Below are 144179 nucleotides of genomic sequence, written 5' to 3' on the forward strand. Positions count from 1 at the left end.
TGCTACCACAAGTCCTTTGATCTGCTTTTCTAAGGAAAGCGACTTTAAGGGGTTTACAATCTCACTTTAATCAAACATACATATATCATTCATTTAGTTCACGGAGAAAAGTCAGCACTCTGAACTTCAGAAAAATACAAACAGAAATTACAAACAGAGAAAATATAAACAGAACAAATAATACAAATCAACAGACTGGCTTCTAGCTGTCTGACCAAAGCTATACACACATAATTACCAGAGAGAGAAGCACCAACATCTGGGTTTGCAAAGCTGGGATTGGGGGAGGCTCCTAAATGGCTACCCAGAGTCTCCACAGCAACACTCCTCCAGTGAATGAATCCCAAACAAAATGCTAACCTCAGAGTATAAATACCCTTCTTCAGGGTCTGAAGGCTTCACACCTCTCCAGGGCTCCACACCTTTCTAGGACTCTACACTTTTCCAGGGCTTCACACCTCTCCTGACCTAATTAACAAAAGGGTGTGGGCCTTCTTAGAAAGAAAGGCAAGGATCAATCAAAGGCAGGTGGTTGCCTTAGTGCTAAGAAGCACTCCAAAAGAAAAAAAGTGGTCAAAAGTCCCACTTTGCTTACCCTTACAATGACTAATGTGAAAATATGTTTAATGTGAAGGAATATGTGGAACCTATATTGGATTGCATGCCTTTTTCAGTTGGGGGGAGTATAATAGTAATTAAGGTGGGACTTTTTGCTGTTGACCTTTAATGATTCTCACCTTTGTTTGAATGGGGGAGTTCACGTGGGATGTTTTTGTATTTGCCAGCACTGAGACAATCGGGGGTCATTGATTTCTATCTGATGCAATATTGGGGGTGGGGAAATTTTCCATGCCCAGCCTGGGTGAGGTCTGGGCCCTCGGGGCCCTGAACAGGATATATAAGCATAGAGGTTAGCATTCTCTCTTGGAGCTCTGAGCCACAGCAGGAGTGGCTCATGACTCTGGATCAGCAGTTGTAATGAGCTCCCCGGCTAAACACTCAGATGTTGATAACTATGAATTGTATTTAGTCTGTAATTCAGGGTGCTGTTTTTTTTCCCCTGAACTCAGTAAATGATATTTATGCTGGATTAAAGTGAGATTGTTAACCCCTTAACGTTGATTTCCTTAGTAAAGCAGATGAAAAGGACCTGGGCTTACAGCGTTCTGTGAGCTCGTTGTTGTTGGCTTTACACCCCCACAGCAACTGCTAGCTGGATTGTTCATACAGGAAGGTCGGAGGAGAGGAAAGAGAGAGAAAATTTGGAACCCAAAACTTGTGGAACTGAATGTTTCAAACTAAAAATAAATTCATTTATTTATTTATTTATTTATCTATTCATCTATTTATTCATTCATTTATTTATTTATTTATTTGTTTGTTTGTTTGTTTATTTATTTATTTATTTATTTTGCATCCTTACTTACTTTAGATATGTACAAGTTAAATCACACAGCATGAGATGGAAATTGGGCAGGAAAGAAAAGATGGAGAGTTATGATGAATGAGGAGATTAGGCTTGATATGGCCTTCCTGCTTCCTTCAATCCCATCTCCCTGTGCATAATAATGTGCTCAGTGCAGCCCACAGCTCCCTCAGAGCAAACACAGAACTATGCCAAACTTCCCCTCATCCTTATTCAGGGCTTAGGACACAGATGTAAGCCAGCTTCTGCCTCTGTCTCTACCAAGCCCAGGGCTCCCACCAGCAGCTTCTTGATAGGCATTGGAGGTGAATATGAGTGCATCAATTTATCCAGGCGATGATGATAAATGAGGCCTTCGGAGTTCAGGTAAAAAGTAGAAAGGCATCATACATCTGGTAAAGCTCTTCCTTATATCAGCAGTAGAACCACAAGAAGAGGAGTTGGGTAGGTAAACCCACAAGCCATCAATGTGCCTGTGGCATCCAGTCTTCAGTGTGTTGGTTCAGGACCTCTAGCTGCAGCTGAGCAAAATAATTTCAGGCCAAGAGTTGGCAGAGGTTCAGTGATAGAATGTACCACATGTGGCCTTTGGTTCAAATGTTCAGGATCTCATTGATGAATTTCACATCAGATTAGTAGAGGTTGTAATCATGGGAGCGAAAAAAAACAGTTTGGAAAACTCCTGCCTTAGTTTCTCATGCATGACAGCTAGATGTTCCTCCATGCTGGGGTTCCCTGATGGAGTGGCAGGAGTGGGGTGAGGATTTCCAGGTGCCTGGAATGGGATAAGAGCCCCATGGAGGGGGCAAGGCAATTCTTCAAAGAGGCTTCTAAGTCCGTCTAGGCAGTCCCCATACAGTCCTGGCCCTGGTCCATCCTCCCCCTTCCCAGAAGGAAGACTCACCCAGGGTGATATGAAGAACTGGGCTGGCTGAAGCAGCTGTTGGGGAACTCGGGGAAAGGGAGTGAGAGAGGAGGGAGCTAGAGATATGGCCACACTGAGGCAGGAGTGACCATTGGTGAGGTAAGCCACAACTGTAGGAATGGTGGGGTCTGAGGAGGTTTTTGGTCCTGAAGCCTGGCCTTGTAGATGCAAAGTCTAGGGGCCAGTCCTTGGGTTCGCTGGTACAAGATTTTAAGGAGTGAAGAGGGTGTCTTCTGAATTTGGCATCCAGTATCCTCTGCACAGGAGTGAGCTCACCCCAAAGCCATCTTTGTGAAAGGGGAAAATAAATAAATTTAAAAGAAAAAGAGAAAAGGAGGCACAAAAGGTTACTGAAAAAATAATTCTTTAAAAATTAGAAAGGAGAAAGCCGGCCGGGAAATCCATGTGGGAGACAGGCTGGAAGAAAGCTGGGCTCCCAAAACTGGCGGAGATCCCCAGGCCTCCCAACACAGGACGGCAGTCTGTGGAAGTGACGAGAGGCAGCGCAATGCCGCCAAACACTGACTCCTGAGGCTTGCAGCCCAAAGTCATGAAACGCGGCTTCCTGAACTTCCGGGAGACATAATGGACAAGTAAACGGCTCTAATCCCTCTCCCCCTCACCCAGAGAATTCCTTGGGGGAGAAAAAAAGAACGCTGGAATAGAGGAGAAAGAAGTGGGGCTTCAGTGGTTAAATAGTAGAAGTTCATTAGTCCCAGAGGGGCAGAGCTGGCAGGGGTCAATACCAGGAGCCCAGACGTAACCTTGCTCCCCCAGGAGAAGTGCCAGACATCAGCTCAAACAACAAGCAGCTGAGACCATTGCTGAAGAGCAACAGTGCTGGAGAGCACCCATAGGGAGTGAGACATCAGGGAGCCAGACCCCTCCCCCACACCTCAGGAAACTGAAGGCTATAGTTCTGGACTCACAATCCCCAGAATAAGACAGCTGGGACAGAGAGCCCTGAGCCCCAAAGGCAGAAATTTGTTGTAAAACCAGGAAAAGGCAAACCAATATGAAGAAGAACACAAAAAAAAACACCCAGGACCATAGATTCTTTTTATGGAGACAGGCAGGATCAAAATACAAATATGGAAAAGGACAGCAATGACACTGTTGATACATCTGATGCCTCGAAAGGTTATGTGAACTGGTCTCCAGTCCAAAAAGCACTGCTGGAAGAGCTAAAAGAGGATTTTAAAAACCAAATTAGGGAGGCAAAAGAAAACATGGAAAAAATGGTAAAGTCCCTAAAGAATAAGATTGGTGAAATGGCCATGGAGATTCAGAATCTAAATAGAGAAAATGACACCCTGAGAGGCAAAATCAACCAACTGGAAAAGGAGACTCAAAAGCTAAAAGAATAACACTAACTCATTAAAAATTAGACTTGAGCAAGTGGAAGCTAATGAATCTATGAGGAACCAAGAAGGAGTAAAACAAAATGTAACGAATGAAAAAATAGAGAAAAATGTAAAATATCTGATTGGGAAAACAACTGACCTGGAAAATAGATCCAGGAGAGACAATTTAAGAGTTATTGGTCTACCGGAAATCCACGATGAAAAAAAGAGCCGTGACAGTATCTCCGAAGAAATTATCAAAGACAACTGCCCAGAGGTCCTAGAACCAGAGGGCAAAATAGTCATTGAAAGAATTCACCGATCACCCCCTGAAAGAGATCCCAAACTGAAAACACCAAGAAATATCATAGCCAAATTTCAGAACTATAAACTCAAGGAGAAAATACTGCAAGCAGCCAAAAAGAAGCAATTCAAATATCGTGGAACTACAGTCAGGATCACGCAGGATCTCTCAGCTTCCACAATAAAAGACAGGAGAAATTGGAATATGAGCTTCCAAAGGGCAAAGGAGCTGGGACTACAACCAAGGATCAAGTAACCAGCAAAACTAAGCATAATTTTTCAGGCAAGGAGATGGACATTCAATGAAATAAGGGAATTCCAGCCCTTCCTGATGAAAAGGCCAGAACTCAATGGAAAATTTGATCTCCAAATACAAAACTCAAGAGAGGCATAAAAAGGTAACGAGGGGGGAAAACCCCCATAAACCTTATTAACCAATAAGGGTAGGTTGTTTGCATCTTCATGTGGGATTATATCATCTTATGTATGTTTTATATATATATATATATATATATATATATATATATATACACACTTATATGTCAGTCTTGAGAATGGTACAGTTATTATGACAATTGAAAGGGATACATATAGATTGTGAATGCCTATATAAATTAACTGATGTAAAGAAACATAAGTAAGAGATGTAAAGGGAGGGCTATGGGAGAAGAGGTAAGGAGGCAGTAGAAAAGGGTAAATTAAACGAAATGAAGAGGCACAAAAACATATTATATTAGAGGGAAAGAATGGAGGGAGAAGAGCAGTACTTGAGCTTCCTTGTCATCTGATCTGGCTCAAGAAGGGAATAACATACCCTGATAAGTTTAGAAATCTAACTTGATCTATGGGAAGTAGGAGGGGAAGGGGGGGAAAGGAAGGGGGGTGGTCAGAAGGGAGGGGAGAATTAGCAAGTGGGAAACAGTAAGATAAAGGAGGGGAATAAAGAGGGAGGGTAAACTGAGGAAGGTGGTGGTCAAAAGCAAAACTATATTGAGGAGGAGAAGGGGAAAGGGAGCATAAAAGAATAAATAAGGGGAAATAGGATGGAGAAAAAGACACAGATAGAAATCACAACTCTGAACGTGAAGGGGATGAACTCTCTCTTAAAACAGAAGTGGATAGCAGAATGGATTAAAAACCATAATCCTACCATATGCTGTTTACAAGAAACACATTTGAAACAGGGGGATACACACAGGGTAAAGGTAAAAGGCTGGAGTAAAATATATTTCGCCTCAGCTAAAGTAAAAAAAGCAGGTGCAGCAATCCTAATCTCAGACAAAGCAAAAGTAAAGATAGATTTAATTAAAAGAGATAAGGAAGGACATTATATCCTACTAAAAGGCACCATAAACAATGAAGCAATATCATTGTTTAACATCTATGCACCAAGTGGTAAGGCATACAAATTCTTAGAGGAGAGGTTAAGGGAGTTACAGGAAGAAATAGACAGCAAAACTATAATGTTGGGAGACTTCAAACTCCCCCTTTGGGAACTTGGTAAATCTAACCTCAAAATAAATAAGAAAAAAGTTAAGGAAGTAAACAGAACTTTAGAAAAGGCAGATATGATAGACCTCTGGAGAAAACTGAATGGGGATAAAAAGGAATATACTTTTTTCTCAGCGGTGCATGGCACATACTCAAAAATTGACCATGTACTAGGGCATAAAAATCTCGCAATCCAGTGCAGAAAGGCAGATATAGTCAAAGCACACTTTTCAGATCATGATGCAATAAGAATTATTTGTAACAAAGAACCATGGAAAAATAAGCTAAAAATTAATTGGAAACTAAATAATCTAATTCTAAAGAATGAGTGGGTCAAAGAACAAATAAGAGAAATAATTAATAATTTCATTCAAGAGAATGTCAATAATGAAACAACATACCAAAAGTTATGGGATGCAGCTAAAGCAGTTCTTAGGGGAAGTTTTATATCCCTAAATGCTTACGTGAATAAAATAGGGAAAACGGAGATCAATGATCTGGGCATACAGATGAAAAAGCTAGAAAAAGAGCAAATTGAAAATCCCCAATTAAATACTAAATTAGAAATACTGAAAATCAAAGGAGAGATTAATATTATTGAAGCCAAGAAAACTATTGAATTAATAAATAAAACAAAGAGCTGGCTTTATGAAAAAAACCAATAAAATTGACAAACCTTTGGTCAATTTGATTAAAAAAAAGAAAGAAGAAAATCAAATTACCAGTATCAAAAATGAAAAGTGTGAGGTCACCTCTAATGAAGAGGAAATCAAAACAATAATAAGGAATTATTTTTCCCAATTGTATGCCCATAAATTTGACAACCTTAGAGATATGGATGAATATCTACAAAAACATAAACTGCCCAGGTTAACAGAAAAGGAAGTAAATTTTCTAAATAACCCCATCTCAGAAAAAGAAATTGAGCATGCCATCAATGAACTCCCTAGGAAAAAATTTCCAGGGCCATATGGTTTTACATGTGAGTTTTATCAAACATTAAAAGAACAACTAAATCCAATATCTTGCAGACTATTTGGGAAAATAGGTGAAGAAGGAGTCCTACCAAATTCTTTTTATGACACAAATATGGTACTAATACCCAAACCAGGTAGAGTCAAAACAGAGAAAGAAAATTATAGACCAATTTCTCTAATGAATATTGATGCAAAAATTTTAAATAAAATATTAGCAAAAAGATTGCAGCAACTCATCATGAGAATAATACACTATGAACAGGTAGGATTTATTCCAGGAATGCAAGGCTGGTTCAATATTAGGAAAACTATTAGCATAATTGACCATATCAACAACAAAACTAGCAAAAACCATATGATCATCTCAATAGACGCAGAAAAAAGCCTTTGACAAAGTACAAGACCCATTCCTATCAAAAACACTGGAGAAAGCATAAGAATAAATGGAACCTTCCTTAAAATTATAAATAGCATCTACCTAAAACCATCAACAAGCATTATTTGTAATGGGGATAAACTAGATGCATTCCCAATAAGATCAGGGGTGAAACAAGGATGTCCATTATCACCTCTACTATTCAATTTGGTACTAGAAACGTTAGCTGTAGCAACAAGAGAAGAAAAAGAAATTGAAGGAATTAGAAAAGGAAAAGAAGAAACTAAATTATTACTTAGAGAATCCTAGAGAATCAAGTAAAAAACTACTTGAAATAATAAACAACTTTAGCAAAGTTGCAGGATATAAAATAAACCCACATAAATCCTCAGCATTCCTATACATTACTTACAAAGCCCAACAGCAAGAGATAGAAAGGGAAATTCCACTCAAAGTTACTGTAGACACTATAAAATATTTGAGAGTCTATTTGCTAAGAGAAACCCAGGGCCTATATGAACATAAATATGAAACACTTTTCACGCAAATAAAGGCAGATCTAAATAAATGGAGAAATATCAGTTGCTCATGGTTAGGCCGAGCTAATATAATAAAAATGATAATTTTGCCTAAATTAATCTATCTATTCAGTGCCATACCAATCGAACTACCAAAAAATTATTTTACTGAGCTGGACAAAATTGTAGCAAAATTCATCTGGAAAAACAAGAGGTCTAGAATATCTAGAGTATTAATGAAAAGAAATGCTAGAGAAGGTGGCCTAGCCATACCAGATATTAAACTGTACTACAGAGCAGCAGTCATCAAAACTACCTGGTACTGGCTAAGAAACAGAGGTGTGCATCAGTGGAATAGGATAGGAATACAAGATGGAGAAGTCAACAACTATAGCAATCTACTCTTTGATAAACCCAAAGAGGCCAGCTTCTGGGCTAATAATTCACTATTTCACAAAAACTGTTGGGAAAATTGGAAAATGGTAGGGCAGAAACTGGGCATAGACCAATACCTTACACCATATACCAAAATAAAGTCAAAATGGGTTCATGATTTAGGAGGAAAGGCTGATACTATAAGTAATTTGGGAGCACAAGAATAGTTTACTTATCAGATTTATGGAAAAGAAAAGAATTCATGACCCAACAAGAGTTAGAGAGTATTACAAAATGCAAAATGGATAATTTTGATTATGTCAAATTGAAAGGTTTTTGTACAAAAAAAGCCAATGCAACAAAAATTAGGAGGGAAGCAGAAAATTGGGAGAAAATCTTTACAACTAGTATCTCTGAAAAAGGCCTCATTTCTAAAATACACAGGGAACTGAGCCAAATATATAGGAATACAAGCCATTCCCCAATTGAGAAATGGTCAAAGGATATGAATAGGCAGTTTTCAGAGGAAGAAATTAAAGCTATCTATAGGCAAATGAAAAAATGCTCTAAATCACTACTGATTAAAGTAATGCAAATCAAAACAACTCTTAGATACCACATCTGTCCTGTCAGATTGGCTAAAATAACAAAACAGAAAAATGATAAATGCTGGAGAGGATGTGGAAAAATTGGAACATTGTTACGTTTCTGGTGGAGTTGTGAGCTGATTCAGCCATTTTGGAGAGTAATTTGGAACTATGCCCAAAGGGCCACAGGAATGTTCATACCCTTTGACCCAGCATTACCACTTCTAGGGTTGTATCCCAAAGAAATCACACAAGCGGGAAAAGGACCCATATGTACAAGGATATTTATAGCAGCTCTTTTTGTGGTAGCCAAGAATTGGAAATTAAAGGGATGCCCATCAATTGGGGAATGGCTGAACAAGCTGTGGTATATGAAAGTAATGGAATGCTATTGTGCCATAAGAAATGGGGATGATACGGACTTCGTAACAACCTGGAAAGACCTACACAACATAATGCTGAGTGAGCGGAGCAGAGCCAGGAGAACATTGTACACAATCACAGATACGTGGATTCCGTGAGGACCAACCCTGACAAACTTCACTCTTCTCAGCAACACAAGGTGCAAGGACAACTCCAAAAGACTCACGATGGAGAATGCTATCTACATCCAGAGATAGAACTATGAAGTATGAATGCAGATTGAGGCACACTTCATGCTCGCCTTTTTTCTTCTCTTTTGTTTTTGTTTTTGGGTTTTTTTTTTGGTTCTGTTTCTTCTTTCTCATGATTCATTCCATTGGTCATAATTCTTCTCCACAACTTGACTAGTGTACAAATTAATTCAATGCTAAGTTATATGTGGTAGGTATATGAGATTCCATGCCATCTTGGGGAGGGAGGTGGGAGGAAGGGAAGAAAATCTGGAACTCAAAATTATGTAGAACCTTGTGTTGTAAACTAAAAATAGAAATTAAAAAAAATTAGAAAGGAACAAATGCAAGCTGATGACTTTATGAGAAATCAAGACATTAAAAAATAATAAAACAAAATCAAAGAAAGAAAAACAAGTACAAGACAGTGTAAAATATCTCACTGGAAAAACAAATAACCTGGGAAATAGATTGAGGCGAGATAATTAAAAAATTATTGGACTACCTGAAAGCCATGATAAAAAAAGCCTAGACCTCATCTTTCAAGAAATTATCAAGGAATATTACTCTGATATTCTAGAACCAGAGGGTAAAATAGAAATTGAAAGAATCCACCAATCCTTCTTAAAAAAGATCCCAAAAGGAAAACTCCTAAGAGTATTGTAGCCAAATTCCAGAGTTCCCAGGTGAAGGAGAAAATATTGCAAGCAGCCAGAAAAAAAACAATTCAAGTATTGTGGAGCCACAAGCAGCATAACACAAGATTTAGCAGCTTGTAAATAGAGAATCAGAGGGCTTGAAATATGATATTCTGGAGGGCAAAGGAGCTAGTATTACAACCAAAAATCACCTATGCAGCAAAACTGAATATAATCCATGAGGGGACCACAAAGCCACCATAAAGCTCTGCCACACCAGCACTCCTCCCCCAAGAACCACTAATGAGATCCAAGCAGGGCAAAGCAAAAGAACCTTGCCTCTGAGACAGCAAAGCACTCCTTGCACTCCTGCTCTGATTAACCTCTTGGTTCCCCCCACTGTGTGGGCCAGGGGCTCAGGAAGCAGCTGCTGCTGGAGCTCTGAAAGAAGCCGCCAGGGCTTCCTGCTGCTGCTGCTGAGCTACTTCCACCCTAGGCCTGGGGCTGGACCACACACTTCTCTCACCCAGATCCAGCAGTTTTCCCACTGAGCTGCTCTGTTGTCTTTGGCAGTGGTGGCTTGAGAAGTCTGGTAACTGCCACAGCTCAGTGATACAGGACACTGAGGCCTGCTCCACCCGTTCTACTCCTGGCCTGGTCTGTCCTGGCATGGCCCATGCTGGGCTTCGCTCTCCCAGCACAGTGTGATAGACCCTTCTCAGTGACCATCCAGGCTGTCTCAGGCTGGAGACTTGTTTCCCTCTGTTATTTCTTGGGTTCTGTAGGTCTAGAATTTGTTTAGAGACATTGTTTACAAGTATTTGGAGGGGTTTTGGGGGAGAGCTTAAGCAAGTCCCTGTCTTCAAGCAGCCATCTTGGATACCCCCCTACTTTTCTTTAAAGTAAAATGCCCAATTGAGTGTGCATATTATTCCCTGCTTAGTCCAAATCTGATGAGGGCAAGGTTCACTCATTCCCTCTCAACTCTCCCCCTTCCCCTCCAATGTAAAAACTTTTCCTTGCCTCTTTTATGTGAGATAATTTACCCCATTTTGCCTCTCCCTTTCTCCTTCTCTCAATATATTCCTGGTTTACCTCTTAATTTTATTTTTTAGATATCATCCCTTCATATTCAACTTATCCTGTGTCCCCACCCCCCTCTATATATCTATAGATATATATCTACACACGGATATATATTGATATAGATACACACACACACACACACACACACATATATATGTATATATATGTGTGTGTATATATATATATGTATATGTATGTGTGTGTGTGTGTGTATATATATACATACATATATATGTATATATGTTCCCTCTAGCTACCCTAATACTTAAAAGGTTCTCCTGAGTTACAAATATTACAAATATTATCTTTCGATGTAGAGGTATAAACAGTTCAACTTTAATAAGTCCTTTGTGATTTCTTTTTCCCTTTTACCTTTTCATACTTCTTTTGAGTCTTGTATTTGAAAGTCAAATTTTATACTCAGCTCTGGTGTATTCATCAAGAATGTTTGCAAGTCAATGAAAAATTTCATTGAATGTCCATTTTTTTCCATGAAGGATTATATGCTGGGTATGTGATTGTTGGTTTTAATCATAGCTCCTTTCACCTCTCGAACATAATATTCCAAGCCCTCCAATCCCTTCATATAGAGGCTGCTAGATCTTGTATGATCTTGTTTGTGTTTCCACAATGCTTAAATTGCTTCTTTCTTGCTGCTTGCAATGTTTTCTCTTTTCCTGGGAACTCTGGAATTTGGCTAAAATATTACTAGGAGTTTTCCTTTTGGAATCTCTTTCAGGAGGTGATCGATGTATTCTTTCCATTTCTGTATAACTCTCTGGTTCTCGAATCTCAGGGCAGTTTTCCTTGATAATTTTTTGAAAGGTGATGTCTAAGCTCTTTTTTGATCATGGCTTTCAGGTAGTCCAATAATTTTTAAATTATCTATCCTGGAACTATTTTTCTGGCTAGTGGTTTTCCAATGAAATATTTTACATTGTCTTCTATATTTTCATTCTTTTGGTTCTTTTTTATAATTTCTTGATTTCTCATAAAATCATTAGCTTTCATTTACTCCATTATAATTTTAAAGGAATTATTTTCTTCAGTGAGCTTTCAGACCTCCTTTAGCATTTGGCCAGTTTTGCTTTTCAAGGCATTCTTCTCCTCGTTGGCTTTTTGGACCCCTTTTGCCCTTTGGGTTAGTCTATTTTTGAAAGTGTTATTTTCTTCAGTAATTTTTTGGGTCTGCTTTAGTAAGCTGTTGAGTCATTTTCATTATTTTTTTTGCACCGCTCTCATTTCTCTTCAGTATTTTTCCTCTACTTCTCTTATTTGATTTTCAATATCCTTTTTGAGCTCTTCCTTGGCCTGAGACCAATTCATATTTTTCTTGGCCACTTTGAATGTAGGAGCTTTGACTCTGTTGCCTTCTTCTTGTTGTATGCTTTTATCTTCCTTGTCACCAAAGCAAGATTCTATAGTCTGATTTTTTTATGCTGTTTGCTCATTTTCCCAACCAATTACTTAACTTTTGAGCTCTTTATCAAAGTAGGACTCTAATTCCAGAGTGGAGAGTGCTCTGATCCAAGTTTCAGGGGTTTTGAGCAGCTGTTGTCAGAGATACTTTTAGGCATGGTATGATCAAAGGGGAAGCATTCACTCCTCTCCTGGCCTGTGCGCTGGTCTGTGAGTGACCATAAGTACTCTTTTCTGCCTTGGGACTGTGAGGAGGATTTCCTCTCCCCAGCTGCCACAAGCTCTGTTATGCCAGCACTCTTCTTCAACCCAGGACTGCCACCCAGGACTGCAACCCAGATCCAAGCAAGGCAAAGCAAGAGGATCCTGCCTCAGTGACAGCAAAGACATCCTTGCAGTCCCTCTCTGATCAGCGGCTTGATCCCACTGCTATCTGTGGGCCTGTAGCTCCATAAATAGCCTCTGTAGCTGCTGCCACTGTCCCACCCTGGGGCTGGGGCCATACCATGATCTTCTGTTACCCAAGTCCAGCAGAGTTTCCCCACTGGCCTTCTACTTTGTCTTTGGTGTTTGTGGTTTGAGAAGTCTGGAATCCACCACAGGTGCCAGTGATTCAGTGCCCTGAAACTTGCTCCAGTCAGTCTGCTATGGTGTGGCCTATGCTGGACTATGCTCTGCTCCCAACATGGTATGATAGACCCTTCCTATCAGCCTTCCCAGTTGTCTTGGGCTGAAGATTTGTTTCAACTCTGTCATTTTGTGGGTTCTGTAGTTGTAGAATATGTTTAGAGTAATTTTTATAGGTATTTGGAGGGCTTTGGGAAAGAGCCCAAATAAGTCCCTGATTTTACTCCACTATCTTGGCTCTGCTCCCCTCAAAATACTTGTTGGGTTCTTCCATGGACTGTGACCAATTTGTATTATTCTTGGAGGCTTTTGGTGTAGGATCTTTGACTTTGTTGTCTCCTGGTCGTATGTTGTTGATCTTCTTTGTCACCAAAGTAAGATTCTGTAGTTTGAGGGGTTTTTTTATGCTATTTCCTCATTTTCCCAGGCAACTGCTTGACTTTCTAGCTCTTTGTTAAGGTAGAATTCTGCTTCCAGTGTGGAGACTGTATTGTCCCAAACTTCAGGGGTTTTGTGCAGCTGTTTTCAGAGATGTTCCTAGGGTCCTATAAATTTTAAGTTCTTCAAAGATGGTGTGATCAAAGGAGAGGTGTTTAATCCTTTCATGGCCTGTGCTCTGGTCTTTGAATGACCACAAGCACTCTTTTCTTCCTTGCAACTGTGAGGAGGATTCCCTCTCCATAGTTGCCTCAAACTCTGTGTAACAGTAAGCACCCTGGCATACCCAGGATGGCCTTATATTAGGAAGGCAGAATTTATGATTTCAAAGAGAATCTCATATGTGCCTAAAAGGTCCGGAACCGCAAGATATAAGGAATTCTCTAGGCAGAAGGCAGGAGAACTAAAGCATGTATTTACACTCCACAACAACAAGCCCACAAACCAGCGTCCCCATTTTGATATTTTCATCAAAAGCTTCCAGGCCCAATAAGTCCGCCTTACAAGGGTAATCAGGAGGCCACAGAGAAGCGAGATGGTATAAGGCAAAATCGTATACATGCTTCCCCTCTACGGTAAGAAGATTACCCACTAGCCTCTAGTCAGCTCTGCTACCGGCAGCTCAGCTTCAGCTGTAGGTGTCTCTGGCTCCAACCGTAAAAGGAAAGGAGGATCTTCAAGCTGTCCTCTCCCCTCTTATAGAGTTTTTGACATCATCAAGCGCAGCCTGAATGACCAGGGCTGATTGGTTCTTGACTTGGCCCTTCCCCCTAGCGTAGACCACGTTAACACCCTTCCCCTCAGCCAGCCCCACGACTCATCACACAGGAAGCTCTGGTCCTGCCCCGGAAGAGCAAGCCCCAGCGTCCAGGGAAGCTCAACGAGGCAAGCTGAGTCATTCAAAGAAAACAAAGTCCATTCTGGCCACAGGCCTGCTGGCAGAGGTTCCTAAAGGAAAGGCAACTTTAAGAAAGTCAAAAATGTTACTTTAATCACAGCTAGAAGGCATCACAACTCTTATGATTCAATGCCTAAGTTGCTCAGTACTAAAAGGTGTGAAAGCCTTCTTACAAACAAGTCTCCTAGTAAGCGAAGATCCCCCTAAGCAAGCTCCTCCTTAGGCAAGTTCCTCCCCCAATTGTCTCTATATATCACAGCTGCAAAGGAGTTCAAAGTAGCAAACATAGACCTACTAATGGACAGGAAATATCTTTTTTTTGCAATTTTTAAAATTTAATTTATTTAATATATTTAGTTTTCAGCACTAATTTTTACAAGAGTTTGAATTACAAATTTTTTCCCCATTTCTACCCTCTCCCCCAATCGAAGATGGCATATATTCTGGTTGCCCAGTTCCCCAGTCAGCCTTCCCTCCTGTCACCCCACTCCCCTCCCATCCCCTTTTCCCTTCTTCTCTTGTAGGGCAAGGTACATTTCTACAACCCATTGCCTGTGTATCTTATTTCCTAGTTGCATCCAATAACTTTTTTTTTGTTTTTGAACATCTGTTTTTAAATTTTGAGTTCCAAATTCTCTCCCCTCTTCTCTCCCCACCCACCCTCCCTAAGATGGCAAGCAATTCAACACAGGCCACATGTGTATCATTATGTAAAACCCTTCCACAATACTCATGTTGTGAAAGACTATGTTTTGCTCCTTCCTAACCTATCCCTCTTTATTGAATTTTCTCCCTTGACCCTGTCCATTTTTGAAAGTGTTTGTTTTTGATTACTTCCTCCCCATCTGCCCTCCCTTCTATCATCCCCCATTTTTTATCTTCTTCCTCCCTCATTCCTGTGGGGTAAGATACCGAATTGAGTATGTATGGTATTCCTTCCTCAGGTCAAATCCAATGAGAGCAAGATTTACTCATTCCCCCTCACCTGCCCCCTCTTCCCTTCCTACAGAACCACTTTTTCTCACCACTTTTATGTGAGATAATTTACCCCATTCTATCTCTCCCTTTCTCCCTCTCTCAATATATTCCTCTCTCATCCCTTAATTTGTTTTTATTATTTTAGATATCATTTCTTCATATTCAACTCACCCTGTGCCCTCTGATTATACAAATATATATATATATATACCTACATATATACATACACACAAACACACACACACACATATATACATACATACACACATGTATATATGTATATATATATATATATATATATATATGCATATTCCTCTCAGCTACTCTAATACTGAGGTCTCATGAATCATACACATCATCTTTCCATGTAGAAATGTAAACAAAACAGTTCAGCTTTAGTAAGTCACTTGTGATTTCTCTTTCTTGTTTACCTTTTCATGCTTCTCTTGATTCTTGTGTTTGAAAGTCAAATTTTCTAGTCAGCTCTGGTCTTTTCCCTGAGAAAGCTTGAAAGTCCTCTATTTTATTGAAAATCCATATTTTACCTTGGAGCATGATACTCAGTTTTGTTGGGTAGGTGATTCTTGGTTTTAATCCTAGCTCCATTGACCTCCGGAATATCATATTCCAAGCCCTTTGATCCCTTTATGTAGAAGCTGCTTGATCTTGTATTATCCTGATTATTTTTCCACAATACTCAAGTTGTTTCTTTCTGGCTGCTTGCAGCATTTTCTCCTTGACCTGGGGGCTCTGGAATTTGGTGACAATATTCCTAGGAGTTTTCTTTTTGGGATCTTTTTGAGGAGGTGATGTGTGGATTCTTTCAATTTCTATTTTACCCTTTGGTTCTAGAATATCAGGGCAGTTCTCCTTGATAATTTTGTGAAAGATGATAAAATTAATATATATTAATGCAAATAAAATTATAGCTCTTTTTTTGATCATGGCTTTCAAGTAGTCCAATAATTTCTAAATTATCTCTCCTGGATATATTTTCAAGGTCAGTGGTTTTTCCAATGAGATATTTCACATTGTCTTCCACTTTTTCATACCTTTGGTTCTGTTTTATAATATCTTGATTTCTCATAAAGTCAGTAGCTTCCACTTGCTCCAATCTCATTTTTAAGGTAGTATTTCCTTCAGTGGTCTTTTGGCCCTCCTTTTCCATATGGCTAATTCTGCCTTTCAAGGCATTCTTCTCCTCATTGGCTTTTTGGAGCTCTTTTGCCATTTGAGTTAGTCTATTTTTAAGGTGTTGTTTTCTTCTTTATTTTTTTTCAGTATTTTTTTGGTTCTCCTTTAGGAAGTCATTGACTTGTTTTTTCATGGTTTTGTTGCATCCTTCTCATTTCTCTTCCCAATTTTTCCTCTACTTCTCTAACTTGCTTTTCCAAATCCTTTTTGAGCTCTTCCATGGCCTGAGACCAGTTCATGTTTTTCTTGGAGGCTTTTGCTGTAGGCTCTCTGACTTTGTTGACTTCTTTACGCTGTATGTTTTGGTCTTCTTTATCACCAAAGAAAGATTCCAAAGTCTGAGTCTGAATCTGTGTCTGTTTTCACTGCATGGCCATGTTCCCAGCCAACTTACTTGACTTGAGTTTTTTGTGGAGGTATGACTGCTTGTAGAGTGCAGAGTACTTTGTTCCAAGCTTGAGGGGATGCACTGTTGTTTTCAGAGCTATTTCTATACAACCAGCTCTGCCACACCAGAAGTCCTCCTTCCCCAAGAACCACTAACCTGGCCTGACTCAGTTCTTAAGCAGGCTCTGTACTCCTGCTCTGATCTGCCACTTATGTCCCCCCACCAGGTGGGCCTGTGGCCAGAAGCAACTGCAGCTGTAGTTCTGTAGCTGCACCACCCCCGCTGCCTCCGGGCTGGTGGCAGAACCACAAACTTTCACTCTGTCCCCAGGAGCTTTTCCCACTAACCTACTGTGTTGTCTTTAGTGTTTGTGGGTTGAGAAGTCTGGTAACTGCCATAGCTCACTGATTCAGGGTGCTAGGGCCTGTTCTGCCCGGCTCCTGGTCTAGTTGGTCCTGTTGTCACCCACGTTGTACTCCGCTCCCCTTCTGCTCCCAGCTCTGTGTGAGATAGACCTCACCCAGCGACCATCCAGACTGTCCTGGGCTGGATCCCTGCTTCCTTCTGCTATTTTGTGGGTTCTGCAGTTCTAGAATTTGTTCAGAGCCATTTTTATAGGTTTTTGGAGGGACCTGTTGGGGTCCCTGCTTTCCAGCTGCCATCTTGGCTCTGCCCCCAGGAAATATCTTTCTATTCCATTAACATTATACTCTGGCATGCCAGTTCTCCTCCTTAATCTAGGACCACTACCTAGGACTGTGACCTAGATCCAAGCAGGGTAGCAAAAGCATCCTGCCTCAGTGCCAGCAAAGATATCCCTGCAATCCTCCTCTGATAAGCCACTCAATCCCCACACTGTCCGGGGGCTGAAAGTTCCAGAAGCAGCAGCAGCTGCTGATGCTGCTGTAACCACCACCACCCCAGCCTCTGCTGCCCCAGACTGGAGCTGAACTGTGCTCCTCTCTCATCCAGGTCCCACAGACCTTTCCCACTGACCTTCTACATTGTCTTTGGCATTTGTGGGTTGAGAAGTCTGGAAATCTCCTCAGCTGCCAGTGATTCAGTCCCCTGTGGCCTTGCTTAAACCTCATCTATTCTGAAGCAGCTCACACTGGACTGTGCTCCTCTTTTAGCCTTGTACTATAGATCATTCCTGTTGACATTCCAGGTTGTCTTTGCCTGGAAATTGGTTTCACTCTGTCATTTTGTGTGTTCTGCAGCTTTAGAATTAGTTTAGAGTCATATTTTACAGGTATTTGGAGGGGTTTGGGGAAGAGCTCAAGCAAGTCCCTGCTTTTACTCCATCATCTTGGCAAGGAATTATTTTCTTCAGTGAGCTTCTGGACATCTTTTTCCATTTGTACAATTTTCCTTTTTAGGACATTCTTCTCCTCATTGGCTTTTTGGACCTCTTTTGCCATTTTGTCCAGTGTCTTTTTTATGTGTTTTTTTTTCCTTCTGTAATTTTTTTGTGTCTCCTTTACCAAGTTGTTGATTCATTTTTTCATGATTTTCTTGCATCATTCTTATTTTTATTTTCTTTATCTTTTCCTCTACTTCTCTTACTTAATTTTTAAGATCTTTTTTGAGCTCTTACTTGGCCTGAGGCTAATTCATATTTTTTTGGAAGCTTTGGATGTAGGAGCTTTAATTTTGTTGTCTCCTGAATATGTGTTTTGATCTTCCCTGTTACCAAGTTACCAAGTTACCAAGTTACCAAGTTTCTATAGTAAGGGTTTTTTTTTGTTTGTTTGCTCATTTTCCCAGCCTATTACTTGACTTTTTAACTCTTTGTTCTAGTTTGGAGGGTGAACTGTCCCAAGTTTCAGGGGTTTTGTGCAGCTGTTTTCAGAGATACTTGTAGGGATCTCTAAGTTTTCAGTTTTTCCAAGGTGGTATGATCTAAAGAGAGGTGTTTACTCCTTTCCTCACCTGTGCTCTGCTCTCTGAGTGACCACAAACAGTCTTTTCTGTCCTGTAACTGTGAGGAGGGTCTCCTCTCCACTGTAGCCACAAGCTCTGGTGTGCTAGTATCCATTCTCACACCTGGACCAAGTATTGGCAAAGAAACAGAGTCCTGCCTCAGTAATACCAAAGAGACCCCTGTAATTTCTTTCTGCTGAGAAGTCTGAAAACTGCCGCTGCTGCTAGTGATTCAGTTGCCCTGAGGCCTGCTCCAGATTTTCTGGGGCCTGGTTTATGTTGGAGTGCCTGTATTCCTCTCTGATCCTGATGTAACAGACCTTTCCTGTATGCCTTCCATGTTGTCTTAAGCTGGAAAGTTATTTCACTCTGGCTTTTTGTAGCTTCTGCTGCTCTAGAATTTGTTTAGAGTCATTTTCAATAGTATTTGGAGGGGTTTGAGGGACAGCTCAGGTGAGTTCCTACATTTACTCTGCCATCTTGGCTCCCCGCCCCACCCCTCCAAGTTTGTGTATTTATAATAGATAAAATGACTTAGTCACTCAAAGTCATTCTTAAACTAAAATGCTTCTGTTCATTTTGCTGTTCATTATTTCATGCACATCTATTTATGTTTTTCTAACATCATTGGGCTCCTCATTTTTTTATAAACAGAGATTTTTTATTTCGTCTCAGAGGCAAAAGAAAGAAAATGAAGCTACTTTCTTTCATTATAGTATGTACATATAAAAGAGAAAAGTACTGAGGGTATAATGGATTGATTCTCTTAAGTTTAATACCAAATTTATTACATGCAACTGTCATCTGTTTTCATGGGAGAAGGATAGAGGATCCTTCTCAGTTAAAGTATGTGAAATTGAACTCTGATCTACAGATATGGAACTTGAATCGTTGTCTACCATTAATTATACCAATCGTGGAAATTATAAGTTAATCTTGAAGAGCAGATGAATACATGTCAGGCAGGGTAGGTGTTTTTGAACATTGAAAAGAAGACAATAGGTAGTCATGTACTTTACCATTGGGATGTAACATGCTGTGCTAGAAAGAACACTGTTTGAAGTCAGAGAAACCTGGCATGAATTCTGCATCCACTACATACTGTCTTTGTGACACTTCGGGCACATCACTTAGTCATTCTGTGCCTCACCTTCCTTATCTATAAAATGAGAGAGAGGGTTCAGATTAGATGGCTTCTAAAGACACTTCTAACTCTAAATTTAATATCTTATTTAAAATTCACTTATGTTTAGAATTAAATATTGTGTAAAATCTTATACTTCTACTCCTACTTTTACCCTGAGTAGAAATTATAATATTAAGGAGGCTGAGACAGGCGGCTTTCTTGAGTTCAGGAATTCCAAGCTATACTGGGATAAATATATTAATGCTAAGCTCCAAAAAAGGGTAGTGTCAGAGCAATCAAATCTACTGAGCCTGATAGAATGAGAATGAATGTACTTCCTTGATGATATGGAAGGATCCAATGTTTTAAAAAATAAGAAGGAGGGGCAGAGCCAAGATGGTGGAGTAGAAGCTGGGACCTGCTTGAGCTCTCCCCGCAAACCCATCAAAAGACCTGTAAAAATGACTCTAAACAAGTTCTAGAGCGGCAGAAGTGACAAAATGACAGAGTGAACAGACTTCCAGCCTAAGACTATCTGGAAGGCAGATAGAAAGGACCTATCACCCAGTGCTGAGAGCAGAGCACAGCCCAGTGTGGTCTGCACTGGCAGAGATGGGACTGGAGCAGACCTCAGGGCATTGAATTATGGGCAGCTGTGGAGATTTCCATACTTCTTAACATACAAACACCAAAGATAGCTTTGGAGGTCAGTGAGAAAGGTCTTTCACCTGGGTGAGAGAGGAGCATGGTCTGGCCCCAACCCCAGCCCCAGCCCCAGGGTTGGGACAACCACTGCCACAGTGGCAGCTGCTTCTGGGGCTCTCAGCCTACAGATGGTGGAGAATTGAGCATCTGATCTAGGTAGCAGTTCTGGGTGGTGGTCCTAGGACAAGGAGGAGGGCTGGTGTAGCAGAGCTTGTTGTAGCTGTGAAGAGGGAATTCTTCTTACAGTTCCAAGGCAGAAAAGAGTGCTTGTGTTTGCTCACAGATCAGAGAACAGGCCAAGAGGTGAGTAACACCTCTCCTTTGTTCATACCACTTTGGAAGAAGTGAACATTTACAGGTCCCTGTAAATGTTTCTTAAAATAGCTGCGGAAAAACTGCTGAGGCAGTGCACCCTCCACTTAGCAAAGAGCTCAAAAGTCAAGAAATGGGCTAAGAAATGAGAAAACAGCAAAAAATAAGACTATAGAAGGTTACTTTTTGGGTGAAAAGGTATTTTCTTACATTCTTGGTGATGAGGAAGTGCAAAGCATATACCCACAGGAAGATAACAAAGTAAAAGTTCCTACATCAAAAGCCTCAGAGAAAAATTGGAAGTGGTCCCAGTCCATATGAAAGCTCAAAAAGGATTCTGAAGATCAAGTTAAAGAAGTAGAGGAAAAATTGGAAAATACATGAGAGCAATGCAAGAAAATCATGGAAAATGAGTCAACAGCATGCTAAAGGAGACCCAAAAACTGCTGAAGAAAATAACACCTTTAAAAATAGATGAACCCAAATGTCAAGAGGTCAAAAAAGCCAATGAGGAGAAGAGTGCCTTAAAAAGTAGAATTGGCCAAATGGAAAAAAGGTCCAAAAACTCACTGAAGATAATAATTCCTTAAAAATTAGAATGGAGGAAATGGAAACTGATGACTTTATGAGAATTCTAGAAATTGTAAAACAAAACCAAAAGGCTGAAAAAATAGAAGACAATGTGAAATATTTTATTGGAAAAACAACTAATCTGGAAAATAGATTCCTGAGATATAATGTAAAAATTATTGGACTACCTGATAATAATGATCAAAAAAAGAGCCTAGACATCATCTTTCAAGATATTATCAGGGAAAACAGCTCTGATATTCTAGAATGAGTGGGTAAGATAGAAATTGAAAAGATTCATCAATTATCTCTTGAAAGAGATTGTGAAAGAAAAACTCCTAGGAACATTTTAGCCAAATTTCAAAATTCCCAGGTCAAGGAGAAAATATTGCGAGCAGCCAGAAAGAAATAATCCAAGTATTGTAGAAACACAACCAGGGACTTCTGGGGGCAGAGCCAAGATGGCAACTGGAAAGCAGGGACTAGCGTGAGCTCCCGGCTGAGTCCCTCCAAAAACCTATAAAAAATGGCTCTGAACCAATTCTAGAACTGTAGAACCCTCAAAACGGCAGAGGGAAGCAGGGCTCCCGCCCAGGACACCCTGGATGGTCTCTGGGTGAGGTCTATCCCACATGGAGCTGGGAGCTGGGAGCTGGGAGTGGAGCAGAGCCCAGCTTGAGCGGGAGGACCAATCAGACCAGGAGCTGGGCAGAGCGGGTCCTAGCGCTCTGAATCAGTGAGCTGCGGCAGTTACCAGACTTCTCAACCCACAAACACCAAAGACATTGGAGAAGGTTAGTGGGAAAAGCTGCGGGAGTGGAAGGAGTTTGGTTCGCCACCACCCCTGGGGCAGCAGAGGTGGGGCACCTACAGCTGCTGTTGCTTCTGGCCCCAGGTTCACTTGGTGGGAGGAATTAAGTGGTGGATCAGAGCAGGAGTGCACACCCTGCTGAAGATCTAAGCCCAGTCCGGTTTGGGGGTTCTTGGGGAAGGAGGAGTGCTGGTGTTACAGAGCTGGCGCATCCCCCCCAAACGTGGAACATAGAACTCTTTAGTCTACAAGGGGTCATACCCCGCTGAAAAACTCAAGAGTCAAGTTAGTTGGTTGGGAATATGGCCAGGCAGCGAAAACACAGCCAGATTCAGTCTCAGACTTTGGATTCTTTCTTGGTGACAAAGAAGACCAAAACATACAGCCTAAAGAAGTCAACAAAGTGCAAGAGCCTACACCAAAATCCTCCAAGAAAAACATGAACTGGTCCCAGGCCATGGAAGAGCTCAAAAAGGAGTTGGAAAAGCAAGTTAGAGAAGTAGAGGAAAAATTGGGAAGAGAAATGAGAAGGATGCAACAAAACCATGAAAAACAAGTCAATGACTTGCTAAAGGAGACCCAAAGAAATACTGAAAAATACACTGAAGAAAACAACACCTTAAAAATAGACTAACTCAAATGGCAAAAGAGCTCCAAAAAGCCAATGAGGAGAAGAATGCCTTGAAAGGCAGAATTAGCCAAATGGAAAAGGAGGTCCTAAAGACCACTGAAGAAAATACTACCTTAGAAATGAGATTGGAGCAAGTGGGAGCTAGTGACTTTATGAGAAATCAAGATATTATAAAACAGAACCAAAGGAATGGAAAAATGGAAGATAATGTGAAATATCTTATTGGAAAAACCACTGACCTGGAACACAGATCCAGGAGAGATAATTTAAAAATTATTGAACTACTTGAAAGCCATGAGCAAAAAAAGAGCCTAGATATCATCTTTCAAGAAATTATCAAGGAGAACTGCCCTGATATTCTAGATCCTCAGGGCAAAATAGAAATTGAAAGAATCCATCGATCACCTCCTCGAATAGATCCCAAAAAGAAAACTCCTAGGAATATTGTCACCAAATTCCAGAGCTTCCAGATCAAGGAGAAAATACTGCAAGCAGCCAGAAAGTAACAATTTGAGTATTGTGGAAATGCAATCAGAATAACCCAAGATCTGGCAGCTTCTACATTAAGAGATCAAAGGGCTTGGAATGTGATATTCCGGAGGTCAATGGAGCTAGGATTAAAACCTAGAGTCACCTACCCAGCAAAATTGAGTATCATGCTCCAAGGCAAAATATGGATTTTCAATAAAATATATATATATATATATGTATATATGTGTGTGTGTGTGTGTATGTGTGTGTGTGTTTGTGTGTGTGTGCATGTATTTGTGTGTGTATGTGTGTATATGTATGTATGTATGTATATATGTATATATACACACATATGCACATATATATACATGCATATACATATATACACACATATATCTATATGTTTATGTGTATGTATGTGTGTATGTATGTGTATATGTGTGTGTGTGTGTGTCTATAGACAGAGGGCACAGGGTGAGCTGAACATGAAAGGATGACAGTGAAAAAATAAAATTAATTGTTGAGCGGAATATAGTAGGAGAAATATAAAGGGCGAGGTAGAATGTAGCAAATCATTTCACATAAAAGTGGCAAGAAAGAGCTATTACAATGGACGGGAAGTGGGGAGAGGTGAGAGGGAATAAATAAACCTTAGTCTCATCATATTTGGCTTAAGAAGGGAATAACATAGACTCAATTGGGTATGGAAGTCTATCTTACCCTACAGGAAAGCAGAGATAAAGGGGATAAGAGAGTAGACATAACAGAACGGACAGCAGATTGGGGGAAGCAAACAGTTTTGTGTAGAGGCAGGTCAAAGGAGAGAATAGAACAGAACAGAACAGAACAAAACAGAATAGTATAGAATAGAATAGAATAGGATGGGATAGGATAGGATAGAATAGAATAGAATAGAATAGAATAGAATAGAATAGAATAGAATAGAATAGAATAGAATAGAATAGAATAGAATAGAATAAATGGAAGGTGGGACAGGATAGAGGGAAATATACTGAGTCTTTCACAACATGACTGTTATGGAAGTGTTTTGCATGACTACACATGTATAACCTATATCGAATTGCTTACTTTCTCAATGAGGGTAGGTGGGTGGGGAAGGAGGAAGGGAGAGAATGTGGAACACAAAGCTTTAAAAATGAATGTTAAAAATTGTTTTTACATGCAACTGGGAAATATGATATACAAGCAACGGGGTATAGAAATCTATCTTGCCCTAGAGGGAAAAAGAACAGGAGGGGATAAGAGAAGGAGGGACTACTGATTGAAGGAAAGGGTAATCAGAATGCATGGTGTCCTGGGGTGTGGGGAGGGGAGAGATGCAGAGAAAATTTGGAATTTAAAATCTTGTGGAAGTGAATATTGAACAATGAAAATAAAATTTTTTAAAAGAATAGAAATGGAAGGAAGACTACTAACTGGAAAAATATATAATAAAAAGGAATATAAAACCAAGTAACATGAACTTTTCTGGGTTTGGAGTTGAAGAGAACCTCTCTTTTTCTCTTCTGTTTTTGGTGGACAATTATTTTATATAAGCTATTAGTGTCTGACCTGTATTAGAACCATCTGAGCTTATGTTGGTCTGATCAGCCAAAGTTGGACAAGCTGTACCTTGACCCTAACATAATGATATCATTTTGGTCCTCTTTTGAGAACTGACAAAAACCACCAGCCAATTGTTCAAAGTAGGTATTTATTTTGTGTGTGTATGTATGTATATGTATATATGTATGTAAGTGTATGAGGTTCAAATTAATCCTATCCTATTTTTCTTCTTTGTCTCTGCTATGTCTTTATGGGGAATCAGACAAAAATAATATATCACATAGATGAAAAGATATTTCCAATTTCTTTTATACTAATATAAGTTAACACATATTTATGAAAAATCTACTACATCCAAGAAATTATTAGAGATGGAACTGAAAATTATCATTTCAAAATGATAATTTACTTGGAAATGCCAGACAGTTTACACTATTTAACAACAACAAAATCCTAAGTGATAAATCAAGGCAACTATTTCATTTGCCAGAAAAAAAGAAATTAACAAAAAAGCCCATTTTTAGGGTAGGAAACTCCAATACACATTGATGAGAGAGATAAGTCCTAGAGAATTGATTTTGTCACATAAATATTAAATTGCTTGTTCATAGTTTAATATCCAGAAAGTGTAAGAAGTATATGAACCCAGATAATCTGAAACAAAACCTAAAATTCTAGCCTCTAGATAATGCTATCATTATGGGTACATTTTTTCCCACCAAGTTCTACCAATTTATGCATGTTCTGAACTCCCAATGTGGAAATTCCCAGTACAAGTATATGTTAGCAACTTTTAACTTAGAGCCTTGGCTCCTGGAACATTGTGGAAGTGATCTTCCTGTGGGAAGACATTGAATAACTGCCAGATGCTGGTCTTAACCCTGGTCTTCTGGACTCAAAAGTTGTCCTGCATCTATTGCATCACTCATATAAGTAGAAGTGTGTATGTGTGTGTGTATGTGTATATATATGTATATATATATATATGTATATATATGTATATATATATGTATACACATACACACATATGTATATATATGTATATATATATATATATGTATGTATACACACATATACACATGTATATATTGCCTAGGATTCAATGGATTATTATAGAAGTGTAAAATATGCTAAGAATAAATTAAAATAAAAAATTTAGAAGGGAATAGAAACAGTAACAAGATGCTCAGATAGCATGGTACACTATGAAGAACAATGACTTTGCAGTCAAAGGACCAGTAGTATTTAAATCTTGGTTTTGATAATTGCCACCAGGGTAATTGTTTTTATTTTTTCCTTTTTATTGGAAACTTAATTATCCTCAAACACAAATATATCACTCTACAAAGAAGACCAAAGGTTATATTAAGAGGACAGCATTGATGCTATACCCACATCTGAAACCTCAAAAGGGAATGTGAACAGGTCTCAAGCCTAAAAAGCATTCATGGAAAAGCTCAAGGAGAATTTAAAAATCAAATTAGAGAGGCAAAAGAAAAAAATGGGAAAAATTAATTGACGAGAACAAATCTTTAAAAAGTAAAATTGGCAGAATGATTAAGGAGGTTCAAAATCTAATTGGAGAGAATGACTCCTTGAAAAGTAAAATTAACCAAATGGAAAAGGAGGTTCACAAGCTAAATGACAAAAACAATTTTTAAAAAACTAGAATTGGGCAAGTAGAGGCTAATGACTCTAGGGACATCAAGAATCAGTCAAAAAAAAAACCTAAAGAATGAAAAAAATAGAAGAAAATGTGAAATATCTATTTGGAAAAACAACTGACCTAGAAAAAGAGATCCAGGAGGGATAACCTAAGTATTGTTGGTCTACCTGAAAGCCATGATGAAAAAAAGAGCCTGGACATTATCTTCCAAGAAATCATCAAGGAACGCTTCCCAAGGTACTGGAACCAGAGGGTAAAATAGCCATTGAAGGAATCCACTGATCACCCCTGAAAGAGAGACCTAATTGAAAATTCCAAGGAATATATTAGTCGAATTCCAGAATTGTTAGGTCAAGGAGAAAATAATGCAAACAGCCAGAAAAAAAAACAATTTGAATACTGTGGGACTAGAGTCAGGATCATGGAGTATCTTGGAGCTTACACATAAAAAGACTGGAGGAACTGGAATATGATATTCTAAAGGCAAAGGAGCTTGGACTACACCTAAGGATCAACTACCCAGCAAAATTTAGCATATTTTTCAGGCAAGGAGATGGACATTCAATGAAATAAGGGAATTCCAGACTTTCCTGATGAAAAGGCCAGAGCTCAATGGAAAATTAGTCTTCAAATACAAAACCCAAGGGAGTCATGAAAAGGTAAATGGGAAAAAAAAACTTGTTATTCAATAAGGGCAAATGGTTTATATCCTTATATATAATTACATTGTTTTATATATGTTGTATATAACATATATACATATATGTGTGTGTGTATTATATATATATATATATGTGTGTGTGTGTGTGTATTATATATATATATATATATATATATATATATATATATATATATATAATACACACACACACACAGAGGGCACAGGGTGAGTTGAATATGAAGGGATGATATCTAAAAAAAATAAAGTCTAATTAAGGGATGAGAGAAGAATATATTGAGAGAGGGGGAAAGGTAGAGATAGAATGGGGCATATTGTCTTGTGTAAATGTGGCAAGAAAAAGCAGTTCTGTAGGAAGGGAAGAGGGGGCAGGTGAGGGGGAATGAGTGAATATTGCTCTCATTGGATTTGACCTGAGGAGGGACTAACATACACACTCAATTGGGTATCTTACTCCACAGGAAAGAAGGAGGAAGGAGATAAAAAAGGGGGTTGATAGAAGGGATGGTAAATAGGGGGAGCAGGTAATCAAAAGTAACACTTTCAAAAAGGGACAGGCCAAGGGAGAAAACTGAACAAAGGGGGATAGTATAGGAAGGAGCAAAATATAGTTAGTCTTTCACAACATGAGTATTGTGGAAGGGTTTTGCATAATGATATACATGCAGCCTATGTTGAATTGTTGCCTTCTTTGGGAGGGTGGGTGGGGAGGGAAGAGGGTAGAGTTTGGAACTCAAATTTGAAAAGCACATGTTCAAAAAAAAGTTTTTGCGTGCAACTAAGAAATCAGATATACAGGCAATGGGGCATAGAAATCAATCTTGCCCTACAAGAAAATAAGGGAAAAGGGGATGGGGGGGGGAGCGGGGTGACAGACGGGAGGGCTGACTGGGGAATGAGGCAATCAGAATATATGCCATCTTGGAGTGGGGGGGCATGGAAATGGGGAGAAAAGTTGCAATTCAAACTCTTGTGAAAATCAATGCTGCAAACTAAAAATATTAAACAAATAATAATTTTTAAGAAAATTAAAGAAAAGGCACCACAGACAAAAGAGTAACATCATTATTTAACACATATGCCCCAAGTGGTATAGCATACAAATTCTTAAAGGAGAAGTTAAGGGAGTTACAGGAAGTAATAGACAGCAAAAATTTACTAGCAGGGGACTTCCCCTTTCTGAACCTGATAGATCTAACCTCAAAATAAACAAGAAAGAAGTTAAGGAGGTGAATAGAATTTTAGAAAAGGCAGATATGATACACCTGTGGAGAAAACTGAATGGTGATAGAAAGGAATATAGCTTTTTCTCATTGCTGTATGGCATATACTCAAAAACTGACCATGGACTAGGGCATAAAAACCTCACAGTACTATGCAGAATGGCAAAAATAGTCAATGAATCCTTTTCAGATCATGATGCAATAAAAATTATTTCTAATAAAGGATCATGGAAAGATAAACTAAAAATTAATTGGAAATTAACTAATCTAATCCTAAAGAATGAGTGGGTCAAAGAACAAATCATAGAAACAATTAATAACTTCATTCAAGATAATGACAATAATGAGACAACATGGAAAAACTTATGGGATGTAGCAAAAGCAGTTCTCAGGGGAAGTTTTATATCTCTAAATGCTTGCATGAATAAAATAGAGAAAATAGAGATAAATGAATTGAGCATGCAACTGAAAAAGCTAGAAAAAAAAACAAATTAAAAATCCCCAATTAAATACCAAATTACAAATACTGAAAATGAAAGGAGAGATTAGTAAAATTGAAATCAAGGAAATTATTGAACTAATAAATAAAACTAAGAGCTGGTTTTATGAAAAAAAAACAATAAAATTGATAAACTTTTGGTCAATTTGATCAAAAAAAGAAAGAAGAAAACCAAATTGCCAGTATCAAAAATGAAAAGGATTTATACATGTCCAGTGAAGAATAAGTTAAAACAATCATTAGGAATTATTTTAGCCAATTGTATGCCCATAAATTTGACAATCTTAGGGAAATGGACAAATTGTCACAAAAATATAAGTTGCCCAGGCTAACAGAAGAGAAAACAAAATACCTAAATAACCCATCTCAGAAACAGAAATTGGGCAAGCCATCAATGAACTCCCTAGGAAAAAAAAATCTCCACGCCAGATGGATTTATGAGCAAATTCTATTAAACATTTAAGCAACAATTAATTCCCATACTTTGTAGACTATTTGGGAAAAAGAAATTGAAGGAATTAGAATAGGCAAAGTTATCACTCTTTGCAGATGATATGATGATTTACTTAGAGAATCCCAGAGAATCAAGTAAAAAATCTACATGAAACAATTAGAAACTTTGGCAAAATTGTAGGATATACAATAAACACACATAAATCCTTGGCATTCCCACATGTTTTTAGCAAAGTCCAACAGCAAGAGATAGAAAGAGAAATACCATTTAAAGTCATTGTAGACACTATAAAATATTTGGAAGTTTACCTGCCAAGAGAAACCCAGGATCTATATGAACACAATTACAAAACACTTTTCACACAAATAAGGTCAATCTAAATAATTGGAAAAATGTCAGTTGCTTGTGGTTAGGCCAAGCTAATATAATAAAAATGACAATTTTGCCTAAATTAATTTACTTCTTCAGTGGCATACCAATCAAACTACCAAAAAATTATTTTACCAAGCTGTATAAAATAATAATGAAATTCATCTGTGTAATAACAATGCTTCTGACAGCTGCTGTGGGGGTGTAAGACCAACAACACCAGCACACAGAAGGGCTGCTAGCACAAGTTCTTTGATCTGCTTTTCTAAGGATAGCCACTTTAAGGGGTTTACAATCTCACTTTAATCAAACATACATATATAATTCATTTAGTTCGGGGGGAAAAGCCAGCCTCCTGAACTTCAGAGGAAATACAAACAAATTACAAACATTCATTATATAAATAGAGCAAATAACACAAAACAGTCTATCCAGAGCAATACATAGTTACCAGAGAAGCACCAACATCTGGGTTTTTACAAAGCCAGGGGGCTCCTTAATGATGGCTACCCAGAGTCTCCTCTGGTCAAATCACACAACACTCTTCCAGTAAGTGATAGCCTCAAACAAAATGCTAACCTCTGAGTTTATATACCCTTCTTAGGGCCCAAAGGCTTCACACCTAATCAGCAAAAAGGGCTACACCAGATATTAAACCCTATTATAAAGTGGCAGTCATCAAAACTACTTGGTACTTGCTAAGAAACAGAGTGGTGGATCAGTGGAATAGATTAGGTACACAAGACAGAGTGGTTAATGTCTATAGCATTCTACTCTTTGATAAATCCAAAGAATCCAGCTTCTGGGTTAAGAATTCACTTCATTGCAAAACATATTGGGAAAATTGGAAAACAGGATGGCAGAAACTGGGCATAGACTAATATCTTATACCATATACCAAAACAAAGTCAAAATGGCTTCATGATTTAGTAATAAAGTTTGCTACCATAAGCAATTTGGGAGAGCAAAGAATAGTTTATCTGTCAGATTTATGGGAAAGGGAAGAATTCATGACCCAACAAGAAACACAAAGCACTACAAAATGCAAAATAGATAATTTTGATTATGTTAAATTGAAAAGTTTTTGTACAGACAAAGCCAATGCAACAAAGATCAGGAGGGAAGAAGAAAACTGGTAAAGAATCTTTACAACCAGTGTCTCTGATAAAGGCCTCATATCTAAAATATACAGGGAACTGAGTTAAATTTATAGGAATACAAGTCATTCCCCAGTTGAGAAATGGTCAAAGGATAGGAAGAGGCAGTTTTCAGAGGAAGAAATTAAAGATATCTATAGTCATATGAAAAAAATGTTCTAAATCGCTATTAATTAGGGAAGTGCAAATCAAAACAACTCTTAGGTACCACATCTCTCCTGTCAGATTGGCTAACATGACAAAACAGGAAAATGTAAATGTAGTAGAGGATATGGGAAAATTGGAACATTGTTACATTGTTGGTGGAGTTGTGAACTGATCCAGCCATTCTGAAGAGCAATTTGGAGCTATGCTCAAAGGGCTATAAAAATGTGCATATCCTTTGGCCCAGCAATACCACCCCTACGGCTGTACCTCAAAGAGATCACACAAGTAGGAAACGGACCAGTATGTACAAAAATATTTATAGTAGCTCTTTTTGTGGTGGTAAAGAATTGGAAATCAAGGGGATGCCCATCAATTGGGGAATGGCTAAACAAGTTGCGGTATATGAATGTAATGGAATACTATTGTGCTATAAAAATGAGGAGCAGATAGACTTCATTATAACCCGGAGAAAGACTCATATGAACTGATGATGAGTGGGGTTGGGGGGCAGAACCAGGAGATCATTATACATGATTACAGACACATGGAATCTGTAAGGACTAAATTTGATAGACTTGCCTCTTCTCATCTATTGAAGGTTCAAAGACAGCTCCAAAAGACTCATGATGGAAAAAGCTTTGCACATCAAAAAAAAAAAATTATGCAGTCTGAATGCAGATTGAGGCAAATAATTTGCTCTCTTTTTCTTTTTCCTACTTTTTTGGTTTCATTTCTTCTTTCTCATGATTCATTCCATTGGTTATAATTCTTCTCTACAGCTGGACTATTATGTAAATAAGTTCAATGTGAAGGTATATGTAGAACATACATTGGATTACTTGCCATCTTGGTGGGGGAGGGGGGACAGGGAGGGAGAGAAAATTTGGAACCCAAAAACATATGGAACTGAGTGTTGTAAACTGAAAATAAAACTATAAATTTATAATTAAAAAAATAAACTGATGAGCTTGAAACTTGAACCTTTAGTTCTTCAGTTATTTCAGATTTTAAGTGCCATAGAAGAAGGAGGGATTGGGTCTTCCCACTTTTTCACCAAAGAATGACATTATGAACTTCAGAAGATTGGAAATCTTGGTCTTCCCAATAGGGTTATGAGTGGTGGCCAATGGCAGTGTCTGCCTTGGAACCCAAAACAATGTAGACAAACTGGGGAAAGGAAGCCTTAAGACTCCAAATATTATAATTCATTGTACCCCAGAATGGAGGAATATACTGAAGGGAAATTTAATAAGAACTCCACAAAGGGGGTAAAAACTCACAATAATTAAGAGTTGTGAATTATTCCTTTTTTTATATGCTCTAGTTTTGTGTCCACTTTCCCCTGGGCTCAGCAAGGCTCAGCAAATGGTTATATGGGAGAGGATGTTCCAGAATTTTTGAAGGATTGATTTTGTACTACATTTTCTTATTATTCCTAGTTATAAAACACATAACTAAAAACAAATGTGTTTTGTTTAGTTAGCTGGTAAGTATATGCAAGACGGGGGCACATGAACAACAAGTACTTTACCTTCACACCTCAGGATTACCCCAAGAATCCTGTTGAGTGAAGTATTAAGACACTCTCTGGGACTCAACCTGATAGAAAGAGTAGAAATTGAAAGGATAAGCCCAGAGGGACTGCTAAATACATAATACATACATACATAAATATGCACATATATATATATACATGCTATATCTATACACATATATGTGAATATGAAATAATAAAATGGTAACAAAATTTCTTTGTTAATTTTTTGCTCTCTATATTTTTTCCTCTTTTATATTTTGGGGGAAGAAGTATACGTAATCTTGGGCAAATCATTTAATTGGTATGGGCTTCAAAAAAGGGGGTTGGAACATGACGACCTTTGTGGTATCTTTCCACTCTCATTCTCTAGTCCTATCACCTGAACAAGTTCTGTATGCTATAGAAACATGGGAGAGGGAAAATTAGAAACATCCATAGTGTTTGGGACAACAGATGAGTAGTATTTTCCTCACTCTATTCTTTCTACTCTGTTGTTAATGGAATTAGAATTCAGAAAGATTTTAAAAGCAACAAAACCTTCTGATCTTTGGCAATATATTTGAAATTTAAAATGACAATGTCACATCCCATTTATCTTTTACACATACAGCATCATTCTCAGTCCTAAATTCTAAAATGAGAAATGTCTCCAGGATTCGTTCACTTTTAATTTGTGACTTGGATCCAATTGGGTGCTGGTGAGAGAGGGAAATACAAATTCAAATGTAGCCAATGCATTTCTTAAGTATAATATTTAATGATATTATGTTGAAAATTAATTTCATTGTTGTGGAAAGATTTTTCCTAACCTATATTTCTATTTCTTGCATTAAGATTACCCCTTCCTTGAGGCAGATATTGTTCAGATTCACACAAAGGTATTGTATTTACAATGTACAGAATACATTTCATGCAGGAAAATTAAGGGTTTGGTTCTAAGGATCAAAATATGACTTGTATTTTTTCTACCCACTCATTCTTTATCAGTCTATACAAAACAGAGCTGCACATCTACTATAAAGTGTGGAGATGTTCATCTTGTTTTTACCAAAGGAGATCTTGATCTTTCCTTTAGTTTGTCCACATCTCTTATAAGAATGCCAGCAGGGGCTTTACTGTTTCTAGACTAATGGCAGAGGAAATAGAAATATTACAGCTGCTGCTCTGCATGTGGTAGTCATTTTGAAATACTGCATTTTGGATTCTCACATTGAGCTTTCTTTGCAATCCCCACTGTATCGAACAATACGAATATCTGCAGGGTTGTATTAACTTTCCAAAAAAAATCAGTACAGCCAATTTTAGTGCAGATAAAGGAAATGGCTTGAATCTGATGCTTTTTCCCCCCTTATTTTGCCAAGATGTGTGGAATACATCTCTCTTACTTTTATTAGCATGTTGAGAGCTTTTCTCTTCCCCTGAAGCTAACCCTTCACAGATTTCCCCAAAGTTTTCCATTTTTTAACTGTCATGATATAGGAGGCTCTTCCAGCTCTATTCCTTCAGTAAGCAACACTGTTGGCACTCTTGGTAGATTCATTCGATATGGAAAACAAATTGCAGAGAAAAACAGATCTATTTCTAAAAAGATACTTTTTGAACAATCATCTAAAACACGACATTTCTCAGTTTATGGAAACTTCTCAATTTATGTTTTTTTCAATCTTGGCATTGGAAAACTAATTGTTTAGAACAGCAATGCCTTACTTATACATTTATTAACTGAATTGTCTCTGTGCATGCGTTATATAACAAAAGATTTATGTTTATTATGCCAATTGTTTTAATCACTTCTTTTAAAATCACTAATTATAAGATGGCATTCTAACATCTTAATTGTAATTCTGCTTTATTTCAAATGGCCTGTTTCTTAATGGAATGATTTATCTACAAAGAAAAGTCCAATGAGATGGATAAAACTGTTTTGTCAAGGGGTGGGGGAAAGAAGACACAGAGTTTTGAGAGAGACTATTCTTTTTCCCTAGATTGAATTACTTTTATTTTCTAATACTTTCAGTATATACAAGAGACCAAAAAGAAAAATCTATTTTAAAGTGGACATAAACTTATTATAAAATTATTCAGATTCTAATAATATAGTTCCAAAACACAACAAAATATCTTATTAGAATCATTACAGTACAAAATTCTAAAATAATATTGATTTTTACAAACATACACATCACCTTTAGCAATCAATTTTATCTTTAAAAAAGATAATGAAAGTACTGTCTTGAAAACCACTAACGTAAACTCACTCATTACAACTACAATTTTCTTTCTATTGAAATGAAGTCACTGTAGTGCCATCTGAGATTTCTAGCTTTATGTAAGAGAATGTAAAGAATAACATTTTAGTAGTCATTGAAAATATTCCCATCTTATTTTATATTTGAAGTAAAAGTCCTTAATGGTATTGTTTAAATATCTAGTGGATGAATGATGTAAGTTTATTTTAAATGTGCCTCATGCATCATTCCTTGACCAACAGACTTCAACCACTTCTTAAAAGCTAATAATCATGAAATGCCAATATTGTCCCATACTTGTGTTAATGATTTCATCACTTTGAATTCTGAATTTTATATTTTTGATTGGGGAAGAAACACTTAATTTAATTCCAATCATATGTAGATATTTATTCTATCTATGCTATATCTAGAATTGTGTTTCATACACCAGATTCCATAAAATATATGAAGAACTTCCTATATTCTTGCTTGCTCTTGGTGAATTTCTATGTTCTTTGTGGAGAGTCTCATATACTTTGTGATATAGAACTACATAGGCATTTTGACAATTATCATCTACATTATTACTGCCTTACTGTTACAATATTATATATATATATATGTATATATGTGTGTGTATGTGTTTGTATGTGTGTGTGTGTATGGAGTCCTATATTAAGCTTTGTCACTGAAACTTAAAATATATGTATATGTGAGTATAGATATAAATATTCTTATCTTTATATATAGAAATATATTTATACAAATATATCTTTATTATTTATGTGTATATTGATATCAATATTGATATCTATATTTAAGCTATCAAAGCTTTTAATTTCACTAAAACTTTTGAATTGTCCTGCATATGTGCACATACACCTATATGTATATATTTCTATGGAGGTATATATACATACACACACACACACACCACACACACACACATATATATATATATATATATATATATATATACATATATATATATATTTGTACATATTTATACCTGTAAGTATATATGTTTACACATAGAGATTGATGGCTAAGGGATATGTTTTGGACATCAAACTTCATGTCATAATCTCACATGAAACATTCTTTGTTGTAGTTCATGCTTGAGATTAATCAACTTAAATATAAATAGTCACCAAGCAAGTATAGTTTTTTTGTAGGGATAGGGACAGTGAGCATGCCATTGGTTTCATTGGTATAGGAATGCCTTAGTAAAGAAACTTTCTCCCCCAGTGCAAAATGGACAATTATCTACAATTTATAATCTTGAAGAGTTGCCTAAAGTGCTTAGAGGTAATGTGATTAACTCAGGATCACATAACTTTTGCTTATGTGTCAGAGTCAAGACCTGAATTCTTGTTTTCATGACTTTAGACAAATTCACCATCAATTATGCCATACAGCCTCTTCACAGTTGTCTGTATTAATATTTAATGTTTAGTTCTAACTAAATATTTTTCAAGTATTGAATGTGTGTGTGTGTGTGTGTGTGTGTGTGTGTGTGTGTGTGAAAAGGAGGTGGCCAAATCATACATGGACAGCCTAAATAGCCCAATGGAAACCATAAAATTAAAAAAAATATATTAGGGAATACCTCAAGGCCTTTGGTTTGATACACTAAGGAGGATCTGGTAGGGGAAAAAATGGACAAGAATTTTCATAAGAAGAAAAGGCATGGTTTTCTACAGTACTGGAGAGTATGTCAACATATTTCAATGCTTAAAAATATTGGCTTATATCATGCAACAGGAACATCTGAAGGATTTCACCTGGAATCCTTCTTTCATTTGGCAGAATTATCATTTCTTAAAGTGAAAGATACTTTTGATAAATATCCATGGGCCAGTTTTAGCATACTTTGATGCTAGTAATCATATGGTCATTGGACAAAATTGTCCTTATGGCTTCATTTATCAAGAAATCTTCTGTTATTTTAACACATGAATATGAAGATTCTTATTGGAGAAGTGCCTTTAGGGTTATATTTTGTTTTAGTAAATCAATTTCTTTTGTAACTTCAAATAAAATATTAGGATCTTTTATTCTCTGCTCCTTTTAATCTGTAGTGCATATATAAAGATGTGGCATATACTAGAAAATTGTTTTCCCACATTAATAGGTCACTAATCATTTGAAATGTTCAAGTATGTCATAATATTTCGGGTTTTACTTATACACTTCAGATAGCCCTTAAAATTTTTTCAACTACCAAGAGAGTAGTACAGGCAGTGTGGCTTAGTGGGTAGAATGATAGCCAGGAATTCAAAAAGACCTAGCTTGAATTTTTCCTCTAACACAAGCTAAGTACCTGAGTAGGGTGCATATCACACAACCTTTCAGTGCCCAAGGCACCTCTTTGAGATCATGAGCTGTTGATCAGCAACAACAGTTTCTGTAAACCTATAAGGGAAAAGGCTTTGTTTAATAATGTAGTTTTTTCTATATTTTCTGAATGTGGAACATATTTTCCTCCATTATCAAATTTTAAGAGATAGAATTTACTGTGTTTTGTATACCCTGAACTCAAATCTCTAGCATCTTAGGCAAATAAATACAGAATATCTATGCACATGCCTTAATTTTATACTTTCTTTGACAAGAAATCACAAAGAGAAATACCCCTATTTTAAGAAATTACATTGTCACAGAACATAATTATTCCAAGTAATTGTTTGTCTTTTATGTTATTTTTACTTTTAGATGCTTGGAAATACTTGTGTTTATTGGCTCTACAACTTATGGGAAGTATTATATAATAATTGTAAAAGAACTATTGAGAATGAACTAGATGCACTGGTTTATCCTTTTTTGATAGTTAACTATGTGTGGTTTGGTGTTGGTAAGTGTATTGTTGGGGAGGCATTTCTTTGACTTAAATAACATTTAATTGTGCCTGGTTATTACTTTCTAATATTAAATTGGGAGTAGTCAATGGCAGTTATTTGTAAGTGCATAAAATGCACAATCATTCCTAATTATGAAGTTTCTTTTTTAAAAGATTAATTTATATATTTTTAATTTTCAACATTCATTTCCACAAGCTTTTGAGTCACAAATTTTCTCCCCATCTCTCTTCTCCCACCCACCCCAAGATGGTATGCATTCTGATTGCCCTTTTCCCCAATCTCCCCTAACTTGTATCACCCCATTTACCTCATCCCCCATTCACTTTTCCCTTACTTTCTTGCAGGGCAAGATAGATTTCTATATTCCATTGCCTGTATATCTTATTTCCCAGTTGCATGTAAAAACAGCTTTTAACATTTGTTTTTAGAACTTTGAGTTTCAAATTCTCTCCCTTCTTTCCTCCCCACCCCCCACCCCCCATCCCTCCTTGAGAAGGTAAGCAATTCAATATAGGTTATATGAGTATTGTTATGCAAAACCATTTGATAATAGTCATGTTGTGAAAGACTAACTATATTTCCCTCCATCCTATCCTGTCCCCCATTTATTCAATTTTCTCCTTTGACTCTGTCCCTTCTCAAAAGTATTTGCTTCTGACTACCCCCTCCCCAAATCTGTTCTCCTTTCTATCATCCCCTCCCCCTTATCCCCTTTCCCCTTACTTTCCTGTAGGGTAAGATACCAATTGAATGTGTATGTTACTCCCTCCTTAAGCCAAATCTGAGAGCAAGGTTCACTCATTCCCTTTCACCTACCTCCTCTGCCCTTCTATTATAACAAGTTTTTCTTGCCTTTTTTTATGTGAGATAATTTACCACATTTTATCTCTCCTTTTCTCCTTCTCCAAATATATTCCCCTCTCATGCCTTAATTTTATTTTTCAGATATAATCACTTCTTATTCAACTCATCCTGTGCCCTCTGTGTAAATATATATATATATATATATATATATATATACACACACACACACACACACACACACACACACACACACACACACATACATATGTGTATATTCCCTTCAACTCCCCTAATACTGAGAAAGATCTCATGAATTACAAATATCATCTTTCCATTTAGGAATGTAAGCAGTTCAACTTTAGTAAGTCTCTTATGGCTTATCTTTCCTGTTTACCTTTCCATGCTTCTCTTGATTCTTGTATTTGGAAGTAAAATTTTCTTTTCAGCTCTAGTCTTTTCATCAGGAATGCTTGAAAGTGCTCCATTTTATTGAAAATCCATATTTTGCCCTGGAGTATTATACTCAGTTTTGCTGGGTAGGTGATTCTTGGTTTTAATTCTAGCTCCTTTAACTTCCAGAATATCATATTCCAAGCCTTTCAATCCCTTATTGTAGAAGCTGGTAGATCTTGTGTTATCCTGATTGTGTTTCCATAATACTTAAATTGTTTCTTTCTGGTACTTGCAACATTTTCTCCTTTACCTGGGAACTCTGAAATTTGGCTACAATATTTCTAGTTTTCCTTTTAGGATCTTCTTCAAGAGGCAATTGGTGGATTATTTCAGTTTCTATTTTACCCTCTGGCTCTAGAATATCAGAGCAGTTTTCCTGAAAATTTCTTGAAACATGATGTCTAGTCTCTGTTTTTGATCATGGCTTTCAGGTAGTCCAATAATTTTTAAATTATCTCTCCTGGATCTATTTTCCAGGTCAGTGGCTTTTCCAATGAGATATTTCACATTGTCTTCCATTCTTTTGGTTCTGTTTTATAATTTCTTGATTTCTCATGAAGTCACTAGCTTCCACTTGCTCCATTCTAATTTTTAGGGCAGTATTTTCTTCAGAGAATTTGGATCTTCTTTTCCATTTGACCAATTCTGCTTTTTAAGTCATTCTTCTCCTCATTGACTTTTTGTAGCTCTTTTGCCATTTGAGTTAGTCCATTTTTAAGGTGTTATTTTCTTCAGTATTTTTGGGGTCTCCTCCAGCAAGCTGTTGACTTGTTTTTTCATGATTTTCTTGCACACTTTCATTTCTCTTCCCATTTTTTCTCTACTTCTCTTACTTGATTCTCCAAATCCTTTTTCTCTCTTTTTGTTCTTCCAGACCTGAGAAGAATTCATATTTTACTTGGAAGCTTTTGATGTAAGATCTTAAATTCTGTTGCCTTCTTCTGGCTGTATATTTTGATCTTCTTTGTCACCAGAGTAAGCTTCTATGGTCTGAGTTTTTTATGCTTTCTGCTCCTTTTCTCAGCCAATTACTTGACTTTTGAGCTCTTTGTCAAGGTATGACTGCTTCCAGAGTAGAGAGTGCTCTGTCTCAAGCTTCATGGGTTTTACACATTGTTTTCAGAGCTACTTGGAGGCACATGTAAATTTTCAGTTCTTCTGAGGTGCTATGATCCAATAAGAGGCATTTACTTCTTTCCTGGTCTCTGCTCTGTTCTGCAAGTGACCTCAAGCACTCTTTTCTGTCATATGACCACCAAGAGGAATCCTCTCCAAGCCACCACAAGCTCTGCCACACCCATGCCTCCTCTTCCCAGGACTACCAACCAGGACAACGACCCAGACCCAAGTGGGGAAAATCAAGAGAAACCTGCCTCAGTGCCAGCAAAGGGATCCTTGCACTCCTGCTCTGATAAACTGCTTGATTCTCTTCACTGTCTGTAGGCCTGGTGCTTCAGAAGCATAATTTGCTGCAACTGCTGCCACAGTCACTGTAACCACCTCTGTTGCCCTTGGGCTGGGGCTAGGCCACATCCTTCTCTCACACAGGTCCAACAGAGTTTTCCAACTGACTGGCTAAGTTGTCTTTGGCACCTGTGGGTTGAGAAGTCTGGACCCCACTACAGCTCAGTGATTCAGGCCCCGAGGCCTGCTCTGCCTATTCTGCTCTGGCCTGGCCTATGCTGGGTTGTACTCCACTCCCAGGACAGTGTGATAGACCCTTCTCAGGGAACATCTATGCCAGCTTTAGGTAGAGACTTGTTTCAGTTTGTCATCTCTTGGGTTCTGTAGCTCTAGAATTTGTTTAGAGTTATTTTTATAGGTGTTTGGAGGGATTTGGGGGAGACCTCAAGCAAGTCCCTGCTTTTACTCTGCCATCTTGGTTCTGCTCTCCTAATTATGAAGTTTCTTTTGCTTGTGCTTATTTGTTTAATGTTGTTTAATCATTTCAGTCATATCTTTTTGGGGTTTTCTTGATAAAAATATTGGACCAATTTGCCATTTCTTTTTTCTCTTCATTTTACAGATGAGGCAAACTGGGGCAACTGAGGTTAAATAACTTGCTCAGGATTACACTGCCAATAAATGTTTGACACTGAATTTGAACTCAGGAAGATGAGTCATGTTGACTGCAGGTAGGGCCCTCTATTCACTGTGTCACCTAAATGCCTGGGTACTTTTGATATACACACATATATGTGTATGTATATTTCATACACACACATACATACAGATACATAATGAGTTCTTTAAATGAGTTCTCATGACATTGTCAAACTGATATTTTAGGACAACTGAAGGTTCTACTGAGATGCAGTGTGATATAGTACATACCACTGTTCTTGAAGTCAGGAAGACCACAGTTATGATCTTCTTTCAAACACTTAGTAGCTGTATAGTCCTAGGCAAATTACTTAACTTCTCCTAGTCTTAGACAGTTAGTAAATAAGCATTTATGAAGCTCCTATGATGTGCCAGACAAGGTGTGAAGCACTGGGTTTACAAAAAGGAGAAAAAGACAGGGCCTGCCCAAGGAGCTCACAATCTGATGGAAGAGAAAACAAGAAAACAAATAAGTACAGTACAAGTCTACGTAGGAACAGATCAATAATTGGTTCAAATAAAGGTTGAATTTAAGTGGTACAGAAAATTTGTAGATACGGCATTTTCATTTCTACTTTAGTGGTATCAATTGTAAAGCACACATATATTTTAGCCTAATTTGTTGAAGAAGTTGGCCATTATGGCTCGTGTTATTGTTCTGTTATGGTTTAAGAGAGAGTAGCTGATAGATTCATTAAGTTAAAGAGGCTCTAGGGATATAAAAATGAGATAAATAAAATATAAGAAAACATTGGAATATAGTAGTGCTATGAGATGAGATGGGCAGGACTATGTTTTCCAGTCTTTCACAAGGATATTCCATTCAATATTCACATTTGTGGATATTATTATTATTTATAGTTTAGCCCACAATGGAAATACTAAAGACCTTTACGGAGAAACTGTTCTGAAGCTGAATAGTACTGAATAGGATGATTCAATAATGAAGACATAATATTTAAACACAAGGCACAATATGAGGACTGTAATTAGCGCAATTGGAGCATTGTAAAGGGTCAAATAATGCTATGAAGAGCTGAATAATTGTGTGTGGGCTTACAATGCACTCATCAGAAGCATCGTGTTTGTGATAAACAGTTGTAATCAATGAATACTTCATGGAAAAGTACAGTAAGCTTTATGTACATTGCAAAGAGTTTATGATATATTCTGATGATTTTCATATTTACTATAATTTTTAGCCCTAGTAGATATCGCTCAAGTGATGCTGGTAGAAGGTGCAAGAAAGTAGTTTGTCCTTAAATCCAGAGTTCCCATTATGAGGCCCATAACCTATGCAGGTCAAAGAGAGAAAGAAAGACATCCTCAGCATCATTTTTTCATAGTAGCAAAGAACAAGGGGAAAAGTAGGTGCCCATTCCCTGTAGCATGACTGAACAAATGGAATTTGAATGCAGTAGAATGTTATTGCAATATAAAAAATGAAAAGGATTTTTGTGAAGGAAGCAGAATCAAGAAAACAATATAGACAGTGACTATAACAATGTAAATCCAGTGTTTTAACTTTCTAATCAAGAATGAAATAAATCATGAAGAACTAAAGGAACCTAGAGAAAATGTGAGTGTATTTTTACATGAGTTTATGAGTTTATTGTTTTATATTTGAAGAAATGCATCAGAAATGCAGAAGTACCACCATGGTTGTACATTCTCAAAGAGGACCAAAATGATATCACTATGCTACAGTCAAGTTTCAATGTATGCCACTGTGGCCGGTCAGACCAATAAGAGCCAGAATGCTCTAACACAGGTCGGGCAGAAATAGCATGTGTGAATATTTGGGGTGGATTCTCTAAATTTGTGCATCCTCTTTTTCCTTTGAGCTGTTTCAATTCTGCTTTACTCATAGAGCATAGCACCTTCTCTGACAGAGCATGCCATCCTTAGTGGTCCTGTCTCCCATGTCGCACCATCAATTCCAAAATTCTCAAGAGAGACCTTGAGAGTATCCTTGTATTGCTTCTTCTGATCAACATGTGAACTGGTGCCCTGTGTGAGTTCTCCATAAAATAGTGTTTTTGGCAGGTGTACATTTTGCATTAGGACAGTGTGGCCAGCCCATTGGGGTTGTTCTCTCTGAGGCAGAGTTTGAATGCTTGGCAGTTTAGTTTGAGAAAGGACCTCAGTGTCTGGTACCTTATCCTGCTAGCTGATCTTCAGAATATTCCTAAGACAATTCAAATGGAAGTGATTCAGCTTCCTGGTGTGGCACATTAGGCATATACTGTTCAGGTTGCAAAACAATGAGGTCAACACAATGGCTCTGTAAACCTTCAGTTTGGTAGTCAGTCGAACACCTCTTGTCTCCCATACTTTCCTTCAGAGCCTCCCAAACACTGAGCTAGCTTTGGTAGTGTGTGCCTCAATCTCATTATCAATGTGTACATCACTGGAAAGTACACTACCAAAGTAAGTGAACTTATCCACAGCATTCAAAACTTCTCCATTTGTTGTAAACAATGGTAACCATGTATGTATGCTATGGTGAGCACCGGTGGATGATGGAGCACCTGTGTTTTCATGGTGTTAATTTTTAGGCCAAAATTAGCATAAGTAGCAAAGAAATTGATTCACATTTCGTTGCATATCTGTTTTAAAGACTGCACTGAGGGCACAGTCATCTGCAAACAAGAAATCATGCACCAACACTCCCTTCACTTTGTTTTTTTAATTTTTTATGTAGTAGTGATTTTATTTAATATTTTAGTTTTCAACATTGATTTCCACAAGATTTTGAGTTACAAATTTTCTCCCCATTTCTACCCTCCCCCCTATTTCCAAAGTGGCAGGTATTCTGATTGCCTCACTCCCCAGTCAGCCCTCCCTTCTTTCACCCCACTTCCCCCATCCCCTTTCACCTTACTTTCTTGCAGGGCAAGATAGATTTCTATGCCCCATTGCCTATATGTCTTGTTTTCCAGCTGTGTGCAAAAAAAAAAAACCCTTTTGTAATTTTTAATTTTTTTAAACATCTGCTTTTAAATCTTTTGAGTTCCAAATTCTCACCCCTCTTCCCTTCCTACCCACCCTCCCTAGGAAGGCAAGCAATTCAACATAGATCACACATGTATCATTATGTAAAACACTTCCACAATAATTGTGTTGTGAAAGACTAACTATATTTCCCTCCATCCTATCCTGTCCCCTTTTATTCAGTTTTCACCCTTGACCCTGTCCCTTTTCAAAGGTGTTTGCTTTTGATTACCTCCTCCCCCAATCTACCCTCCCTTCTATGATCCCCCCTTTCTTATCCCCTTCTCCCTACTTTTCTGCAGAATAAGATACCCAATTGAGTGTGTAAGTTATTCCTTCCTCAAGTTGAATCCAATGAGAGTAAGATTCACTCATTCCTGCTCACCTGCCCCCACTTCCTTCCAACAGAACTGCTTTTTCTTGCCACTTTTATGTGAGATAATTTACCCCATTCTATCTCTCCCTTTCTCCCTCTCTCAGTATATTCCTCTCTCACCCCTTAAATTTATTTCATTTATTTAGATATCATCCCTTCATATTCAACTCATCCTGTGCCCTCTGTCTATATTGCCTTCAACTTCCCTAATACTGAGAAAGGTATCATGAATTACATACATCATCTTTCCATGTAGGAATGTAAACATAACAGTTCAACTTTAGTAATTAGAATTCTCTTTCTTGTTTACTTTTCATGCTTCTCTTGATTCTTGTATTTGAAACTCAAATTTTTTATTCAGCTCTGGTCTTTTGATTGAGAAAGCTTGAAAGTCGTCTATTTTATCAAAAATCTATATTTTGGGAGTAGAGCCAAGATGGTGGCTGGAAAGCAGGGACTTGCATAAGCTCCCCACTGCGTTCCTCCCAAAACCTATAAAAAATGGCTCTGAACAAATTCTAGAAATGCAGAACCCACAAAATAGCAGAGGGAAGCAGGGATCCAGCCCAGGACAGCCTGGATGGTCACTGGATGAGGTCTGTCACGCATGGAGTGGAGGGGAGCAGAGCTAAGCATGGGAGGCAGCAGGACTAGCTAGACCAGGGGCCAGGCCCTAGCGCCCTGAATCAGTGAGCTGTGGCAGTTACCAGACTTCTCAACCCACAAACACCAAAACAACAGAGAAGGTTAGTGGGAAAAGCTGCAGGGGACAGAGTTCGTGGTTCAGCCACCACCCCAGGGGCAGCGGGGGAGGTGCAGCTACAGAGCTATAGCTGCAGTTACTTCCGGCCCCAGGCCCACGTGGTGGGAGGAATTAAGTGGCAGATCAGAGAAGGAGTGCAGAGCCTGCTGAAGATTTGCATCAGGTATGGGTTGGTGGTTCTTGAGGAAGGAGGAGTGCTGGGGTGGAAGAGCTGGCTATAAAGAAACAACTCCAAAATCAAAGGCACATCCCCTCAAGCTTGGAACAAAGTACTCTTTGCTCTATAAGCAGTCATTCCCCGACAAAAAACTCAAGGGTTAAGTAAGTTGGCTGGGAACATGGCCAGGCAGTGAAAACACACCCAGATTCAGTCTCAGACTTTGGAATCTTTCTCTGGTGACAAAGAAGACCAAAATATACAGCCTGAAGAAGTCAACAAAGTGCAAGAGACTACACCAAAAGCCTCCGAGAAAAACGTGAACTGGTCTCAGGCCATGGAAGAGCTCAAAAAGGATTTGGAAAAGCAAGTTAGAGAAGTAGAGGAAAAATTGGGACGAGAAATGAGAATGATGCAAGAAAACCATGAAAAACAAGTCAATGACTTGCTAAAGGAGACCCAAAAAATATTGAAAAAATATTGAAGAAAACAACACTTTAAAAAATAGACTAACTCAAATGGCAAAAGAGCTCCGAAAAGCCAATGAGGAGAAGAATGTCTTGAAAGGCAGAATTACTCAAATGGAAAAGGAGATCCAAAAGACTACTGAAGAAAATACTACCTTAAAATGAGAATGGAGCAAGTGGAAGCCAGTGACTTTATGAGAAATCAAGACAGTATAAAACAGAAACGAAGGAATGAAAAAATGGAAGACAATGTGAAATATCTCCTTGGAAAAACCACTGACCTGGAAAATAGATCCAGGAGAGATAATTTAGAAATTATTGGACTACCTGAAAGCCATGATCAAAAAAAGAGCCCCAATATCATCTTTCAAGAAATTGTCAAGGAGAATTGCCCTGATATTTCTCCCTTGACCCTGTCCCTTTTCGAAAGTATTTGTTCTTGATTATTCTTTTCAGCTACTATGATATTGAGGTCTCATAAATCATACACATCATCTTTCTATATAGGAATGTAAAAAAAACAGTTCAACTTTAGTTGAACATAAGTCCCTTATGATTTCTCTTTCTTATTTACCTTTTCATGCTTCTCTTCATTCCACAGATCACCTCCTGAAATAGATCCCAAAAAGAAAACTCCTAGGAACATTGTCACTAAATTCCAGAGCTCCTAGGTCAAGGAGAAAATACTACAAGCAGCCAGATAGAAACAATTTGAATATTGTGGAAAAACAAAAATAACACAGGATATGGCAGCTTCCACCTTAAGGGACTGAAGGGCTTGGAATACGATATTCCGGAGGTCAATGGAGCTAGGATTAAAACCAAGAATCACCTACCCAGCAAAACTGAGTATCATGCTCCAAGGCAAAATATTGATTTTCAATGAAATAAAGGACTTTCAAGGTTTCTCAGTGAAAAGAGCAGAGCTGAATAGAAAATTTGACTTTCAAACACAAGAATGAAGAGAAGCATGAAAAGGTAAACAAGAAAGAGAAATCATAAGGGACTTACTAAAGTTGAACTGTTTTTTTTACATTCCTATATAGAAAGATGATGTGTATGATTCATGAAACCTCAATATCATAGTAGCTGAAAAGAATAATCAAAAACAAACACTTTCAAAAAGGGACAGGGTCAAGGGAGAAAATTCAATAAAGGGGGATAGGTTAGGAAGGAGCAAAACATAGTTAATCTTTCACAACATGAGTATTGTGGAAGGGTTTTACATAATGATATGCATGTGGCCTATGTTGAATTGCTTGCCTTCTTAGGGAGGGTGGGTGGGGAGGGAAGAGGGGAGACAATTTGGAACTCAAAGTTTTAAAAACAGACGTTCAAAAACAACAACAACAAAAAAATGTTTTTGCATGCAACTAAGAAATAAGATACACAGGCAATGGGGCATAGAAATTAACTTTGCCCTACAAGAGAAGAAGGGAAAGGGGGATGGGAGGGGAGTGGGGTAACAGATGGGAGGGCTGACTGGGGAACTGGGCAACCAGAATATATGCCATATTGGAGTAGGGGGAGGGTAGAAATCGGGAAAAAAATTATGTAATTCAAACTTTAGTGAAAATCAATGCTGAAAACTAAATATATTAAATAAAGTTTAAAAAAAAACAGAAAAAAATTTTAAAAAGGAAAAAGAAGGAGAAAAAGAAAATCTATATTTTGCCTTGGAGCATTGTACTCAGTTTTGCTGGGTAGGTGATTCTTGGTTTTAATCCTATCTCCTTTGACCTCTGGAATATCATATTCCAAGCCCTTTGATCCCTTAATGTAGAAGCTGCTAGATCTTGTATTATCCTGATTGTGTTTCCACAATATTCAAATTGTTTCTATCTGGCAGCTTGTAGTATTTTCTCCTTGATCTGGGAGATCTAGAATTTGGTGACAATATTCCTAAGAGTTTTCTTCTTGGGATCTTTTTTAAGAGGCAATGGGGGGATTCTTTCAATTTCTATTTTACCCTCTGGTTCTAGAATATCATGGCAGTTTTCCTTGATAATTACTTGAAAGATGATATCTAGGCCCTGTTTTTGATCATGGCTTTCAGGTAGTCCAATAAATTTTAAATTATCTCTCCTGGATCTATTCTCCATGTCAGTGGTTTTTCCAATGAGGTATGTCACATTGTCTTCCATTTTTTCATTTGTTTGGTTCTGTTTTATAATATCTTGATTTCTCATAAAGTCACTAGCTTCCACTTGCTCCATTATTATTTTAAAGGTAGTGTTTTCTTCAGTGTTCTTTTGGACCCCCTTTTCCATTTGGCTAATTCTTCCTTTTAAGGCATTTTTCTCCTCATTGGCTTTCTGGAGCTCTTTTGACATTTTGCTTAGTCTGTTCTTTAAGGTGTTATTTTCTTCAGCATTTTTTGGGTCTCCTTTAGCAAGTCATTGACTTGTTTTTCATGGTTTTCTTGCATCACCCTCAGTTCTCTTCCCAATTTTTCCTCTATTTCTCTTGCTTGCTTTTCCAAATGCTTTTTGAAGTCTTCCATGGCCTGAACCCAATTCATATTTTTCTTGGAGGCTTTTGATGTGGGCTCTTTGACTTTGTTGACTTCTTCTGGCTGTATGTTTTGGTCTTCTTTGTCACCAAAAAAGGAGTCTAGAGTTTGAGTTTGAGTCTGAGTTTGAGTCTGAGTCAGTTTTCATTGCCTGGCATGTTCCCAGTCAACTACTTGACCCTTGAGCTTTTTTCAGGATACGACTGCTTGTAGAGTAGAGAGCACTTTGTCCCAAGCTTTAGGGTCCAAACACTGCTGTTTTCAGAGCTACTTCTACTCCACCATCACCCAGGTTCTATCACAGCAGCACTCCTTCTCCAAGAGCTGCTAACCAGGACCACAATACAGATCCAAGCAGGACACAGCAAGAGAATCTGCCTTTGTGCCCACAAAGTGCTCCTTGTATTCCTGCTTTGATCTGATGTTAGATTCCTTCTATCATGTGAGCCAGGGACTGGGGAAGCAGCTGACACTGGTGTTCTGGAAGCAAACGTGCTGCTGCTACCACCACCACCACAGCTGCACCACTTCCTCCATCCCCAAAGCTGGCAGCCAGACTACTCTGAACTCAATCCCACAGTTTACCCCTAGGCTGCTCTTTGGTGTTTGTGGGTTGAGAAGTCTGGTAACTGCAAAAGCTCAATGTTTCATGGCACCAAGGCCTGTTGCGGCTGGCTGACTCCGGATCTGGTCTATCCTGGTGTGGCCCATGCTGGGCTGCCCTCCTTTCTCAGCACTGTGCAATAGACCCTTCCTGGACACCATCCAGGCTTTCCTGGGCTGGAGACCTGTTTCCCTCTGCTATTTCGTGGGTTCTGCAGCTCTAGAATTTGTTCAGAGACATTTTGCAGGTGTTTGGAGGGATTTGGGGGAGAGCTTAAGCAAGTCCCTGCTTTCCAGCTGCCATCTTGGCTTCAACCCCACCCCCCATTCCTTCCACTTTGGTCTTGGCTTGTAGCCTTTTCAAGTTGAAGAATTTACCATCACTATGGTAGCTGATCTTGATGCCATGTTCATACTCAATGAAAGCATTTGACAGCATGGCTGAAAACATCATGCTGAAAAGCATGCTATGAAGCACACAGCACTATTTCACTCTGTTGGTGACTGGGAGAGCATCGTTCATTATCTAGAATCTGGGCAAGCATGCCATCATGAAATTGATGTACTATGCTGATGATCTTCTCTGGGCAACCAAATTTTGACTTAATTTTCCACAAGCCCTGACAACTAACAGTATCAAAGTCTTTGGTCAGATCTATAAACATTGTGCACAGACCTATGTTCTGCTCTTGGCATTTCCCCTGGAGTTGTTGGTCAGCAAAGACTGTTCCTTGGCCCTTTCCGAAACCACCCTGGCTCTCAGGTAGATGACCATCTTCCAAGTGATGGATGAGCCTATTAAGGAGGACTCTGGAAAGAATCTTGCCAGTAATGACTGAGAGAGAGAGAGAGAGACCCCCCTGTGATTGTCACAGGACAATCTATTTCCTTTACCCTTGTAGAGATGGACAATGGAAGCATCCTTGAACTCCTGGGGGATAACCTCCTCTTGCCACATAACTTGGAAAATTAGTTAGCTTTTGTATGAGTAATGGACCCCCTACCTTGTAAACCACAGCTGGAATAGAAAAGGCACCAGGTGCTTTGCCATATAAAAGGAACCTAATGGTATTCATTACCTCTTCTTCAGTTGGAGCTTCAGCTAGGGAGGGATTGACTTCAAGATGTGGTGGAACATTGGCTAACGGTATATTTTATATAGTAGAAGAAAATGAGCATAATAAAACAATATAACAGTTTGGGGCCACAAACTACTAATTTGCTTTTCCTAGTTTCATCAATAGTTACATACATTGAGTTTGTAGATTGTGAGTGTGTGGGGATTGAGAAAGACCTAATTACTTGAGTTTCCAGTTATGAAAAGTAGCATAGAAAATAATACTTATGAAGGAAGTGATTGTGTCTTATTTTCTTTGTAGCCCTCTACTATATACTTTTTGTGTAGTAAAGTAAATGTTTAATAAACATTTGTTGAATTTGAATGTGATATGCTTTCTGGGCTATCACTACAAATTATACTGATGTGTAGGGTCTTTCAGGTATGCAACTTGTATAGGTTGCGATTAGGTGTGATTTTTTTTTACTGTTTTCTCTTTTGGAGCATTTATTTAATCAAGTGCCCTTGATGAGTCCGGGCCTTTGTTTCTTTGATTAAGTCAGGAGTCTTTGATGACTTTCTTACCTCAAGGGAAAGCCTAGTTTACATGGGTTTGAGTCACATGTTTGTGATGCTAGAAGCCTTTAGGTCATGTAGTTTGAGTTGCATGTTATGATGCCCTTTGACCTTGAAAAGGGTATATAAACTCAGAGGTTGGCATTTTTCCTTGGGGGCTCTCACTCACTGGAAGAGTGTCATGTGTCTCTGGGCAAGCCATTGTGACTGTCTCCTGGCTTTGCTAACTGAGACCCATTGGTTCTTCTCTGGTAACTGAATTGTGATTTGATCTGTTTATATTGTCTCTATTTGTAATTTGTTTATATTTGCTCTGAAGTTCAGGGTGCTGGCTTTTCCTCCTGAACTAAGTGAGTTGTATATGTATGTGAGATTAAAGTAAGATTGTTAACCCCTTAAAGTTGCTTTCCCTAGAAAAGCAGATCAAAGAACCTGTGCTGGCAGGTCTTGTTGCTGGTATTGTTGGGTCTTTCACCTCAACAGCAGCTAACCAGATTATTACAAACTCCACCGAAGTATAAAGTAAAAATATAGCACATTAGTCATATTAGTCCTCACTAATGAGTTTACCTTTAATAAAAAAACCCGTAGACCCAATTAGCTTATAGGAAAGACATTTACTTAGATGGACTCATAAGCAGAGTAGCTATATAAAATTCACTACCACCACAAGCCTGGGATATATTATTAATGATAAGATAAGAATATACATGTAATATCAATTAAGTTGAGTGTTTTTGATTGAGTCTTACTAGGTGCTAAATCCCAGGCCCAAATCCCTATCTACTAGGTGCTTAAGCCTATGTGGGTGTGAAGCCCTCAGGGTCCTAAGGGGAGTTGCTAAGATCAGAGGCAGATGAGGTTTGATGATGGCTAAAGAGTGTATAAAAAGAGAGAACAGAGCTATTTGCTAGGGGCTCTCACTCTTGAAGGTGTGTTGATGTGGAAACAGCTGTAGTTAAGAGCCCCCCAGCTTGTAAACCGGGATGTTGGGACTTTATTAAACCCTGGTAACTATGCATTGAGATTTGAATCAGACAAAGTTTGTCTGTTGATGTTTGTAATTTGTTTGTATTTGCTCTGAGTTCAGGGTGCTGGTTTCTTCTCTTGAACTAAGTGAGTTTATATGTATATGTTGCACTAAAGTAAGATTGTTAACCCCTTAATGTTACTTTCCTTAGTAAAGCAGATCAAAAGAACCATGTTTGCAGGTTTCTGTGTGCTACTTGTTGGTGAGTCTTACAGACCTACAGAAGCTGCTAGTAGATTGTTGCAACAATATGTCAAGATCAATAGAAAAGTACAAACCTATTTCCTTCCCCCTACTTCTTGTTTCCTCATACCCATCCTCCTTAATTCTACCTCCTAAATGACCTAATACAGAGTTTCTGTGCCATTCCACTGTGACTTCTGGCATTTAATTTCATCTTAAACCTTTTCTTTTCTCACTCTTTCCATCTTCTTGAATTTAGTGAGAACTGGCTCCTTCCTGGCCCTGTTCCTGAATTCTGGACACCAAAAGCCATTCCTCATGCCAGGTATCTTCAGTTTCCCCATCTTCCCCATTTTCTAACTCCTCTTTGTGTATTGTCTTCTCCCATTAAAACATAAGCTCACCGTGGGTAGGACTTTGTTTCTGCTTGTATTGTTATTTCTAGTGCTTAGGTCAATGTTTGGCATGTAGGAAGTACATAATAAGTGCTTGTTTCTTTCTTTCCATCCTTCTTCCCTCCCTTTCTTCCTATGGTCCTTTCTTCCTTTCTTCCTTTTTATCTTCCTTCTTTTCTTCCCACCCCACTGAAATGTGAATAATAATTTCCTCTCAAGGGCTGGATTCTTTTTTTTTAGCTAGCTCTGCTCTCTATTTCCAGTGGCCACACTCCTTAGGGCTGTCTCCTGCCTTTATTAGCTTCTTACAGAATGTGTTTCACTTTTATAGGGCTACCAGAGACGTGCTCAATACTTGAACAACCAAGAGCTATATACCCTCTAATTCCATCGATTTTAATTAAATACTTATTCATAACTTGTAAAAGGATTATAAAGCATAAGATTTTTTCCAATGTTTCCAGTGTTTTTCCAATGAAAAACATCAAATGTTGCTCCATGTAGTCTGTGCCTTCCTTGAGGGCAGTTGTTGTTGAGTCATTTCAATTGTGTCATACCCTTCAAGACCCCACTTGTAGTTCTCTTTGCAAAAGACAGTGGAGAGGTTTGCCATTTCCTTTTCCAGGTCTTTTTACAGATGAAGAAACTGAGGCAAATAGCATTAAGTGACTTTCCCAGGGTCACACAGATAATAAGTGTCTGAGGCCAGATTTGCAGTCACAAAGAGTAGGCTTCCTGATTCCACGCCAGGCACTCTATCCACTGTAACACCTAGCTGTAGTGCTTGTTTGGCACATAGTATGCAGTTATAAGTGTATTGTTGAATGGAATTACTTTAAGTTGTTTAATTCCATCTCAAAATCATATGATTCTATAATCTATAATGGGAATACCATGATACACATTGGGTAAACCCTCCTGATGCTCTGAAAAGTATTCTTGGCCTCCTTTCCACTTCAGGATACATTAATGACCTTCTGATTACGCAGTATAAAGCTCCTTAGCTGCCTGTTTACTTCTCTGAAAGATCTCTACACGTTCTGTCTTCTTGAGAACAGAAGTCCAGACTCCTGTTTACTAGCTTCACTTTCTTGCTGGCCTACTAAGAAATAGGCCTTTTAATTTCTGCTTATACTCAGAAAACCCTTGATCAGACTTTCTGACCATTTGCCTAAATTTCCTTCAATTGGATGATTTAATCTGCCATTTCCATTTAATTTTACTTTCACAAGAGAGACATAACTGCTATGCTACAGAGGTAGAAATACTTGAAGTAGATAAGGTCATTGCATGGAGTGAGTGTCTTTGTGGTTTCACCCAAGCAGAAGTTTCATTTATCCACTTAGTATCCTTAAGATAGAAAGATAAGGTAATCAATTATAATATGTATAAGAATTGTCCTTTGTGATTCCACTCAAATAGAGCACTATCATTCAAGGATATAGGGAGAAAAAAAAGGCATGTGTGACTAATTGCATCGAACCAGTCCAACAATAAAAGTTTGGGGTTTCTGGAGGGCTTTTCTTACGTGCGTAATAGTCATGCTACTGTGGTAACCTTAAGAAATGAGTTTTTAGTTCATGTTGGTGGAGCTGTGAATTAGTAATGCCATTTTGGAAAACCATTTGGAACTATGACCCCAAAGATACTAAACTGTGCATACCTTTTGTTGTTTCAAATTTATTTATTTCAAGAAATCATTTAAAAAATGAGTTCCAAATTTTCTCCCTTCCTTCCTCCCTTCTACTACCCATTGATGAGGCAAGGAATATGATATCAATTATACATGTGAAGTCATGTAAAACATATTTCCATATTGTAAAAAAATAAACCAATAAAGTGAAAAAACAACATGCTTTAATCTGCCCTAAATGTTCTCTCTCTGGAAATATATAGCATTTTTCATCATGGAACCTTTGCAACTGTCTTGGATTATTGTCTTGAACGGAGTAGCTATCTTTCACAATTGTTCATTGTTACACTATTGATTTAACTGTGTACACTCTTCTCCTGGTTCTGCTCACTTTACTTTTCATCGGTTCATATAAATCTTCCCAGGTATTTCTGAAACCAGTCTACTTATCATTTCTTATAGTAAGATAGTATTCCAAAACAATCATAAATAAGTACTTGTTTGGCCATTCCCCAGGTGATTGGCATCCCCTCATTTTCCAGCTCTTTGCCACAACAAAAAATAAATTGCTGTAAATATTTCTGCATATACGTCCTTTTCTCTTTTCTTTAATCTCTTTGGGATACCAACCTAGTAGCAGTTTTTATGGGTCCAAAGGTTTTGAATATCCTTTGATTCAGCCATAACACAACTGAAGAAAAAAAAGACAAAAAGAAAAGGATATAATTAAATAAAACATTTATAGTAGTTTTTTTTTTTTTGCAGTAGCCAAATTTGAATGCCAAGGGACGATCCTTCTCTTAGAGAATGACTAAAAGTTATCACATATGAATGTAATAGAATATTATTATGCCATGAGAAATGACAAAAATTTAACTGTCAGAGAAAACTGAGAAGACCTCTGAAACTGATTTAAAGTGAGTAGAACTATGAGAACAATTCTTCTATTTTTAAAGAAAAAACAACTGAATTATTTTAAGACTCTGATCAGTTCAATGATAAACCACAAGCCCAAAAGCCTGAAGATGAAACAGACCACTTGCCTCTTGCCAGAGAGGCGATGGACTTACAATGCAGAGAGGGAGAGAAACATTTTGAGACATAGCTACTGTGGAGATTAGTTTTGCTGAGCTATGACTACTTATAATAATGAATCTTTTTCTTTTTTCTTTTCCTTTATACTTCTTTTTTTTTCTTTTTGGTTCAACAGAGTAGGTAGTGGGAGGGACAGAGTTTTTAAAATCTGTTTAATCAGGAAGACTCAAAGAACCCAGGTTAAAAGAAAAAAAAGATTTATAAAAGATTCATAAATCTGGAAAAGGAGAGTATGGGAGAAGCCATATAGAGAGGGCAGAATGGAAGCATGGGCAGAGGCCACTGTTATAATGAAATAGGCTGTGATTCTGGTACAAAGCTATTTGACCCAATGTTGTATCAACAACATCAGAATTGATGCTGTGTTTCTGAAATCTCACTTCAGATGATAGATGTAAGGCAATAATCCTTTATTTCCTTTTCCCCCATTGGCTTTACTCATGGAAAGCTGAAACTGTTTTTCTCTGAGAAAGGACATTCTATTTACTTTTCTTTTCTTTCGATGTTTAGTTTTTAAAATATTAACCTCAGGTCTTTGCTAGTCTGGATATACTTATTGGAAATGCTATTGGGAAAAAAAGCAATTGACCTGGAAGGAGTCCCCAGGGAAGAAAGTAGTAGATGTAACACTAAGGCGATTGACTAGATAATTATCTAATTATATATAATTACATTATATATAATAATCTAATTGTAATCTGAATCCAGAAAGATTAAAGAGAGAAGTAAAAAAAAGACATTTCTCAAATGTATCAACTAAATTTGAAGGTGGAAGTGGTAGATACTGAAGTTGTTTGAAATAACAGAGTTTGTATCAATTCATCTTAGTAGGGGGACGCATCTGTTCAAAATGGATTATCTTTCTTTTGCTCGTGTTTGAATTTTAGTATTTATCACTTTGCCTGACATAGAGTAAGTGTCTAATAAATATCTTTTGACTCTTCTCCTTAACATATAAAAACCCTGAGAGTTAGAAAGGTCAGATAATTTGCCCAAGATAACTCTGATGGTGCATTCAAGAATAGAGCCTAAAAGTCAATACAAATTGAAAAAAATAATAACAATTTTCATTTGTATAGTATTAAGGAAAGCCATTTGACCAGGAAGTTTGAGGCAGTTTTCTTCCATTCCATATTGAACATAATAGCTCCTTATAACTGAACTTTTGTAACTGCAACAGCTATACTTCTATTTTATAATGCCAAATGTTTTTCTTCCCTACTGTAATATAAAATGAATATTCTTTGCAACTAATTGCTCCCCAGAATTGCATCTCATCTTATGTATGGCCTTCTTTGTATGTGTGGTGATATTAAATCAGTGTTCAAATCTCTAAACTACTTCCCAATTCAAGATGACCTTAACTGTGGAAAAAACATTTTCCTTCTGAGTAGAAGTGTTGGATCCTATATCAGGCTGGATTTCTTTGCCAATAATATATTGTAATTCTCCTGCCTGTTCATTTTTGGTATCTTCATTAGAGTTTCCCCTTTTGTCCTTGTTGAACTAGGAGGAAAGTTTGTGACCTTTTTTCTCATCTATACTTATTCCCTCAAGGAATGTGGCTGTGCTTTCAGGAGCAGATAAGGAAAACCCTTGTAGATCTCTAATTAAAAAGAACCTTGTTTTTTATTTATTAATTTATTTGAAACTTAAATGCTAAAACTTAAATAAACAATAAGAAAAGAAAAAGAAACATAAACTTAAATACAAAAAAAGAAAAGCAAAGAAAGCATTGTCATGTCCACAGCAGAACATGAAAGGATTAAAAATATACAGCAATAAATTTCTATTTCAAGAAATATTATGTAATAAATACTACACATTTTGTTCAGAGCTGTCCATCTTTTCTTTGCTTTCTTGTAAGTTTTCTTTTGTTCTCTGCTGTGTATCTTCTACTTGGTTCTTCCCCTCCTCTGCTTCCCCCTCCCCTAAGAAGGCTATAATTAGGCTCAGATACACACACACATTTATACACACACAAACATATACATATATACACATGCACACATATATACATATATCATTCCCACAAAAGTTTTGCTCTCATGTAACATGACTGATTTTCCAATGGTCCTAAGAGAACATTTGTACAAATAAAAAGTTTGATATAGTTTAATATGTGACTTTTCAACAGCATGTAAATTAATCTATCCCAAAGAATGGCATGGGGTTAATATTATACTTGAAAAAGGCTAGGTTGAGAAGTCAAGAAGATAATGAAGACAAGATGGTCATGTTAAGTTTCTGTATGTACTATGGTCTTTTTTCCTTCTCTGGGTTTCTGGGAACATCAGGCCTTGGTATAGGACTACAGAAAGGGAGACAGAGATCCTGAATGTACGTTTTGCCTACTTGGAAGTTTTGTTCTGAAATAATTCTCATCATGATGTAATTAAATTTTATTCAAACAGTATTTTAGGGTGTCTACTTTGTTCCATACACAAAATCTATACTCACATAACTAATAAACTGATAAGAAGATGGGCAAAATAATAAATGAATATTAAATAAATAAAGAATTAAGAGAGCATGAAGTAAATGCAAAGAAGAGATCAAAACATCATGAGAAAGCTGAGGAGGTAGTTCTTTACTTTAGGAAAGTCTGGGAAGGTTTTGTGGAAGAGAATGAGCTGGAATATAAGTGGGGATGATGAGGTATTTCTTGAGATAAAGAACTGGTCAATAAAGTAGTTTAGCAAAGAAATGATTAAAGCTTGACTAGGAATTAGCAACATAACAGAGGACCTATGCAGATTTGTTTTTCATTTACTCCTTTGTGAAATAGGTGAGGGGTTATTAATGTTATGTATCTGCTAGGTTCTATTAAAGCTGCAGAATCAGAGATATGACAATAAAATTAATTATAGAAAAGAAAATAAAAGTAACTCTAAAGTAACCACAAAAAGGTGAGAACCAGGACCAGATAGTTTTATAGGCAGATTATACTGCATTTCAAAGAAATGATTTATTATACCACAGAAATTACTCTTCTAAAATTTAAGAAGACATACTAAACTCCTTTTATGAAGCAACTATAGTACCATAACCTAAACAAGGGAATAGTCAAAGAAGCAGTGCTATAAAAATATTAATGAATATTGATTAAAAATCTTTAAATAAAATCTTGGAAAAAGAGTACAATATGCATCTAAAATCATTCATTTTGACCAAGTTGCGGTAAAAGTAGGCAGGCAAGTATGGTTTAACAGTAGGAAAAGAATTAAGATAATCATAACCAAAGAAAATGATTCAAAATGCAGTTCTATCAATTAGAAAAAACCTATGGAAAAGTATTATGCTTGTACATGCTAAAAAACAAAGTAGAGGTATAGGACATTTCTTTTCAATATGATAAAAATACTAACTAAAAGTAAGAATTATGTGCTATGGGGCAATAAAAGCTTTCCCAAAAAATACAAGAGTAAAGCAAGGATGCTTCATTTCCTCCCCATTATTTGACAGTCAGTCCTAGAAATACTAACAATAACAATGAAAAAGGAAATAAATAACAAAATAGATAAATAATATAAGAAAAAGAAAAAAATAATAAAAGAAAAAATAATAAAAAATAACAACAATAGACAGCAATTATAATGTGCTTACTGTATGCTGGGAACTTCACAATTATTTGATCATTTGATCCTCACAACAAACCTCTGAGGCGGGATCTAAATATAGGTCTTACTTCGGACCAGGTGTTCAATCCACTCCACTACCTAGCATACTTGCTGATGTCATGATAATATATTCAGAAAATCCTAGGGAATCCACAAGGAACCAAATTGAAACAAGTAACATTTCACAGGAAGCAGCATTAAAGTATCAGGGTAGAAAATAATCCTAAGAAAATCAGCAACATTTCTATATATCAATAACAAATTCCAAAAACCAATAATATAAAGAGAAGTCTCATTTAAAGTAGTTATGAAGGGGCAGCTAGGCAACACAGTGAGTAGAGCATTGGCCCTGGGGTCAGGAGGACCTGAGTTCAAATCCGGTCTCAGACACTTGACACATTTACTAGCTGTGTGACCTTGGGCAAGTCACTTAACCCCAATCGCCCTGCTCCCCAAAAATCCAAAAATAGTTATAAAATACATCAACTGTCTGGATATGTGTCTGTCTATCTATCTATCTATTTATCTATCTATAGATAGATATCATACTTATACTTATACATATATATATATATCACTACACCCAATACCCATGTACAGTATTTTGCTTTTGTCTCTGTGCCTATCCCAGTCTTTCATATATTAGGTAGGTCATAGAATTGGAGTCCTAGAGATGAAAGGGGCCTCAAGCTACTTAGTCCAATTGCTTTATTTTACAACAAAAGCCCAGGAATATTGAGTATTGAGTGATTTGCTGAAAGTGACAAAGGTAAGTAAGCATGACAGGTGTGATTTAAACTTATGTCCTCTGACCCCGGAGCTAGTGTTCCTTTAACTATAACATACCATTTTCCAAAAGCACTTAATAAAAAAAATTGGTGAATTATACCCCACTACTTAACTAGTTGTGTGACCATGACCAATCATTTAACCACATCAAGACAATTTCTCATCTATAACAAGGAGTAATTATGCTGCTACTTCACAGATTTAAAAAGCGCTTTGTAAACCTTAAAGAGATAGAGGTACTATAAGTAATAATATCCAGTACAAATGACTATTCCTTTAAATAGGTGAGAGGTTTTGTTTCCTCTTTTAAAAAAATTCACAAAGTTTAAGGGAAGTACATATAATGATCTCAATTTCCTATTTTATGGTAAGAATCATGATGAGTGTGGTATATCTAGGTCCTGATTATAGTACATGATGAATTCCATGAAGTGGTCATATGTATTTGAATTCTCATTAATTGAAGGTATAATTATGTAAAATATGCAATCTGAATTTGAATAATGCAACCAGTTCACAGGATTCATTATTCGCAATAATCAGGTCCTCACTTACTGCTATCACTGCCACAGCCCTACCAAAACATCATCATGCCTATTGAGTTATAGGATTTTGGAGGATGAGGTGGTATGACTATAATCCTGAGCATGCTTTTTTGCTGGCCGACCAACAGGTTTTTTTTTTTTAATCTGTGTCTGTTATGAAGAAAAATATATTACCGTAGTGCTTTTAAACCCAGACCAGGCATTTGAACTGTCATTTCCACCTCTGATTTCCATCAAGGTTCACAAAGCTTTTAGAGGCGCACTCAGTAATGTATCCTGCATATCAAGATCCACAAAAGGCAACGCTTCTGTTCTACAGCGGGGTGAGAGGCAGAGCCCTGGACTCTTTGTAGTCCACAACCAGGGAGTTCAAAAGCACCAACAAAGGACTTTTATGCAGCCAAGGATTTTTTTCCAATGACTTTTATTCTGAGTGAAATGTATTCAGCTAAGAAAGAATAGGAAATAGTGGTCTTAAAATAATTTCCATGGCAGAAACTAGATTTCAAACGATATAATGAACTAATGTGTAGTAACTATAGACATAATTAGTTCAGGGAGAGTATTTTATAAAGTTAGAAAAAGTAATTGAACTTCATTTTATGTAATTCTTATAAATAGGAATATATAGATAAATGAATGCAGTCATTCATACCAGTTTTTTAAATAGTCATGATCCATGGTAAATACTGGCATACTGCCTCATGCTGTACCAAGAATGAATGATTGAAACTCTCATATGAATACTATCTCCATGATGTTCTAGGATCTGAACTTGATTTTCTTTAGGTAAGAGAGAGAGAAATTTGTTATGTGAGCGTAAAACTTTAATGAATGTGAAAAGTGTGTGTGTGTGCATGTATATATATCTACATATGTGCATATGTGCACACATACAGATAAGCCCACATATATGCATATATGTATACATACACATATAATTTGGTATCAGTATATATTTATATATACTTTTATATGTATACACATATCCCTATATGTCTATGTATAAAATATTTTAATATTTTATGGCACCTAAATTTTTACAAATCACTTTGCATACATTCTCCCATTCAATTCTCTAAACAACTTAGTGTAGTAAGTAATGTATTACAATCTAAATTTTATAGATTAAACAAAATCATACTCTGAGAGATAAACTATCTTGCTGAAGGTCACACAGATATATTGGAACAAATGTCCAGCCTCGATTTGAACAATTGTCTTCTGAGACCAAGGCCAATACTACTTTCCTTACATCATACTGGTTTATAATCAATAAATCTCTAATAGGTATAGTGAAGAGATTGATACTGGGGAATACTCAAGGTATAGTTTTGGGTCCTTTTTCCAGCTACAGTTGTAGATTGTGCTGATTCACAATCTTCCCCAGTATCCCCTGTGATTTGCAAACATTGTGTATTTATAAGATTGCAGTCTGGGGATAGAGCTTCTCTGGTCAGAGCATTTGGACATCATTAACATTGCCTTGTAGATATATATCAACCGCATGAAAAAAATAATGTAGCACTAGTCTGAAGTTATTAACACAGTAGATTAATATTAGATACATTATGCATGCATTGTCAGTATATCTTTTATTTTAAATATTGTATAAAGATTTAATGTTTTAAAAGTAACTAGCTCATTCCATGCGTGATTGTTGCATTCACTTGATTTGTTCTCCGCTTTCTGTATTACACACATCCTAATATTTCCCAAGTATAATATATGAAATGGAGCAAAGAGAACATGGAGCCAATTAACCTCCCCAGGCTTAACCTAAGTCTATCAAAACTAAGAGAGTGGCACACAAGTAATCTGGTCAATGTGGGTCTCCATAGCAAATGTATTTACTCCTGGGCACTGGGAAGCTCTGGGGGCATCTTCTATTATTTATTTTGGCACCCTTGCTGTTTGAAGGCAGTATTTTCAAGGTTGAGTACATGCAGTCTGAGCTAATCAGCACTTAATGACATTGGGTTGTTATTCCCAGAAGCCCTGCCCTAGCCTTCCCGAAATGGCAGAGAGCATGCAACATGACTGAGTTGGATGAGTTCACAGGCTGTCCATGGGGACTAGGCAACATTGCAAACTATTTCTGAGCTGTCCAAATGTTGTTTGGTAGATTCAACTTTTGACAAATAAGTAGTATCTCCACTCACCCTTCGTTTAAACTTTGAAAAGGAATATGCCAAAAGTTGATGTGAGATAAAGATGGCCTGGGGGAGAGGTGATAATTTGTCTAAAAAGAGAAAATGACAACATAAAGTTATTGTATTTTATAGCAGTCATGTAGTTCATCCTCATGTAAAAGTGTAAATAATAGATTCTGCCTTATCTGACTGGACTGGTGAGAATGAAATAAGATAATGCCAATACAAAGGTTTTGTAATATAAATGAAACAACATTCATGAAAATGATTATTATTAATATTTGGTAAGATAATTTGGCAAAGTAGGATAAAGGACTGGACTTGGAAACAGAAAGTCCTGGATTCAACTGTTATCTCCTATACATACTAGCTGTATTACCATGGACAAGTTACTTTACTTCAGACTGCATACAGGGAAATCTTTTAATCTATAAACAACAGGCCAATTGCTTATCTATATTCCTAGTAGAAGAGTTCTATACTGTTGGTCTGGTACACATTCCCCTTGGTGGCTCAGTAGATAGAGAATACATTTGGAATCAGGAAAACTTCTGGTGTTTACTAACTGTGTGACTCTGTGAAAGTCACTTAACTTCTATCAGCCTCTGTTTGCTCATCTGTAAAATGAGGAAAAAATATCATATACCTCACAGAGTTTTTGTGTGGATCACATGAAATAAAACTTTATTTTACTTAACAAAAAACCCAACTTTATGAACCTTAAAACATTCTACAAATTCTGGTTTTATACATGCATACATACATACATATGTATGCAATACATGTATGATATACACACATACATATATGATATAATAGAAGATACATCCCAAAAGCTTTCTGTTTCCCAGGGGTTATGTCAGTTATGTCAGTCATTGCTTTCAGGTTAACCCTTGGGAGTCAATTGGCACTAGATTCTTTGCTTTATTTCTTACATTGAACTTGATTTAATTCATTATTTTTAGGTTCTCCCAACAGCAAATTTACCTTTGGTAATAATTGTCCATTTACATTGTATAGTGTGACAACCAATACCTATCTATCTTTCTTCCATACAAGAGTTAAATTGTGGAATGATTAAAAATAGCTTACGTAGTATGCTGAGGAAACAGCTTATCCTCACTGGGAAAGGTATTGGACCCAGTTTCCCATGTCTGGTATATCAGAAAAAATAGAAGCTAAGCCTTCTATGAGAATATACACTTTCTCATGATTCTTTGGTTCCAGGGCACATATTCAGAAAGGACCAAATAAAGGCTGTTGGGTGAGAGAAGTCAGTTAAGGGGATAGAGTAACTCCTAGGAGGTAGCTACAAAGATGAAAGTAAAGGTATCCTCAGTGGGCAGAGGCTACAACTGAAAAAAGTTGGCAAACGTGCAATGAGGCAAAAGAAGATGCAGAACAGAAAAAAATACTGACAAAGATGAATTTATTCACTTCATTCCTCAGTCTGCATCAAAAGTGGCACCAAAACCACAGAGCAGACAGAGTAACTGACTCTGAATTGGCCTTGGGACCTGCAATAGAATATTGTGAAGCTGTTGAGACTTTAGATATTTGTGCCATAAGTTTGTGAGTTTGTGTGTGTGCATGAGTGATGTGAACAAAAATGATTTTTAGGGGGTGTCAATATGAGTAGTACCACCATGACATTTTAAATCAAATCAAATTCTCAATTTACTCATTGCTCCCATCTGGAGTTTACTCCAGGAACATTTCCAAATGTAACTTAGGTAAGTATCCCTTATTTCCAGCCTTCCCCAAATGTGGTTAAGATAAATTTCCAGCACTTCAGAAGTGCTCAATATAAAAATACATATTATTTTGGATAGCCTTCATTTTACATAGAAAATACAGAAGAGGGAAGGAAAAGGAAGGGAAGCATTTAAATAAAATAAGTCTCTCTCATCCCTGGAAGGCTATCATTTATTGGGATCACCAGGAAAGAATCTATCTTTCCCATTGGGTTTCAACTATACAAATTACTCATTGTGATAGCAGAGAGTGGCAAAAGCCAGGTCTCTTGCTTTTTCACTTCACAGGTTCCCTTCACTGTGCAACTATGATGTCCACAAGAACTTTATTTTTCTTTCTGTAACAAGCATGGTACTTAATAAATGTTCTCCTTCTAGAAGTTCCATATTTCTGAACTCTCAAACTTGGAAACTTTTGAACTTAGAGTCATCCATCAAGCAACCATCTCCCTAAGGTCAGATGGACTTTAGAAATCTCCCTTCTCTGCCTAAAAGGGTCAATTCCCAGGTAAGGATGCCTAGTAGATAAAAATCCACCCAATTCTATGCTAGAAGTTTGGATTCAGGAACATTATCTATAAGTTACTCTCTTGGAATTGGTTAGCAAGAATATGATAACTTCTACCTTGTATGAAGTATTCTACTGGTGCACCATCTGCTGTCATTTCTTTAGACTAGGAAAGTTCATTTCCACAAATACTTTTCTTAGCCCTAGAGGTCACGAAAATTGTGGGCCAGCAGATGTATTTCCATTTCCTTCTGTTCCAAGGGAAATTATTATCAGTTCTTGGAATAGAAGTGGACACACATTCCTAACTTTTCTTATACCCCAGGACAAAGGTCAAGTCTGCCACTCTCAGATCCTTCCCTTACAATGGAAAAAAAAGACCACAGTGTAAAAGGGTGACTCTCATAACAAGAATTTCTCCATCCTAGTCTTTCAATCATTTTTGGAGCTTTCTCAGTGACTGGAAACAAATCAGGAGTTACTTATTGCCCTCTTAACAATTGGACAATGTGCATATACATGCTTTATGGGGAAGAGCTATCTATGCTCAGACTTATCAGGAAGAGCCACATTGATTATTCTTCCCACAGTTCTTAGAGACATGTGGATGGTGGCATTAATAAATCATGGTGATTATTATTTATTAGGAAGCCTTTCAGATGAACTCATATCTGTATAAGTCTATAGCTTAGGTTCTAGGTTGATGGGTCATGCATGTACTTAGTGGTTATTACAATTTGTGTTAGGGTGGATGGTGAACTAAAGTAAACAGAAAGACATAAAAGATTGTAAATGAAACAGAGAATTAATGTGACTATAATATTTTAAGGAACAGAAGTTTTGTTTCTTCTACCCACTGAAAGTGTTCCAGTCTTTCATGACAGTGACATTTAAGTAAAGCAGATTTTTATTTATAAGTTTCTAAAAGATAACATCATAGGGTAAAAACAAACAAACAAACAAAAAAAAACTTTAGGAGGTTATCACCCTTCACATTTGACTCAAAAAATGATTAGGGATAGTTTATTTAATAAAGGTTGTTATGTCTTGGGCTTCAATTTCAATATCTGTGAAATGAGACAATTGAAGTAAACGCTCCTCCAAAACGTATTTAGTTTTAAAATTCTGATTTTCAGTAAGATCAACCAATAGAAATATTTGTTTTTTATTGGTAATCAAAATAAAGTAGAAAAAACACACAAAACAACAGTCCTTACAAGGAGCTTACATTCTAATGGCAGGAGACAATTAATGTAGGACAGAAGGAAAGGAAAGGATTACCCAAATGAGGACTAGCCATCTATTGTGGAGATTCACAGACCAGACAGTTACCCAGAGTGCAAGGAGCAGCATGTCTAGAACTTCTGGTGATGTGTTAATTCAAGGCAAAGACTCAACATCAATTGACTTGGCCTTAGGATGGAGTTATACTGAGGGAGACAAAGTAGCCAGGGTGGGAGTGGAACAAACTATATTTAGCTTTTTTTAGGAAGGGCACTTAGTTTTTCCCTTCTTTTCTTTCTTTATCCTTCCTTCCATGATTCCTTTCTCTGTCTCTCTCCATCTCTGTCTGTCTGTCTGTCTGTCTCTCTCTTTCTTCAAAATTAGACTCTAATCAATGGAAATAAGTATGAAGTATCACTTCATACCTATCAAATTGGTAAAAATGAAAAAGTCAATGTTGGTGAGACTGTAGAAAGACAGGTGCATCAATTCCCAGTCATAACCCTGGGAAAAAAAGTTCTTAAAATGTGTATCCCCTTTCAACCAGTAATTCCTCTATTAAAAAGAGTCTATTGACTTTTTATTAAATTATAGACAGAAAGAAAGATTCAATACATGCAAAAACACTATATATAATAGCAGAAAGTCTGAAGCAAATTACATGCTTAATAACTGAGGAACAATTAAACAAGTTGTAGTTCATGTAAATAATGGAAAATCACAATATCATAAGGAACAAGGAGTGCTTTTCTGTCACCATAGATAAACTCATCTTCAGAATCAAGAAGACATTATTTCAAGTACTCCCTTTGAAGTATACTACCCTTTTGATCTTAGGCAAATTATTTAATTTCTCATGACCCTAAGGCTACTCTCTCTAGCTGTAAAGTGAAGAATATTTTCTTTTTTTTGTTTTTGGCAGGGCAATTGTGGTTAAATGACTTGCTCGAGGTCACACAGCTATTACATGTGTCAAGTGTCTGAGGCTAAATTTGAACTCAGGTCCTCCTGACTCCAGGGTCCATGCTGTACTCACTGTGCCATGTCGCTGCCCCCTGAAGAATATTTTCTAAAATGCTTTGGTAAAGAACATATCCTTACTGAGGATTCCTTATAAGAAATCTATACAGGTTAAAAGTCAATAAATCAGAAAATTTAAATAAGTATGGAAAATGTTCCGAGTTTTGCAGAGGGAAGAAAAAAAGAACAACGTAAAAAACCTCTATGAACTTGGACAAGTCACATAATCTCTTTGTGACTCAGTTTCTTTATCTGGAAAAGCAAAGAGTTAGAATAAATGATTTCCAAAGTCCTATCTAGGGCTAGATTTAAAATCTTTAATGTATACAACATTGACAGACAAGTAAAATGCAATGGATAACAGTGGTCCCAAGTTATTAAAGTCAATGTGTACTTCTTTCTTTTCCAGGAACAGAAGGTAAACTCCAAAAATGGAAAATAGCATGTACTGTCAGTAATAATCTCTATATTAGGCAGTTTTATTTGTTGAAAAATGACTGTTGTGTCAAAATAAAATAGAATAATTAAAATTAATCATTTATTTTCCAGATTATTATCATTATTTAAACATGGAAAGTATTTCTTTCGATGATAAAAATGAATTTTAAATAATGATCTTTGGGGGTTTGGATCACATGACATCTCAAGATGCTAGAGAGGAAAATCAGACATATCCTCCAAGAATGAATAATCTTATTTGGATAACTTATGAAATACTGAAAACCCTTCTATCCATATGTTATTGACCTTGGAAGACACTTTTTTGATAGTTTAAATATGTTTAAATTTTCTCGCCTGCCTCTCATTAATTTTTGCTCTACATCTCTGTCCCTAGCTTTAGGAAGGAAATATCATGGCCTTTTAAAAAGTGATTGGAAAATGCCCAGTCCTCTTTTAAAAATTTGTGACCTATTTTCATAAGTGTGAGATAGTTATCCTACTAAGGTTTAGGATTGCAAGATCTTCTGCACCTTGTTTTGCAAATCTTTATTAATCTCCTTGATTACTGACCTGTGTTGAATCCTTTTATGTGCCAAAGAAGTCTATTAAAATAAGATTCAGTGGCACCTTATAGTTATGTGGTCCAACCATTGATTTTTTTTTTTGAGGAATAATATTCAGTCCGATTTAAAGCAGATCTTTCAGAAACCTGGATTTTAGGATCTGGTAAAAAAAAATACAGAGAGAAGTCTTTAGAGAGACAGTTCCATGTTTCCCTTAAAAATGATTCTCTTTCTGAAGATTAGATCCTGAATGCAGTTAGATTGTTCCGTAATGGAAACCTCATACATGTACATATGTATGTATATGTGTGCATATTTACATAAACATGTATGCACATATATACGTTGTATGTTTGTGTTTATATGGGTGCATTAATATATACAGATATATAAAATTAATTTACACAGACATAAATTTATCATCATACAAGAGGCAGAACAAAATCACAATGTGTATACCAATTCTAGCATACTTTGAGTTCACGTAGTGACATATTTCAATGTATGATAGGTTTAGCCTTGTGTTCTACTTTTTAATTTTTTTTCATTTAAAAAAGGATTTATTTTCTTTCTCTCTCACTCTAGCCCCATACTGAAAAATAAAAATACGACCTTTACAACAGATGTACAGAGCCTACTTCTAACTTTAGTCACCCCATCAGGGTTCTATTCATTTCATCTGGAACTGAGTTTTAAAGCATATCGTAGTGGACAATGAGCTGGCCTTGGAGGTAGGAAGATTTGTGTTCATGCCTTTTATGAGCTCTATGATCCTGGGCAAGTCACTTAACTAATTAGTTTTCTGGAATTTAAGTTGAAATCTACAGACAAATTGAAGATCTATATTGGTGAAAAGAATTGCCCTGCTCAGAATGCTCTACAGAGATGAAATCACAAATTTTATGCCTTCTTGTATATGGTGTCCTTAGCTGCTCATACGCTCATTGTGACCTGAAGGCTATAATGCAAGGCATCATTTTTTTTCCCCTGGAGCCTTTGCACATTCCATCTATTTGTCAACTATAAAGACTATCTGCCTCCTAGTAATTAATTTGTTCTAAATTGCATCTTATATGACTTTGACTTTATGGTAAACATAATTGGAATAAAGATTCTATTCTCTAATATTAGCTATTGATATCAATTATTAATTATAGCTATCAATTAATACTAATAGTCTAAACATTGGTGGTTCAAAATAAAAAAAAAGACTGGCTCTTTTATCTAACACCTAGCCATAGCAAGGAATCATAACCAATCTTGCATCATGGTCCTTTCTGGAAATTCGCTCAATATGAACCCATATCACAATAATATTTTTAAATGATCAAATTTAAGACAAAGGATTACAAAGGAAAATGATACATTTGAAGTAGAGTTATAAAAAAAAATTAAGTCTATGGACACCAGATGAATAATCTCTGATCTATAGGATTATTTCTCTTACTAATAAAAACCAAAACATGGCACAATATTAAATACTTATGTTATAATTAAACATTCACATGATTTGATATCAATCTGCTGTTCCCCCTCCTTTCTGATCTGATTACAAAGTACTTCAGCAGCATCATAAGGGCAGTCTTCACAAACAAGCCTGAATGGCAAACTGTCTTTCAGAGCTTCAGAAACTCACCACTTTATCTGGTCTTGTGCTGTTATGTAAAATTTGCCCCAGTGTTTTGCTCAGCAAGATGGAAATTATTAACAATATAGTTCTCTAAAGTGTTGTTGCAAAGCTATTATTCATTCAGGGTTACAACTGAGTTAATTTTGGGAGAGAGCTACCCAGACAAGGCCCAGAGCTGTGGCGCTTATGAACACAGTCTTTTCTCTTATTTCTAATTACTGTGAAATGATTCCAAAGAGGAGTCAGCCCTACAGAAGTCTGAGGCACACAATGCTGGCCTTGTTAACAGATGCAGGAAAAGGTTTTGTTTGGCTGGGTAAATAAGTGCGTCATTGGGCCTCTTCAAAAAGAACACAATCCGATTTACCACACGCCCTCTCCATGTTCAATGTTTATATGCATCTGGATCTTTTCTATTCAGGGTTAGAGGATCTGCTATTATGCCTTCATACAGATGTATATATTTGTGTACTATGTCTCCTACCATAATACTGTCCTAGTAATACATTTTATTTTAAAAAACATCTACCCTTTGCCTTTGATGTAGCCTTTCTTAGAACCACAGCTTGTTTCACCTTTAAAGCTTCATATACTTCCCTGTTATAGCATAGCTTTGCTTGTATCATTCACTTGACACTTAGGAACTTACTCCTGATTCAATTCCTTCCATAAAATGGTTTTAAACAGTAACAATATTCAACAGAGACAAGTAGGTGATACTATGTGATCTTGTCAGTGATGTATTTGGGCCAGATGCTCGAGAGCCCATTGTTAAATTTTCAGCGTCAGCATTTATACCTCAGAAATCTAGAAATGCTACCAATCTGAGCTGGATTTATCATTTTGTGGATTGTTTAGACTTAAGAGAGCGACAAAGAAAATTTTAATAAAATAGATTAAACTTAAAAGTGTTTTATACCTATATCCCCCCTCCCTGGCCTCCAGAGAGCTGGTTGTTAAACATTTGCAAAAATACCCCTGAATTTTTGTACACTTTTGTTGGGTTTGTTTTTTTTTTTTCCATTCAGTTCAAAGATGATGTCATATTCACCTTGTATATCCCATATTAACTAGTGTCAGAGGCAGCATGATATAATGGACGTCGTGATAGTTACATCATTGACTGGCTATTTTTGGAATAAAGAAAATCTAAATTTAAGTCCTGCCTAGCACAAACTAGCTGTGTGATCATGGGTAGATCATTTACTTAATCCCTCAGTGCCATTCCTCCAAAACAAGATGCAAGGCCACTTCCTAATACTATAAGTTACAGACCTCCATCAATAAAGGGAGTTTCCACATTTGGAGGCCAAAGAAATCATAGCCTTAGTACAGAAACAAAGACAAAAATAAAACCCATGCATATAGCAGGTTCCCAATAAATATTTATGAATAAATGAATGCTAGTGATTATCTCATCAACATGTATCATTGCAATTATAAGGAGGGTAACTGTTATATGCTAAGTCACTGATAACATAAAATGCCTTTAAAATACATGAAAGCACATATATTGATATGAGGCAATCATATTTTTGAAGAAATTATTATACTCTGTCCAGTCCCTTGTGTTTTCCCCATTTTGAATCATTCCTGATCTTTCTACTAGGCATGACAGCTATTTCAGATCTTGAGATCAGCTAATGCAGATATAGCAGAGGGAATTTTTATATATTAGAGTATGCACGGTAAAGACAAATTGCATTTTATATAATTACCACAAGTGGAAATTTGTCTCCAGGCTTATGTTGAAATCCTTAAGGTTATTTTGGGAGCAAGAATCATAGAATTTAATTCAAAATGAATTCTTAGTTTTATAGTCAGTGGAGGGATTTTTTGCTAGCAAAATGTTACCTGCTGTAGAGAGTCAGAGTAGTTGTAGTAGCATAAAGTAGAAAAATGTCCAACAAACTTTTTGATTTTATGGTCAATTGACAATAGATGTTTTAGGGGAGAAGATATCAGTGTGTTATTATTCATCGTATACTCAATATTGTTTTTATTATTTGGGGGGAGGTGATTTAGAAACCAAATCTAAAATACATTTCATCATGGGAATTATTACCAATGTTTGTTCAGAAAAGCAAGTCTGAAAATAATACCAGTAATAGCGAGTTTTTATGCAGTGTGTTAAAGTTTGAAAATTGCTTTGGATGTTGTATCATTTGAACCTTACAACAACTTGGGGGGACAGATGCTATTGTTACACTCACTTTACAGATATGGAAATTAAGCCTGAACAAAGTAAAGTGAATTACCCTGGAGTCACAGTAGCTATTGTCTGAGGTATGATTTGAACTCAGGTCTTTCTGATTCCAAGTCCATTACTCTTACTACTGCTCCACCGAACTGTCACAGACACTTATTAAATACTACTACTATTTATATGGAGTTACAACTTATCAGGTAAACTTTCTATGCATTATCTCAATTGATTATTAGTGTTTCCCTGTGAGGTAAGTTCTGAGGGTAAGAAACTGAGACAGAGAGGTTAAGCGACCAGCTTAAGGTTACTCATCTTGTGTTTGAGAAGGGATTTGTACTGTTGAGAAGGGACTTGAAAGTAGACATCAAGCCTAAGGAAGCTTTCTTATTCTTAGTGGAAGTAATACAGCATCATCACCATAATTAGCTTTTCACTTCTTCATTGTCTGACACAAATAAAAATAAACAGCAGTGAAAACCTTTTCATTTTTCTCCTTGGTAAATCATTCATCTTTTAAAAAATATCTAGCATAGTACTGTTCCCATTTTCCAGAAGAAGAAATTGAAGAAAGAAAGTAAGTATTTTTACCGAGGAACATAGTAGTAAGACTTTGATAAAAGTCAAACTCAGAGTTTTTCCCCTTATCATACTCATTGCGCAGTAAGTTCTAAGCCAAAATTCTCCCTGCTCATCAATGCTCTTTTGCTCATTAATTCCCTACATCCAAAGCACTCCACTTAATTGACATTATAGTGTCATGTCATATTACTAAAATAATGTGAATTGATGCTTATTAATAATAAACACAAGAAATCAGGTGAACTGGTGGCCTTTCTTTATGTTGGCATCTCTAAATCCTTGGCATAGTATGGTTTCATAAGAATTAGGCTGGATTTGACAATGGGAAACTTGAAATTGAATCTTAGATCCCCTTATATATATAGGCGAATCTAGGAAAGTAGTTAAACTCAGAGTCATTTCCTCATCTAAAAAGAAGAGGGATGGATTTTTAATTTTCCTTCTAGCTCCAATTCTATAAATGTTTTTCAACTCTGAATCTTCTCAAACCTCACTCTTACAGTTATCTATGTACCTATGTATCTACCCTTTCTCATAAGGAAATAGCCTGTATTTTTACCCAGCTCTCTTATAAACAGGTTATATGTTCCAGTCTGGTTTCCTTCACATTTGTGGATTCAAATATCCCTTTTATGAGCAGGATAAATTTTCTCTTTTTTTGAGTTTTCTGCCCCCTTGTGGATTTTCACTATTGCTTAGCAGCTAAAATCAATATGCAGAATGAATAGGTCCAAGTGAAATGATGCAGATTTTTGTTTCCAGCCTGTTTTGGGAACACAGAAAATGGAGCAATGTGAAAATAAGTTTCAGAGGAACAGGCTTACAAAAAGAAAACAACACAATTCTACTGATCAGAGCTTTGTACTCCATTTCTTTCTGCAATATTTCAAAAATTTACATGGACATAGTGGCATAGCCAACATAGGAAATATATATTTGAAATCATCCCTAAAGAGGGCAACACAAGTTGATCTCAAATATAAGTTGAAGGAAACTTGCAATGAAAATGTAGCTGGGGCTTGTCACTGGTGCTAATTTAGAATAAATGAGCAGAGTAAGTGATTCTCTCACTCCCACCGCAAGTATTGGGGCATGCCTGGAGCTTACAATTGAAAAGTTCTGGTAATGTGAAGCGAGCATTCATTTAGATTTCACATTAAAAGGACAATCCAGGGTGAAAGTCAAGCACTAGATATCTTTAACATTGTCACAGTGGAGGGGTCATAGATGAAAGAGATGAAGCAGAGATTCCTCCACCTAATGCTCCTCCCCGTACCATAGGATTCCCTTACCTGTAGTTAGCCTAATTAAACTGGATAGGGGACTGTTCTTAATTGGTTCCCTGCTCTATTAAGTAATGCAGATTTTTTTCCCTAGTTGTATAAGGTACCTTCTCTGTTCAGTCATACTCTGTTCCCTTAAAAAAATACATTTCCATTTTTGCAAGCCTATACTTTTCCTTCTGTATGCTTTGGGAATCATAGATTATTTTAGCCATTTATACACCATAAGAAAGAATGTTCCTAAAATCATAGAGATGGAAAAAATTACTAGAGCTTGAATGTACATAATAATCAGATGAGGAAATGTACTGAATGATGGAATTTCCATAAAATCCACAGTTTGTTCTTCTGAAAATATTTGATCTATATTTTTGGTCTTTACATTGTCATTCATAGGAGACTCTTACCCACTTTTCTTCTGCCTTTTTGAAACCTCCTATACAACTGAGAAAATAATTTAAGCAAAAGCACCTAGTGCAGTTACTACAGCTAACAATGTATACAATGTTCTTCTCCAGTAGTTTTCTGCTTCTTTGCCCTGAGGAGGATAATATTATTCATTATCTTTTCTCCAGAATCATTACCATTTTTTAATTATGCATAGTAGGCCTTCCTATTAAAGATATTTTCATTTGTACTATCATACTCAGCTTGCGTATTGTTCTTTTGATTTTGTTCATTTCAATCTGCATTGTGTGAAGAAATCTTCCCATTTTTCTTTGAATTCTTCATATCTATTATTAATTCTTTCTGCAAAAGAATATTCCACTGAATTTGTAATCCACAGTTTTTTTTCAGCCATTTACCACCCATGAGCACTAATATTGTTTCTAGGTATTTGCTATCAAAAGCATGCTGCTATGAAAATTTTAGTTTGTATTGGTCATCTGTTTCTGTTTGTCACTTCCTTGAGGTAATGCCAAGTAGTAAGATTACTATGACAATGGGTATGAAATGTTTAGGTATTTTTCTAGCATAGATATAAATTGATATCCTGAAAAGTTATTCTAATTCACAATTCCAACAATACTGTATTTGCGTACTTGTCTTTCCACAGTACATGCTACATTGATTCCCACAATTTGTCTCATCCTTAGCAATTTTTAGGCCGTGTAACAAAACTTCAGAATTGTCATTTGCATTTATGAAATTACTAGTAAGTTTTATTGTATTTTACAATGATCACTTACTGTTGAAATTTTTCAAAATTGCAATAATATTTTGGCCACTTATCTATTGTGGGTGGGTTCTTTATCTCATATATTTAGTTCAATTATTTATGTTTTGGGTATTTGAATCTTATCAGTGATATTTAATACAAATATTTCCTCTCACTCAAATTTCTTTTCTTATTTGATAAGCATGGATTTTATTTATATAAAATATTTTTAAAATTTTATACAATTAAAATAATTTACTTTGTATTTTATCCCTTGTTTGTTTATTGACTTTTCCCTTTATCTTTTGTTTGATAATGGATTTTCCCTCTAGCCACAGTAGTAAAAATTATCTCCTTACTCTCATACTCAATACTTTTTTATTTTTGACAATTGTTGATATCATTTCTGTAATTCTATATATATATATAAAATTACCTACTTTCTTTTTTAATCATTTGTTTGTCTATTTTTCTTTTATGCATTATTTGAGAAATTTCCCCTAGTTACATCAGTGTAGAATATCTCCTTATTTTCATGTATGTACACATATGTTTTAGTGGTATTGTTTTTTACAGTTAGTCAAGAATCTATTTGAAGAAGATTGTGGTTTATCAAATAAAATGGTGTTTTCATACTACTATTTAGCTTTCCAAGAATTCTTGACAAAAAAGAAACTCATGTCCTGAATTTATGTTTTTGAGTAAATTACCCAATTGGATAATGTTTCAGATTGCTTCTCTATCTTGTTTATCTATTATTCCTCACTGCCCTGATCTATTTTGAGGCCTCATAAATCACTGCTATCTTCATTTACACTTTTTTCCTCACTAATTCCCTTGATAATTTAGACCTCTTGTTACTTCAAATGAATTTTGTCAGTATTTTTTTTCTATTCTACAAAGTATCATTGGTAATTTGAGTGATATAATATTAAATCTATGAATTACTTTGGGTAGAATCATTATTATTATATTGGTGCAGTCCAACCACGGGCAGTGAATCTCTCCTAGTTCATATTTTTGTAGAGTCTTTGTGGTTATAAAAATCTCCCATTTGGTTAGATGTGGTAACAGAGATATTTTATGCATTTCTACTTGTTTGTAATTATTATTCTCTACCTGGTTTCCTACTGGGTGCCTCAAACTCAACATGTTCAAACTAGGTTCCTCTAAAAGCCATCTCTCCTTAGAACATTACTGTGGCATCAAAAAAAATCACTATCTTTCCAGTGACAAAAGTTCACAACCTCAGGGTCATCCTCAATAACACCCTCTTACCACGTATATCCAATCACTTTTCCTATCTTGTTGCATCCATTTCTACATTCCAAACCATCATGCACAAAATTTCTAAAGTGATTTTCTTTAAAAAAATGACTATGTAACCACTCTACTTAAGCTCTATTTGCTCCCCATTATTTTTATCATCAAATATAAATATAAAAATCTTTAAAACCTGATGCCTTTCTATTTTTATTAAATCTTACCCACCTCAGCCCTCTCCTTAGGGTCCAAAGATACTTACATACCTTCTGTTACTTATACACCAAACTTTCTGTCCTAAGTTTGTGACTTTGCATTGCCTGTCCCCATGGCCAAATTGTTATCTTTCTTCACTTCCATGCCTTAGAATCCCAATTTCTGTCAAGACTCAGCTCAAATATTACCTTCCTCAGGAGATCTTTCCCAGTTGCCCCAGATACTGGTTTCTTCCTCTCTAATATTACTTTACGTTTGTTTTTGTATATACTGACATATGTTATTTTCATGATAAGTTATGCTAATTGTTAATTAATGTTGAACCATCCTCACTTACCTGTCATAAATCAAAGTTCACAAAATATTTTTAATATATTGCTATAGTCTATGAGACATTGTAGTATTTAAATTTTAAATCAATACTAATAAGTAAGATAAATCTACCATTCCATTACTTCATCTTGTTTTTACTTGATTTGAGTGACTAGACCATATTTATATCATAATAAAATAGTAAGGTGCATTTTGTATTTATTTTAAGAACTTTTTTGTAGTTTAGGCATTGATTAATCTTTAAATATTTGGATTCCCTTTGGAAAAAAGAAGTGTTATTTATTTAAAAACCATCTTACTTCTTTTTGAACTTCTTTTTAGGATCATAGATTTAAAATTAGAAAGACCATATAAGTCTTCTAGTGTAAATACCCCATTTTTTAGTTGAGAATGTTGAGACAAAGAAAGGTTAAATGACTTGGCCTTGGTTACAAAGGGGATAAGTGACAGTGGTAAGTTAGAAACTAGATCCTTGTCACATTCCCCCACTCCCACCCCAAGATTGGGTTCATTAAAAAAAATTGTTCATTGCTTTATTATTTTCTATGTTTTTAATATTTTCCCATCTGCTTCTTTGCGTATGTTTACTTCTGTTGTGAATTCAATTTGTTTTTTATTTTAATAATTTGACTTTCTTTTTTCTTGATCAGGTTAGCTATTTAAAAGAACAAATTGAACATATTTTTAAAAGTAGCTCTTAATTTTGTTTGTCAGTCTCCCTGTCCCTCCCCCCGTCCCTGTCCCTCCCCCTGTCCCTTTTCCTCCTTCCTTCCCTCCCTCTCCCCTTCCCCTTCCCCACCCACCTAGGGAAATTTTTGTGCTACCAATCTCTGAAATACTTTATGATTAAAAAAAGGTGCATTCCCAACCTCTTAGACCTCACACTTAATGAGAGATGTTTCTCTCATTTCTCTCCCACCCTTCCAGGTGGAAACATTGAAAACTGCTTGTACACTTCCCTGCAGTCTTTTGGGACCCATCCTCATCTCACCCTCTTTTTTCACCAACTGAAAGTGGTTAACTATTAGCCCCAAAATGGCTTATTAGACTTGTTTTTGTTCCTTAATAGTTCTAATTTTCTTTCCTTATTTATTTCATGTTTATTTGATTTTTTTTGGTAGACTATTCTAAGAGGTTTCTTAAGTCTGCATTATAATATAGATCTACCAATTAAGGACTGAGATTATTTGACACTAAAATATTAATTTAGTTATTCATTCTAACTTGTCCTCCTATAGCTTTCATTCCTTAGATTCATCAACCCATTCTTGTCACTTTATTTCTTAGTGGCTCTTAGATAGTATGATAATATTTGTGTCTAAGAAAATCTGACAATAAACAAAATGTCTCTCCCATATCAAATTCAGGGTCTTATCTAGACCTGAACTTAATGAAAAGAAACATACAATTTCTTAATGTTTCATTGCTATCTGGAAGTGTTTAGTTTTCTTCTGTTTAGTCAATTTGCATTTTAAATACTTTGCCAACATCTTGATTCTTTGAAAGAATGTTTCTAAATCTTTCCTTTTGCCCAAAATCCACTATTTGTTTGATGCAAAAACTTAACTCTGGACTCCATTTTACATATTTTGGGGTACAAATTGGTCTTCTTTGCTTTTTGGATTCTCATATTACATCTTCCCATTGATCCAAATAAAAAGGAATAATCTTTTAATATTCTATTTGATTGGAATATGAATGTAGACCATCCTTGATCTATAGTTTTCTTTCTCTGATTTTGTTGTCCTCCCAATATTAGTGTAGTAAAAGGAAATTGGTAGGACTCCTTCCTTGCACATTTTCCCAAATAATTTATACAGTATTGGCATTAATTTTTCTATAAGTGTTTGGTAGAATTCATTTGTAAATCCACCCGGTCCAGAGAATTTTTCCTTAGTGTGCTCATTGATGGTTGTGATTACTTCATCTGAAAACTGCCTATTCATATCCTTTGGCCATTTATCAAATGAGGAATGGCTCATTTTTATAAAGTTGACTCAGTTCTATATACATTTGAGAAATGTGGTCCTTATCAGAGAAATTTGTTAATATTTTTTACAGTTATGTTTACTAATTACTTATTTCCCTCCATTCTGTTTCATCCCTGTTTATCCTGCTCTCTCTTTCCTTTCACCCTGTTCATCCTCCAAATTATTTTGCTTCCAACTTTTACCTCCCCATATTCATGCTCCCTTCTTTTATCCCTTTCCCCTCCTACTTTCCTGTATGGTAAGATAGATTTCTATAACAAAATGAGTATGTATGTCAGTCCCCCTGTGAGCCAATTCCAGAGGGTGTAAGGTTCATGTGCTCTCCTCCCACATCCCTCAAATTCCCTTCCACTGTAAAATCTCTTTCAAGCCTCTTTTATGTAGATAATTTACCCCCATTCTACTTCTCCAATTCCCATTCTCCCTGTGTATTCCTTTTTCTCACTGTGTAATGTTTTTAGATAATTAATGAATTGTATTCAACTCATAGCCATGCCTTCTATATTCCTTCTAACTGCCCTAATAACAGGAAAAGTTTTAGAGTTATAAGTATCATTTTCCCATGTAGAAATATACACATTTTAACCTTATTGAATTACTTATTATTTCTCTTTCCTTTTCAACTTTTTAATGTTTCTTTTGAGTCTTGTATTTGAAAGTCAGATTTTCTACTCAGCTCTGGCCTTTTCAGTGGGAATGTGTGAAACTACTTGATTTCATTGAATACCCAGTTTTCCCCTAAAGGATTATACTCAGTTTTACTGGGTAAGTGATTCTTGGTTGTAACCCTAGCTCTTTTGCCCTCCAGAATATATTATTCCAAGCCTTTAACGTAGAAACTGCTCAATTTTGCACTGTGGCTTCATGATATTTTAAGTTTCATTCTGGCTTCTTGAAATATTTTCTCCTTGACCTGAGAGCTCTGGAATTTGGCTATAATATTCTGTGAGTTTGCATTTGGGGATTTCTTTTGAGAGGTGATCAATAGAACCTTTCAATGCCTATTTTATCCTCCGGTTCTAAAATACCATGGCAGTTTTCCTTGATAATTTCTTGAAAGATGATATCTAAGTCACTTTTTTATCATGACTTTTAGGTAGTCCAATAATTCTTAAATTATCTCTCCTGGATCTATTTTCCATGTCAGTTGTTTTTTCCAATTATATATTTTAAAATTTCTTCTTTTTGCTTCTTTGATTTTGTTTTACTGTTCTTGATGTTTTATGGAGTCACTAACTTCCACTTACCCACTCTACTTTTTAAGGAATTATTTGCTTCACCGAGCATTTTTCCCTTTTTTCCCATTTAGTCAATTCAATTTTTTAAGGAGTTATTTTCTTCAGTGAATTTTTATATCTCTTTTTCCATTTGGTCAATTTTGCTTTTCAAGGTATTTCTAATTTATTGAATATGTATTCCTCTTTTACCATTTAGCCTATTGTGTTTTTAAGGTAGTATTTTCTACAGTATTTTTGTGCCTCCTTTACCAAGCTTTTGATTCTTTTTCATGATTTTCTTGCATCACTTTCATTTTTCTTCTCAATTTTCATTTACCTCTCTTACTTGATATTTAAAATCTTTTTTTAAGTTCTTCCATGCCTGAACCCAATTCACATTTTTCTCTGAGGCTTTGTATTTAGCAATTTTGACTTTGTTGTCTCCTTTCTGATGTTGCATTTTGATCTTCCCCATCACCATAGTCACTTTCTTTAGTCAGAATCTTCTTTTCTGTTGTTTGTTTACTTTCACAGCTTATTTCTTGAGTTTTGACTCAATATTAAGGTGAAGCTTTGTTTCTGGGGTGGAGGCAGCACTGTCCCAAACTTCAGGTTTTTTGTACAACTGTTTTCAGAGATAATTCTGGGGACCTTTAAGCTTTCAGTTCTTTCAACGTAATATGATATAGGGAGAAGAAAGTTCACTACTTTCCTGGCCTGTGGTCTGGTCTATGAATGACCACGAGTGCTCTTTTCTGCCCCAGAATTGTGAATGGAGACCCAGCTCCCCTGTGGCTTCAAGTTCTGATGTGTTAGTGTACTTCCTTGCCCTATGACTGTGACCCATATCTATGTTTGGACAGTGCAACAGAGTCCTGCCCCCAATGCCAACAAAGAGACCCCTGTAATCTCCTTCTGAGTAGTTGGCAGACCCCCTTATCATCTATGAGCTGAGAGGTCCAGAAACCGCCATTGCCACCACTGTTTCAGTCATTCTCAAGGCCTACAAATGGTTTTCTGGGATGAGGCTCACACTGAACTATGTTCCACTCTTACTCTGTTGCAATAGACCTTTCTTGAAGACCTTCTAATTTCTCTTGAGTTGGAAATTTTTTTTTCACTCTGTCCTTTTGTGGATCCTGCCACTCCAGAATTTTTTTTTTGAAGCAGTATTAAAAATTGTTTGGAGGTGTTCTTGGCAGAGATAAGGGGAATCTGAGTCTCTGCCTTTTTTCTGCAATCTTGGCTCTGCCCACATTTTTTTGAACTTTCAATTTTTCATAATTTCGCCTTTAATTTTCATGATTTCCATGTTGTGGTTTAATTGGGGATTTTTAATTTGTTTTTTTTTTCTTTTTTTAGTTCCATTCTCAATTCATTGATGTGCTTTTCTTCTATTTTATTGATGTAAGCATTTAGGGATATACAGTTTTCCCTAACTACTGTTTTCACTGCCTCCTACAAATTATTGTATGTTATCTTACTATTGTTCTCATAAAGTGATTTATTATTTTTATGATTTGTTTTTTGACCCACCCATTCTTTAGGATTTCATTATTTAGTTTTCAATTTTAATCTGTTTTCATGATCATTTATTGAATATAATATTTTTATTGAATTAGAATCTGAAAAGGATGCATTTAATATTTCTGCTCTTCTACATTTGGTTGTCAGGCTTTTATGCCTTAATACATGGTCATTTTGTATAAAAGTGCCATGTACACCTTAGAAAAAACATATTCTTTCCTTATTGTTGTTCAGTCATTTCAGCCATGCCTGATTTTTTGTGGCCCAACTGTGTGATTTTCTTGGCAATGATACTGGAATGACTTGTTATTTTTTTCTCCAGTTCATTTTACAAATGAAGAAATTCAGCAAACAGGGCTAAGCAATTTCTTTACTCTTTTCTGTTCTCATCCAATTTTCTCCAGATGTTTATCATATATAACTTTTCTAAAATTCTATTCATATCCTTACCTCTCTTATTTATTTTATAGTTATATTTGTCTAGTTCTGAGACAGGAAAGTTGAGGTTCCCCACTAGTATAGTTTTTCTATCTATTTTCTCCTTTAACTCATTTAACTTTTTCTTTAGTTATTTGGATGCTATGCCACTTGATGCACATATATTTAGTACTGATACCGTTTCATTATATTTTTATAGTTGCAATCAATTTATTAAAAGAGATGATTGGTTAGGCATCTGCAATAATGACTCCAACTTCTACACTTGGTTCACTGCTGATAGAAGTGATTTGTTTAACAATTTCAGAAGGGCTATGCAAATCAATAAGGTGTTTGTGGGTTCTCATCTAGAACTGATCCCAAGTCTTTGAACCTTCACCACAAGGAGTTTTTCTAGTTGTGATTTGAAGTGTTTTAGTGGGTATTTGAACAGGTCCCTTTACTTTCAAATTTTTTCTTTGACTCCTCTAATACTTTCTCGAGTGATTTTACAATGCAGCTGGTGAGGGTGATCTGTATCCGGTGAATGACCACTTTAATCTCCGCAAGGGTTTGCTGGTGTCTTTGAATGCCATGGCAGTGGAGCAGCTTCTTGACCCACTTATTCCTTGGTGAGAGTGAACAGTGGTTAGTCAGGAGGAGGAGATGTAGGGACTGCTGACTCTATCTGGCTGCAGTAGTGATACCTTCAACAAAGAGGCCCATTTCATTATCTTATGCTGTGTTTTAGCAAGAGGTGGTTTTCCTGCTTATCTCTTTTAATTAAGTCTATTTTTCCCTTTATATTATTTGAGATCATAATTGCTACTCCTTCCTTTTTACCTCTGCTGAAACATATTAGATTAGATAATGAGTCCATTATTTTTATTTTGTGTGTCCTTCTGTTTCAAGTTTTTCTTGTAAACAACATATTGATTGATTTTAGTTTCTAATCCATTCTGCTATCCACTTCCATTTTATGGGTGAGTTCATCCCATTAATGTATAAAATAATGTTTACTAACTATGTATTTCCCTTCAACCTATTTTTTACTATCTCTCCTTTCTCTCTCTCTCTGTCTGTCTGTCTCTCTCTCTCTCTCTCTCTCTCTCTCTCTCTTTTTCTCTTTACCCTATTGCTTCTCAAAAATCAATTTTGCTTCTTACTTGCCTTTATCTAATCTCTATTTTATCACTCCTCTTACTCTTATTCCTTTCCCTTCCTACTTCCCTCTCAGGTAAGATGGAATTACTTTACACAACTGACTGTATATGGCTTTCCTTCTTTGAACCAATTCCAATAAGAGTGAAAATTTCTCATTGACCACTACCCTTGCCTCCTCCAATGTAAAGATTATTCCTTTTGTGCCTCTTTTATGTGAAATAATGTTTTCATTTTTCTTCTCCCCTTTCTCCCTATGCATCCCTCTTTCTCATTCTTTTCTTTTGAGATCATCCTATCATAGTGAACTCATACTGTGCACTCTGTCTGTGTAGTCTGTGTATACTCCTTCAAAATGACTGAATAATCATAAAGTTCTTTGAAGTTATAAGCATAATCTTCCCATATAAAAAGTGTAAACAGTTCAGCCGTATAAAATCCCTTATGATTTCTCTTTCGTGCTTACCTTTTTATGCTTCTCTCAAGTCTTGTGTTTCAATGTCAAATTTTCTATACAGCTCTGGCATTTTCAACAGAAGTGCTTGAAAATCCTCAGTTTCACTAAATATTCTTCATCTTTCTTGTCAATTTTGCTCAGTTGGTTATTCTTGGTTATAACCCAAGCTTTTTGCCTCCTGCATGATTATCTTGAACAAAGTAGCTAAATCTTTCACAGTTAATCATCCTTATAATATTGTGTTTACTGTGTGCAATGTTTACCTGGTTCTGCTCAGTTTGAATCAGTTCATTTAAGTCTTCCAAGGATTTCTGAAGCCACCCTGCTTGTCATTTCTTATAGCACAATAGTATTGTATCACAATTATAAACCACAATTTGTTCAGCCATTCTTCAATTGATGTGTAACCCCCAATTTTAAATTCTTTAGTACCACAAAAAGAGCTGCTTATGTATATTTTGCATATTTAAGTCTTTTCCTCTATTCTTTGATCTCTTTTGAATATGAATCTCATAGTGGTGTTGCTGGGCCAAAGGGTACACAGAGTTTTAAAGAGTTTGGAGCATATTCCAAATTGCTCTCCAGATTGGTTGGATCAGTTCATAATTCTTTTTTCCCTCTTTTTCTGTTTTTCCTTTTTTAAAAAATTATTTTAGATGCAAAGGCCAGAACACATACAGAAGAGAAAAAAGAAACAAAACATATCATAAACTTTAATATTTAAACTTAAATACAAAGTAAGAAAAAAAGCATGTTGTATGCATAGCAGAATATAAGAAGGGATTCAAAATATGTAACAATAAATTTTCATTTCAAGAAAACCTGTATGATAAATAATATAAGTTGTGTTGAAAATTGTCCATCTTTTCTTTGCTCCCTTGTGAGTTTTCTTTTGTGCTCTGCTGAGCACTTTTTCTTTTTTTCCCCTTCCCCACCTCCCAAAAGGCTATAATAAAGTGTAGATATGTTTCTCTATAGCTATAGATATATACATACACACACACACACATATATATATAATATATATATATATATAATATATATATATATATATGTGTGTGTGTGTATAGACATATACTTTCCAAAACATACTCTACTCCTGATCTTTTTATGTTTGTGCATATCTCTTGTTTCCTATCCCTCCTGACTCCTCTACTCTACTTCTACCCACTACCTTGCCATCCTATTACTTGCCTACCCCCCTCCAAGGATCCCTCCACTATCCTCAAATTCCTATAAATCTAAACACCCTTCTATACTCCCCTTTTACCTGTTCCCTCATGCTCCCCTCCAACAATCCCCTCTTGTTCTCTCTCCCTCCCTATACCCCTACCATTTTATTTCTTCTAAATTTAAAAGACTTTTATACTTGTATATATGCCTATTTCTATATATCTGTATCTATCTATCTATCTATCTATCCATCTATCATTCCCTCTTAAACCCATTCCCGATGAAAGTAGATTACCAGAAGTACCAGCCTTCCTCCCACATCTAATTCCTCTGTATCCATTCTTCCTCTTGCATCTCATTTGTATAAAAAGTTGCTCTTTTTAGCTGTTCCTAAATGGTTTTACTTTTTAAATTCATATCATAAGCAGGTCTACCCCAATCTTATGAGCTTGTCAACTATTAATAAGAGCCTTAGACATACATTTTACATCTTACATATATAAAAGATAAACAGTTCATAATTCTACAAATAGTGCACAAGCATTCCTATTTTACTACATTCCCTTTGACATTTGTCATTTCCTTCTTCTGTCTTGTTAGCCAATCTAATTAGGAGGTAGCTCAGAGTTGTTTTAATTTGCATTTGTCTAATCAATAGTGATTTATAACACTTTCATATGACTAGAGATAGCTTTAATTTCTCCATCAGAAAACTGCCTGTTCATATCCTCTAACTATTTATTAATTGGAGACTAGCTCTTATTCTTATAAATTTGGCTCAGTTCTCTATATATCTTAAAAATGAGGGCTTTATCAGAGAAATTTGCTATTTTTTCCTGTTTCTGGCTTCCCTTCTAATCTTGGCTGTCATGATTTTTTGTGCAAAACTTTTTAATTTGATGTAATCAAAATTATCCATTTTACATCTTGTAATGTTCTCTATCTCTTGTTTGTTCATAAAGTATTACCTTATCCATAAAGCAGGTAAAATATTCATGCTCCCCTAATTTGCATATGATATCACCCTTTATGTATAAATCATGTATCCACTTTGAATTTTACAGTGTGAGATGTTGGACTATAACTAGTTTCTGGCAAGTTGCTTTCCAGTTCTCCCAGCAATTTTTGTGAAATAATGAGTTTTCCCCAAGACTTGGATCTTTAGGTTTGTTAAATGCAAGATTGCTATGATCATTTCCTCTGATGTCTTGTGTACCTAATCTACTCCACTGATCCATCTTTATATTTCTAGTCCAGTACCAGATTGTTTTGATGATTATCACTTTTTAATACAGTTTGAGATATGATACTGCTGTGCAACCATCTTCTGCATTTTATTTTTATTGATTCCCTTGATATTCATGGCATTTTGCTCTTTGAGATGAATTTAGTTACTATTTTTTCTACTTCTATTACAACCAGAAGAAGACAACAAAGTCAAAGCTCCTACATCAAAGTATGAATGGTCTCAGAGCATGGAAGAGCTCAAAAAGGATTTTGAAGATCAAGAAAGGGAGGTAGAGGAAAAATTGGGAAGAGACATGAGACTGATACAAGAAAATCTTGGAAGAGACATGAGACTGATACAAGAAAATCTTGAAAAATGAGTCAACAACTTGGAAAAGGAGACACAAAAAATACTGAAGAAAATAACACCTTAAAAACCAGACTAGTAGAAATGGAAAAAGTTGTACAAAAACCTAATGAAAAGAAGAATCCCTTAAAAAGCAGAATGGGCCAAATGGGAAAAGAAGTATAATAATTCATTGAAGAAAAAAAACTGCTTAAATAGTAGAATTGGCCAAATGTAAAAGGAGGTACAAAATCTGAATGAAGAAAATAATTACTTAGATATTAGAATTGAGCAAATAGAAGCTAAAAACTTTATGAGAAATCAAGAAACAACAAAACAAAACTAAAAGAATGAAAAAGGATAGAAGAAAATGTGAAACATCTCAGTGGAAAAACTACTGACCTGGAAAATAGATGCAGGAGACATAGTTTAAAAATTATTGGACTACCTGAGAGCCATGATAACCAAAAAGAAAAATGCCCTAGACATGATCATTCAAGAAATTATCAAGGAAAACTAACCTGATATTCTAGAACCAAAGGGTAAAATAGAAATTGAAAAAAAAAATCCACTGATCACTTCCTTAAAGAGAACAAAAAAATGAAAACTCCCAGGAATGTGCTACAAATTTCAGAATTCTCAGGACAAGGAGAAAATACTGCAAGCAGCCAGAAAGAAACAACCCAAGTATGGTGGAGCCACAATCAGCATAACACAAGATGTAGCAGTTTCTTCACTAAAGGACTAGACAGCCTCTAATATGATATTCTGGAGGGCAAAGGAGCTAGGATTAAAACTAAGAATAATCCACCCAGTAAAACTGAGAAGAATCATTCTTGTGGTGTGAGGGGATGGACATTCAATGATATAGAGGACTTTCAAGTATTCTTTATGAAAAGACCAGAGTTGAGTAGAAAATTTTCCTTTCCAGTACAAGACTCAGGAGAACCATAAAAAGGTAGTCAGGAAAGGAAAATCATAAGGGATTTAATATGGTTGAACTGTTTATATTCTTATGTGGAAAGAGGATGCATGTAACTCATTATAGTTTTCTCATTATTAGGGTAGTTAGGAGTATTATATCTATGTATATCTATATACAGGTAGGTATAGATATATCCATCTCTCTATCTGTAGACCGAGGGCACAAGGTGAGTTGAATATGAAGGGAGGATCTCTAGAAATAAAATTAAGGGGTGAGAGAAGAATGTACTGTGATAAATGGAAAGGGAGAGGTAGAATGGTAGAATGGGGTAAATTATCTCACATAAAAGAGGCAAGAGAAAGTTTTTAAAGTGGAAGGGAAGTGGGGGAGGTTAGAGGACTGGGTGAACCTTATTCTCATCAGAATTGTCTCAAAGAGGGAATAACATCCATTCTCAATTAAGTATGGAAATCTACTTTACCCCACAGGAAAGTGGGAGGGGAAGGAGATAAGAGAAGGGGTGTGTGTGACAGGGAAAGTAGATTGGAGTAGAGGATAATTGGAAGCAAAACACTTTTGAGGAGGGACAGGGTGAAAGAAGAGAGAGAAAAGAATAAATGGGAGGGAGATAGGATGGTGGAAAGTACAGTTAGCAATAGCAAATGTGAAAAATGTTTTAAAGCAAGTTTCTCTGATAAAACCCTCATTTCTCAAACAAATAGAGAACTGAGTCAAATTTATAAACATAATTCATTCCCCAATTTATGAATGATCAAAAGATATGAAAAGTTTTCAGATGAAGTAATCAAAGCTGTCTATAGCCAAATGAAAAAAAAATGCTCTAACTCACTATTGATGGGAGAAATGCAAATTAAAACAATTCTGAAGTACTACCCCATACCTATTAGGTTGGTTAATAGGACAGAAAAGGAATATAACCAATATTGTAAAGGATGTAGGAAAAATGAGACATTAGTGCATGGTTGTGGGAGTTATGAACTGATTTAACCATTCCGTAGAGCAATTTGGAACTATGCCCAAAGGGCTATAAAACCATGCAGGTACTGTTTGTATCCCAAAGGGGTTTAAAAAAGGACATATATGCACAAAATATCTATAGCAGAATTGGAAATTGAGGGCATGCACAACATTTGGGAAATGGCTGAACAAATTTTGATATGTGATTGTGATAGAATACTATTATACTATAAGAAATGATGAGCAGAATGCACTCAGAAAAAAAAAATGGAAATACATGAACTGATTCAAGTGAAATGTACTATATACAAAATAACACCAATATTTTCAGATGATCAGCTTTGAATGACTTAGCTATTCTCAGCAATAAAATGATGCAAGACAACTCTGAAGGACTTATGCTGAAATATGCTATCCATCCTCAGAGAAAGAACTAATAGGATCTGAATGAAGAGTGAAGCATTCTTTTTTAACTTTATTTTTCTTCAGTTTTTTGTGTATATTTTCTTTCACAACATGACTATTACGGAAATGTTCTGCTTGACAACACATGTATAATCTATATGGAATTCCTTGCCTTCTCAATGAGGGGGCATGTGGAGGGAGTAAGGGAGAGAATTCGGGACTCAAAGTTGTACAAATAAATGTTAAAATTGTTTCGTATGTAACTGGGGAAAATAAATTACTAAATAAATTTTAAAAATTAAAAAAATATATTTTTAATATATTGGCTTGTCCTACTCATGAACTATTAATATTTCTCAAGCTATTTAGATCTGACTTTGTAAAAGAGTTTTGTAATTGTGTTCATTAGTTACTGAGTTTGGAGTGGCATATTGACTGCCAAGTGTTTCATATTGTCTGCAGTTATTTTAAGAGGAATTTCTCTTTCTGTCTCTTGCTGCTTGATTTTGTTGGTAATATATAGAAATCGTGAAGGTCTGTGTGAGTTTTTTATATCCTGCAATTTTCTTGAAGTTATTATTTCAAGTACTTTTTCAGTTGATACTCTAGAATTCTTTAGGTATACCATCATATTGTCTGCAAAGAATGATAGTTTCGTTTCCCCATTGCCTATTCAAAGTTATTCTATTTCTTTATACTTTTATTTTATATTTATTATTCATATGTATGTATCATATAATATCATATCTCATGTCATGCCATGTCATATCATGCCATGTCATGTCATATCTAGCATATCATATCATGATCATATTATAATCATATTGTATCGTATTACGTTGAGTTGTGATAATGGACATCCTTGCTTCACCCTTGATCTTAGTGGAAAGACTTCTAGCTTATATCCATTACAGATAGTGCTTGCTGATGGTTTTAGATAGATACTACTTTTCAGTTTAAGGAGAGCTCAGTTTTTCCCTTTGATTTCTAGTGTACTTAATGGGGGGCAAGTGTTGTATTTCATTAAAAGTATTTTTTTTCTGTATCTATCAGGATAATCATAACATTTGTGTTGGTTTTATTATTGATATGGTCAATTATGTTGTTAACTTTCCTAATGTTGAACAGCTTTGCATTCCTGGTGTAAAAACCACTTTGTCACAATGTGTGACCTTTGTAATATATTTATATAGTCTCCTTTTTATTTATTTCAGTTTCTTGAATCAGTATTCATTTGGGAATTTAGTCTATATTTTCTTTGTTTTTGGTCTTCCTGGTTTAGGTCAGTACCATATTTATATCGTGAAAGGAATTTAGTTGAGAGGTTTTTATGCCCTAAAACATGGTCAGTTTTTATGAGGGTGAGGTGTATGTTATTCCTTCTTTGAATCAATCCTAATGTTAATAAAGTTCAAACCTTTCCTATCACCCTTTCATTGTAAAAGCTCTTCCTTTCACTCCGCTTTTATGTGAGATAATTCTCTCCATTCTCTTTCTCCCTTCAGCCTTCTCCCAGTGTATTTCTCTTTCTCACCCGTTTATTTTGAAATCATCTCATCATAGTCAACTAAACCTGTGCCCTAACAATTATAAAGTTCTACTTAGGAGTTACATGTATCATGTTTCAATATAGGAACATAAATATTTTAACTGTTTTGATTCTCTTTTATTTCTCTTTCATGCTTACCTTCTTATACTTCTCTTTACTCTTGTATTTGGAGGTCAGATTTTCCATTCAGCCCTTGTCTTTTCATCAGGAATGGTTGAAAGTCTTCTATTTCATTAATTATCCATCACTCCCCCTCCAAGAGGGATTACATTCACTTTTGCTGTATTGGTTATTCTTGGTTGTAATCCTAGCTTCTTCCCCTTCCATAATAGAATATTCCAAGCCCTCTTATTCTTTAACTTGGCAGCTGCTAAATGTTGTGTGATTCTGACTTTGGCTCCGTGATGTTTCAATTATTTATTTCTGATGACTTGTGATATTTTCTCCTTGATCTGGAAGCTCTTGATTATTATATTTATGGAAGTTTTCCTTTTGGGATCTTTTTCAGGAGGTGATTGGTGGATTCTTTCAATGTTTATTTTACTCTGGTTCTAGGATACCAGGGCAGTCTTCCTTGACAGTTTCTTGAAATGTGATGTTGAAGCTCTTTTTTATTATGGTTTTCAGGTAGACTTAGAATTCTTAAATCATCTCTCCTTGATTTATTTTCCAGGTGAGTTTTTTTCCTTAATGAGATTTTTCACAGTTTTTTTTTTCACTTTTAAAAAAATGTTCTATTGTTTCTTGGGGCCTCATGTAGTCATCAGCTTCCACTTGACAACTAATTGTTAAGGAATTATTTTCTCTTTAGTATGCTTTAACTTTCTTCCCATTTGACAAATTCATCTTTTTAAGGCATTCTTATTTTCTGTAGAATTTTTTTTGCCTCTTTTATTTTTTGGACAATTTTGATTTTTATAATGTTATTTTCTTTAGTATTTTGTGCCTCTTTTTTTTTAATTTAAATTTATTTATTTAACATATTTGGTTTTCAGCATTCATTTTCACAACAGATTGAACTACAAATTTTCTCCCCATTTCTACCCTCCCCCCCACTCCAAGATGGCTTATATTCTGGTTGCCCTGTTCCCCAGTCAGCCCTCCTGTCTATCACTCCCCTCCCCTCTCATCCCCTTTTCCCTTCCTTTCTTTTAGGGCAAGATAAATTTCTACGCCCCATTGCCTGTGTATCTTATTTTTTAGTTGCATACAAAAACTTTTTTTGTTTTTGAACATCTGATTTTAAAACTTTGAGTTCCAAATTCTCTCCCCTCTTCCCTTCGCACCCACCCTCCCTAAGAAGCCGAAGAATTCAACCTAGGACACACATGTATTATTATGTATAACCCTTCCACAATACTCATGTTGTGAAAGGCTAACTACATTTTGCTCCTTCCCAACCCATCCTGCTTTATTGAATTTTCTCCCTTGACCCTGTCCCCTTTCCAAAGTGTTTGTTTTGACTACCTCCACCCTCATCTGCCCTCCCCTCCATCATCCCCCTGCCTTTTATTTTTTTTATCTTCCTCCCTCTTCTTTCCTGTGGAGTAAGATACCCAACTGAGTATGTATGGTATTCCCCCTCAGGCCAAATCTGATGAGAGCAAGGTTCACTCATTCCCCCTCACCTGCCCTCTCCCCTCCTCCCATAGAACTGCTTCCTCTTGCCACCTTTATGCGAGATAATCCACCACATTCTATCTCTCCCTATCTCCCTCTCTAGGTATGTTGCTCTCTCATCCCTTAATTTCATTTTATTTCTTTTAGATATCTTCCCTTCATCTTCAACTCACCCTGTGTCTGCTCTCCCTCTTTTACATATATATATAAACACACATATATATATATACACATACATACATATACACAGATATATACGTATATACACATTCACTTATATATATATATATATATATATATATATATATATATATATACATATGCATATTCCCTTCAACTACCCTAATACTGAGGTCTCATGAATCATACACATCATCTTTCCATGTAGGAATGTAAACAAAACAGTTCAACTTTAGTAAGTCCCTTGCAATTTCCGTTTCTTGATTACCTTTTCATGCTTCTCTTCATTCTTGTGTTTGAAAGTCAAATTTTCTATTCAGTTCTGGTCTTTTCACTGAGAAAGTTTGAAAGTCCTCTATTTATTGAAAATCCATATTTTGCCTTGGAACATGATACTCAGTTTTGCTGGGTAGGTGATTCTATGTTTTAATCCTATCTCCGTTGACCTCCGGAATATCGCATTCCAAGCCCTTCGATCTCTTAATGTAGAAGCTGCCAGATCTTGGGTTATTCTGATTGGGTTTCCACAATACTCAAATTGTTTCTTTCTGGCTGCTTGCAGTATTTTCTCCTTGATCTGGGAGCTCTGGAATTTGGCAACAATATTCCTAGCAGATTTCTTTTGGGGATCTATTTGCGGAGGCGATCAATGGATTCTTTCAATTTCTATTTTGCCCTGTGGCTCTAGAATATCAGGGCAGTTCTCCTTGATAATTTCTTGAAAGATGGTATCTAGGCTCTTTTTGTGATCATGGCTTTCAGGTAGTCCAATAATTTTTAAATTATCTCTCCTGGATCTATTTTCCAGGTCAGTGGTTTTTCCAAGGAGATATTTCACATTGTCTTCCATTTTTTCATTCCTTTGGTTCTGTTTTATAATATCCTGATTTCTCATAAAGTCACTAGCTTCCACTTGCTCCAATCTAATTTTTAAAGTAGTATTTTCTTCAGTGGTCTTTTGGACCTCCTTTTCCATTTGGCTAATTCTGCCTTTCAAGGCATTCTTCTCCTCATTGGATTTTTGGAGCTCTTTTGCCATTTGAGTTAGTCTGTTTTTTAAGGTGTTGTTTTCTTCAGTGTATTTTTCAGTATTTTTTTGGGTCTCCTTTAGCAAGTCATTGACTTGTTTTTCATGGTTTTCTTGCATCCTTCTCATTTCTCTTCCCAATTTTTCCTCTACTTCTCTAACTTGCTTTTCCAAATCCTTTTTGAGTTCTTCTATGGCCTGTGGCCAGTTCATGTTTTTCTTGGAGGCTTTTGTTGTAGCCTCTATGACTTTGTTGTCTTCTTTAGGCTATATGTTTTTGTCTTCTTTGTCACCAAAGAAAGAATCCAAAGTCTGAGACTGAATCTGGGTGTGTTTTCGCTGCCTGGCCATATTCCCAACCAACTAACTTGACCCTTGAGTTTTTCAGTGGGGTATGACTGCTTGTAGACTAATGAGTTCTATGTTCCACTTTTGGGGGGGAGGTGCCAGCTCTGTCACACCAGCACTCCTCCTTCCCCAAGAACCCCCAACCCGGACTGGGCTTAGATCTTCAGCAAGCTGTGCACTCCTTCTCTGATCTGCCACTTAATTCCTCCCACCAGGTGGGCCTGGGGCCAGACACAGCAGCAGCCGTAGCTGCCCCACCTCTGCTGCCCCAGGCGCTGGAAGTGGAACAGCGAACTCCTTCCACTCCTGCAGCTTTTCCCACTAACCTTCTCCACTGTCTTTGGTGTTTGTGGGTTGAGAAGTCTGGTAACTGCCGCAACTCACTGATTCAGGGCACTAGAGCCCCCTCCGCCCAGCTCCTGGTCTGGTTGGTTCACGCTGCTCAGGCTGGGCTCTGCTCCACTCCGTTCCCAGCTCCCAGCTCCCAGCTCCGTGTGGAATAGACCTCACCCAGAGACCATCCAGGCTGTCCTGGGCTGGAGCCCTGTTTCCCTCTGCTGTTCTGTGGGTTCTGCCATTCTAGAATTGGTTCAGAGCCATTTTTTATAGGTTTTTGGAGGGACTCGGGTATGGAGCTCACTCTAGTCCGTGCTTACCAGCCGCCATCTTGGCTCCGCCTCCTTGTGCCTCTTTTTTTAAACAAGCTGTTGACTCTCTTGTCATGATTTTCTTATATCACTTTAATTTATTTTTTTCCAAGTTCCCTTTATCTGTCTTATTTGATTTTTAAAATCTTTTTTTTGAGCTCTTCTAGGAGTTATTGGTAGGCTTGTATCCAATTTTCATTTTTCTTTGAGGCCTTTCTTGTAGCTGCTTTGACATTGTTGTCTTCTTCTAGGTTTCTTTCTTAACCTTCTCTGTTACCCTGGTAACTTTTTATGGTCCAGTTCTCTTTTTCCACCATATTTCTTGACTTTTAACTTTATTTTAAAGTTGGGTGGAGTTGCGAGCTGATCCAGCCATTTTGGAGGGCGGTGTGGAACTATGCCCAAAGGGCTATAGAAATGTTCATACCCTTTGACCCAGTAATACCACTTCTAGGGTTGTATCCCAAAGAAATCACGCAAGCGGGAAAAGGACCCATATGTACAAGAATATTTATAGCAGCTCTCTTTGTGGTAGCCAAGAATTGGAAAGCAAAGGGATGCCCATCAATTGGGGAATGGCTGAACAAGCTGTGGTATATGAGGGTGATGGAATACTATTGTGCCATAAGAAATGGGGATGATGCAGACTTCATAACAACCTGGAAAAACCTACACGACATAATGCTGAGTGAGCGGAGCAGAGCCAGGAGAACCTTGTGCACAGCCACAGATATGTGGATTCCGTGAGGACCAACCCTGACATACTGCGCTTCTCTCAGCAACCTAAAGGGGCAAGGACAACTCCAGGGGACTCACGATGGAGAATGCTATCTTCATTCAGAGAAAGAACTGCGAAGTTTGAATACAGACTGAGGCACACTACATGCTCGCCTTTTCTGCTTCTCTTTTGTTTTTGGTTTTGGGGTTTTTTTTTTGTTTTTTTTTTTGGTTCTGTTTCTTCTTTCTCATGATTCATTTCATTGGTCAAAATTCTTCTCCACGACTTGACTAGAGCATAAATTAATTCAATGCGAAGTTATACATGACAGTTATATGAGACTTCATGCCGTCTTGGGGAGGGAGGGGGGAGGGGAGAGGAGAAAAACTGGAACTCAAAACTATGTAGAACCGTGTGTGGTAAACTAAAAATAAATAAAGGAAAAAAAAAAGTTGGGTTCTTTGATCTGCTTTTGAAGGAAAGCAATTTTAAAGGGGTCAACAGTCTTCATTAATTACATTCACTAGTTCAGGTGAAAAATCAGCACCCTGAACATCAGAGAAAATACAAACAGAGAAAATATAAGCAGAGAATTTAGCAAAGAAAAACAAATAAGGCTCTGACTGCCTGAATCAAAGCAATATTGCTATATACTTTACATACACCACTGGATCGAGAGAGCCTTTACATCTGAGCAGTCAGGGAGCTGTGAACATATGGCTACACAGAGCCTTGACCAGGGAATCAAAAGAACCTTTTCATAAGCGAACCCCCAAAGCAAAATACCAACTCAGAGTATATGTGCGTGTGTGTATATATATATATATATATATATATATATATAGAGAGAGAGAGAGAGAGAGAGAGAGAGAGAGAGCAACATAACAACTCATTATCAGAGTAGCCACACGACCTTAAACAAACACAAAAGTACATAACATAACATAACATAACATAACATAACATAACATAACATATCCTTATTTGGGGGTCAAAATCTTTGGGAAGTGAGCAAGCTCTTTCTCTCTCAGATCAAAACAAAAACGTCCAAATAAAAGTTCTCTTGTGGGGTGCGACCTTCTCCCCATGCTGCCGTTGCAGGCTCCCTCCTGCCACTCTCAGGTACATGCTCTAATGAGCCAAATCTCAGTCTTAATACTACTCCAGCCCCCACTTCCAAGTCCAGAGGGGTAGCTGGGTGACAAAGCCTACAGGGTGGTTCCACTGTGTTACAGCACTTCCCTCTACCCATCGTAGACAGCTCTACCCCTCCTGGGTCCTAAACCATCCCAGGGGAACCCAGCAGGAAATCGCATGCAGTGCTCCTGCTTTGCTACGAAGTTTTTATCTTGCACTGAATTCCAGGGCTGAATTCCTAGCTCTGGGGTTCTTCCTCTTGCAGGGGCCAACTGCTCCTGGCTCTTACATGGGTCTGCATGCAGGCAGCTCTCCCCTCCTATTTCACGGTTCTCCTCACCAGGGTTGGCAAGCAGGCAGCTCTCTGCTCCTGCTCCAGGGTTCCATCCCAAGCTTTCATAGCTCCAGCCTGGGCTCTGAATACAATACATGTTGCAGGGCCTTCACTTCTCTGGCACAGACTGGGGCAGGGCTACTCCACAGGAGCCCTGCCCTGACTCTGGCCATCCCCACCTCCCACAAGCTTGTTTTACTCCCATAGCTGCTGCTCTGACCTCTCTCCTCAGGATTGCTATTGGGGTAGGGAGGGGGAAGGAGAGGTTACCTCCCAGGGTCCCTGCTGGGGGCACGCAGGAAAATGCTCTCATCACTGCTACTCACCTGCTTCCCCTCAGGCTGCTGCTGCTCCTAGGGCTCCACAGAACCATAGCCACCACAAGTACAAAGAGCAATCCAATAAGTCAGAAATATCCAACCACTATCCCAGTCCCACAAAACCCCATACTTTCCAGATCCTGGCTGACTATGTCATATGTAGCAGCAAGCACCCTAGCATACCCGGGATGGCCTGTTAGCACATATTCTTTGATCTGCTTTTAAAGGAAAGCAGCTTTAAAGGGGTTAACAATCTTCTTTAATTACATTCACTAGTTCAGGGGATAAGTTAGCACCCTGAACATCAGAGAAAATACAAGCAGATTATTTAGCAAAGACCAACAGACAGGGCTCTGATTGCCTGAATCAAAGCAATATTGCTATACACTTTACATACACCACTGGATTGAGAAGATCTTTACATCTGAGCAGTCAGGGAGCTCTGAACATATGCCTATTCAGAGTCTTGAGCAGAGAATCAAAAGATCTTTCTCATAAGCCAACCCGCAAGGCAAAATACCAACTCAGACTATATATACACACTACATATACACAGAGCCTGAAGGCATCACGACCCCTGTAACTCAGTGCCTAATCAACTTAGTACCAGAAGGTCTGAAAGCCTTCATACAATCAAGCCTCCCCTAAGCAAGTTTCCCTTAATGGACTCAATGTGAGGCCTATTAATGGGTAGGGAAGATCTTCATATCCCAATAATATTACAGTTGGGCTGGAAAATTGTTTCACCTGAACTATCATTGGTATTGCCACTCCAAAATTTGAGTTGAAGCATTATTTTAGAATTGCTTGGAGGGAAATTCAAGAGAGCTCATCTGAGTGCTTCTCTATTTTGCTATCTTGGCTCCACCTGCTCCTGCTAGTACCAGTATTGCTTAGTCAAAGGGATTTGCAGAGTTTTATAAACCTTTGGGCATAGTTTCAAATTGGTCTCCAAAATCATTGGACCATTTCACAGTTCTACCAACAGTGCATTGGTGTGCCTGTTTTCATATATCCCCTCTAGCATTCATCATTTTCCTTCTTTTTTGCTATCTTAGCCAATCTTATGGATGTGAGGTAGTATTTCAAAGTTGTTTTAATTTGAATTTATTCAATTGGTGATTTCAAACTTTTAAAAGTGACTATTGATGGTTTTTTTCCCCTGAAAACTGCTTCTTCATATCCTTTGACCATTTATCAATTGGGGAATGCCTCTTTTGGATAGTTTGACTTAGTTACTTATATATTTAAGAAAAAAGGCATTTATCAGAGAAACATTAAAAAACTTTTTTTCCAGATTGCTGTTTTCCTTCTAATTTTTTCACCATTGGTTTTGTTTGTTCAAAATCTTTTTAATACAATGTATTTAAAATTGTCCAATTTATCTCCTATGAACCTCTTTATCTCTTGTTTGGTCATGCACTCTTCCCTTATCCATAGATCTGACAGATATTGAATTGATTTTCAAAAGCATTCAATAATATAGATCCACTGATTTTAGGGTTATTACAGAATTCATTATACTGTCTGCACTTTCCTTGTGCTATATTTTCTCAATTTGATTTTCCTCTAAAAGTCCTTATTTATGGAGATGACTTTTTTCTTAAAATATTTGTTCCAAAAATCTTTGTGGGTACAAAAGTTATTTCCCATCTGGTCACGCCTGTACTATCAATTACCCAGATCCTCTAATTAAAGTAAATGATACAGTTCAGATTGATTTAGAATCACTGATTTTATCAAGTTTGATACAGTCAACCTATGTATGGTGATGGGTAGAGCTAATTTGGGTTGAATTGCTGTGATCACAAACAAGGAGAAACCCCCTGGCTCTTTTGATGTTGTCCATGTAAAAGATGCCAATAGCAATAGTTTTGCCACTACATTCTCAAACATTTTTGTTATTGGCAAAGGTAATATGCCTTGGATCTCTCTTCCCTGAGGAAAGGGTGTCAGCATTACAATTGTTGAAGGAAGAGGTAAGAGACTGGGTGCTAAGTAGAGCAGTGGCTAAATGATTGCAGATAAGAATTTGTAGGGTTTCAATCAAATTGGGATGTTACTATTTTAACAAAAAAAATGTAATTACCCTACAAAATCATAAAATAAACAAAATAAGAAAGAGGTAAATTAGCTCAGTTTTATCAAGTGAAATTGAACAAGCTATAAATGCCTTTCTCTTATTTTCTTGGATTAAGGTACTGTGGGGATGAATGTTGCATAAAATGTTAGAAGATGTAGTTGTATTGGTTTTGCTTAACTGCTTTTCTTTGTTACATAGGATGGCTCACTGATTGGAGGATGGGGTGAGGACATATCCCAAATGGTTGTTGTGAAAAAAATATATCAATGAAATGTTAAGAAAAAAAATGTGTTCCTTTCTCCTCCGTTTTCAGCTTCCTCCTCTCTTTCTGAACATGCTGATTTTTCTTTAGCTTCCTTGCTGTAAATATCCATATTACCATGAGTCTTTTTTTCCATTTTATAGTTTCAGGAGTCTTTATCCTTTTCCCTGCCATGTCTGCCTGTTCTTTCTTTCTTAAACCATAGGGTAGGATTCCAATCCTAAATGGCTAAAAATGACCAATTGGGACACTACTTCAGAGAACCTTTGAAAGTCCCTTGTAGTGGAGCTCTTGTCTCTGTCTTTCCCTGTCTCTGCTTCTTTACCCAATTTTCCTTTTGGTGGATGATTTTAGTCTCTGCTCTTGGATAAGGTATGAGGCTGTCCCAGGGTGAGAGTTGGCCAGGGCTCTGGAACACTTTGGAGACAGAAAACTAAAAAGATTTTGCACTGTATTGTTTTTCCAGCTTTCTCTCATTTTTCCCCATTGGCTCTCTACTTCTTCCTTATAACGCTAAAACACAAAAATAATCAGTAATACACAGTCCTTTCCTTTCTTGGGATGGAATTACATCTGTAATGCTTCCTTCTGTGATCACTGGATTTCATGATACTTCTCAATACATGGGGAAGAAATAAGTTGCTCCACATTTCCTCTCATCCAAGATGCAGCTTTAGTCTTGCCCTTCTTCAACTCTGATCCTTTTTCTCATCTTCCTCCTATATTTCTCTATAAATCAATCACAGTCATGCAATTCAATTTTGGCCTTTGCAGTTTTTCCTTAAGCATCTGATCTCTCTGATATCTGTTATCACTCTGTTGGACTTTCACCTGATAAATGGGGTTGCAGAAATACAATCAGGTATTTTCTTTTGCCACCGTTATCAAAGGGTACTAAAAATGACTACTTAAAAATTTATTCTTTGTTCTTTTTCTTTGCCACGATTTTCTGATAAATGAAAGGAACTTGCCATGAACAAGGGCTCTGAGACTCTCCATTTGGTGAAGTGTCCTAATTTTCGCATTACAAGAGGACATTTGCTATCTTACCAATATACACCTGTATACAAATTCTTAGAAGTAAAAACAAAAGATTCCCTTTCCTTTTTGCTTCACTTGTCAACTATTCAATGAGATCTTAGGTCAAAAGTATTAAAATATGGATAGCAGTCTTTGTGGTTATGTAATTATTGTATTTAAGACAAAAATATTTCATGGGAGGAGAAGTGGAGAAGTGATTTATATCAGCTTCCAACTTTCTCCCTTGAGTTTAAAGATTGTGGTAGTGATTTTTGAAAATTTGCTTCCAGATTTGATAGTATCACAATGATTCATTTTATCTTCGGTTATAGAAATGCTCATGTCATGGTGCGTGAATGGAAACAATATCTTGATTCAGAGTTCATATAAGAGTAGCAAAACACATTTTGTGGTCCTCAGAATTATATTTTCCAAAAGCATTGCAAAGAAAAGACATTAGTTTACTAAAGACCAAGGGTCTTCCATTAGTAATTAAAATTTATTGAGTCAGTTCAGCAGTAACTACCTGTGAACGGACTGTGAAAGAATTTTAGTTAATGTATACCTGTCAATTGGCAAAGCTATATAATGACTCTCTGTCAAAAGAAGGATTTTAAAATGATCTTTAAGCTTAGTTTCTTAATGAATATTGGCTTTACATAGCAGTTATCCTAGAGAGATTCAAATAGCCATAGGGCAAAAGGTGCTTAAATGGTACATGAAATTCTAGACTTACTGGAGTAATAATAATGTAAGGCAGCATATTGTAGTAGAAAGAACAGTGACTTTGGAGTTGAAGGACCTGAGTTAGATTCCTAATGATATCAATTAATTCCTCTATAATTTTATGCTATTTACTGATCTCTAATCTTATGTTCTTTGTATGTAAAATGAGGAGATTGAAGTAACAATCTCTAAAGTCTCTCCCAGCATTAAATCTATGGACCTTATCACAACCTCAAATTCCCCTCTCCCGTCCCTCAGTATTTTATTTGGTGAGTAAACCTTGATCTTACTTCATTTCCCCACTTTCCAATCTCAATTAGATAGTTAACCAAATCAACTCCCAATTGTTATCAATTCTGGAATTCCTGTCCCTTTCATTTCATCAGTGCTGCTCTTCCTTCACCAAACCAAAGCCCTGGCTTACTCCCATCTTGAGCTTGCTCCGTTCCTATTTATATGGTGAATGGATATAGAAGATTAAATGAAGTATTCATGTATCCTATACAAATTAAAATGGGCCCTCTCTTCAAGTCCATCCTTTTATTCCTTCATTCCCTATAGAACTTCTCAGTCAAGAACTTATGACTTACTTTTTTGAGCAAATTGGAGCCATTTGCCATAAGTCCTCTTCTTCATTTCACTATCTGTTATCTTCATCTCTCACTCTGTCCTCATTTTCTCTATTCTATTAAAACAAAGTGACCCTTTTCATTTTCAAGTCAAACCTTTCTGCACATATCTTTGATCCTATTCCCCCCTCTACACAAGCATATTATCCCTTCGATTATTCCCTCTCAGGAATCTTCAATCTATGTTTTACATATTGGTTATTTCTGTAGTGCTTTCAATTAATTAAGTGACTTGCTCAGGGTCACACAGCTACTAAGTGTCTGAGGACTAAATAGTAACTGTTTCTCTTTTGAGCAGGAGCTCTGAGGGGTTTCCCCTGCCAGTTTGATTTTTTTTTTGAGTTTTTGATTAAAGGGGCCATTCCTTGATTAACTTCTTAAAGAGGCCTGTTCACTGAATGGGTATTACCTCACTCAAAGTGAGAACCTGACATGACCTTAGCCTGAAAGGGCCAGGGTTTCCTAATGCATCCTGGGCCCCCTCCAGTTGTCCTGGTGAATATCAGGACTCAAATTTCTAAAAACAAATGTTGTCTCTGGAGGAGAAAATGAGGCTGGTGACTTTGCACAGCCCTCCCTCACTCAAATCAAAGTTAACTGCAAGTCATGTCATCATTTACCTGATGCCATGGTCCTCTTTGAGAATAAAGGACAAACACAATTGCTTTCAAATATGTTGAAGTCCCCTTAACCTCTCTCCATTACCAATCTCTTTTGAATCCACTCTCCACTGTGGCTATTGTCCTATATACCTCTGTCCTTTCCCAGACAAATTCTGAGGTCAATTAGTGTAGATTTATTGAGTCCATTTTACCCCATTTTACTGCCTATTCAACCTCACCAATATGTCTTCTGACTTTTTTCCCACTGTTTTCTTTTTTAAATTTATTTTTAGTTTTCAACATTCATTTCCACAAGATTTTGAGTTACAAATTTTCTCCCTATCTCTACAGTACCCCCCCCACTGCAAGATGGCATGTATTATGATTGTCTTCTCCCCAGTCTGCCCTCCCTTCTATCAACACACTCCAACCCCCTCCTTTTCACCTTTCCCTTTACTTGCTTGTGGCACAAAATAGATTTCTATACCCCATTGCATTTATATCTTATTTCTCAGTTGCATGTAAAAAAATAATTTTTTAACATTTGTTTTTAGAACTTCGAGTTCCAAATTCTCTCCCTTCTTCACTACCCACCCACACTCCTTGGGAAGGCAAGCAATTCAATATAGGTTATAAATGTGTCATTATTCAAAACACTTCCATGATAGTCATGTTGTGAAAGACTAACTATATTTCCCTCCATCCTATCCTGTGCCCCTTTATTCAATATTCTCCTTTGACCCTATCCTTTTTCAAAAATGTTTGCTTTTGACTACCTCCTCCCCAAATCTGCCCTCCCTTCTATCATTCCCTCTTCTTATCCCCTTCCCCTCTACTTTCCTGTAGGGTAAGATACACAATTGAGTATGTATGCTGTTCCCTCGTTAATCCAAATCCTTTGAGAGCAAGATTCACTCATTACCTTTTATCTACCCCATCTTCTCTTCAATTACAACAGCTTTTTCTTGCCACTTTTATGGGAAATAATCTACCCCATACTATCTCTCCCTTTCTCCTTCTCCCAAAATATTCCTCTCCCACCCCTTAATTTTATTCTTTTACATATCATTCTTTCATATTCAATTTACCTTGTGTCCTCTGTCTATATAAATGTGTATTCCCTTCAACTACCCTAATACTGAGAAAGGTCTCATGATTTACAAATATCATCTTTCCATGTAGGAATGTAAAAAAAAAACAGTTCAACATTAGTAAATCCCTTATGATTTCTCTTTCCTGTTTACCTATTCATGCTTCCCTTGATTCTTGCATTTGGAAGTCAAATTTTCTATTCAGCCTTGGTTTTTTCATCAAGAATGCTTGCAAGATCTCCATTACATTGAAAGTCCAAATTTTGCTCTGAAATATTATACTCATTTTTGCTGGGTAGGTGATTCTTCGCTTTAATCCTAGCTCCTTTGACCTCAGGAATATCATATTCCAAGCCCTTCAATTCCTTAATGTGGAAGCTGGTAGATTTTGTGTTATCCTGCTGTGTTTCCACAATATTCAAATTGCTTCTTTATGGCTGCTTGCAATATTTTCTCCTTGACCTGGTAACTCTGGAATTTGGTGACAATATTCCTAGGAGTTTTCTTTTCGGAATGTTTTTCAGGAGGTTGGTTGGTGGATTCTTTCAATTTCTATTTTGCCCTCTGGTTCTAGAATATCTGGGCAGTCTTCTTTGATAATTTCTTGAAAGATGATGTCTAGGGTCTTTTTTTGATCATGGCTGTCAGGTAGTCTGATAATTTTAAAATTATCTCTCCTGGATCTATTCTCCAGGTCGGTGACTTTTCCAATGAAATATTTCACATTGTCTTCCATTTTTTCATTCCTATGTTTCTGTTTTATAATTTCTTAATTTCTCATAAAGTCACTTGCTCCATTCTAATTTTTAGGCAGTATTTTCTTCAGTGGTCTTTTGGATCTCCTTTTTCATTTGGCTAATTCTTCCTTTTAAGGCATTCTTCTCATTGGCTTTTTGGACCTCTTTTGCCATTTGTGTTACTTTATTTTTAAGGTGTTATTTTTTCTCAGTATTTTTTAGGTCTCCTTTAGCAAGTTGTTGATGCATTTTTCATGATTTTCTTGCATCACTCTCATTTCTTTTCCCAATTTTTCCTCTGCTTCTCTTACTTGATTTTTATATTCTTTTTTAACTTTGTCATAGTCTGAGACCAATTCATATTTTTCTTAGAGGCTTTTGATGTAGGCTCTTTGATTTTGTTGACTTCTTCTGGCTGTATTTTTTTATCTTCTTTGTCACCAAAGAAAGATTCTGTAGTCTTGGTCCTTTTGTGCTGCCTGCCCATTTTCCTAGCCAATTACTTGACTTTTGAGCTCTTTGTCAGGGTATGTCTGCTTTCAGAGTAGAGAGTACTTTGTCCCAAGCTTTGCGGCTTTTGTGCTGCTGTTTTTAGAGCTATTTCTATTCTGAGATGGTATGATACTCGTCTCCTGGTTTATGGTCTGGTTTGTGAGTGCAGGCACTCCTTTATGCCATGTAACTACAAGGAGGACCCCCTATCTACATGCACTAGAAGCTCTGCCACACTAGTGCTCCTCCTTCTCCAAGGGCCGCTGACCAGGACCGCAACCCAGATCCAAGCAGGACAAAGCAAGAGAACCCTTCCTCAGTTCCAGCAAAGAGATCCCTGTACTCCCACTCTGATCAGTGTCTTGATTACCCCTATGATCTGTGGGCCTGGAGCTCCAGAAGAAGCCACTGCAGCTGCAGCTACCTCCACCACTCTGGGGCTGGGGTTGGACCATTCACTTCTCTTACCCATGTCCAACAGTTTTCCCACTGACCTGCTACATTGTCTTTGGTGTTTGTGGGTTGAGAAGTCTGGAAACTGCCACAGCTGCTAGCGATTCAGTACCCTGAGGTTTGCTCTGCATGTTCTGCTCCAGCCTGGTCTCTTCTGGTGTGGCCCATGCTGGGATACACTCTACTCCCAGCACAGTGCAACAGGCCCTTCCCAGAGACCATTCGGGCCATCTTGGGCTGGGGACATGTTTCTCTGTCATTTTGTGGGTTCGATAGCTCTATAATTTGTTTAGAGTCATTTTACAGGTGTTTGGAGGGATTTGGAGGAGAGCTCAAATGGGTCCCTGTTTTCATGCCACCATCTTGGTTCTACTCTCTTTTCTACTCTTTTCAAAGTAACCAGTGATCTCTTAATTGGAAAATCTTATATTTTTTCAGTTTTCAGCCTTCTTAACTCCTCTGCTACTTTTGGCACTGTTAAATATTCTCTCTCCTGAGTACTACATCATCATCATCATCATCATCATTATCGTCATCTTCTTCTTCTTCTTCTTCTTCTTCTTCTTCTTCTTTTTCTTCTTCTTCTTCTTCTTCTTCTTCTTCTTCCTCCTCCTCCTCCTCCTCCTCTTCTTCTTCTCTACAGATGCTTCACAGATTCATATATCCAGTGCTATTCTCTCCTTAATTTCAGTACCACTTCACCAAATACCTATTGGACATTTCAAGAAGCATAGCAAACTCGACATATACAAAACACAATTTATGACTGAATTCATCACCTTTAAATCTGTTACTCTTCCAAATATTGTTATTTCATTTGAAAACATCACCATGTTTCCAATCTCCCTGTGCTGAAACTTTGATCTTATCCTAGATTCATTATTCTCTCTCACACGAGATATCCAATGAGTTGATAAATCTTGCTAGTTCTACCTCCACAACATTTTTTTATATCCAACTTCTACTTTCTACTCACACAATCATCACATAGTTCAGACCTCCATAGCAATCACCTATATTACTGCAATGGCTTTTTGACTCATCTCCATGACCCAATCCTTATAATTTCCAGTCTATATCCTACACACAGAAGCTACATTGACTTCCTCAAGCACTAATCTGACTATGTCACTCTTGTAGTCAACACATTTTAGTGCCCTATAAATGCTTCTAGAATGAAATATAAATTTCTGTGTTAAACTTTTAAAGATCTTCACAATCTGATACAAACTTACTTCCCCAGTCTCATTGTATATTACTACTACTTCCTCATTCTGTGGTCTAGGTGAACTTTCTTTCCCTCTGTTCACCACACAAGGTACACTATCTCTTGCTTGCAGACCTATGTGGTGAAACTGTTCAAGCATAACCTTCTCTATAAACTCGTTCTCATGTTCTCCAACTGCTAGTCTCCTCCCTCAATAACTATCCTGTATTTAAATAGCTTATGTTTTCTTAACTAGCCCCCTCCCTCTATAATTTTCTTTTTTTTTACTTATCATGTATTTAACTACCTTACATTTATATTTATTCTTTATGTAGCTCTACGTGTACTTCTCTCTCATTAGAATACAAGATCTTTGAAAATAGAGATTCTTACCTTCTTTGGATTTGTATCTCTAGTGGCCATAAAAGTATCTGACATACAATAGGCACACAATAAATGTCTGTTAATTGGTTGATGCGTCTAGTATAACATCTTTCCTGGAGCTACTTCCCTAACTCATTCATACTGATAGATCAGTTCCATACTCAGGTGACTACCTCAGTCTTCTGACTCCAAACTTTTGTGAGTCCTAACAGAACTCGAGAGCATGAGCCTCTACAATGAGTTCAACTGTAATAGTTAAACAGCAGATTCAATATATCTACAACTTTCATCCACTGTATTTATACACAGCTTCCATGGGAAGACTAAGCACAAACCTAGGGTACACTTATAATCAGATATAAATGAAGGGAACACAAAAGCCCTGTCCAAGGCAACCCTTGACTCAGGAACTGAAGTAATACAATTTCCTATTATGTAATCTTCATAATGTTTCCAACTGGGCCCAACTTCTTGAATGGATGTGTTTTTTTTTAATTATTTTTTCTGGTGGACTGTAGATCTATTCATCTCCATGGCTTAACATTTGATTTCCAGGGCAAGTTCTCTTTTGTATCTATTTTTGTCTTTATCTTCTGCTGCCAAAGGTTTTTCTCTGCAGCTGACTTCTGCCAGAAATACTGCTCTTCTCTATGTCTGTATCTCTATAGAGAGTGTGTGGCTCTGCTCCCTCAATGTTCCCAGGCTTATATTTAAGGGATATCTTGGCTGTGGCCAACTTTCATCTAGCCAATAGCTGGTTTCCTCTTTCAATTCAATAGAAAATGTCTAAAAATGAAAAAAGAGCTTGGGCCATCTTCATTCTATGTTATTGTATAAATAGCCCATTACCTCTACTATCCACCCATTATTTCATATTATTAAATCAACTAACTGGTTGGAAGTAGGCATAGGAAATGCAAGTATCCCCCTCCAGATTACATTATAAACACATATTCAAGTTCATTTTATTTTGCTTTTCAATATACTCAATTTTCAAATATCATATAGCTAAAGTTAGGATCACACAAGATTTACAAGCTACCATGATGAAAGAGCAAAAGATATAGAATAGGCCATGCTAGAAGGAAAAGGAACATGAATAACCTACTTGATAAAGTGAAGTATAATCACATAAAGAAAAAAATACACATACATATGTATATATATATGTATTATGTGTGTGTTTGTATATATGTATATGTATATATGCATATGTGTGTATTATATGAATATGAAAATATGTACATATGAATAAATAAACAAACACATGAATAAACAAGTAAATAACTATATTATACATATGCATATATATGTATGTATATATACATATATATATACATACATATATGTAGGACTTTCAAGCATTCCTAATGTAAAGAACAGAGCTGAATAGAGAATTAGACATTCACATTCAAGACTCACTAAGAGCATGAAAAGGTAAACATGAGTGAGAAATTAGGAGGTATTAAACAAGGCTAAAATCTTTACATGCTTATGTGGGAAGATGATACATATAACCCCTAAAATCTTTATCATCCCTAGGGCAGTTGGAGAGAACTTATTTGAACAAAAGACACAATGTGATCTTATTGTATTGGTATGATCTTGAAAGGATGACAGAAAAGGATTCAATGGCAGAAGGGAGAAGGAAAATGAAAAATAGATAAAATCATTTCACATAAATGTGACACGAAGAAGAGTTTATACAGTGGAAGTGAAAAGGCAGATTGGGCAATGTTTGACTCTTATATGAAATGGTTTGAAGAGGGAAGAACATATAAACACACAGATTTGGGTACAGAAAATTATCTTAGCCAACAGGGAAGTAGGAGGAAAATAGGTAAAGATAAACCTGGGCTGATAAGAAGAAGAGCAAGTTAAGGGAGGAAGTGGCCAGAAGCAAAACAGATTTGTGAGTAGGGTATAGGGTAAAAATATGAAGGACAGATATAAAAGAATGGGATGGAGGGAAACACTGAGTTAATGACCATAAATGTGAATGTTAATGGGGAAAACTCACCTATAAAAAGAAAGAGAATAGCAGAAAAAAATTAGGAACCAGATTTCAAAAAAAAAAAACAACATTGTTTACAAGAAACATACTTGAAAAATAAAAGATACACAAAGAGTTTAAATAAGGAGCTGGAGCAGAATCTATTATGCTTCAGCTAAAGAAGAAAAAAACAGGAGTAGCAATTATGATCTTAGCTAAAGTGGAAGCAAAAGTATATCCAATATGAAAGAGCACAATAAGGGAAGTTATATTTTGCTAAAAGATGCCATAGACAATGAATTAACAGCAATACTGGACATATGTGCACCAAATGGCACAGCATCTGATTTCTTAGAGGAAAAGTTAAATGAGGTATAGAGAAAATAAATAATAAAACTGCCATTGTTGTGGAACCTCAAGTTAGCCTTTTCAGACCTATATAATGTAAGCACAAAATAAACAAGAAAGTAGTTAAGGAGATGAATAGAATTTTGGAAAAGTTAGATGTGATGGCCCTCTAGAGAATTTTGAATAAAAATAAAGAGGAGTATACATGGCACCTTGACAATAACAAAATAACAAAGGCAAAATCATAATCTTCAAATTGATAATATAAATAGATTCATAAATGGAATCTGACAAGAATGGAAGCTAAGAAGCATAGGGACAAATGGAGTTTTTCTCAAAATGGTAAGTTTTTGTTGTTGTTCATCCTTTATTTTCAAATAGAACAATGACATCACAGAGTGGTGTCTTGACTTCTACATGTATCAGATTTAAGTGAAGCAGAGCTGTACAAAGTCATCAGCCTCACACTCTCTTTCAGAGAAGTACACTGGCAAGACAAAAGTCAGGTGATGGCCTGGGACACAGTGGATGACCTAGGTCTTTTTGATGTTTGATCCAGCTCTAAGCATTTCATCCTCTTAAACATTCTATACCTGATAAGTAGAACTTAAACCAAGAACAAATATTATCTCTAAAGTGCATAAACCAGAAATCTTCCTAATAAGATTAGGGTTGAAGCAAGGATGTTCATTGTCACCAGTAGTATTAAATATTATACACAAATGCTAACTACAGCAATAAGGCAAGAAAAAGAAATTAAAAGAATAAACATAGGCAATGAGAAAACAAAAATATCACCTTTTGCATATATCATGTGATGATTTACTTAGTGAACCCTAGACAATCAACTAAAAATCTCATCAAAATGGTTAACAAATTCAACAAGATATACAACAGGATATAAAATAAATCCACACAATTCATCAACATTTCCATATATTACCAACTAAACCCAGTAGCAAGAGATAGAAAAATTCCAATTAAAATTACTGCAGACAGTATAAAATATTTAGGAGTCTTACTGCCAAGACTCAGATATGAACTATATGAACACAATTACAAAACACTCTTCATGCAAATAAAGACAAATTGAAATTATTGCAAAACTATTAATTCATCATAGGTAGGCTGAATCAATACAAAGTGATGATGCTACCTAAATTAATTTATTTATTCAATATCATAAAAAAGTACCAAAGAATTACTTTGTAGAGCTAGAAAATATAATAATAAAATTCATCTGGGGAAACAAAATGTCAAGTATATCAGGGGAATTAATGAAAAAATAGAAAGGAAAGGTGCCTAGCAGAAGCAGATCTTGAACTATACAGCAAATGAGTAATCACAAAAATAATTTGGTACTGGATAAGAAATAGAGTGGTTGATCAATGGAAGAGATTACCTATATATTAAATAGAGAAGTAAATGATCACAGTAACGTACTGTTTGATAAACCTCCAAATCCTAGCTATTGGGGTTAGAAGTCACTCTTTGACAAAAACTGCTGGGAAACTGGAAAGTAGTCTGGCAGAAACTATCCATAGACCAACATTTCACACCATACATGAAGATAAGCTCAAAATGAGTGTTTAATTTTGGCACAGAAGGTGATATCAAAAGCAAATTAATGCAATATAAGAAAAAATTACCTGTCAGATATATTGATAAGGGAGTATTTCATGATCAAAAAAGGATAAAGTGATTCACCAAAGGCAAAATAGGTAATTTTATTACATAAAATTTAAAAGTACGGTAAAAAGAAAACCAAATACAACTAAAATTAGTTTTAAAAACCAGGAAACTGGTTAAAAATAGTTACAGAAAATTTCTCAGACAAAAGCCTCATTTCTCAAATATATAAGAACTGAGACAAACTTATAAGGATAATAATAAGAATCCCCAATAAATAAAAACTCAATGGGTATGAACAGTTTTTAGAGGAAAAAAATCAAAACTATCTATAATGACATAAAAAAATCTCTAAATCACTAATACAGAGATGTAAATTAAAACCACTTTGAGGTACCACCTCACACTGTTAAAAATTGGCTAAAATGACAGAATATATCTAATCATGACAAATGCTGGAGGGGATATTGAATAATAAGTATATTAGTGTACTCTTTGTAGAGTTGTGAACTAATCTAATCATCTGAGACCAGTTTGAAACTATACCCAATGGACTACAAAACTCTGCATATAGCCTTTAATCCAACAATACAATTACTAGGCATAGGCCCTGAAGAGATCCCCCCAAAAAGGAAAAGGACTCATAAGTAGAAAAATATTTATGGCATACATTTTTTGTGTGTGGTGGTGGCAAGGAATTGAAAACTGAGGGGAAGGTCATCAACTGGGGAATGACTAAAGAAGTTATGTTATATGAATGCAATGGAATAGTATCATACTATAAGAAATGAAGGAGATGGTTTCAGAAAACCTAGAAAGGCTTACGTGAACTGATGCAAAGTGAAATGAACAACATGAAAACAAGATTTAGTAATTGATCAACATAATCTACCACAACAAATTGGAAGTGAAACAAATCAGGTACCTTTGGCAGCTTTGACTGGTGGATTAATTCATAGAGGAGATTATAAAAGATAAATGATTTCAGTTACATGAAAAAGCTCAGTCACATGAAAAAAAATTTTATAGGAGCAAGCTTAATTCATCTAGGATAAGAAGGGAAAAAATCAATTGGAAAAATTGTATCAAATGTGTCTATTATCTTAAATATAAAGACAACAAATACGAATATACAAGACTAAGCAAATCTATTCAATGTTGATGCATTTTCAATTGAATCCTAGGAGATGTTAATTACCAAGTTTGTTCCCAAAGAAAAAGAAGAAGATATGTCCTCTGCCTTGTTCATACAAATTTGGCATCATGAATGTGGGACATTATATATAACATAATAATTTTTTGTTATATCAGTTAGTTTTGTTGAACTTTTGTGTCTTCTTTTCTGTTCTTTATTATGAACTATGGGGAAAGGGTGATCTCTAGGTCTATAGAAACTCATAGTTGTAGAGGTGAAAGAGACTATAGAGGTTATCTAGCATCATTTTTTTAAATTTTTTTTTAATTTAAATTTATTTATTTAACATATTTGGTTTTCAACATTGATTTTCACAACAGTTTGGATTACAAATTTTCTCCCCATTTCTACCCTCCCCCCCACTCCAAGATGGCTTATATTCTGGTTGCCCTGTTCCCCAGTCAGCCCTCCCCTCTCTCACCCCCCTCCCCTCTCATCCCCTTTTCCTTTCCTTTCTTGTAGGGCAAGATAAATTTCTACGCCCCATTGCCTGTGTATCTTATTTTTTAGTTGCATACAAAAACTTTTTTTTGTTTTTGAACATCTGATTTTAAAACTTTGAGTTCCAAATTCTCTCCCCTCTTCCCTTCCCACCCACCCTCCCTAAGAAGCCTAGCAATTCAACCTAGGCCACACATGTATTATTATGTATAACCCTTCCACAATACTCATGTTGTGAAAGGCTAACTACATTTTGCTCCTTCCCAACCCATCCCACTTTATTGAAATTTCTCCCTTGACCCTGTCCCCTTTCCAAAGTGTTTGTTTTGATTACCTCCACCCCCATCTGCCCTCCCCTCCATCATCCCCCTGCCTTTTATTTTTTTTTTATCTTCGTCCCTCTTCTTTCCTGTGGGGTAAGATACCCAACTGAGTATGTATGGTATTCCCCCTCAGGCCAAATCTGATGAGAGCAAGGTTCACTCATTCCCCCTCACCTGCCCTCTCCCCTCCTCCCATAGAACTGCTTCCTCTTGCCACCTTTATGCGAGATAATCCACCCCATTCTATCTCTCCCTATCTCCCTCTCTAGGTATGTTGCTCTCTCATCCCTTAATTTCATTTTATTTCTTTTAGATATATATATATACACATACATACATATACACAGATATATACGTACATACACATTCACTTATATATATATATATATATATATATATACACATAAGTATATATATATATATATATATATATATATATATATATATATATATATGCATATTCCCTTCAACTACCCTAATACTGAGGTCTCATGAATCATACACATCATCTTTCCATGTAGGAATGTAAACAAAACAGTTCAACTTTAGTAAGTCCCTTGCAATTTCTGTTTCTTGATTACCTTTTCATGCTTCTCTTCATTCTTGTGTTTGAAAGTCAAATTTTCTATTCAGTTCTGGTCTTTTCACTGAGAAAGCTTGAAAGTCCTCTATTTTATTGAAAATCCATATTTTGCCTTGGAACATGATACTCAGTTTTGCTGGGTAGGTGATTCTAGGTTTTAATCCTAGCTCCACTGACCTCTGGAATATCGCATTCCAAGCCCTTCGATCTCTTAATGTAGAAGCTGCCAGATCTTGAGTTATTCTGATTATGTTTCCACAGTACTCAAATTGTTTCTTTCTGGCTGCTTGCAGTATTTTCTCCTTGATCTGGGAGCTCTGGAATTTGGTGACAATATTCCTAGGAGATTTCTTTTTGGGATCTATTTGAGGAGGCAATCGATGGATTCTTTCAATTTCTATTTTGCCCTGTGGCTCTAGAATATCAGGGCAATTCTCCTTGATAATTTCTTGAAAGATAGTATCTAGGCTCTTTTTTTGATCATGGCTTTCAGGTAGTCCAATAATTTTTAAATTATCTCTCCTGGATCTATTTTCCAGGTCAGTGGTTTTTCCAAGGAGATATTTCACATTGTCTTCCATTTTTTCATTCCTTTGGTTCTGTTTTATAATATCCTGATTTCTCATAAAGTCACTAGCTTCCACTTGCTCCAATCTAATTTTTAAAGTAGTATTTTCTTCAGTGGTCTTTTGGACCTCCTTTTCCATATGGCTAATTCTGCCTTTCAAGGCATTCTTCTCCTCATTGGCTTTTTGGAGCTCTTTTGCCATTTGAGTTAGTCTGTTTTGTAAGGTGTTGTTTTCTTCAGTGTATTTTTCAGTATTTTTTTGGGTCTCCTTTAGCAAGTCATTGACTTGTTTTTTGTGGTTTTCTCACATCCTTCTCATTTCTCTTCCCAATTTTTCCTCTACTTCTCTAACTTGCTTTTCCAACTCCTTTTTGAGCTCTTCCATGGCCTGGGACCAGTTCATGCTTTTCTTGGAGGCTTTTGGTGTAGGCTCTTGCACTTTATTGACTTCTTTAGGCTGTATGTTTTGGTCTTCTTTGTCACCAAAGAAAGAATGCAAAGTCTGAGACTGAATCTTGGTGCGTTTTCGCTGCCTGGCCATATTCCCAGCCAACTAACTTGACCCTTGAGTTTTTCAGTGGGGTATGACTGCTTGTAGACTAGTGAGTTCTATGTTCCACGTTTGGGGGGGAGGTGCCAGCTCTGCCACACCAGCACCGCTCCTTCCCCAACCCCCAACCCGAACTGGGCTTAGATCTTAAGCAGGCTGTGCACCCCTGCTCTGATCAGCCACTTAATTCCTCCCACCAGGTGGGCCTGGAGCCGGAAGTAACAACAGCTGCAGCTGCCCCACCTCCGCTGCCCCCGGGGCTGGAAGCCGAACCGCGAACTCCTTCTACTCCGGCAGCTTTTCCCACTAACCTTCTCCGCAGTCTTTGGTGTTTGTGGGTCGAGGGGTCTGGTAACTGCCGCAGCTCACTGATCCAGGGTGCTAGGGCCCCCTCTGCCTGGCTCCTGGTCTGGTTGGTCCGCACCGCTCACGCTGGGCTCTGCTCCGCTCCCAGCTCCCAGCTCCCAGCTCCATGTGGGATAGACCTCACCCAGAGACCATCCAGGCTGTCCTGGGCTGGAGCCCTGCTTCCCTCTGCTCTTCTGTGGGTTCTGCCATTCTAGAATTGGTTCAGAGCCATTTTTTATAGGCTTTTGGAGGGGCTCGTTACAGAGCTCACTCCAGTCCCTATTTACCAGCCGCCATCTTGGCCTCTAGCCTCATTTTAAGAATAAGCAAAATAAGTCCCAAGGAGATAAAATTATCCTTGGGTTTTTTGTAGAAAAGAGAAAAGGAAGGAATTAGACATACCTTCCATTTATGGCTGTGTTTTGAAGAAAAAGGGATTTTTTTTATCACATTTATATGATAGATATCAAATTGTAACAATAATTTAGCTAGCAACAGCCTGTTGAGGTTTCAGACCAGCAAGACCAGCAACAAGAGCTGCCAGCACAGGTTCTTTGTTCTGCTTTAGTAAGGAAAGTAACTTTAAGGGGTTAACAATCTAACTTTAATCACACATACATATATATAACTCACTTAGTTCAGGAGGAAAAGCCAGCACCCTGAACTTCAGAGCAAATATAAACAACTTACAAATAGAGACAATATAAACAGACCAAATCAAAATTCAGTTAGCAGAGAAGAATCTATTGGTCTGGGTTAGCAAAGGCAGGGGAGGTGGGGGTGCAGTTCCAACAGATTGCCCAGAGTCACACACCACTCTTCCAGTGAATGAGAGCTCCCAAAGGAAAAATGCCAACCTCTGAGTTTATATGCCCTGTTCAGTGTCAAAGAGCATCACGACATGAGATTCAAACCAATGTGGCCTAAAAGCTCCTGGTGTTACAAACATATGACTCAAACCCATGTAAACTAGGCTTTCCCTTGAGGTAAGCAGGTCATCAAAGACTCCTGCTTTAATCAAAGAAACAGAGGCCAGACTCAGCAAGGGCAATTCATTAAATAAGTGCTCCAAAAGAGAAAACAGTAAAAAAATTCCTACCTTAATAACTGATACACAAATTTATCATAATTTATATAAAACTTGATAGTAAAAACAAAGTAGTACAAAAATGAGTTATTTCATTATACCCTCCCATTTTGTCACTTAATAATATCAGTTACATATATCTTAGTTCCTAAACAGTGTTGTAAGCACCCCAAGTTCAGAGTCCCTATTTTATGCCTCTTTGTATCTCCCTCAATGCCCTGAAAATGAACAATCCATATGTTTAGTCAATGATATGGATTTATGCCATTAAGTATAAGTCTTTACCTTTTTTCCAGAAGTATACTTTCTATTTACTTTGGCAGCACCCACCTTACTGACCTCATATACTGTAAGCTACATGAGAAAAGGGACTATGTCTTAGCTAAATATTAGGTTTTATTTAACCCCTAGGATTGTATATTGCACAAAGCAATTATAAAAGAAATAAATGATTAGGGGGCAGAGCCAATATGGCAGTGTGAAAGCAGAGATTTACTGGAGCTCTCCTACAAATTCTTTCAGATACCTTTAAAAAGTGAATCTGAGCAGATTTGAGAGAGATAGACAGCACTAAGAGACTGAGTGTGGCAGATTTCCAAGGCAGGAGAGTCCACAGGGTCGATAGGACAGATCTGTGGGCTGGGAGAGCACAGGGAATGGGGAACTAAGCCATACCTGAGCAAGAGAGGAAGCAGGCCTGGGTTGAAGTGCCAGCTACAGTGGCAATCCCCAGGCCTCTCAGCCTAGGAAGGGAGTCTGATGGAACTACATGAGATAGAAGAATAGGGTCTGTGGCCATGGCCCCAGCTACTCCTGAGGCTATCAGCCAACAGTATAAAGTTTTGTAACTTGCCTTCTTGAACTTCTGGGAGCCATGATGACCAGTAAAATGGTTCTCATTCCTCCCTTCCTCACCCAGAGAATACTGCCCTGGGAGAAACCCTTGAATAGAGGAACCAGAAATGGGGCTTCAGTAGCCTTTTAGCTTGGGAGGCTGGGTGGAAGTAGACTAGTGCAGGAAGAGAGGTGTCTCAGCAGGCCCAACCTCAGTACACCAGCAGGAGTTCTTGAGCCCCAGGGGCTGGAGCCAGGAAGCAATAACACCAGGACCCCAGAGGTGCCTTCATACAGCCAGAGGAAGTGACAGACACCAGCTCAGACAACTGCTGAGACCACCCATGCTGTAGCACAGCCCTAAGGGACAAGGAGACTTCCAGCAGCCAGATTACCCCTCCCCAACACCTCACACCAGGAGCTTCAGTGTAAACCAGAGCAACTCAGAAAGATATCTACCTGGCCTTGACCTTCACACACCAACCACTTCCAGCTCAGAACCAGGGGAGCAGCAGCATTCTATAGCCTCTGCCTGACAAAACCAGAGTCCACAGCACAGAAGGCCAGTAACCAAGCCCACAGTACCCAGTACAAGAAGCTTGGGACAGAGCCCCCTGAGCCCAAGAAGCAGAAGTCCACTTTAAAAGTCAGGAAAAGACAACCACCATGAAGAAACAATCCAAAAAACCAAGGACTATCGATTCTTACTGTGGAGATAGGAAAGAGCAAAATACCAATTCAGATGAGGACAGCATTGACATAATACCCACATCCGAAACCTCAAAATGGAATGTGAACCAGTCTCAAGGTTCAAAAGCATTCCTGGAAAAGCTCAAGAGGATTTAAAAAACCAATTTAGAGAAGTAAAAGAAAAATGGAAAAAAATCACGGATGAAAAGAAATCTTTAAAAAGTGAAATTGGCAAAATGGTTAAGGAGGTTCAGAATCTATTGGAGGAAATGACTCCTTGAGAAGTAAAATTAAACAAATGGAAAAGGAAGTTCAGAAGCTAAATGAAGAAAACAATTTGTTAAAAATTAGAATTGGGCAAATAGAATCTAATGACTCTATGAGGCATCAAGAATCAGTCAAACAAAATCTAAAGAATGAAAAAATAGAAGAAAATATGAAATATCAAATTGGAAAAAACAGCTGACCTGGAAAATAGATCCAGGAAAGATAATCTAAGAATTTGTGGTCTACCTGAAAGCCATGATGAAAAAAAGAGCCTGCACAGTATCTTCCAAGAAATCATCAAGGAAAGCAGCCCCAAGATCCTAGAACCAGAGGGTAAAATAGTCATCAAAAGATCACCACCTGAATGAGATCCCAAATTGGAAACTCCAAGGAATATTGTAGCCAAAGGTCAGGAGAAAATACTGCAAACAGCCAGAAAGAAACAATTCAAATATCATGGAACTACACTCAGGATCACACAGGATCTCTCAGCTGGTACATTAAAACATTTGCAGGATTAGAATACGATAGTCCAAAAGGCAAAGGAGCTTGGACTACAACCAAGAATCAACTATCCAGCAAAATTGAGCATAATATTTCAGGCAAGGAGATGGACATTCAATGAAATAAAGGAATTCCAGACCTTCCTGATGAAAAGGCCAGAACTCAATGGAAAAGTTGATCTTCAAATACAAAGCTCAAGAGAAACATAAAAAGGAAAACAGGAGAAAAAAAAACCCTTGGTAATCAATAAGGGCAAAATGTTTATATCCATATATAGGATTATATTGTTTTATATATGATGTACATATATATATATATATATATATAGATAGATAGATAGATAGATAGATAATATAGATATATATGTATGTTATATACATATGTGTCAGTCTTGAGAATGGTACAGTTATTATGACAATTAAAAGGGATGTACATAGGCTGAGTGTGTCAGTATAAAGTAACTGATGCAATGTTAAAAACATAATTAAGGAGTGCAAAGGGATTGTTCTGGGAGAAGAGGTAAGGAAATGGTAGAAAAGGGTAAATTACATCATATGAAGAGGCTCAAAAACATATTATAGTAGAGAGAAAGAAAGGAGGGAGAAGAACCATGTTTGAGCTGTACTAACATCAGATTTGGTTCAAGAAAGGAATATCATACTCTGATAAGTATAAAAAACAAATTTTAGATGGGTAAGGGGAAAGAAAAGGGAGGGGTGGCTAGAAGGGAGGGATGAAGTAGCAAGGGGAAAAGGGTAAGATAAAAGAGGGGTGTAAATAGGGAAGGAAAATTGAAGAAGGTGGTGGTCAAAAGCAAAAATCTTTTGAGGAGGGGAAGGGAGAAGGGAGAAATAAAAGCATAAACTGGAGGGGGGGAATAAGATGGAGAAAAAGACACAGATAGTAATCATAACTGAATGTGAACAGGATGAACTCTCCCATAAAATGGAGGCAGATAGCAGAATGGATTAAAAACCATAATCCTACAATATGTTGTTTACAAGAAACACATTTGAAAGGGGCATACACACAGGGTAAAGGTAAAAGACTGGAGGAGAATATATTATACTTCTGCTGAAGTAAAAACAAAAGCAGGGGTAGCAATCCTAATCTCAGAAAAAAACTAAAGCAAAGATAGATCTAATTAAAAGAGATAAAGAAACTATATCGTGCTAAACGGCCCCATAGACAGTGAAGTAATATCATTACTTAACATATATGCACCAAGTGGTATAGCATACAAATTCTTAGAGGGGAAGTTAAGGGAGTTACAGGAAGAAATAGACAGTAAACTATACTAGTGGGGGGCCTCAACCTCCTCCTCTGTGAACTTGTAAATATAACCTCAAAATAAACAAGAAAGAAGTTAAGGAGGTGAAGAGAATTTTAGAAAAGGTAGATATGATAGGACTCTGGAGAAAAATGAATGGGGATAGAAAGGAATATAGCTTTTGCTTGGCAATGTCATGTACCCCTGAGAAATATAATAGAATTTTGGAAAAAGTAGATATGAGAGACTTCTGGAGGAAACTGAATGGGGATAAAAGGGAATGTACCTTTTTCTCAGTGGTACATAGCACCTACACAAAAATTGACCATGTACTGGGGCATAAAACCTCACAATCCAGTGCAGAAAGGCAGAAATACTCAATGCACCCTTTTCAGATCATGACACAATAAAAATTATTTATAATAAAGGACCGTGGAAAGATAAACTAAAAAATAATGGGAAACTAAATAATTTGATCCTAAAGAATGAGTGGGTCAAACAACAAATCATAGAAACAATAACTTCATCCAAGAGAATAACAATAATGAGACAACATACCAAAACTTATGAGATGCAACAAAAGCACTTCTTAGGGGAAGTTTTATATCTCTAAATGGTTACATAAAAATGGAGAAAAAGGAGATCAATGAAATGGGCTTGCAAGTGAAAAAGCTAGAAAAAGAACAAATTGAAAATCCCCAATTAAAAACCAAATTAGAAATACTCAAAACCAAAGGAGAGATTAATAAAAATTGAAATCAAGAAAACTCTTGAACTAATAAGTAAAATTAAGAGCTGCATTTATGAAAAAACAACAAAATTGATAAACCCTTGGTCAATTTGATTTAAAAAACAGAAATAAGGAAACCAAATTACCAATTACCAGTATCAAAAATGAAAAGGGTGAATTCATCTCGAATGAAAAGGAAATTAAAACAATAATTAGGCATTATTTTACCCAATTGCATGCCCATAAATTTGACAACCTTACGGAAATGGATGAAGATTTACAAAAATATGAATTGCCCAAGTTAACAGAAGAGGAAGTAAAATGCCTAAAAAAACCCATCTCAGAAAAAGAAATTGAGCAAGTCATCAATGAACTCCCCAGGAAAAAAATCTCCAGGGCCAGATGGCTCCACATGTGATCACACAAGACAGAAAGGGACCCTTATGTACAAAAATATTTATAGCAGTTCTTTTTGTGGTGAGAAAGTATTGGAAATCAAGGGGATGACAATCAGTTGGAGAATGGCTAAACAAATTGTGGTATATGAATGCAATGGAATACTACTCTGCTATAAGAAAAGAGGAGCAGATGGACTTCATTGTAACCTGGAAAGCTTACATAAACTGATGCTGAGTGAAAGGAGCAGAACCAGGAGAACATTTTATAGGACTACAGACTCGTGGTATCTGAAAGGACTAACTTTGATAAACTTGGCTCTTCTCATCAACACAAGGTTTAAAGACAGCTCCAAAAGACTTATGATGGAAAATGACCAGAGCATAGGTTAGGAGAGTAGTAAACACCCCTCCTTAGATCATACCACCTTGGAAGAACTGAAAACTTATAAGTCCCTATAAGTATCTCTGAAAATAGCCACACAAAACCCCTGAAGCTTGGGACAGTGTGCCCTCACCCTGGTAACAGAACCCAACTTTAACAAAGAGTTTAAAAAAAAGTCAAATAATAGGCTTAGAAAATGAGCGAACAATGGGAAAAAAACTCTGACAATAGAAACTTACTTTGGTGACAAGCAATATCAAAATATAGACTCGGAAGAAGACAACAAAGACAAAGAGCCTACATTAAAAAAAATATGAATTGGTCTCAGGCCATGGAAGAGCTCAAAAAGGATTTTGAGAATAAAGTAACAGAAGTAGAGGAAAAAATGGTAAGAGAAAAGAGAATGATATGAGAAAATCTTAAAAAAAAATTGTCTACTGCTTGATAAAGGAGACACACACATAAAAACACTGAAGAAAATAACACCTTAAAAATGACACTGAACCAGGTATATAAACTCAGGGTTGGTATTTTTCCTTTGGGGGCTCTCACTCACTTGAAGAGTGGTGTGTGACTCTGGGCAAGCCGTTGTAACTGTCCCCCGGCTTTGCTAACCCAGACCAATAGATTCTTCTCTGGTAACCAAATTGTGATTTGGTCTATTTATATTTTCTCCATACTATTTTCTCTTTTTTGTTTTTTGTTTTTCCTTCTCAAATAGTTTTTCCCTTTTGCTCTGATTTTTCTTTCACAAAATGACTAATGTGGAAATATATTTAATGTGATTGTAAATGTATAGCCTATGTAAGATTGCATGCCGTCTTGGGGATGGGGGAGAGTCAGGATGGAGAAAAAATGGATGTCAAAGTCTTACAAAAATGAATGTTGAAGCCACCTTTACATGTATCTGAACAAAATAAAATACTATTAAATGGGGAAAAATGAAAAATGAAATATTTAATATAAAGACTTCATTTTACATGCTGCTGCAGCTTTTGCTCATATCAACTAGTTAACTCCATTCCTCTACTATTGTTTATACTACCATGTAAATATGATCTATATGCTTAAAGGGCTGAAGTCTGGAAAAATTTTCATGATTTTCATCTTTTTCAGAGAATGTCTTCAGAATTCTACTTTTCCACTGGGAAAAGGAAAATGAGAAACAGTATTCAAAACAATAAAACCAGCTAAGGCATCAAAATTGAGTGCCTGGAATATTGCTTAGAAGTTAGTATAAAACTTGAAAGAAGTGAATTACTCAGAAAGATCATATAATGAAACTGTGGTGGAGTAGGCCACTGGATCCAAGAACTTGAACTTTTTCTCTGTTGGGCCAAGTTGTTCCTAATTATCCGAAAGAGCTCATATGAATTGGAAAGTTGTCTTAACAAACTGGGTACCAAGTAAATGCCAGTTCATATCAAAATCAAATGTCAAATGATGTACTTTTTAATATCATTTTGATAAATATTTTAATGGTCAGTAAGAAATCTTATATGTAAAAGTCTTTCAGGTATAATGATTTTGATGGAAATCTACCCCACTTCTCCTTTAGAGAGGACACCAGCTTTTTTAAGTGATAGGTATTTTAAAGTCAATTTCCACTTGGGCAGAGAATACAAATACTTCTCTAGTTAGGATGCTAGAGCGATCAGGTAATGGCAAATGTCAGCCCATCAACACCAAGGCTCATTACAGTAAGATGTATGCCCTTACTCTCTTACTTATCTATATGTACCCCTCCCAACTTGTATACTAAGAGGTGATTTTCCCTAATAGAGGACCAGTGGCCAAGGAATGAAAGTAGATACATTTGCTGAAAGCTTCCAAACAAATTCTAAGAACAAAAATGAGATAGAAATTGTTAAGTCCAAATGGACTTACAAAACTCAGGGTTATTATTTTGGAAAATTCAAAATTTGAAAGATTTAGTTTTATTCTAATAAAGTGTTCTGTTTCCTAGTAGTCAGTTCTCTGAGGTGTCTTTGTTCTTTCTGACTCTATGGTGGCATACCCTTGCTAGATGTGGGTGGCAAAATCTTTCTTTTTTCTTGTTTCCTCTTAGCCAAAAGAAATTACTGTGATAACCTACATTAAGACCAATGTAGGACACTACTTTCACTGACTGTGCATAGATAAGCAGATCATTTTTCAATGGAATTAAAACCCGCCCATGACAAAAGTTTGCATTGGCACATGTGGCAAGAATGTCACATTAAAAGCAAGGGCAGTGTGGTGAGAATGGGGCTAAATTGGAAGAAGATCAGGTGAAGTTGTTTCCAGTTATTCAAAGTTTAGTGAAATGAATGATCATTCTGGATCCCTGAACACACACACACACACACACACACACACACACACACACACACACTTCTTTTTTGAGAGTGATATTTCTGTAAAATTGCTAATTATACCCAACACTGATTTTCATGAATTCCTAAAATTGCAAATTGACTGGTTTTTTAACACTAGTGCAAAATCAAAACATGCCATTTTGAAATGATTCTTCACCTTTCCTAACAAATCTTCCTTACATTCACTGGCACTTCTTTAATTTGTAATATTGCTGTGTTAGCGGTCCAATTTCATTTGGTACTTTGAAAATGCAAGATGGAGGGAGAGAATATAACAGAGGAGGAAAGGAGCCTTAATAGCTAAACAGGTGCACACTGAAAATAAATGAAAAATGGAAAATCAGGCCCCCAAGGTGCTATCAAAGAACCATTTGCTGAATAACTAATTTAGTAGCCCTTGTGCCTTATGAATTATTGTCCTGATTTACACAATCACATTGTCTAACAAACACAAATTGCTTAATACACTAATTATTCTGTTCATAATATAAGGAGAAAGCCCTTTCTCCTTGGTCCTTTATTAGGGAGAGAAGTGCTTCTGTTTTCTCTACTGTACAGGGGGCAAGATGCATACTTGCAGATTCACAGAATTATGTGGCACTTTCAGAGAAACCCTGTGCAATTAAGTGAGCATGGAACATTGCCTAGAAGCCACAGAATTATTATTATTGCTGTTATTAAAAAACATAGCCACAGTTTTCTCTTCTTATTCCTCTCTGTCTAGTATGAATGTATTGAATGAGGAGCTGCCAGCTGTGCATCTTGCTTCTGTGATGGTATTTTTGATAGGAATGGCAGATTAATGGACCTGTATTTCTTCAGCAGAGTTATGTGACAATCATATGGCCTTCATTTTTTTCCTTTTGGTATTCAATCTTGTGAAGTTTGGATCAATACAAGAAGTTCAATTCAATTCAACAAATGATTATTGAGTTCCTTTTAGGCCCAAAGTGCTGAGAAAGATTCAAAGATAAATAAATATGGCTCTATTTAAATGAAGCTTACAGTTGGGTGGAGGATAGTAATCTAAGTATACTCAGAACTATAATACAAGGCAAAAGGTAACAGAAAGTGAGACAAATACAAATAAAGGTCTGTGGCAGTCAAAAAAATATTACATCTGTTGTGAGTGGTGTGTGTATGTGTGTGTGTGTGTGTGTGTGTGTGTGGGTGGGTGGGTGGGTGGGTGAAGACTTCCTGAATGCAGGATTATTGAAGCTAGGTCTTAAAGAAAGATTAGGTTTTAGACAAGCATAAATGAAGGTTAAATGCAGACCATCTGGATGGAAAAGTAAGAGCAAAAAAATGTGTTTGGCAAATTGGTGTGGTGTAGTATTCTGCTTCAGAATCAGAAAGGCCAGGGTTCACATCCTGCCTTTAATAAATACCAGCTCTGCAACCACATGAGCATGTCACTTAAACTTTAAATGATGCTGGTATTTCTATAAGATTACAAGTTACAGAGAAGATACTATCCTATATTGGTGGAAAGAATTTTCTCACAAGGAAATTCCATATCCCAGTGATCTCACAGGTCCTATCCCTATACCACTTACAGTATAATGGGTTATCTTCATAGTTGGGAAACAGTTTATCTGGAGCATATCTATTTATCTCACATAAAAGTGGTAAGAAAAAGCAGTTCTGTAGTGAGAGATAAGACTGAAAGATATGCTGGTAATATATTGTGGAAAGCCTGAAACGTAAGGTTAAAAACTTTCAAGTTAATTCAGTAGAGGATAAGGAGAAAATGAGTGTTTTCAGTGGTGGGATTAAATTATGAATTTATCCACAGGCTAATTTCACAAAGATTAAGGCATATTTAGGTTGTTAGATATTTTGTATTTCACAAAATTTCAGAGAATAAAATATTTTAGCAGAACTACTTTGATTTTGTTTAAATATGTACTTAAGAATCTGAAGCTATGGGGGGGCAGAATCAAGATTGCAGCTAGAAAGCAGGGACTTACCTAAAGGTCTCCCCCATAACCCTCCAAACACCTATAGAAAATGGATCTGAACAAATTCTAGAACTGCAGAACCCACAAAGTAGCAGAGGGAAGCAGGGCTCCCGCCCAGGACAGCCTAGATGATTGCTGGGTAAGGCTTATTGCATGGAGCTGGGAGTGGAGCAGAGCAGAGCCCAGCATGGGCCACACAGACCAACCAGGCCAGGAGCTGGGCAGAACAGGCCCTAGCGCTCTGAATCAGTGAGCTCTGGCAGTTACCAGACTTCTCATCCCACAAACACCAAAGACAACAGAGAAGGTTAATGGGAAAAAACTGTGGGGACTGAGTAAAAGGAGTTCGTGGTTCGGCCACCACCTCAGGGGCAGCTGAGGTGGTGCAGATACAGAACTACAGCTGTGGTTGCTTCTGGCCCCAGGCCCACCTGGTGGGAGGAATTAAGTGGCGGATCTGAATGGAAGTACAGAGCCTGCTCAGATCTGAGTTGCAGTCTGGGTTGGTGGTTTTTGAGGGAGGAGGACCACTGGTGTGGCACAACTTGCTGTGTCAAAATAACTCTGAAAACAACAGCACAGGCCCTCAAACTTGGGACAAAATACTCTATACTTGCATACCCCGATGAAAAACTCAAGGATCAAGTAGTTGGCTGGGAACATGGCCAGGCAGTGAAAACAGACTTAAAATCAGACTCAAACTTTGGAATCTTTCTTTGGTGACAAAGAAGACCAAAATATACAGTCAGAAGAAGTCAACAAAGTCAGAACCCGTATCAAAAGCCTACAAGAAAAACATGAACTGGTCTCAGGCCATGAAAGAGCTCGAAAAGGATTTGGAAAAGCAAGTTAGAGAAGTAGAGGAAACATTGGGAAGAGAAATGAGAGTGATGCAAGATAACCATGAAAAACGAGGCAATGACTTGCTAAAGGAGACCCAAAAAATACTGAAGAAAATAACACCTTAAAAAATAGACTAATGCAAATGTCAAAAGAGCTCCAAAAAGCCAATGAGGAGAAGAATGCCTTGAAAGGCAGAATTAGCCAGATGGAAAAGGAGGTCCAAAAGACTACTGAAGAAAATATGACCTTAAAAATTAGATTGAAGAAAGTGGAAGCTTGGACTTTATGAGAAATCAAGATATTACAAAACAGAACCAAAGGAATGAAAAATGGAAGACAATGTGAAATATCTCCTTGGAAAAACCACTGACCTGGAAAATAGGTCCAGGAGAGATAATTTAAAAAATTATTGGACTACCTGAAACCCATGATCAAAAAAAGCCTAGATGTGATCTTTCAAGAAATAATCAAGGAGACCTGCCTTGATATTCTAGAGAAAGAGGGTAATATAGAAATTGAAAGAATCTACCAATTGCCTGTTGAAACATATCCCCCAAAAAAAACTCCTAGGAATACTGTTGCCAAATTCCAGAGCTCCCAGATCAAGGAGCAAATACTGCAAGCAGCCAGAAAGAAACAATTTGAGTATTGTGGAAACACAATCAGAATAAAACAAGATCTAGCAGCTTCTACCTTAAGGGATTGAAGGGCTTGGAAAATGATATTCTGGAGGTCAATGGAGCTAGGATTAAAAACAGGGATCACCTACCCAGCCAAACTGAGTGTAGTGCTCCAAGGCATAATATGGATTTTCAATAAAGTAGGGGACTTCCAAGCTTTCTCAGTGAAAAGACAAGAGCTAAATAGAAAATTTGACTTTCAAACACAGGAATCAAGAGAAGCATGAAAAAGTCAACAAGAAAGAGAAATCATAAGGGACTTATTAAAGTTGAACTGTTTTGTTTACATTCCCTCATGGAAAGATGATGTGTATAATTCATGAGACACCAGTATTAGGGTAGCTGAAGGGAATATAGATATAGATATAGATAGACAGAGGGCACAGGGTGAGTTGAATACAAAGGGATGATATCTAAAAACATAAAATAAAATTAAGGGTTGAGAGAAGAATATATTGAGAGAGGGATAAATGGAGAGATAGAATGCAGTAAATTATCTCACATAAAAGTGGTATGAAAAAGCAGTTCTGTAGGAAGGGAAGACAGGGCAGGTGAGGGGGATTGAGTGAATCTTGCTCTCATCGGATTTGACCTGAGGAGGGAATAACACACACACTCAATTAGGTATCTTACCCCACAGGAAAGAAGGAGGAAGAAGATAAAAAGGGGGGACGATAGAAGTCGGGCAGATGGGGGTGGAGGTAATCAAAAGCAAACACTTTCAAAATGGGACAGGGTCAAGAGAGATAATTGAATAAAGGCCGATATAGTTAGTCTTTCACAACATGAGTATTGTGGAAGGGTTCTGTATAATGTGGCCTATGTTGAATTGCTTGCCTTCTTAGGGAGGGTGGGTGGGGAGGGAAGAGGGGAGAGAATTTGAAACTCAAATTTTTAAAGCAGATGTTCAAAAAAAAGTTTTTGCATGCAACTAGGAAATAAGATATACAGGCAATGGGGCATAGAAATCTATCTTGCCCTACAAGAAAGTAAAGGGAAAGGGGATGGGGGGGAGTGGGGTGACAGAAGGGAGGGCTTCCTGGGGAATAGGGCAATCAGAACATATGCCATCTTGGAATGGGGGGAGCGTAGAAATGGGGAGAAAATGTGTAATTCAAACTTTTGTGAAAATCAATGCTGGAAACCAAAAATATTGAATAAATGAATTAAAAAAAAGAATCTGAAGCTATGTTCTCAAGATGTGAAAGTAGCTTGATAACAAGTATAATATGCAATAAATTATCCAGATATATTGTACCCAGTGTGTCTCTATACCTAGATTTTGGAAATATTTCAATGGTTGATCAGATTTTCCAGAGATTCCCTTTTGCAAAATTGTTATGAAAATTCCATCTAAATATGTTTATTTTCCATGGAAAAATAATGCAAAATGTTCTATGTTACATGAAGCTAAAAAAAACCTTCAGAGCAAAAAAAAAAGAGTGAACTGGCCAAAAAGTATACCACCATGCAGGGATGGCAACAATGAGAAGAGGAATGATGGCAGAATAAAACTAAAATCCACCAGTGATCCTTCCAACATGGGTTAGGCTTATCCCTCCTCCTTTCCTTCAATCGATGCCAAATGGGAAACAGAATTCCACTAGTAACCCTCTCCCCACCAGTATCCCCAGCTCCATAAGCAGGTTACTGACTTGGATATACAAGTTATACGCTTTTTAATCCAAAGCCCAAGACACTCAGGAATCAAATTTATATAGAGTTTCACACAAAGAGATGACATGGAACTAATAGAAGACTAATTCATCATCTGTAAGACAAAGAAGTCTTGTAGTCTAGATTAGAAACTGGGCATCAATGTAAGTCCCTGGATGATCTGAGCCTCAGCATACATGAATTCTGATTTTGGAGCCCTACTACTTATGTTTAGAGGCAGAAAATAGTAGAGAATATACAGTGGATGATCAGTAATCTAGTTTGGTTAAAGGGTAGAATGCATGGAAATGGTGGCAGAAAAATAAGCTTATAAAGGGCTCACTAGTTTGCGGAATGCTTTTTCATGCTAGAAAAAGGAGTCTAGTTTTTAAAATTTAAATTGCCAAGCATTTATTTTTATCTCTCCTCCCCTGACTAGGAAGAAAGGAATAAAGATAGACAGAGAGAGAAAGAAAGAGAAAGAAGGAAGAAAGGAAGGATAGAAGCCCTTTAACAAAAGTAAAATATATTCTCATATTGACCATGTCCAAAAATGTTGATTGTATTCTACATATTTAGTCCAAATTGCTATCAGGAGCCATCTGTAATCACATTTAGTCATTGAATTGAGAAAAGCTCCTAAACTTTTTAAAGTTGTTCTTTTCTACAATGTTTTTATTGTATGTTTTTTTGCCTAGTTTTGTTCACTTTGGTCTGCATCAGTTGACACGTCTTCCCAGATTTCTCTGCAACTATCCTTATCGCTTCTTTCAGCACTACAATATTCCATTAAATGTGGATGTATAATTGGCTCAGCCTTTCTCAAGTAGCAATTGTAGTTTAAACAGAGAAGGGTTGTGACCATAGTGATGGATAATAGCATTGGTGAGACAAAGTTTCAGCATGGAAGCAGTAGCAGAGGATGGAGCTTTGACAAATGGCATTTATGGTGATCAACTGAAGCAGGGGGAGGGGGGTGTGGGAGGGGTAAGGAAGCCTGCAGTCCACAAAAGGAAAAATGTAGGACAGAAGAGCAGAAGCAAAGATATTTCTAAACTACAGCAGGAAAGTGCATGAAGTGGAGCTGAGAAGATGTAAAGAGGAGTTGGCTGCTGGAAGATAGAATCATGAAGCAAAACTCTTTGGAGAAGAAGACAATGGAAGCAAGGAGACCTCCACCATGGTAGGAAGAGAGTACTAAAGTTTAAACCCTCCTTTACTTCATAGAATGAGATTTCAGAGGATTTATTTGGGAAGGAAGCCTACACAAATGTGTGGCTTTGAGAGATTTTTCATCACGAAGAGGCAAAAATGAACTGAACATACTCTCTCCAATCTCCCTCATGACATTTTTTCTGCTCTTGCTACTTTTCTCACTAACTTTCAAACTCTCCTCCACTGTTTTGTTTGTGTTTAAACACTCAATGACAATACCTAAAAAAATGCCCTTTTTGGCTCTTTTATGTAAATGAGCTGCTTTCCCCTATCTCTCCTCCATTTCATTGCTTCCCTTCGTGAAAAATTTGTAAACATGCTACATGGATTTCTTTGTCCTATCCAGTCCATATTCAGCCCTTTAAATCTGGTTTCTCCATGTACTGCCTTACCAAATCTGCTTGCAATATGATTCATCAGTGACTTTCTAATCACCAAGTCTAAACATCCTCATCCTTTTCTATATTATCCATTATTTAACACAATTTCAGAAAATCCCCAATTTATCATTTCTGTTCTAATTATGGTGGTAGGGTTTGTATTTGGGAATTTAAAGAAGGTGAAAAGGTATGAAATAGTACATTTGATTTAGGAAGCCAATAAAAGGAGAGTAAAATGTTTAATAGTAGTGAGCATTGAGATGAGCTAATGTTGCCACCTAGACTGACAGAAACCAGCTCTAAGTTTTAAATTTATCTCTGCTTAGAAGTTTATTTGTAATAATTCTATGGTCATAGTCACAGAGCCTTGAGGAACTGAGTTTGGGAACAATGGGAGGTTATGATTGTAGGGGCCATAGGGAGACTTATAGGGCATTATTAATGCAGCAGAATGTGGAACCAAGGTTTGGTATAAGAAAGTAAGTGAAGGCAAGTAGAAGAGAAACATATGAAGAGAACAGGAAGAAATCAGAATAGTAAAGGTAGTTATAAAGCCAGATAGTGGGTTTATAGATACTGAAGAAGTAGGAGAGTTGGAAACATAGGTTGTAGTCAATGGTGAGAATTTTGAAGTTGTGAGTGTTGAAGGTTCAAAATTACATGGAATGGTGAGGGGGTTATCTAAGAATATCCATGTCAGAGTGTGAATGGCATTGGTGTGGAGAAAGAAATTAGTTCAAGTTGAAAAATTGCTTGATGAATGAGTTGACTAGAAAGTTGATGACTTAGAGGAATTATATTGTAAGGATTTTAGAAGTATTATAAATATTGGTTTTGTATTTTCTGAGAAGGGTAACACGATGATAAAGTCAAGGCAAAATTGGGAAAGCACTTTGGAGGTAAGTGAATGAAGATGATACATGTAGTCCATTGTGTCTAGCTCACTATTATAGGGCCCTTTAAGGTTTTGTTGTGGTTTAAATGTTCAGTCATGTCTGACTCTTAGGGACCCTGTGAACCAACTGTCCATAGGGTTTTATTGGAAAGGATACTGTAGTGGTTTGTCTTTTCCTAGTCAATTTTATGCATGCAAGAGTTAAATGACTTGCCTCTGGGCACATGTAGTAAGTGTCTGAGGTCATATTTGAACTCTAGCCTTCCTCTCTCCAGGCCCATGGCTCTCATCCACTGTGCCAAGAAGCTGCCCACTTTAAGGATTACTAACTATTTTCCATATATTATCTTGTTTGATCCTTAAAGCAACCTTGTAAGGTAGGAGCTATTGTTATTCCAATTTCCCAAAAGAGGAAACAGGCCTTTAGAGATTAAATGGCATGTAAATAAGTATCTGACATAGGATTTTTAATCAGGTCTTTCTTACTCCAGGTTTCGTTCTCTATTCACTCTATCACCAAAGAGGGGTATGAATAGCATATGTACATACCAAAAACCCAAATTCCAACCCTCCAAATCCTCTTGCATTTTCCTCCTACCTTCCCTCAATTCACAAAGTATTTAGTAAGCACCTAATATGCACAAGATAAACAAAGCAAACAGAAAGGATGAGAAGTTCCTGTCATCAGAGATATGTTATCCAATATCCAATCCCTCATTTCAAATTCTTTAAACTTTTGGGAGGAGAGGGGAAAAAGGGAAGGTAAAGTGAAAGCATTATTCTACAGTTATTTCTCCTCATTCTAAAGTGGATGGTTACAGTAAAATCTACCAAAAAGAAATAGAACTGAAACACTGCTCTTCATTTTGTTTATTCTCAAATATTGCATGGAGGAAAAATGAAATCATAAAGATAACAAAGAGTAGTTCAGATTCTGTAAACCTTCCAACCAAGTTCAGCTCATTAGTCTAGGTTAAGGTTCAGTTTGGCAATTATTTTATCCACATTCGTGTATTTTTCCTAATAAAGGACTTTTATCTCTGGCTTGAAAATTAACTGACTCCATAAACTTGTGTAGTTGAGTCTTTGAAAGTTCACAGAATTGTAGCAGTTAACATGGCCTCTTCAAGTAAAATGCTTCTCTTTAAAATAAAGAAAATGGTGCAAAGTTGTTCTTTTTTTCTGTTACTAATGGCAATCTTGAAGGGGAGGCAGGAAATCTTGGCCAGTTTCATTCTTCTCTCTCCCCCATAATGCATCTTAGCTGAACCCACTCTAGGTTCACATGTTATTAATTATGTGCACATGTAATAAATGAAGTACAAGATAGTGAACTCTATACGTCTTTTGAAAAATGTATAGTAAATATATTTAAAATTATATAGAACTATGTTGTTATCGTTGTCCATTATATGTATATCGAAGGCAAATTGAAAAGGTTTCCAATGGAAAGAACTCTGGATTTGAAGTGAGATCATCTAGAATCAAAGTCGGGTTTTTCTGCTTACTGTCAGTGTGATATTGTCACATCATAATCTTTCAGGGTCTAACTTTTGTTTTCTGTAATATTAATTGTTGGACTTAGAGAAGAGGTGCCAAATATGTGTCCCCTAGGCAGTAATGCATCCATGATATAATCCTTGTGGGTAAAACTCCCAAGAGTAGCAGAATTAAATTAAAATGTAATTGAGAAATATTAACAAAATCAATAAAAATATAGTAGAACACATATGATGTTAATATGTGGCCTATACAGATCCTTATGGATGGTTCAGTAGTTTCCTCTTCTGTTTCAGAATGCCATCACTGGCTGAGAGAAGAGATGTCAAACACATCGATAACAAGTATATAAAAATCAGATTAAAATGCAGTTGTGAAATACTTAAAATAAAAATAAAATTTAGACAATTTTATATGTTGTTTTTTTTTAAAAGCTAAATATACACCTGCAGGGATTCTTATAGTTTGGTGGTGCCTGTTTCTATTTGAGCTTGACAACCCTGGACTAACACATCTATAAATTCCCATTGTGTTCTAAACTTAAACCCAATGAACTTTTACCTGGTATGTCCCAGAAGGTTGATCATACTTTTAATTTTCAGGAAGAAAAGGATAGTTCAGGTTGTGCAATATCAAGGACTTTATTAAATATTGTGTAAAGTTACTGATCCATTAGTATATGGCAATATTGGATCCTGAAAGGGGAAGAAAAAAACTTGTGCAAAGAAAATTGATACAATCAATAGAATATGAAAAATCTCAGATAAAATTTTGAGGAGAAACACGGTCTTGGGAGGACCAAAGAACTGCCCCTCAAATGAGTGTTTTGAGAAGATATGCTTGAAGGCAGAGCAATGAACGAGATAATGATGACTTCAAGGCATTGTGGTACATCTGCTCATTAACATGTAGCTATTGTCAGTATTTTAAAAGCTACAGTTGAGAAATTGCAAATTAAATACTGTAATATACTGTTTGGGGAAGAGAGAGACACAAGAAAAAAATAGGACAGTAAGCTCAACACTGGAAGAATTAGAATAACACAGTGACAGAAGACGGAATGTGAAGAGAGAAGCTACTTCCAGTTGAGAAAGCAAACTGATGATTAGAAAAGAGTTATTTCTTGATGACTGACTGGAAAAAGACTGGTCAGATGATTCTGGAGTCATTGTACTGATTAGAGATCAGAAAGCAGCTACCTGACAGAGTTATTTTAGCTTATTGTTCTCTATTACTGTTTGTATCCTGGGAGAAGAGAAACCTCTAAAAGATAACTGGTTGCCTTTCTATTCCCTGTATAGTTTAAGAACAAGGAAAATGGAGGAAACACAGACTTTCCATGTATTGTACTGTGATCTGCGCTTAATGGAGAAGATATCTTGCTTTGCTAAAGCAGAGTCCTAATGAATGAAGAGTTGGCTAGGCTTGCCTACATTGCCCATAGAGCCAATATGAAGTGGCTTGCAGTTTTCTGGCTTAGGGAATTTCCTGTCATTAAGACAGGCACTGAAATACATGTGGGTGTGCATGCACGTGTATGTGCATATGTATCCTAGAAATAGTATATATATATATATATATATATATATATACACACACATACATACAATGTACATATTCAAAACTTAGTACAGTGCCTCGCACATAGTAGGTACTTAATAAATATTTATTGATTGATTACATATAAACATATATATACATATATGTAAGTATTGTGTTTGTTTAGTATACCTACATATATATGTGTGTATATATATATGCATTATATATGTATATGTGTATGTATTATGAAAGGAACCTAACACTTTATGCTGTAACGTTAAGTGTGGCTGTAAATTAGAAGAGCTTGTAACTTACACATAGGTTTGAGAGTGTGAGTAGCTTTTCCTGACAAGTGATCATAAGGACCATAAGGGAAGCATCATGAAGTGAGCCAGAGTGTCTTTGAAGGGACTAAGGATATAAATGCCTACAGTGCAGACTTGTGAGTTTTTGTAACATGTGGTTTATCCTACTCACGTGATTCCCTGCTAGGTTTCCGTGTTTCCACTCTCACTGAAATTATTTGTATTGAGGGAGAATGTGACCCATATTGATGGGCAAACTGAAATGTTTTGATTATTCCTTCTTTTACTTTCAAAAAGTTAGGGTTATTTCTCTTTTTTCTTCATTCTATTGAGAAAAAAATGTTATGATTATTATTGTATTTACTTCTTGTTTAGTACATGTTTCACATTTAAGAGTTAAGGGTATTGAGGCATGAAGACAGATAGAGGAAGGAAGTATGGAGAGAAAATAGAGGTACCAACCACATATGATTGATCTCCTTAATGACTGACACCTAATTTCAATGACTGGAATTGAAAAAATTCCTCTTGAAATCTAGAGAAAAAGGAAGGCTATAAGCTCCATGTAGAAAGAGTTATCATGAGGCTACAATAATTCCCCTCTTACATGTTCAAGGAAATGGAACTCTGATTTTAAAGCTATAGACCATGCTTGGTCCTCATTCTCAAGGAGACACTAAAGCAAGGTTTGAGACAAAAAATGTAGCAAAAAGAAATAACATTCAATCAACTAAGTGCTCAACTGAGAGATAGGGGATCTTGAGTGGCTACTACCTTGCTCTGTAATCATTAGACCATCAGACCCTCACAGCTCCAGTTTGCCCATCCAGAAAATGACATTATGACTACATTATACTTTTTCCTGCTTTGGAATATCATATATAGGACACTAAAGTGCAATGCGGAGGGTAAAGCATTAGTAGTGTAATGGTGACTAATTTTGTGTAAATAGGAAGTACATCAGTGGGGTTTCAGGACCTAGAGTGATAAATAGTAGGCATGTGTCCCTTCCCCCCATCATAGACACACATATGTGCATGCATGCACATGTGGGCTTCTACATGCACACACACACACACACACACACACACACACACACACACACAGTTTATGCTTAGGATCAAGAGAGAGAAGCCTCCAAAAAATTATAAATACTCTTAGACCACAAAAGAGCTCAAAAAGGATTTTGAAATGAGAGTAATGCAAAAAAAATCATGAAAAAAGAATCAACATCTTGGTAAAGGAGAAACAAAAAAAATTACTGAAGAAAATAATACCTTAAAAACAAGACTAGGCAAAATGGTAAAAGAGTTCCAAAAAGCCAATGAGGAGAAGAATGCTTTAAAAAGCACAATTAGACAAATGGAAAAGGAGGTATAAAAGCTCACTGAAGAAAATAATTCTCTAAAAATTAGAACTTAGCAATTGGAAGGTAATGACTTTATTACGAGAACCAAGAAAAATAAAACAAAATGAAAATATTGGAAAAAAAAAATATATATATATATATATATTATATATATATATATAATATATATATTATATATATATATATACACACACACACACACACACATACACACACACACACACACACACACACACACACATATATATATAGAATATCTCATTGAAAAAAACTGACCTGGAAAATAGAGTCAGGAGAGATAATTTAAAAATTATTGGACTACCTAAAAGCCATGATTAAAAAAGAGCTTAGACATCATCTTTCAAGAAAACATCAAGGACAACTGCCCTGATATTCTAGAGCCAGAGGGTAAAATAGAAATTGAAAGAATCCACTAATCACCTGCTCAAGGAGATCCCAAAACAAAAACTCCCAGGAATATTGTAGCCAAATTCCAGAGTTACCAAGTCAAAGAGAAACTGTTGCAAGCAGGCAGAAAGGAACAACTCAAGTATCATGGAGCCACAGTCAGGATAACACAAGATTTAGCAGAGTCTACATGAAAGGACTGTGGGGATTAGAATACAATATTACTGAGAATCACCTACATAGCAAAACTGAGTATGATCTTCCAGGGGAGAAATGGACATTCAACGAGATAGAGGAACGTCAAGTATTCTTAATGAAAAGACTGGAGATGAATAGAAAATTTAACCTTCAAATACGAGACTCAAGAGAAGCATAGGGAAGCAGATCTAAGATGGCAGAATAAAAGCAGAGACTTGCTTGAGCTCTCCCCCAAACCCCACCAAATACCTGCAAAAATGACTCTAAACAAATTCTAGAGCTACATAACACACAAAATCACAGAATGAAACAAATCTCCAGCCCAATATGACCTGGGTAGTTGACAGGAAAGTTGTATCACACCAGGTTAGGAGCAGAGTGCAGTTCAATGTAGACCCTGCCAGCACAAAGGGTCTGGAGCAGTCATCGGTGGACAGAATCACTGGAAGCTGTGGCAGTTTCCAGACTTCTCAACCCACAAATGGCAAAGACAACCTAGAAGGTCAGTGGGAAAACTATCTGAACTGGAGGAGAGAGGAGTGGCTGATCAGAGAGGGTTTGCAGGGATCTCTTTGCTGGTGCTGAGGCAAGATTCCATTGTTTTGCCCTGCTTAGGTCTGGTTCACAGTACTGGGTAGTGGTCCTGGGGTGAGGAGGAGTGCTGGTGTGGCAGAGATTGTGGTGGCTGTGGAGAGGGAATACTCATCAAAGTTCCAAGGCAGAAAAGAGTCCTTGAGGTCACTCACAGACCAGAACTCAGGACAGGAGAGGAGTAAACACCTCTCCTTTGATCATACTATCTTAGGAGAAATGAAAATTTGCAGGTACCTAGGAGTATCACTGAAAAAAACTGTGCAAAACCCCTGAAGCTTAGGAAAGAGGACTCTCCACTCTGGAAGCAGACTTCTATCTTGACAAAGATCTCACAAGTAAAGTAATTGCCTGGGAAAATGGGCAAACAGCATAAAAAATCAGACTATAGAATCTTACTTTGGTGACAAAGAAGATCAAAACATATAACCAGAAGAAGACAACAAAGTCAAAGCTCCTACATTCAAATCTTCCAAGAAAAAAATGAATTGGTCACAGTCCAAGGAAGAGCTCAAAAAGGATTTTGAGAATCAAGTAAGACAAGAGGAGGAAAAATTGAGAAGAGAAATGAGAGTGATGTAAGAAAATCAATCAAAATGAGTCAACAGCTTGCCAAAGTACACCCAAAAATACTGAAGAAAATAACACCTAAAAAATAGACTTACTCAAATGGCAAAAGAGGTTCAAAAAGCCAATGAGGAGAAAAATACCTTAAAAGTATAACTGGCCAAATGGAAAAGGAGATGCAAAAGCTCAGTGAAGAAAATAATTCCTTAAAAATTAGAATGGGGCAAATGAAAGCTAATGACTTTATGAGAAATCAAGAAATTATTAAAAAAACACCAAAAGGATAAAAAAAATAGAAGACGATGTGAAATATCTCATTGGAAAAACCACTGACCTGGAAAATAGAGCCAGGAGAAATAATTTTAAAAAGTATTGGACTACCTGAAAGCCATGACCAAAAAAAAAGAGCCTAGACTTTATCTTTCAAGAAATCATCAAGGAAAACTGCCTTGATATTCAGAACTAGAGGGTAAAATAGAAATTGAAAGAATCCACTGATTGTCTCTTGAAAAAGATTCCAAAAGGAAAATTCCTAGGAATATTGTAGACAAATTCCAGAGTTCCCAGATCAAGGAGAAAATATTGCAAGCAGCCAGAAAGAAACAAATCAGGCACTGTGGGAACACAATCAGGGTAACACAAGATCTAGCAGTGTCTACATTAAGGGATTGAAGGGCTTGGAATATGACACTCTGGAGGTCAAGGAGCTAGGATTAAAACTGAGAATAACCTACCCAATAAAACTGAGTATAGTACTTTAAGGCAAAAAATGGATTTTCAATGAAATAGAGGAATTTCAAGCATTTTTGGTGAATAGACCAGAGCCGAATAAAAAATTTGACTTTCAAATACAAGAAGCAAGAGAAGCATGAAAAGGTAAACAGGAAAGAGAACTCATAAGGGACTTATTAAAGTTGAACTATTTACATTCCTACATGGAAAGATGACATTTTTAACTTATGAGACTTTCCTCAGTATTAGGGTAGTTGAAGGAAATACATATGTATGTGTGCATATGTATACACACACACATACACATATATAAGTATATATACATGCATATACACATATACACACATACATACACATGTATGTACATACATATACACACACATACATATAGCATACATGTGTGTGTATATTATGTATAGACAGAGGGCAGGGTGAGTTGAATATGATGGGATAATATTTTAAAAATAAAATTAAGGGGTGTGAGAGGAATATTTTAGGAGAAGAAGAAAGGGTGAGATAGGCTGGGGTAAATTGTTTCATATAAAAGAGGCAAGAAAAAAAAACTTATAGTTGAGGGAAAGAGGGGGGATGTAAAAGGGAATGAGTGAACCTTACTCTCATCAGATTTGGCTTAAGGAGGGAATAACATGCACACTCAATTGTGTGTCTTACCCTACAGGAGAATACAGGGGAAGGTGATAAGGAGGGAGGGGGATAAAAGGGAGGGCAAATTGGGGGAGCAGGTAGTCAGAAGCAAATGCTTTTGAAAAAGGACAGGATCAATGGAGAAAACAGAATACATGGAGGGCATGATAGGATCTTTCACAACATAACTATTATGCATAACTACACATGTATAACCTATATTGAATTGTTTTCCTTCTCAATGAGGGTGTGTGGGGAGGGAAGAAGGGAAAAAATTTGGAACTCAAAGTTTAAAAAAAATGTTAAAAATTGTTTTCACATTCAATTGGGAAATAAGATATACAGACAGTAGGGCATAGAAACCTATCTTGCCATACCAGAAAGTAAGTGGGAAGGGGATTAGGTGGGTGATAGAAGGGAGGACAGACTGGGGGAAGGGGTAATCAGAATGTATACCATCTTGGCATTGGGGGGAGGGGAAAGATGGGGAGAAAATTTGGAACTCAAAGTCAATTGGATAAATAAATTAATAAAAAAAGATAAAGAAAGAAGTATAAAAAGGTAAATGGAAAAGGAAAATCACAAGGGATTTCATAAGGTTAGATTGTTTACATTCCTACTTGGGAAGATGATATTTGTAACTCATAAGACCTTTCTCATTATTAGGGTTGTTAGAAGTAGTATATATAGACAGAGGGTACAGGTGTAAGTTGAATATGAAGGGATGATATATAAAAATAAAATTAAGGGGTAAGGGAAAGAAATATACCAGGAGAAAGGGAAAGGGAGAGGTGGAATGGGGTAAATCATCTCACATAAAGGAGGCAAGTAAAAGCTTTAACAGTGTAGGGGAAGAGGGTGGAAATGAGGGGGAGTGAGTGAACCTTTCTCTCATCAGAATTGGCTCAAAGAAGCAATAACATACACATTTAATTGGGTAGAGAAATCTATCTTACCCAACAAGAAAGTAGGAGGGAAAAGGGAGAAAAGAAGAGAGGGCAGATTGGGTCAGGGGGTTACCAGAAACAAAACACTTTTGAAGAGGGACAGGATGAAAGGAGAGACAAATGAATAGATGAGAGGGGATAGGATATAAAGAAATACAGTTAGCAATAGTGTCTGTGGAAAAAAATTCAAAGGAAATTTCTCTGAGAAAGCTTCATTTCTCAAATACATAAATAACTGAGTCAAATTTTAAAAATGAGTTATTCCCCAATTGACAAATGATCAAAAAATATGAACAGTTTTCAGATAAAGAAATCAAAGCTATCTATAGCCATATGAAAAAAAATGCTCTAATTCACTATTGATAGGAGAAATGCAAATTAATACAATTCCAAGGTACTACTTCATAGCTATTTGATTGGCAAACAGGATTAAAAAAGGAAAATGTAAAATGGTGGAGGGGATGTGGGAAAAATGTACTGTTGGTGGAGTTGTGAACTGATTCAATCATTCTGCAGAGCTATTTGGAACTGTATGCATAAGGTTATAAAACCACGAATATCCTTTGACTTAGCAATACCACTATTAAGTCTGCATCTCAAAAGATATAAAAAGAAATGAGGAGGAAAAGGACATATGTGTACAAAAATATTTATAGCAGCTCTTTTCTGGTGGCAAAGAATTGGAAATTAAGGGCATGCCCATCAATTGTGAATGGCTGAACAAATTGTTGCATGTGATTATGATGGAATTGTATTGTGCTATTTAAAAAGAAAATGATGAGCAGGATGCTCTCAGAAAAACTTGGAAGAACTTACATGAGCTGATGTAAAGTGAAGTATACTCTGTACAAAGTAACAGAAACATTGAGTAATGGTTAGCTGTGAATGACTTGGCTATTCTCCACAATACAATGATCTAAGACAACTCTGAAGGACTTATGATGAAAAATGTCATCCATTCTCAGACAAAGAACTGATGGTGTCTGAATACAAATTGAAACATACTTAAAAAAAGATTATTGCTATTGATGATAAAACTCAAAGCCAAATAAAGTCAGATTCCATTTCTTAGTATAAATTTGTTAGTATATTTATTTTTAGTCACTTGGCTACCTCATATTTCTTTTTTTTAATACAAGGTGAGGATGTGACTTCATTTCATAGGCATATTATACTTTGACATGGTTCCTGTAAGAGTGGGCATATTTTAATGAAAAGCATACTAGCTGTAGAGTCAAAATACTTGGGTTCAAATCCCACCTCTGACAGACCTAGTCACTTCACCTCTATTGGTGTCAATTTTGTCATCTGTAAAATTAAGTATATAGTTAAAAATAGATGGTTGTTGAAGTTCCTCCCATTTCTAGAACAGTGATCCTAAAGAAGCAAATATTATTCATAAAATAGGAAATCAGTAAATCCAGATAAGAATATTTTGGAAATGGAGGAGAAAGGAAAAGTCAGGAAATTCAAAAATGGCTCTTTCCACACACACCAAGGTTTGAATCATGGAGAATTTCCAACAAGTATTATATCTTAATCACAATTTGGAGAGCTATCCTTTAAACAAACATTAAAAGAATTTATAAAACAACATTTTAATTTTAGCTTTGGAATAAAATGTAGAGCTATGCCTACACATTTCTTGGGCAATTTGGAGGGAGAGATTGGATCCTTAAATAAATGGACAAGTAATAAAACTCAATTTGACAGACAATGACAAAAAGCAAGACTGAGGAAGCTGATTGCTAGAACCATGCAAGCTGGCTTGATTAAAAAAAAAAAAAACAGCTAACTAATCCGATTAGCTTTACCTTTAATCAGATTAAACTTCTTTATAAAACTCCTTAGGGCAACTCCAAAGCTAAAATTAGAATATGAATTTAAATAAAAGTTGAAATAAGTAACTGGAAGGGATCCCACCAAGCTGAATGTTTGCAAATTTGAGATTCTATTTTCAGAGAAGATTGACCTGATTCACCAAATGTGCCACCTGAGTTTATTTAATTCTCCCTAGGCCTTCAGAATTAATGTTATGATCAGGAAAAGATATGAAATTCATTGTTCTAATATACAAAATACAGACAGTTTTTTATCAATTTGCCTTTCTAGCTGTGTGACCTTAGCCAAGTCATTTTCCATTTATAGGCATTATAAAAGATAACTTGTCTCAAGTTATTCACTAACCTCTATAGACAATGCCTATAAATGGAAAGTGAATTGGTTAGGTCACACAGCTAGAAAGTGGCAAAGCTGTTCCCAACTCTTTATAGCATGCTAAAACATGGCTGCATAAAAAAATTAAATAAAAACAAACACTATGGCGGCTTCATTACATGGATTATGAGGAATATTTCGGAAAGAACATATTCAAGCATGAGATCACCTGGTTATTCATGTGATCATTACATATTTTAATACATCCTTGGAAGCTCCCTGCCCTTGTGGACCTTACAATTTAGTAATATACCTTTCAGGGTTATTAAGGAGATCTCAAGATAAATATTAAATCTGCCTAAATGTTATATTATGAATTTTTCCTCTTGGGACTTTGAAGAAGTTAATAAACCTTCTCACATGAGACATATTTATAGGCATACAAGCATTAGATTTTTAAAAAACTTTTTGATCCTCAGTTGGTGCATGTGATCAAAGAAATGTCCTAAGACTTAGAAAATGCTACTACTGCAAAGAAAAATGAGGAATATAAGTATAGCAGTTGGAATTGCATTTCACTAATGGCAAAATCCTATTCAACTTTCTACTTCAGAGATTGGAATCTGTGTATTCCCTGAATTTCAACATAGCTTTAAACTGTATTCTTCACTCATGGGGAAAAAAAAGATCCTTTTTGTCATCTGGAAAACATGCAGTAAGTTTAAGAAATGAAATTAAAATGAACAAATTTGCACCTTTTTTAATACTAATAAAAATAAACAATTTTCATACACTTGGTACAATACAGTTCTTTCAGCTAATGAGGGAATTTGATTGCGCTGAGAAATATTGACTGTATGATATTTTTTTTATTTGTTTCTTTTTTTAAATTTATTTATTTATTTTTAGTTTACCACACATGGTTCTATGTAATTTTGAGTTCCAGAGTTTCTCCCCTCCCTCCCCAAGATGGCCTGGAATCTCATATAACTACCATGTATAACTTCACATTGAATTAATTTATACACTAGTCAAGTTGTGGAGAAGAATTATGACCAATGGAATGAATCATGAGAAAGAAGAGACATATCCAAAACAAACAAACAAACAAAAAAAAGCCAAAAACAAAAACAAAAGAGAAGCAAAAAAGGCGAGCATGTAGTGCACCTCAATCGGTATTCAAACTTCACAGTTCTTTCTCTGGATGAAGATAGCATTCTCCGTCGTGAGTCCCCTGGAGTTGTCCTTGCACCTTATGTTGCTGAGAAGAGCGAAGTGTGTCAGGGTTGGTCCTCACGGAGTCCATATATCTGTGGTTGTGTACAATGTTCTCCTGGCTCTGCTCCATTCACTCAGCATTATGACGTGTAGGTTTTTCCAGGTTGTTACAAAGTCCGTATCGTCCCCATTTGTTATGGCACAATAGTATTCCATTACCTTCATATACCACAGCTTGTTCAGCCATTCCCCAATTGATGGGCATCCCTTAGATTTCCAATTCTTGGCTACCACAAAAAGAGCCGCTATAAATATCCTTGTACATATGGGTCCTTTTCCTGCTTGTGTGATTTCTTTGAGATATAACCCTAGAAGTGGTAATGCTGGGTCAAAGGGTATGAACATTTTTATAGCCCTTTGGGCATAGTTCCAAATTGCTCTCCAAAATGGCTGGATCAGCTCACAACTCCACCAGCAATGTAACAATGTTCCAATCTCCCCACATCCTTTCCAGCATTTATCATTTTCCTGTTTTGTTATTTTAGCCAATCTGACAGGAGAGATGTGGTATCTAAGAGTTGTTTTCATTTGCATTTCTCTAATCAGTAGTGATCCAGAGCATTTTTTCATATGCCTATAGATAGCTTTAATTTCTTCCTCTGAAAACTGCCTGTTCATATCCTTTGACCATTTCTCAATTGGGGAATGGCTTGTGTTCCTATATATTTGGCTCAGTTCCCTGTATATTTTAGAAATGAGGCCTTTATCAGAGATACTAGGTGCAAAGATTTTCTCCCAATTTTCTGCTTCCCTCCTAATTTTTGTTACATTGGATTTTTTTGTACAAAAACATTTCGATTTGACATAATCAAAATTATCCATTTTGCGTTTTGTAATGCTCTCTATCTCTTGTTGGGTCATGAATTCTTTTCTTTTCCATAAATCTGATAGACTATTCCTTGCTCTCCCAAATTACTTATAGTATCGGCCTTTACTCCTAAATCATGAACCCATTTTGACTTTATTTTGGTACATGGTGTAAGATATTGGTCTATGCCCAGTTTCTGCCCTACCATTTTCCAATTTTCCCAACAGTTTTTGTGAAATAATGAATTATTAGCCCAGAAGCTGGCCTCTTTGGGTTTATCAAAGAGTAGATTGCTAAACTTGTTGATTTCTCCTACTTGTGTACTTATCCTATTCCACTGATCCACACCTCTGTTTCTTAACCAGTACCAGGCAGTGTTGATGACTGCTGCTCTGTAGTACAGTTCAATATCTGGTATCGCTAGGCCACCTTCTCTAGCATTTCTTTTCATTAATACTCTAGATATTCTAGACCTCTTGTTTTTCCAGATGAATTTTGTTATTATTTTGTCCAGCTCAGTAAAATATTTTTTTTGGTAGTTCGATTGGTATGGCACTGAATAGATAGATTAATTTAGGTAAAATTGTCATTTTTATTATATGAGCTCGGCCTAACCATGAGCAACTGATATTTTTCCATTTATTTAGATCTGATTTTATTTGCGTGAAAAGTGTGTTGTAGTTATGTTCATATAGGCCCTGGGTTTGTCTTGGCAAATAGACTCCCAGATATTTTATAGTGTCTACAGTAACTTTGAATTGAATTTCTCTTTCTATCTCTTGCTGTTGGGCTTTGTCAGTAATGTATAGGAATGCTGAGGATTTATGTGGGTTTATTTTATATCCTGCAACTTTGCTAAAGTTGTTTATTATTTCAAGTAGTTTTTTACTTGATTCTGTAGGATTCTCTAAATAAATCATCATATCATCTGCAAAAAGTGATAATTTAGTTTCTTCTTTTCCTATTCTAATTCCTTCAATTTCTTTTTCTTCTCTTATTGCTACAGCTAACGTTTCTAGTACCAAATTGAATAATAGGGGTGATAATGGACATCCTTGTTTCACCCCTGATTTTATTGGGAATGTATCTAGCTTATCCCCATTACAAATAATGCTTGTTGATGTTTTTAGGTAGATGCTATTTATAATTTTAATGAAGGTTCCACTTATTCCTATGCTTTCTAGTGTTTTTAATGGGAATGGGTGTTGTACTTTGTCAAAGGCTTTTTCTGCATCTATTGAGATGATCATGTGGTTTCTGCTGGTTTTGTTGTTGATATGGTCAATTATGCTAATAGTTTTCCTAATATTGAACCAGCCTTGCATTCCTGGAATAAATCCTACCTGGTCATAGTTTATTATTCTCATGATGAGTTGCTGCAATCTTTTTGCTAATATTTTATTTAAAATTTTTGCATCAATATTCATTAGAGAAATTGGTCTATAATTTCCTTTCTCTGTTTTGACTCTATCTGGTTTGGGTATTAGTACCATATTTGTGTCATAAAAAGAATTTGTTAGGAATCCTTCTTCTCCTATTTTCCCAAATAGTCTACAAAGTATTGGAATTAGTTGTTCTTTAAATGTTTGATAGAATTCACATGTAAAACC

At 36.6% G+C, this 144179-nt stretch overlaps 1 pseudogene; it reads right to left on the reverse strand.

The window, feature by feature from the left end:
- Positions 1–1639: 1639 nt before the first annotated feature.
- On the reverse strand, positions 1640–113670 carry LOC118841014 (annotated as a pseudogene).
- Positions 113671–144179: the final 30509 nt, after the last annotated feature.

This window comes from Trichosurus vulpecula, chromosome 1 (genome assembly GCF_011100635.1).
Source record: "Trichosurus vulpecula isolate mTriVul1 chromosome 1, mTriVul1.pri, whole genome shotgun sequence".
Classification (NCBI taxonomy): Eukaryota; Metazoa; Chordata; class Mammalia; order Diprotodontia; family Phalangeridae; genus Trichosurus; species Trichosurus vulpecula.